Here is a 127,500-nt window from a genome sequence, read left to right on the forward strand (position 1 = left end):
CAGCATACTCTCGGAGTATTTAATACCAACTTTGTCACAATATTTACGAAGAATTTGTCCCGGGAAACGTACAAGATCATCGGAATCAATAATTATCGGCGGTTGTTTCAGCTTATTTATGACGTGTACATAAAATTCGTAGAGCTCCTGGACACCTGACATCTGTACGGCCCTCTCCTCCGGGTGGCGTGATTCAGTCCCGCAGAATGCTTTGTACAGAGACGCGATTGACTTTTCGGGATTTCTAATCAAGAACGTGTGTTTAAATCCACGAGGGATAAGATTGAAATTGCCCTGGAGGCTAAATGCCATGTCTTTTGAGAACACAACTGACATATCAGGGTTACATGTTTCAAATGTCGTCTTGACGGCACCATAACTGTACTCCGGCCACTCATCCTCGTCATCGTCGCCGATTTCATCGCCGAAAAGATACGACGTGTAATACAATTCGTGATAAACGGCAGTGTGTTTTTGTGTTGCCATGGCAAACTCTACAGGTACGGAACGAGTTCGAGGATATGTCCACAGAGCCACACGAGTTGGGCCACCTGCAATATCGTTAACACTTGCCATTTATGTTGCCTTTTTACCTGCCGACGATAAAAACAAAAGAAAATTATGAAATTGGGTTGCGAGCGCTCTTTACACAAAAATTGCCAATTGTATCATCACAAAAGTCCGCCGCCTCTGTATTTTGTCTGTATCTATATCTCTGTCCTCTGTATTTGTCTATCATCATGTCTTGCTCTGTGTGGCTCTCCCTCAACTTGTCTGTCTGTCTGTCTGTCTGTCTGTCTGTCTGTCTGTCTGTCATGTCTATATCCCTGTCCCTCTCTGTATGTTTGTCTCTTTCTCTCACTATCTGTCTCTTTTGCCACTATTCCGTGGCATCGAATCTCTTCTCACAGGGTGATCATGAAGAGAGGTCTTCGAAGCCGTGGATAGCCTCTAAAACTGCACCATACTGTCAATCAAATAAAGTTGTCTTGTACTTAGCAATAAATGAAACTATTTGTTTGGCATATAACTTCCATTACGCCTCGCAACATGTTCAAACTCAATCCATACTACAAGAATTAACAATTTTGCAATATGAATGGTAATTAATAACATGCCAATCAAATGCCACTTTTGTCGGTAATTGGATAGGTTTGAATAGGGCGCAACACGATTACAGGATCCCCATTAACGACCTCCAGTGACAGGGTGACCCGGTGACCCGACATTGTGTCACCCCGGACAAGCCGATACAATTGACGAGTAATGGCATATCGTATTAACATAGCAAGACGTATTACAGTCACCTGCATGGAATATTAAACGGTTACTTTACGAGAAGTCATGACTTTTTGACCTCGTATTTATATGTTCATGATATCCCAAACCAATGGTTTATTTATTTAGCTGATTTTATAGCATGTTTCCCATGAAAGTGGTCCCATCCAATAAGTCTGCTAGTATAAATTATAGTCCGTGAATAGAATACTAATGCAACGTGTGCATGATTTCGTTCCTATAGCCTCTATCTTTATCCACATAGTCCTCCATTTTCAGGCAATCAAATACCATGTATATATATATATATATATATATATATATATATATATATATATATATATATATATATATATATATATATATATATATATATATATGTATATTGCCATTCTGCCATGTTCAAAATTCAGAATGGCACAAGCTGTATCAAAGTGGCCATATCGATGACGATTGGGTATTTATTTTGGATTTTTAATTTATTAAACAATTTTATCATGACATCCTACTTGAAAAATCAATGTGAAACAACATATGCCAAGTCTGTGTTTGTAACTCAATACATTGCAAAAAGCTATAAAAAAAAAACCAACAAAAAAACACCCTGTAAATTGTTTGTTATTGTACGTACAATAACAAATATTTTGCACATTTTATTAATCTTTTTTGCAATTTATTGTGTTACAAACACAAACTTGGCATATGTTGTTTCACGTTGATTTTTTCAAGTAGAAAGTCAGCATAAAATTGTTCTATAAATTAAAAATCCGAAATAAATACCCAATCCCCATCCATATGACCAATTGTCTTAAGTCATTATTAGAATAGTTTATTACATTGCTAGTAGGACTTTCCTCGACATTTTTTATATGTATAATTAATTACGTCATCGTATCGTCCATAATTTATAGATCGTTGATAGTGTACAGCAATATTCTTCAGTATGGCCTAATAAAAAAATTGTGTGGTTCCGATTACATTCAATTTTAAAATAGGTGGGGTAGGTACATTTTTTTTAATTATATTTTTTTCTGTGTGAGTGTCTAGTTCAGGTTTTCGATTGTTTTCCAAATGGTCTCTGTGTTGTTTATTTCTTCCTATCAGATGTACAACCATTACAGATTGGAAGAACAGTTTTTTATTATCTTTTTAATTTGGTGTCAGTTTCCGTATGCACTATTTCTCATGAGACTTCACAATTTTTGCGATTTTCTTATTTTTTTCTCGGATATATATAAAAAATGTTTAGGGTCGGCAGTGAAAAGCTAGGTGGGGGTCGGGTAACTGGAACCAAACAATTTAGGCCTAAGCAGAATACTGTGGGTATGTTTGAATTTATTATGCAGCAGAAAGTACGCCCAAAAAGTCAGCTCATGCCCCTTTAAGACTAATTCGCTATCGCAAGTTTTTACTTCTCTGAGTATTTACAAGTAAATTGATAAAAAACAGCATTTTCCGGATACCACCGTTTTCCTTATTTTTGTAGCAATTTACAACACAATGATGTGCGCATGCGTTGTGATCTTAAATGTCCTTGGCGGTTTTATTCCCACCGCACTGTAAGTGTCTATTGATATCATATATCTTCGCCACGTGCCAGACACATATATATGACTTTATATATTTTAAGAATAACAACCTATGAACTATTAACGCAGTGAAGAATTCATATTTTACCGGTTTGTCAAAAGAAATGCTAGCGTTCGATTCGCGATACTTGAATTGAATTAGCAAGGTATTATGTAACCTTATTACACGATACAACATGTGAACGTGTAAAGAGTTACGATGTCGGACATGTTACGACTTTTATATCGCCCTAACATGTCGTCAATGGTTGAAGCTAGCTGTTCAAACACGATTTCTGGGTCATTGGATATGACTTCTTAGCTTATGGCATACTGTGGCCTAATTCATTACAATTCAGACCCGATCGATTCGATTGTTTTCGTTCACACTGTGGTAGAGTTATGATGGGCGTTGACCAGCGATGCCTTTACACGCATTGTCTACCAGCAACAGGTAATAAGCTTATTACCCGTCCTTTTTGCGAACAACTGTTCGCCAGATTTACACAAATGACTACAAAATGGCTGACCTGTATGCTCAGGAGGCAGTTTACTCGATACAAAATCCAAGTGTCTGTGTGAATAGTGTGTGTTCGTACACGGTTTTGTTGACTACGGTATTGTACTGTGCTAACCGGGTATCAGGGCTTAGGCGATCGATATGATTGCTATGAAAACATCAAAGTGCACCACACATTAAATATCTCAATCACTCGGACTCACCTGTCTTTTACTACGTGAAACAGTCTGTATATAAACACTCAGCAATGATCAACCCTGGATTGTGACAGCTGGCTTCGTAGCTTTTGCGGCGTCTGAACGCAGAAACGATGACACCATACAGTCCGACACTGCAGGCCTTGCATATTTTAAAGAGTGGAATGTGCCTCGTGAAGACTCGTTTGCTGTCAGTACACAGTATGCAAATGATATCGCATTCAAGCTCTTTCAGGTGTAACGGCCCGGTCAAATGCTGGTAGGCATGGTACATCTTGCGGTATGGCTGTAATGTAGCGATGCTACCAAATAATTATGTATGTGTAGTGACATTCCAGTATGTAGCCTTGTTTTCTGGAGACACGCTATGATGTCGAGGTTGTCATGGTAACAGAATCATTACTAGTATGTCCAGACGTGTTTTTTTTAAAGTAACGCTCTATTGTTTGCGAGCTGTACAGTGCTGTTAATTTTTTGAAGAAAAAATAAGTTTTCTTGAGGATACACGAAAGGTCAAGGGTCAACCAGGTCCCTGGTTACGCGATCTATTTTTGGAGACTGAAGTCGCAATGTTTGTCAATTACATTAAATGGGTGAGAATTGGTATTTATTCGGATTTGTAGTTAGTAAAATAAGTTATTCTACTTTGCCACTTCAAAAACACAGTGTAAAATAGAATTGACAAAGTGCATATAAACTGAAAAAAAAAGTTTGTTATTTATTAGTGTTTCTTTTGTGTACTATTCCGCCACGGTTTTGAAGCCTAATAAAAACAGTTGATTGCTTGCACTTACCTGACCCCTGACCCCTGACCCCTGACCCCACTTAGATTTTCACACCGACCCTGAACTTTGTTTACGTATTCGAGAAAATTTTTGAATAAAATCGCGAAGTCTCGCAAGAAATAATGGATGCGGAAACTGACCTCAACTTAAAAAGACAATATAAAACTGTCTGTAATGGCTGTACATCTGATTGGAAGAAACCAATAACACAGAGACCATATAGAAAACAACGGAAAACATAACTACCTGAACTAGACTCTCACATATGAAGAAAAAAAAATAAAAAAAAAAATAAAAAAAAATATACCTACTCCACCTATTCTAATATTGAATGTAATCGGAACCACACATTGTTTTTACGCCTAATGGAAGTAACATAGAGATGTACTGGAAATGAAAGTCTCCATTTGCATAACCTTACAACATACATGCATTTGCATTTATATATATATATATATATATATATATATATATATATATATATATATATATATATATATATATATATATATATATATATATATATATATATATATATATATATATATATATATATGAATGTCTGATGATCGCACTATGCGTGAAAGAGTTCCAGTACTACCAAAACTATTACGCTCTGCCACTGCGGTATAGAGCACTGTCTTAGCAGATTGATACTCATCGAGTTATATATATATATATATATATATATATATATATATATATATATATATATATATATATATATATATATATATATATATATATATATATATATATATAACTATATATATATATAACTATATATATAACTATATAGTACTGGAACTCTTTCTTGGTTGTAACTCGGAGTTTCACGCATAGTGCGATAATCAGACAACTGTTGTCTATGCGTGAATATCCGAGTTACAACCAAGAAAGAGTTCCAGTAGTACCTAAACTATATATATATATTTAAGTAGAATTCATCATGCATTCATGAGTGGAAAAATCCTGTCGATGTCTTCTAGTTCTGAACCCAGAAACGATGACGTCATAATACTAATAAATAGCAAACTTGTTCAGTTTATATGGACTTTGTCAATTCTGTTTCGCCTTGTGTTTTGAAGTGGCAACGTGAAATAACTTATTTTACAAAGTAAACAGGTACTAGGTAATTTGTCACTACTATCTAACGTTGTATGCGCCTCGGCGATGAAATCATCTTCTAACCTTTTCTACTACTTCGTTCAATAAATCTCCAATCCATTTTTCATTAAAATCCGTCCAGAAAAAAATAAGGGTCAGAATGCGATGTTTTAGAACAGGGACCAAGTTTTGCCATATTTTACTACATTGTATATTCATCAACTACGTGGAAAAATAATAGTTTGACGATTTTCTTGATAACAAACTAGGAGGTGAACAATCACATTTTTGGAATGGCTTCAAAAGGGACAAAAAAAAAGTCGAAATACTTTGCTTTTTTTCCTCCTCATAAGAAACCAAACCTAAACCGAGACATCAAATTCAATATTCCAGTAACCGCATTAGAGCCGTAAGATATATATTGATGTGACGTTATACGAGTTTCCAGCAATGCACGTGAAGATTTTTATTAACGATTATAATATCGAATTCCATCATTGGCAGCCTTAGGCCACCATACACGTGACAGTACAGTGAGTTGATAATTGTGTATGCAAAAGTTAAATACTGGGCCGGCCTCAGAATTCAACTTTGAATAACTGCAGTAAATAATATTGTGGTTTGTGACGTCACAATCATATTAATACGACCAACTGTTTAGTGACCACACACACGTCAATGACAAACAACTTTTGTCCATTTCTATTTATAGCACATATCATGTGATTAATGAGATTACAACTATATCCTATAACAATGAAACAAACACAATTGTTTACCTTGGAAGTCACAATACCGCATGGTACTGGACATTTGCGCTAATAATTTGTCTCTCCTATACTCTAAATTACACTCTTTCCCTATAGCTGTATTAGACAGACAAACAGACAGACAGACAGACAGACAGACAGACAGACAGACAGACAGACAGACAGACAGAAATTGTGATCTGGAGAGCCAGCGAAACACAAGCAGGGACAGAGCGACTGATAGAGACACAGCCAGCCGGCCAGACAGACAGGCATATGTAGAGATACAAACACAGACAGACAGACATGCAGACAGACAGACAGACAGACAGACAGACAGACAGACAGACAGACAGACAGACAGACAGACAGACAGACAGACAGACAGAGACAGATAGATAGCTAGATTGAGGGTTGGCAAGTAATGAGACTTCTGATGTGTTGAGTGAATCATAATGTGCAATTCTAAAACAGGAGCAGGCATCACATCAGGTGATGAATAAATAACACATTAAAGAGTGTCCTACTTTGTAAAGGGTCCATGCATTTATTGTTACCGCGATTACAATGACTTATATACCCAACATAATATACAAACAAACAAACAAACAAACAAACAAACAAACAAACAAAAACAATGTTTCAAAATTGCATAATCTTTTTATTTTCCTATTAATATCATACTATAAGTTTCACTACACATTAGTTTCCATTCACTTTTATATAACGGAAACATACATGTTTTATACAAAAATACATTCACATATATATAAATCAGAACTATGAGATATATATGGAGAGTAACATATACTGTAATTATGAATATTGGCATGAACCGAGTTCACCAAAGGATTACGTATATGGATTCCAAATTGCCATTTTTTTCATGATTTTTTCATAAACCATATTTATCTGGAGGTATGATTTTTTTTTATTCCCAACATTTTATTTTCTTTCAAGCAGACTCGGAAACTACTTGTGACCGTAAGGGGGTTTGCCACCGTGACTACTCGTCTTTTGACTCTGCAAGACAAGGCCCCTTAGGTACGTTACTGTGATTAAACGAAGAAAAAGTGGCATCGGGGAACAATGTATAATTTGTATTCAAACATCAGAAGTTGATTGTTTGATTGCTAATGCTATCTATAGGATGTATGCATGGATTATCACGACATGTATATTAGCACCATTTAGAAGCGGTTTTATTTGGCAATTGAACAATACAAAGTTTCTAAACCCAGTTTGGGTCCCCTTAACTTAATGCAAACTGTGCTGTTGATTATCATGCTGCGCAGTACATAATTATTGTCCTAATGACAATCATAATGCTTCAAATTTCTTATTAAATAGCTTCTGGTTCCGAATCAACAACCCATACGTTGGTGGGGTGAATTGGATACATATTACTAGTCTCAAAGGAAAACAAGATAGCTGGATTCCGGAAGCCTCTTGGAAGCTCTTCGCAGCGAAGGGGAATTTGAACCAAACTGACTTCGCCTCTACCATTTGAACTGATGTAATGTAATTTATCACCTTGCTCATGAACTATTGTGAAAGCATCTTTAGAGTAGTGGTACACAACTCGAAATATGTACTCTGGTATATTTTTCTCCTCTGCATCTTTGTGGTCAAACTGAAAAAAACACACAGTGGAATTAGAACCCAAACCTGCTTTCTCTTGCAGTGGTGCATCACGTTCAATCACTCGACTCAGTATCGATGATACACGGCCGGTTGCGTCCTTATCATATCATGCATATCCTATAAGAAGAGCGCCTACATTTTGTACAACGGCCAATCTTTCAGTCTATCATGCAATCGCACACGTACAATTTCCATCCGTCAGTATGATTGGATGGCGGTACGGTTCACCCCCCCCCCCCGATAACATTGTTTGTTTCATCAGAAGGGTGTCTAAAAATATGGACGGATTTAAATGAAACTCAATGAGTTCTCAGTTCAAAGGCTCACAAATGCCATGGTTAAACTAAACATACAGACATTGCAGGCAAACGATAATTACATTTCACAAAGGTGAAATGACACGTTTAGGCATAAGCTTACACAAATGAAGGAATGACAGTTTATATCCTTCAATTTTAGAAGCATGACATATTTAAGAAATCAAATTTGGCATAATAAAAACTGCAAAGAGGAATTACAACACCGTATGGGTCAACTGTTTTACTTTCAAACCCTTTTTATCTGAATAGACAGATGAATTATGGGATGTACGCTCGAAATGTCTTTTTTTTCACGAAATATCCCTAAAACACGTATCCACTTTTCCGTCTAAAGTTTGGTAAACACGAACATCATTAACAAACATCTCAAAACTTCGAGTAAAAACAAAGGTACAAACGATCAAAAAGTCATAAAAAATCACTCCAACTTTTAACATTCCATTTAAGGAGGAAAGTTGGCATTCGTCTGAAATGACCGCCACTGTATAGCACCTAAACACCAAGCGCCATAAACACTGCTTCATGCTAAACAAACAAACAAACAAACACTCACTCACTCACTCACTCTCTCACTCACCCACCCAACAAACAAACAAGCAAATAAATAAATAAATAAACAAATAATCAAATTAATTAATAGATAGATAGATAGATAGATAGATAGATAGATAGATAGATAGATAGATAGATAGAAAATAATAATAATTTAATGAATGGATGAATGAATGAATAAATAAATAAATAAATAAATAAATAAATAAATAAATAAATAAATAAATAAATAAATAATGTATTTTGGAACCTTGTGGAAGATCCTGTCTATAATATTAGACTGAGTACCCCCCCCCCCTCGACTTTTTTATCATAACTATTTCATAATCCAAATATCTTAATATATGATGTCATCAGTATTAATGATATGGATAAACTTCTAAATATATATTTACTCCTAAGAAATTATTCTTATATTAAGTAAGTTTGAGAATTTGTTCATTTTGTGAACTTAATTGTGAACTTGCATTTGTGACAAAATATATTAATAAAGCAATTGTTACCTCCTTGATCTGCATTTGATTGTTTACCACTCTGAGGTAGAATACACTATCTTTATATTCATCACTAATATTTATCCCTGGCATACAGATATTAAAGCGTTGACCATCCTTCGGAGGATGGCTTGGTTCATCTTTCGATTGTGCTGAGGGATGAAACGACCTGCGTCTAATAAGCATTAATTTCCACAGCACTACATTAAATAAGAAATATAGAACAGACAAAATTACAAACTCGTCAATAACGAGTTTCACTTCTAGTCAGACAAAATGTATTGTAAATTGTGTGTTCCATGTGCCCTAGCCGCAACATGATTTTTCCCCTATGAAATAACCAAAGATATATTCATTAAAATTGGTCGATTATTTAGAAAAAGACATTGTACCTGTTAATTAGGGGTCGGTTATCTGCAGGTAGTGTTGTTTATGGTAAGTTTAAATCCTGCTGAGTGACAGCGTGATTTGGTTTTGAATCTGTCACAATTGTAAAACTGCATTAATTGTAAGTAGAGTGCTATTTTTCGATCAGACAACCACAACATATTCACTGAAAAGTTTTATATTAGACATTTTACATATTAACCAGTGCAGAAACAGGCTGAGACCGTGATCGTTGTTGTTGGATCAAAGACTTGTTGATAACCAAGAATATATTTGATTTCATTTATCGATCGAGCACGATAGAAAGGCATACTTTAGGTATGCCATGCCTAATACAGGGGCACTGCGGTGACTTAGGGGGCACACTCTACGTCATGCCTTTATATAAAACCGGAATACAAGTTTCTCATACCTAACAACTCAGACCACTGTAGAATCTATTGTGGTCTGAGCTATAACTGAGAGACTAAAGATTTCCCTGGGATGCTCCAGGCATTGAAGAATTCCCATACCGAATACAGGGGCGCCATAGCTATGATTATGAATGCATATATATATATATATATATATATATATATATATATATATATATATATATATATATATATATATATATATATATATATAGTTATTGCGCTCTGCCACTGCGGTATAGAGCACTGTCTTAGCAGATTGATACTCACCGAGTTATATATATATATATATATATATATATATATATATATATATATATATATATATATATATATATATATATATATATATATATATGCATGCTAGGGACATCGCATGTCTCTAGCTCTCATGTCTATATAGGGACCGAGAAGTACCTTCTATGTTTATATATAGCTAAGGCCTTAGTTATATATATACATAGATATCCTAAACTTCTTCTCGAAGAAGTTTATCCTTGAGGATATATCTATCTTCTACCTTCCAACAAACTACACGGAATATGTGGAGAATTCAAAATGACTATATGTGACCTGAGTTTTCACCCATGTCTCCACGTGTGTCGATATCGAACTTTTTATCTTCCCCGTCATTTTTCTCAGCCTCAGTCATACGTAGGAAACCATCTTTTCTGCGACTCAAATGAGACCAGATCTGAACTGGCGACTCTTCCAATAGTGACCAACATATATCCTGCGAAGGAACATACATTTGACAATAACTGAAAGGGTATTTTAAAAAATCAAAATACATCAGAAAAACAATATCGACAGAAACCAAAACAGAAATGAAAGAAGCGTGCTAAGGTCCGAGTCATCTGTACGTTATCAATTCTGGTTATAGTTTGACAAAGAATTAGGAAAGGCCACAGCCGAAATTAATGGGAATGGATAATTTAGCATTCTTATTAAAGAACGTATAAAAAGCAACCTTTGTTTTTTGCAAGTTTATCAGTATTTTACCGGATAGTTGAGTCTACAAAGTTTTGAAATAATTCAAGTTACTCATGAACTATAAAATTGTCAAAAATACCCCCATATATCGTGACTAGTTATCCCAATCATTTGATTTGATCACCATATGATTGTCGGATTTTGGCCCACAATACTAAACAGAATCACACTCCGTCGCAATTGATTGAAAAAGGGGCCAGTAATTTTCTAAGGCCGTAAGCGAGTAATAAAAATAGCTTATATACCCCTCCTCCACCCCTCCCCCCCAAAAAAAACTGCTAACATTCTAACTTTTGATTCAAGTAAGTTGACATAAAAAAATCTTCTTCCAAACATGACAATTATAATTAGAGTAACCATAGTGATAAATCGGCGTGTGTTTTGGATTTTTTAATTAATAAAAATAAATTGCTGTGTTTTTCTACTGCCAAATTAATGTCTAGCAGGATCGACAAAGTCCGTATTTATAGTTCAATGACAAACATACGTGGAAAAGGTTTGTTATTGTATTAATAGGAAGTTGCTCGTAAATAATCTACGTAAACACCCAAGTTCCCAAGTCACGTCTAGTCTGTGCGTGCATTTGTCGCTTCCCCATATCTTAAGAGTCACCTTGCAGAGATAATTTGAAATGTGTGTATTCAGTTTGTTAATAAACCACTTCATGTACGTACAATTACAAATTTTCTAAATGTCATTAAACTTTTTGTGCAATTTCGTGAGTTACAAAGACACTCGGTTTATGTTATCTCATTATTGTTTTTCGAGTAGAAAAAAAAACATGGCAAAAAAAAAAGGAATGTCAACTTCTCGCCTATGGACACAACGCCACATTTACATACCTCCGTGCATGGATCGATGGGTAGTGCCGGGATCAACTGTAAAATCAAAAAGTATAAAAATCAAAAAGATGAGTACGTGTTGTTACTTGCTAACGTTCAATAACAATACCCCTTAGTTTCGTAGAAACGTAGAAATTAAACACGGAAATTTCTAAGCAGAAAATGAATTAAAAACTGTTAGTATATACTTAGATTTATTGTTGCAATGGTAACTGTTTACAGAACATTTGTTTTCCGGTAATATATTTTGAAAGTTGTTATTTGAACGTGAACGTGAACGGCTGAAGATTCCTCTTCCAACGCGAACAATACGGATTCTTCAGGTTGGATTTGACAATGACCATGATGTGTATGAGAGATGTTACACGAAATGTAAAGTCTATAGTTGAATCACAGTGAAAGAAACTACATAAACAGAAAGACGATTCAACCAAAAATAGAGTTATTAACAACTGATCAGGCAACTAGTCAATCCGAACATCATATAAATCATGATATGTAAATGATATTATGCCACCGACATTATATCGTACCTGTAAAAAAAAAATCATGTTAATACATTACATTTCTGGTTATTTTACACCACCGGCAAAGCGTTGCGACATACAACACTGCAGTACCTGTACAACGTTGAATGGGCGCACTATATGTGTGTGTGTGTGTGTGTGTGTGTGTGTGTGTGTGTGTGTGTGTGTGTGTGTGTGCGTGTGCGTGTGCGTGTGTGTGTGTGTGTAATTAGAATTGTCTTCTGGCATTGTTAAAACGGTTAATTATAAGCTTATATTAGAGATTTCCTCAACGTTTAAAAAAGTGTTCATAAGTTAATCTTGAATAGTTACCTGGTTTGAGTTCAGTCGATTGCAAATAATGGTTTAGTATGCTTCAGTATGTAGAATACTGCGAGTAAGTTTCAAATGTGCAGAAAAAACTATACCCCAAAACGTGCGCCGCTTTAAAATATATCAAATTCTCAAACGAGAGATGTAAGAGAGTGAATGGACTTACACTTTTTCCCTCTGGTTTGATCTTGAGCACATAAGAATCGTCTTCTTGTCTGAATTTGAGTGTCAACTCTGCTCGCACGTGCATACTTTCCTGAATGGAAGGAAATATGAGTTAATTGTACTAGATATTTCATATAGGTATAAACAGTTTCTATCAAATATCTGATCAATGGATATATGTATGTATGTATGTATGTATGTATGTATGTATGTATGTATGTGTGCATGCATGGATAGATGGATGGATGGTGGATGGATGTGTAGATGTATGTAATTAATACTATGTATAACATGTTGTACGTGCATACTTACATCGTCTGTGAGTCCATTATTGTTACCACTCTCAGAAGACGCACACCGAATAAGGACTCGATTAAGATGTTTATGATTGCCAAGTAATCGACCCTTAATCAGTTGTGATTGGGTCTGACGAAACACTGGGACCAAGGTCTTTAGTATTTGATTCATGATTGGTGATTTGGACAAAACTGTGAAAAAAAGCAGAACTGAACATGAATTCATTTTTGGTACTAAGTTATTCACGAATCCCCCTTTCACAGAGTTTGATATCATACAATTACATATTATGGCATGGCAACGTTTAACTACCTCCACCACTGATATTTATCAGGCCTACAATAGGGATGTGGCAGATCTGTCACATATCAAACTCTTGGCATGTCTGTCCCGTGATGGCTATGGCAGGCATGATCCATATCGTAATCAGGCCTAGGGCTGTCACGGTGGCAGACGTCTATCAATCCCCTTATAGGTCTGTGGGTTTCTAGTAGTGTAGTGCGGTGCGGTGCAGTGTAGTGTAGTGTGGTGTGGTGTGGTGTGGTGTAGCGTAGTGTGGTGTGGTGTGGTGTGGTGTGGTGTGGTACAGTGTAGTGTAGTGTGGTCTGGTGTGGTGTGGTGTGGTATAGTGTAGTGTAGTGTAATGTAGTGTAGTGTAGTGTAGTGTAGTGTAGTGTAGTGGAGTGGAGTGTAGTGTAGTGTAGTTGGTTTGCGATGATGAAAACAAATCACCTTGAGACCTTACCAATAAATATAATTGTATGTCATTTGAAGTTCTAGATACCACCGTGCAATCATTGTAAACATCCATAACATATAAAGCATAATTTGACCTTAAACTGATCAAAGGTCACAGCACATATCCTTAAATTGTCATAATTTCTCTATAAAAGTTTACCGTTTACTATCTTTCATTTTCGAGAAGAGAACTATAACAAAACGAAAACAAAATAGGATAGGTTCCTGTGAACTCGGTGTTCATAACCGATAACTCATAGTCTGTTTACAAGTTACGATGAATTATGACAGTCATAGCATCAACATAATATGTGATAATTAGATATTAAAAGAGTTCCACATAAATTTCAACATCCTCCTCTCTGCCGGAAGTTTTACAACTTGTTGAGATAAGGAAGTATGGGATTTTATGCTCGATGATGACTGCGAACCAATACTTGTGGGGTTCGAGATGGTGGGTCGGTGGGGGCGGGATGTTCGTCAGTAATGGGGATTGTGATCATCCTACGTACACTGTCTGGATTTGCTCTAATCACATACAACTAACTAGATGTGTTAGTTGTCTGTGCTTTAATCCAATACATCGTCGTGTTCACACTACAACGGAAGATTGACGAAAACACCGACTAGCTAGTTCAACCGAAATAGTAATTATTTTCAGAGAATTCGCTCTCGTTTCCGTTTCTAAACAGTGTAAATGACTGTCGCATAATATAAAGATTATTCATACTGGTTGTGGAGTAAAAATAGTTTAAATGAAATATTAGCGCTGCATGAACAATCGAAGGCAGGAAGTCTTCAGATGCAAAGTGGAACCAGGTCACGAACAATAACTGGCTACAATATAGGCCTGAAGTGGCATTACAAGTGTGCAAACTGTGGATCGAATTCGAAAAAAAAGGCGTGAGTGTACGCAGAGGCAGTATCAAACCTGCATTCGCCTTTTTTTGCATCAAATAACCAAAGATGTATTCACTAAACATTGGTCAATCACCTACAAAAAGTATTAATCAGTGGTCAATATTATGTGTAGGTAGTAGTGTATAGTAGCAATTTGAAATTTTGCGCGAAAGCTTCGTTTTGAATCTGTCGCCATCATACACATAAATCGTGTTCGACGTCGTTGATGTGTGGTATCGTGTGTAGCATCTAAGGATGATTTCTAGTTAGTCTGCCAAAGCCATGCAATCATTCAATATTGTATTTGGAGGGTTAAAATTACCCAAGGAACTTGAAAGCCAATGAGGAAGTAAACGAGTCGCTATACTGAATAGCGCCCTCTACGTTGAAAATATGTTTTGTTTTGGTTTAAATTAAGCAGTCAAGCGAATTATATTCAAAGGGAGAAATCCATAAAACTACTTCCCTTCGAATGAAAGTCGGCCATATATGTATTTTCCACTTCCTTGTCCCAACTCAAATGTGATTTTATTTTTGCTAATTTCACCTTGCATTATTTTCTTTTATCTAATTTCAACCAAACGTTTCTGAATATTTAAGACTAAAACTTTTGAACTTTACCGAGAGGTCATCTTTGTGTTACCCAGCCGTACTCTTCCCATATCATCATATTACATGTAGGACGATTTCGAAGCTGAACATGCATGAAAACTATTGTTTGGATCATAATTATGAGAGTGCCTGTCATGTACCAATGACCGTCAGACGGGACGTGAGATCTAGAGTAGCTAGCAGTTCTACTTGTTGGTACGGTGTACAGCCTATCCCAAAAGCCGTGGATGACCTCGCGTCTCTACCGTACTGTTACCTGTTGGGATTTAGGGCGTGATCATTAAATAACACCACCGAAGGAAAAATCCCCTTATTTTCTCAGGCGTATAATACAAAGTCAAATCGTTGCTGTGTTTGCGACTCGAGACCGAAACATGTACCTCTAAAGATTGAACATTGCTAACAACGAGTGAAATAGGGTCACCTACCGTAGTTTTCTTGGGTCTGGGATATGTTCAAGCACTCTCACACTTGTAACCGATATTTTAAAAAAGTCACGAGACGCCGGTATATTTGAATATGCAGCAGTGATGACATGTTGAAGGACCAATATAATGTGTCACATGTGTCAATAGCTGGTGGGTTATTTTTAAAGCCCTGATTCTGCGAATTCTGATTTTGAAGGGGTGGCGTAGCGACTATTGTATTTATTGGCAATTGAAGTAAATGGTAATTTGAATTCGAGGTCAAAGGTCATATACATGAATGATATGATTGTGAATCGTATTCAGTGTATGGTTCTAGCCAGCGATTGCCAGGGGCCAGAGATGGCGCAAAAAACGACAAAGCGACTCTAAGAGAAGTATGAATGAAAACGAACTTCTTTGTTGGATCCGTTGGAATGATTTTCAATGTATAGGCCCAAATACATTTCTGTACATTTATTTTTTTAATTTTTAATTTTTAATTTTTAATTTTTTTTTTTTTTTTTTTTTTTTTTTGGGGGGGGGGGCAGATATGGCGCCAAAACGACATGGCAAGTATAAACACATACTTTGCGTGTTATGTTCTGAATATAAAACAGTACATCCTTTGTGACTGGAAATTGTGCATTTTATGCATTCTAATTGCCTCCAGGCCAGTCGACACATTTTCGTACTGAATACAATGTTGTCCTTATACAGGGGGTCAACAAAGTGTTATTAATCACGACTGTGCCTAGCGTTTATACACACCCTTGCTTTGTAGGTGACTGCCAACTGGAAACTGCTAAGTATTCGATTGTCTTTGCTGCGTAAAATTGTCACAGTAATGTTTCGATTTCGGTAAAAATGTGCTGAAATCCATTGATTCCGTACGGTATGCTGTAAAAGCCCACTATACATGCTATAGAAGACTCTAGAAACACACACTTTCCCAAACAAAACACCAGAGTTCAATAACCCTATGACGTCATTCACTAAGTAAAAGTTAAAAATAGAAATATAAAGACATGAGGCTGAGTTTGATATCTATTGTCTCACTTATCAGTCTCATTTATCAAAACAAGGACGAAAACATGGTATTTGGTTCGATTTGTGCTTCATCAGTTAATACTTTATTGGGAAAACCCGTACACGTTAACCTACTCACGATTTCTCGGAAACATAGATCTATGCAGAGTGGAATTTCTTTTGTTAATGACGTCTCACAAAGTAAATTCTGAGTATCCATAGCTAGGCGAGACACGATTTCGGTTATTGTCAATGCCTTTTGATATTGGCCACGTCAAAACTTTATATGGAAAAAAAAACTTACGGTATCATCCTATTATTACGTGTGATGACCTAAAAGACAGAATACCACATCATTGCATACATTTTGAACTTTCCATTTTTTCTTGGTCTTTTCTTGTCTATTTATCAGTTGTCTGTTCGATCTTGAATGTGTGTTGTGTTAACTCCGTAAATTTGTCTTCTAGTTTTAGATTCATCTAACTCTCAATCATTACTTTCTAGTTTACTATCAGACGACTACGCACCAAACACTTAACTCCAACGAATCGTCCACGCAGACTATCAGACGACCAATCATGCAGAGAGAGTAATTAGTTGAAAACGAGGCAGACGGTACTTCTCCTTGAACCGTGTTTCAGGTCAAACTGTGACCCTAAGTGAACGACTACCAAATATGGAACTGGTCGGCATGACGTAGTCGAGTAGAAATGGAATACTTAGAAAAGTATATGACCTTTTGAATGGAAGGGCCATTTACTTGCAGCTACGAAAGAAACTGCGAAAGCTGGTGTCTGGTAAAAAATGGCTTGTCGCTGACCAACCTGACCTGAGTTGCTTTTGAACTGACGTGTGATTACACCGACACACCTGTGTATTACAACAAGTAAGACCGACCGATAGTTTAATACTTACATTCTTGTGGCAATTCAGCTGTTCTTCCGGTTGTTCGTAAGTCAAGTCGGCCGTGTTCCTTGACTCTCAAACACGGAACCTATTATACCGGTCATACAATACACGTGTTGACAGTAAAACTACGAGGACAGAATGAGGGCGTGGTCTGTTATGAGTGTCTTATGTATGTTATTGCCCTCACTGTATACGGCAGAAGGTGAGTTGCCTGAAGTTTTTTTCTTCTCAAACCCTACAGTATGTAAGTTGTTAACTCAGTCGTTGGACAGATTATTATTATTATCATCATCATCATCATCATCATCATCATCATCATCATCATCATCATCATCACCATCATCATCATCATCAAGTTTTTAATTTTAATTTTAACTTTGATGAAGTTTATAAACACTGTCTCAACAAGAATAATCTTTTAACCGTCTTTTTCTCAGTCACCAGCTGTGATCAAAGTGATTTTTACAATGTCTGTGGTGAACACACCGTGATTCTACCAGAAGACTGTACATTTCTCGCTAATGTATTAGAATATGTGTCATTTACGTCATCAAATGGTGTAGACCCGGATGCCCACTACATCGACGTTACCAGAGGCAGTGACGTACAGTTACAATGTAAGGCTAAGGCTGCCCGTGAAGGGGTAAGTAGCCATTATTAGTCTCATAACGTTAAGTTCAAAGGATGACGTGAAGAGAATGGAAACCAAGTATTAAAATGCTCTGCTCTTGTTTCTAGCAACAAGAACTGGACCCATAGCAACAGCAAAGTACCAGTGTCAGTGATGGTTAGTCAAGGGAATACTCTTTTAAAAGCGAGAGACAAAGAGTAGAACTAAAGTCGAGTTGAATTATCTTTTAAGTTTTACTGGAGTAGCAGAGTGATTCAAAATAAATATAATGTGCATAGCAACTGTATGTGGCTACGCCCATAGCAATAGTCTATCATCATGCACAGTTACACTGTACTTTGCAAGATAACAGTTATTGCTATCGATCAACGCACTTATGCTAATTTGATGGCCCGCCATCTTGAATTCTTGCATGAAGTATGTAGCTGTGCCACAAGTATTTTTTCATCGATCGGGACAAATAGTCAATTCACTCATCTTCACTTTTTATTTGGCTTCTCTTTCTAGTTCTGTTCATTTGTTGAGACCCCAAATAGATTACGTCATGTATCAGAGTAACTGGTACAGATTTGATACATAAATCTGTGTAATCACCTGCACAGACCGTGGTATCGTAAAACAGTAAACTTGCAAAACTATTGGCATTCTGAGACACAGTTTAACAACAACGCTATTGAATAATATGCATATCAACAAAGATCACTCTCATAGCAACACCCAAATGAAAGTGAATGATGGTATTCGATACTGGTTAATTTCAGGGTCACTCTTCACTCACGATGTGGATGTGTCGTGCCTCTTTGACGACGTTTCCACAGTGTCTTTGTCCACAAAAAGTCACCGTACCTGGTGGTGAAGACTACTCCGTAGAGTACGTGTACAGGCCTAAAAGTGATGGAATAATACAACTGAATCACTCCCTACCAAACGTAGACTACACTTCAAATGATACTTACTATTGTGTGGTTCAAGAATCGTTTGGAGACTTGATTGACGGGTTTGCTCAATTTATTGTCAACGTTAGAGGTTTGTGGGATAATTACTGATATTTCACCGGATGACAAAATTCAGTTGATTTATATTTATAGTTGTAAGCTATCTACCTACCTACCTACCAACACACGCATGCATGCATACATACATACATACATACATACATACATACATACATACATACATACATACATACATGCATGCATGCATACACACACACATACATACATACATACATACATACATACATACATACATACATACATACATACATACATACATACACACACACATACACACACACACACATACATACATACATACATACATACATACATACATACATACATACATATATACATACATACATACATACATACATACATACATACATACATACATACATACATACATACACAAGCTACACACACAGCAGAATCAAATTTATTGTCCAAATTTTACCAAACTGAAATAAACCCAAAGAATTCAGTAACTTTTTTTCTTCTAAAAAAATCTGAAATATTTCATTCTTGAACTTTTGAAAACCTAGATGAAATGAGACCAGAGATAATAAGAAGTCCGACAAACAAGACCGTGCAGGTGGGAATGAAAGTGACGTTGTCATGTGAAGCAAGTGGCTTTCCTATACCCACGTATACATGGTGGAAAAATGGCAAGCCAATTGATGCAGACAATAGGTATTTATATTACTATGGTCATTTTCACCATTTAGGGAAAATAATAGTGTTTTCTCTTCATTGATCATACAAATATTTTAACATCGCCATCGTTTTGACATCGTTTGATATTCATTATTTCGTCTGCATATTACAAAGAACAAGTTTGGCTCATGATCATTTTACGTCTATTCTACATAATTTTTGCTGTGAAATAGCTTCCGCTTTATACAGATCACGGTTGCAATTCTGATTTCTCAGCGCTATTATAAATGCAAAATTGTTACCACAAATGGTTTACTTAGCCCATAATTTAATTCTTGCATTAATCTCATATTTTTTCAGTGGAGCTATAAGGATCATATATATTCGTTCGCTTGTCCAGGAACATTCTTCTCTATAGCTCTGCTAGACAAACAACTTTTTTCTCACACATATTGCTATCTTAAGCTTCATGTGTTTGACCCTTCACAATGATTCACTTGCAATGTTAAACTAGAATTATTATGCAAATTTTAATCTGAAATTAATCTTTGAATGTACCTGTACGTACAAATAATTTTCGTCATTATTGTTTCTGAAATACAATACGTATTTTGTATATTAAGATTATAAATATTAATTAAGTACACCAAAGTAAAATTTGAGTGTATTGAAATTGTCGTATCTTCTTATTTGAATATTCATAGTACACGTATTCGAATCGATTCGTTGGAAACCACGAATAGACTGCTTATAAATGCTACAATTCTGGAAGACTCGGGACATTACCGATGTGTGGCTACTAATTTACTAGGTGAGGTAACAACAAATATAGCAACGTTGGACGTCATTAAAGGTAGGATACACGTTTCAAATATTTACGTACATCAGAAAATATGTTTATCGTTTCAAAGCACACAACGTCTGTCTGTCTGTCTGTCTGTCTGTCTGTCCGTTTATCTGAATGCATTTTTGTTCCCCACAACCCTCTCTTCATCTTATATATATATATATATATATATATATATATATATATATATATATGTGTGTGTGTGTGTGTGTGTGTGTGTGTGTGTGTGTGTGTGTGTGTGTGTGTGTGTGTGTGTGTGAAGATCGCTCGAAGTGTGAAACTCTGAGTAACGACTTATTACATCCCTATTCTTTTGAATTAAGTCTATAATGCTCTGCTACTAATATTCGAGCACTGTTCTCTCTAGCGAGACACTTACATTCATATGAATATATATATATATATATATATCGTATATATAAATATATGTGTGTATGTGTATTTATATAACATGGGTAGAACTGTGATGTGCGTTTTGCTGTCTATATGCTAAAATAACGTGTTTTATTTTACTTTCCAGCTCCTATGCCACCATCTATCAAAGTCCATGGAGATAATAAAGAAATAGGTAATACGTTATATTTTTATGCCAGAGAGTGTGTGTGCATGATGCATTGATACAGTAGAGTAACACTTGTATGTGGGGATTATAGTTTTCTAGGTTGAGGTCTATTATATATTTGGTTAATGGTAATTTAAATTAGTGAAATCGTTGAAATATGAGGCTGACAAAGGCTCAATCTATCAAATGAGTAGTTGTAGAAACCTAGGTGGTATAAGGGAGGGGGTACTCCAAGGTATGAGGGTATGTATCACCCAAATGGGCCCTTTTCACAGCTTAAACATGGGTCACCTTTTCATTTGAAAATTCCCTAATCATAGGTTGATTACACGGGAAACGTCACTGCTTTATGAATATCTTCACTATAAACCATTACTCTGATAACGAATAGTTTCTTTCACCATCAATCACGTACTGTTTCATATTTTACAGTACCAATAAGCCTCGGAGTGACAGGAGCCGTTCTAGCAATACTTGCAATTATAACTGTAGTGTGTGTTTATAAATGTAAGTATAGGTTTTCTTTCTGAAAGAAACAAACAATAATGTAAGATAAACAAACAAACAAACAAACGCACACACAAACACACAAACAAACAAACAAACAAACAAACAAACAAACAAACAAACAAACAAACAAACAAACAAAACGCAAATAAAGTGCACACTTGAAAATTTAGTCGCATTGTCTTACGTTTTTTGAAGTTTAAATTCAGAATCAGTATGTAGTTTTTTTAACAAATAAAAACAAACAAACAAACAAATTTAATAATTCAATGTCATTTGCTATCTTGTTTGATTCCCGAAGTGTAAATAAAGAGAAGAAACTAACATGTGAAATTTGAATAAAATATGAATTACTTTATAATTAAATCTATAACATAGCATGAATGTGGGAAATACCTTCGGAATCTCCGTTGGACATTTTGTATTCGAACGCTCTAAACTTGGCTCTCGCGTGATGATGATAATGACAAATGATTTTTGGATTTCAATACTTATCTATCGTTGTTCTGTATAATTGTACACAGGGTCAAATCGACGCCACGCCCAACAAGAAGACCAATTGCGACAAAACAAAGCAGAGGTTAAAATTCATAGCAAAGTAGATACAAATAATATGATTATAAACATTGAAGGTCATGGCAATGAGGTAACTTTCCATGGTGACGTTATTGTTGGTGGTGGACACGTCGCGGACAGAATGGCAGGTTTGTATAGTATCACTTAATCAAAAACTGAAGATTTGAATAATTCCAAATTTACCACAGAAGGTACTTTTTCGGTGGAAGCAGCTGGCAGGTATTGTATACTACTCGATAGTTCCATAAACATGTAATCAGGATTCATCCTTATTGCTGTTATGCGTCACATCTGTTAGAGGGCGGTAGAGATTTGGAGTAATAGACCCATTCACGTGCGAGCAAATAGTCAATTCGAAATTGTGGCCTTTTTGGGAGTCTATCTAAGCTTCCCGCTAGTAAACGATCTATTTGTTTATCTTTCCTCCAGGACCTGACCACGAAGACGAAGACGAAACTGAAAGCGGGGGATCAGTGGCGGATTCTGACTTTGATGAAGATGGAAACGTGGACGTGCATTTACTCAATGAGGAAATACAACATCACGTTGAGGATGAAAATAATGATTATGCGAGAAATGCAGATGAAGAAGATAGAAATACTGACACTGTGAAGAATAACAAAGATGAAGGTGTAGACAATAACGATGAAAGAGAATTAATGATCTCGATATAATGCAAGCCAAATTGAACGTAACATGTGTGAACAAAAAATACGGGAGTTATACCCTGCTCATTCTAAGTCACTCAAGGGATAAATCAACACATTAAAATTCGCCTTTACTCTTCCCGGTTTTTCATAAATTGCATACGTGGACTAATTCCCCTATTCTGCTATATTTTTCTACATCAGCTGGATTATCCCCCCCCCCCCACCCCATCCCCGGTAGTTGTTACTTCTCGTCTTAGAATCGAAGTGACAAGGCACTTTAGGTTAGTTACTAGTAATTTCCTTGGTTGAACAGAGAAAAATATCTGAATATTCATTTGAGATGAAGACGTACTTTTCTTCCAATGTAACAAGACCCCCATAGACTGTTGAATCTACGCTACACACGGACATATAATTATAATTATTAAGCTTTATTCGGGCATGTTTCGATCTGTTGAGTATTGGTTTATAAGTCGGTGAATGAGTATAAGTTAAGTTGTTTATGAACTAGCTGTGACGTTATTTTTTCAAGTTTAGTGTAGCAATAGCACATAAATGAACATTGTACACAGACATGAAGGTAAATAAAAGAAATATAACCAATTCCTACATCATATTTTAATTAGATTGGCAGATAACATACGATAATAGAAAAAAAACATCCCTCCGAACATATATACATGCGAATACACGACATAATAGCTAAAAGCAATGATTTATGAATCGATTTTACACTGACTTGGTGATCACAGAGCAAAGTTTAATTATAACATGTAATCACAGGTCTCAATTTGGTTCAAATGACGTCATTAGTTATAAACTACAATATAGGCTTATAGACTACATATATAGTCTAATAACATTTCACTTAGTCTACCATGTCTGTCTGACGATCTGTCTGTTTATAAAAGTGTACATTTTCTACTTCATAAGACAAAATAAAAAAAATAAAAAACAGATGTGTAAACACATGTACAGGTAGTTACTTGTACAGGTACCGGTTGTCCATGGTTTGTTGATGAAGACCATTCAACACTTCCCACCTAGACATAAAATTTACTTGTACAGGTAGTTACTTGTACAGGTAGTTACTTGTACAGGTAGTTACTTGTACAGGTACCGGTTGTCCATGGTTTGTTGATGAAGACCATTCAACACTTCCCACCTAGACATAAAATTTACTTGTACAGGTAGTTACTTGTACAGGTAGTTACTTGTACAGGTAGTTACTTGTACAGGTAATTACTAGTTACCTGTCAAGTAACAGCAATTATTCGAAGCATAGTATTTCTACATTGGTGACATTTAAAAATATATGAGAAAGGACATGTAGACTGGATATGATTTCCTCATAATACGACAAAAAACTAACTGCTAATGCCTTCAAAAAGAACTTAAAGACACTCTATTCTCCATTGCATTCTAACTGTACAGCACATCTGAACTCTACATCGTATTCGTAGTGGAAACTGACGCTTTACAATTTCACTGATTGATTGATTGATTGATTGATTGATTGATTGATTGATTGATTGATTGATTGATTGATTAGATTTAGTGAGTACTTGTATTTATCATAGTTTATTAAGAAACTCATTTTTAACTTTTCGTGAAAGTTAGTGATTAGTAGTAATGTTTATATTAATAACGTTAACTTTTGAAAAATTGGTTTTCTTACGGTTACTGTAAGTTTCAGGTAGAATGCACCTCGGGGAGAGATTTAACACTTAGGATCTATTTATACTTTACCATGACGAATTCTGTATTCTAACTTCACTTGACTTTTAGTATTTTTATAAGAATTTTTATCGGAGCTTAGTGTCGAGCATTTGACACAATGTATGTATATTTGATAATCTTCCCCAAGCTGCATATATATATTTCTTTTTTTCAAGAGAAGCTTTTTTTGTCGTAAGAATACATTTACTTAAATTATTTGCTATTAACATACCATATGCATTTGAATATGTAAATCTGTGCAGGCTTGAATTGATAACGTTGGGTGTGTGCCTTATTTATTCGTGGAATTATGGGTGAGTGACCGTACGTTGTTTTTTTTTAAATATATGTGACGAAGGCGAGGCTATACTCAACCTCCCACACAGACATTCTTCATAGCAACGTGCAGTTGTGCTTGGTACAAAGCACAATTTCGAACATCTGGTCTGACAATATTTCTTTTCTTGAAGAGGGTAAAGATCACAATCACCTCCAAGTTTACAAATCGTGACTGAGATAATTCAAGGTATGGAGATACAGCCAGTGAACTTGAACATTTCAAATCCTTTCAGTAGACATGACAATGTCTTTTATCCGTGCAATTATGGAAAGTTGTTACAAAGCGTGGTGTAACGTTCAATGATGGTTAGAAAAAAATCATGGTAAAGATGAGCAAATGGTGCCTAAAATGACAGGACAAAAGGATAGGAATGTTATAGTTTGATAATCGTCTAGGTCGTCCTTATGAAGGGCTCATAGGGGTACCTGACGGCTTGCTACCAATACTGAACTGACCTGTCATAATATTGAAGTGACTATGTATACACTGACATATCAAACGATATTTTTGACTTCCAAGAAGAGGTCATACATTTTTGTCAATCGGCAGGTGAACTTGTACATGGATGTTATGGCAATTTGCAATATCTTAATAGTCAATAACGAAACCAAAAATGAGTATGCAACAAATCGAAAGCAAGTGACGCATACATAGTTCGGGGCTTACCCGGGCCGTGACGTCATTTCTGAGAAGCTTACATTGTATTGGAAGGAATAGCCCCATTGCCGCATCGTAGTCTTTAATCATTCCGCGACAAGTAAAACCAGTGTTGCTTTCATTCTTCACGAGAAGCGATAAAAAACTTCAATGTACATTACATATCATCTCATGCGTGGTGGTAAATACAGTGACCGTCTTATCAGCCAACCTAAATGTATTTTATAGGTATATATGCATTTCCTCATAACGTGCACATGTCACGTGACTAAATAAGTTTGTAATATTAGGAGCAATTAATTATGAACAGCGCTAGCACGAATCTAACAACAAACTGACACCAATTGCACAGTATATTTCGTAATATTCATTTTATGATGGGTTCATACTAAACTGTGCCATCTGTAGCTATTAATACAATGAACGACTTTGCTTTTTGAAAGATCATGTTATGTGTATTGCTAATTCTCCTATAAATGGTTTATAGTCCGTTGAATAGTACATTTTTTTCATATCTAAACAAGGACATTAAACCACTCATTCTTTTATCCTAATATTTCTAGAGAATAAAATTAACACTTATTAAACTTGTTAAGCGGAACTTAGTCACGTGACATGAGCACGGGAGAAAATAAACAGGATTGTCTCTTTTTGGAAAGTAGCTAAAAAAATCAGCTTAGTCACGTGACGGGCGATTTTGTAATTTTGATTTTTAAGGTTTATCTTAATATAAATATTGACGGATAATATCTCAATGATAGAAATTTGTTGCGTGGATCATTGGTAAGAGCATCTTGAATCGTACTAACCAGATTCATATTCTAACTTCCTTTTTATGATTAGGTACTTCATATACATAGATACCATGTCTCCGATAACTGCTGAACAGATAAGAACCAAACAACAGGAATTGATGGCAGCTGGAAAAATCGACAACGACAAGGAAAGACGCCTGTTTCAACACGCTGTGGCAATCCTACAACAGAGGAACCCGAGTACATGGGCCAGTGCCAGGATCGAAATTATACTAAAAGATGCAACGAAAGTCACTTTCAAAGCAGGCGCAGAGACCAACGTGGTTGTGATACAGCTAGATGGTAGAGACGACCCACTACACTACTATGAACAGAAAGGGTGGGGAGTATGGTTATACGACAACGTAGTTACAGCATGGAATTTTGTGAGAGAATTAGAGAAGAGCAAGCTGGTGCAGGGTATGCTTGCCATCCTTGCTGCTGGGGCGGGAATTAAAGCCGTAAAATCGAAGTAAATGACTACAACGTGGGACTAGCTTTGACCTTAAATCTTGCTATCAGAGAAATCGTATATACATAGTAGGGCCAAATCTCCTCATATTTGTATATTGTGACGAGTGAATCGTGCAGAACGTTTATTAAAAGTCAGTGACCGTTCAAAGTTTCGACTAGGATACAACTATGCAGAAACTTGGCAAAACAGACACTGCACATGCTACACTTTAATATAGCAACATTGAATGATCATGAATACAGTTTCTTGCAGCATTTTGTCTTAATGAAATGAACTAAAAGTACCACCATGTAGGCGTTAAATGCTGACGTCAAAATATCGGCGCCCACGTGTCTGTGTCTAGATTCAGAGCGCTTAAATAGCTTATTAGACAAAGTGTATGAAGATTTTTTTTTGTTATCTGTGTTTTTATCAACAGCGGCAATGAACAGTAACTTGAAATAGGTTGTAGAATGTTGAGTTAGACAAGATCTTTTGTCACTTCTATCATAGACAAAAGAAATTATAGAAGATTATCTATGCTTCAACCAAATATATCTGTAATGTCGATTTTATATCAAAAATAGATTTTCAAGCTTTCTGTATAGACATTCCATTTTTGATCATTTGAAATCAATCAATGTGTTGGTGAGCTACCGATTCCTTATTGTATCATTCTCGCAAACCAGAGCTGCTATTTTTTTCCGCGAGACTGCGAAATAACAGCACGTTTGGACGGTGCCGTAAAAGAGGCCGTGGTTTGCGACGATGTATTGTATGTAATGGAATCACTGAAAAGCAAGAAATGGTAATGTTAAAAGCTATGCAAATATTAAATTTCTAAATGCTATTTACGTATAATGTAATCACAATGGCAGATGCAATGTACACCGAGGAGTACGGTAATTATAATCAGCTTGATGTTCATTTTCTGTGTGACTAATAAACTCACCCTATGAATACTACGTTTGCTCGAATAAACTTACTTTGACTTCCTCAATTAGTTTAGTTTTGTAAGTGAAAGTATGCAAATAAGTTTGGTACAATCTTCCCTTTAATATTAAACAAAGACGAGATACAGTCTACAGAAGTTAGATTATTTTGAAAGTACATGATGTAAGGGAGGGGTGAGATGAATAGTTCAATGTAGGATAAAAAAACCTAAATTCTTTTAATAAGGCCTCAACCCGCCCCCCCCCCCTCGCCCCTCTAACTAAATTGACCAAATCAAAAAATGCTTCAAACATCAGTCAATTTCAAATCAGTATGTAGAAATAGTTCGTGCTATGAATATAACGTCAGTATGTAGTGAAGGAAAATAGTTCTTTTGTTGACACTTTACTTTATTTTAGTGCCAAAATTGACTGTAATTCTTCCTTTTCTTGATTTGACATTTTTAAAGAAATATTTGTATTTTGGGATGCAAACATCTATTAAAAGTAAAATCAATTTTATAGGCTGAGAACTAATATGGTTCAACCCACCCCCAAAGAAAAAGAATTAATTTTTTTATCCTACATTGAACTATTAATTGATTTCGCCCCTAATTTACATTGACTTTGATAGATGTATCTTTCAAATAGTGCTGATTTCACTTGATTTATTTGTTTATATTGAAGACGCGTGTCTCGATATTTTGAATATCAATGAAGCTAAACAGTATAGCTGTTTCTAAGATCTTCTGCAAACAATTACCAAAGGTTTGGTATAGTACGTTGGAAACATAATTAGTGTCAGTACGAGACTTTGACATTTCCCTCAAAACAGGAATGCTATTCGACACCTGGAAATGTGCACAAATCAGTCTATCATATACTAGTAAGGGAAAAGTTAAATCCTAGCAATTGTTGCCCATTAACAACACTACGTATATTCATCATGGACGCTTCATCATTCACACAAAAGTTCTCATCTTCCCCTTTAGATTGAGAAACAGGCATATTTCGAACAAATCACTTGTCCTTCTTCAGTGTCTAACTGGATCTGACATAATATCCAAAATTGCTGGAGGTGTTGAGTAACCAGAGGTGTGAAAAAGTTAGCTTCAATATATGTAAATTCAGGTGTGAAAATACTTGTCAGTTATGTACATCTAACTGTCCACCTTAGTGATAGTGTCATTGCAGGTTGGTGGAATGTCATATTTTTTAACATTGGGATTAAGTGATGGATTGTTGACTTTGATGTACATGGCCTCCAATAGTTTTCTTTTATCCACATTTTGTTCCCTGTCGAAGATCTCGACTGATTTCGAAATTAGTTCTGGTAGTTGATGGCAATTTTCTGTAATATGTTGGCAAATTGCTGGCTGAATACAAAATGTTTCGCTTGTTTCTGCATCTCCATCCCTGCGTTCCCCAATAACTTTGCGAGGTTTTTTGGAACAATAAAAACAGAATGTAAATGTCATATTGATTACCAAAATTCGTTTATCAATGTACATTAGCAAAGAGACATAATACGATCATCCAAGACCTACACAGTGGACCAAATTACAGAAGTCTAACGAAAACAAAGTGATTTATTTACTACGCGTACGGTTGGTTAGTAAAGAGACTCGGTAATTTTTACTAAGGTAAGCAAAACACCAGGAACCCAGGGATATTTTGCGAGTGTGGCAATTTATATTTACCTGGTCTGTGATTTCCACTGATACGCATCAAGTCTTTAACCGCTTTAGGCTTAGCCATGTATTATTCATCGGCGATCAAATTCAACATATCACACTTTTCTTGTGAACTGTCAAAACATTTTTAATGCAGCCTCCCCGAAAACACAAAAGTAACTCTCCCTACATTAATTGCCACAGTGAAGACAACTGCAAAACTAGCCTATGACATATGCCCTACATACACACTTTCTGTAAAGTACTAAATAAAAAGAACAGTAACTGCAATGATAAGTAGATTGATTTACATTTGTTGAGAATGTAAAAAAAAATAATCGCATCGTCGCACCACTTTAGATACCATTTCCCTTATGGGAGGCATTCAGTTAAAATCTGGTTGTAAGTTGCTATAACTCATTTGGAGTCTGACTGAGTACTTTATATCTAGAGTGATTTTAATGTATACATTTTTTTTTTCATTAAAACTGGTAAAAGTGTATATTTGATAATCTTCTCCAAGCTGCACACATAAATTATATTTATTCTTATACACTTTCTTTGTTCAAGAGAAGCGTTTTTGTCGTAAGAATACATTTACATAAATTCCAACTATTTGCTGTTAACATACCTTTATATGCATTGATATGCTATTTGAATATGTAAATCTGTGCAGGCTTGAATTGATAAAGAGGAGTGTGTGGCGCATTTATTCACGGGTGATCATGAGTGACCGTACTATTTTTTTTCACAATTTCACAACAAAAGCGAGGCTTTAAGTAATCAACTACCTCACATCTCAGACCACTATAGTCTCAGCTTACATCCACTATCCAACATCTGCTGACAACATTTCTTTTCTTGAAGAGGGTAAAAGCCATATTCACCTCCAAGTTTACAAATAATAGTGACTGAGATAATTTCAAGGTATGTCGATTCAGCCAGTGAACTTGAACATTTCATTTTTTTTAGGAGACATGTATTTCATCCGTGAAAGTATGGAAATTTGTTACAAAGTGGGGTCATACGAGGCCTGCTAATGTATAACATATGTATACATTTATTTCGTCACAAAGATGCTAAGAAAACAACGGTAAAGATGAGCGAACGTTGCCCAAAAATGATAATTATTATGATAAGAATTTTATAGTTTGATACGCGTGTAAGTCGTTCTTTGTGTAGGATTCATTCAATTGAAATGACTACGCTGCCTTAGTAAGGGAAAGATTAATACACTGAAATTTATATATCAAAGTATGTTTTTGACTTCCAGCGTTAACATAAAAAGGTCGCACATTTATTTTGTTAATCGTTAGGTCAACTTATACATGGATATCATGACAATTACAAAGTATTATCTATCAAAAACGAAACCATAATTAAGCAAATTGCAACAAGCTTAAGTCGCAAACAAGTGACTCATACCTATTCTGGGCTATACCAGGCCATGACGTCATTTCTGAAAAGCTTTTGTTCGAAGGGAAAGCCCCATTACTATCGTAGTCATATATCATTCCGTGAGAAGTATACTCAATTTTGCATTCATTCTTCAGGCGAACCGATAAAAAACCGTACAACAAGTATTGCTAATAATCAATGTATCATATGTATCTACAAAATCTGTTGAATAGAACAAAGGTATTGAGCAAAAATCATATTCATTTATCCTAATATTTATTTATCATATATTTCTTGGGAATTATAGTTATTATCTATAAATATTGTTATGGTAATGAGGGGGGTTGGCTTACGAAAATTATCGCTTCATAAAATTAGTATAAGAAACTTGGTCAACAGGATCGTTTCCTTTTGAAAAGTGGCTCGAAAAACTGTAGCTTAGTCACGTGACTGGCGTTTTTTCTAATTGTCAAAATTTTCCAACACCAACGTAGATAATATAAGATATGAACATTTTTGAGATACGTCATCGATTTTTAAGGAAATATCAATATTGATACAGATTTGTTGCGTGGATCATTGGTAAGAGCATCTTGAATCGTACTATTAAATAATCAAATTCATATTCTAACTTCATTTTTATCAGATATGTACTTCATATACATAGACACCATGTATGGGATAACTGCTCAGCATATAAGAACAACACAACGGGGATTGATGGCAGCCAACAGGATCGACGACGCCGAAAGACGACTGTTTCAATACGCTGTGGCAGTCCTACAAGAGAGGTATCCGAGTACATGGGCCAATGCCAGGATCGAAATTATCCTAAAAGACACCACAAAGATCATTTTCACTGCAGGTGCACAGACCAACGTGGTTGTGATACAGCTAGATGGTAGAGACAACCCACAGCACTACTATGAACAGAAAGGATGGGGAGTATGGTTATACGACATTGGACTTGCAGCATGGAATGTTGTTGTGGGGAAATCCCAAAATAGCATACTGGCGCAGGTTAGGCTTGCCATCTCTAGCTAGATCGGAACTGGAACTGTGTTAATGGCTTAATACGTGTGTATATCCAAGTAAATGACAGCAACGTTAGACTAGCGTTGACCTTAAAATCTCGCTATTACATTTACTCATATATTGATACATTATGTACACCATACAGTACGTTCGAGTCAAGTTACCATTCAAAGTTCTTATAACACTTGTGAATCATGGAAGCACTATGATTCATACACATACAAGTTCTCCTCTTTCACTTATTATTGAGAAACAAATATGTTTCGAACAAATCACTTGTCCTTCAGTGTCTAACAGTGGATCTGACAGAATGATCCAAATTTACTGGAGGTGTTGAGGAAGCGCTGTTGATCCAACTATGCAGAAACCAATGAAACCCTGGCCATGCTACACACTAAGATAGCAAGATTGAATGAGTATAGTTTCTTTTGAAGCAATAAAGTGTCACCATGTAGCCATTTAATGCTGATGTCAAAACATCGGCACCCACGTGTCTGCGTCTAAATTCAGAAGGCTTATTAGACAAAGTGTAGCAAGAAAGTGATTTTTGTTGTTATATGCGTATTTGGAACAAACAGTGCCAGTGAACGATAACACGAAATGGGCTGTAGAATGTTGAGGTAGTCAAGATTTTCTGTCACTTCTATCATAGACAAAAGAAATCTGATATTATCTACACTTCAATTAACTATATCTGTAATACCGATTCTATACCAAGAATATTTTTTTGTATAAACATTCCTTTCTTGGTGATCTATTTTCTGTACTGATTGGGTATTATGTTTATTAGACTCGTTACTTCGCTAAACTAACAGCAAGAATGTAATGTCACTGATTAAAGTTGAAAGCCATGAAGATCTCTTATGATAATGTAATTACATTATTTATCATAATAACATAGATACTTTACACTGGGGAGAGGTAGAACAGGCTTTGTTGTTGATGATATATGCCTTAAATCGATGAATACTTAATTGAGTTTGCTTGTATAAAAGCTAAAAAAGGTACTTTTAATGTACTCCAATCGAAAGTACCACAACCTGATCTTTGATTTGATATGTACTCAACTCTCAAATAGTTCTGACATCTCTTTCCTCTATATTTATTCAAGATATGTGTTGCGGTAGTTTTTGAAATATCGCCAATTTTAATAAAGCGCAACTTTTGCTTTTCAAAGGTCTTAGATTACCCTCGCACGGTCTTTTTTGTGTGTGGAATTATGGATAAGTGTCTGAAAATGAACTTAGGTCTGTACATTTCATAAATACTTCTCTCTAAGCAGGAATATTACCTGACAACTTGAAAGTGCTGACATCACTTTAATATTTAAAATGGGTATTAAAAAAAATGTTATCACAAACTGTCCTTGGTCCCAAAATATAGTTTAAAAGAGCTAATGTTTCAGGATTAACCTTTCACAGAGCTTATAGTCCTCACATGACGTCACTATTGTACTGCACTGCATTGAGAAAAGGAAATGGGATATAGTAAGTAATACCGATCGGTGAGCCGTATATGACTGTGTTGTTTACAAAATAAACTATAGGAAGTTAAAGTTACAACGAACACCTTTGCAGACTTTATGAAACACAAATATACTGAGAAAGTTTTGGAAAGATGAACATAAATCCGCCATCTTGAATTGACGGATGTGCACGTGATGATATTGGGTCTATATACATTGTAGCTTTGTGTTGTTTGGATCGAGCATCAAGTACCTCATAGACGTCACTGAGATACAGAATAGTAAATTATTTTCAACTTAAAATAACTCCTGCCCAAACATTACTTTTTAATGACTTTGGTCGGTACAATGATACAATTGTGCTCGTTTTAGCAGGAATTAAGTCATGCAAATACATACAATGTAATCAGCTTCGATAATTAATAAAGCATAAACACCACAGGAGCCAGGATTCCATAACTTGTTTCACTGATAGAATGGTACATGTTTGAAATACGTTTTGTTACAGACTTAAACAAACTGATGATAAAAGTGCCACCTTACTCTACATCAGACAAGTGCAGCCAACAGGCAGATTTGGGGTTTTCTAATTATATGTTAGGGAGTCTTCAGTATTTACAAGGGGGGTTAGGGGAGGGAGGTCACTTTTACAAATCGCCGAGCTCTCGGGGGAAGGCCATATTTTACTGAGAAAAATTGATTAGGAGAGGTTCACGTTTTACTTTGCCTCATTGTATTGCCTAACATTGCATTATTTTGGGGATTTTGTCATCCCATCGCTGCCACCAATTCCAAATCCCATTGCTGCCATTCGGGTTAGGGTTAGGGTAAGGTACCCATGGTATCAGCCTACATCAGTAGAAATTGCCGCTGACAACTAATATAATGAATACTTGTCAGTTTTGTGGTGCGAGGAGAGGAGTGAGTCTCACAGATGTAAAATAGGGACAGTTGGGTAAGATACTATGGATAATGTTGTGGAGTTCATGACTTCGGTCCCAATCTAATTGTTGGGAGTTGTGGCCTTAAGCTTAGTCAATGAGATCACATACATCAACATGGTGGTAGTAGTGGGGAATAACCAATGCCTTTAAAACTTTCAGCATTGGTGGCAGCGGTGGGATTAAATCCTTACCAATGCTTCTGGGACTCGTGTCCTTTTATATTTCATTTAACCAACATGTTGAACTACTTTATTAGGGAGAGGGTCGTGTTTTAGAGAAAGAAAGTTGAGGGAGGGCAATTTTTTAGCTCGACAGAGCCTGATTTCCCTCGACCCTCCCCCTTGTAATTACTGAAGGCTCCCTTATACGAGCGAAAACATTGACTTCCACTGAAAAATTGCCTAAGATTTAAAAGAACAGCTTCGTTGACTGCACCTGAGAGGTATTCCCCTAATAGCGCACCACTTCATTCAAGTAAAGGCATTGGTGTTTTTACGCAAGTTGTAATGGGAATAGAAAGAAAGAATAGAAATAGAATATGCGGCTGCCATTGTTGACTTTAACGACCGGAACTCAGTGCCTCACAACAGTACTAGACGATATATTCGTGATGACGGGCGAGTCTTCCTCATGTAACCTTATATAACTCAACGATGAGACATATCGTGTGACGTCATTATTTCCGGGTAAACGTACTTATGCCATGTCATGTAGGAGGCATTCAACATTTAATATGAGAACGTAGACGGATACAAAAGCTGTATTAATACATGTACCATTGTGAATCGAACCCGGAAGAACCTACATTGGATGCTTTCGAACGAGTGATGGTAGACACCACCCTTATACGCTACAGTTGAAGTACCACTGTAATAACGTGTACTGTGTATATACAGTGGTAAACCTCGGCGAAAGACGATATTGTGAGCGTGCGTCGTAAGTCCTGGACATTTCTGTGTTGTCTCACGTACATCAAAGAACACAGCACAGCTATGGCTTCTACGTTGAACATGTGGAGATGTATTGTTACTACAACGTTAATTTTATTGACTTGTGTTTGTCCGTTAAGTGGTAAGTTGATTGATTGTATATATTGAGATGTGTTTTGATGAACAGTGATAAGTTCACGTGGACTCACAGACACACAGACAGACAGACATACACACACAGAGACAGACACACACACAGAGACACAGACACACGCACACGCACGCATTCACACAGACAGACAGACAGACAGACAGACAGACAGACAGACAGACAGACAGACACACACAGAGAGAGAGACACACAGACACAGGCGGAGACAAAGAAAAACATACGTACGCACACGCACGCGTGCACACACACACACACACACACACACACACACACACACACACACACATACACACCAAATGTAGCTCTCACAAAATACTGATTCGGTAGAAATAGGTGACATTCTACATCGAGTGAGTAATAATCATGGTGGTGACCTTCGTATTCTCTGTACGTTCACATGAATTCATGAGAATATACAACGAACTCGTTCAGAACCCGGAAGTAGTGTCACTAGAGTATGATTGCAGTGTTAATACTGTTATCAATTTCTATCCTATGACCTTTCATCGTCCGGCTTGGTGATGGTGAATTGCTGACTTCACATGGTACATGTACATGTACATGTACTTCAATAGGTGGAAATGGCGACTCATTTCTTGAAGGTCATAGAAGTAGTTGTAGTAGTAGTAGAAGAGGTAGAGTTGTTTATCATAGTTGCCTTGTTATATATAACGTTATAGTGAGTCACACATAACATGCAATTGTAAATTACATACATCACAGGGCGCAATCGGTCTACATGTGACTATGAAACCGGAAAATAGAATGAGAACACGACGACAGTTAAAAGCGTGTAACAATACTAAGACTAAACATATCATGAAATTGTCATTTAACATTTATCTATTTTCTATAGCACTCTTTCTGTTATAAAAAAATATTCAAAAGCGTTGAACAATAATTAACAATTAAAAGAATACTTGTACAGTTAAACTCATGAGAAAAACATACATAAAAGACCTGCTACAAAATGATATACAATCAAAATAACAATATTGAAATACTTACAGCCCATAATGTTATTTAAAAAGATGTGTTTTCAGCTCACGTTGAAATGTTCCACATTATCAGTTTCTGGGTTAGAGAGTTTTATAGTGATATTATGATTACATCACCTGCACTGCAATATAGTTTATGTTAATCGTTATTAAGCTCCTGTAGTCATTAAGCTCCTATAGTCGTCGTCACTGACGTTTGCCAGATTAGGAAATTAAGGTAGGCTGGTATTATAGATAATTGTGTAATCAATACAGTATAGTTAACGTTAAACAAGTGTCTGCTTATGCTCGAGTCATGTGACCTAGATACTAGTCACTAAATTTGATAGGTATGATGGAACGTACATAATATTAGCTGTCTGTCTCTCGCTATCTCTCTCTATTTCCACCAGGCAGACATACATACATACATACATACATACATACATACATACATACATACATACATACATACATACATACATACATACATACATACATACATACATACAGACATACATACATACATACATAGATGGATGGATGGGTGCGTGGATGGGTGGGTGGGTGAATTGATGGGTGAATGGAGGCCGGACGGAAGGACGGATGGACACACACACACACACACACACACACACACACACACACACATACATACACACACACGAACACAAATAAACAGACAAACACAAACAGACAGACAAATAAACAGACAGACAGACAGACAGACAGACAGACAGACAGACAGACAGACAGACAGACAGACAGACAGACAGACAGACAGACAGACAGACAGACAGACAGACAGACAGACAGATAAACAAACAATTTAATAACACTCATATATATTTCATTGTAGGTGCAATCTGTGATCCAGACCAGTGGTATGGCACCATAGCAGAACTGCTAGTCTGCAAATCTGAACAAGAGAAACCAAATCCTGAAGAACTGATATTTCCAACCAATGATTGTTACTACAACTCAGCAACTATAGATGATTTCTCGATTTCGTCATCTGCTGGTGATGGTGATATCGATGTAGTGAGTGTGTCGCTAGGGGAGGACGTGCAATTCAGTTGTCATGTCAGAAAGAATGGCTTGGTAAGTAAGTGTATGTGTGAGATACTGTCGCACATCAATCAAAACCTTAGACGAAAAAATAATAATTGTGTGTTCCTGATAACATGGCCTCAGAAAATAGGGTAGGAATAGGGTAGGAAGGTCGGGATTTGATTTGATTAGATTAGATTTTATCTTTTTAGCTGTTTTTGTTTTTGAAGAATACTGCTTCGAACCCAAAACAAACCAAATGTAGGTCAGAATACCCCTTCTGTAATAGTTTGATGACATTGACATCGACATACAAAGAGACGTGCATGAGGTTCAAGAAGGTAGAGAATTTTCTCATCGTTTTCTTTTAGATGTACGTATTTTTTTTAAATGTTTAGGGTCGGAGGCTTAAAGTAGGGTCGGTGGAGTGATCGAAAACACACATTTTTTTATTATTATTTGGCCTTATATGTACTGTCTTTTTTCTTTCTTTCTTTAATTTTTTTTACCTGGATCTGGTAAGTCATTCAGTAGCCCAATCTAGACGTAGGACGTCCTACCTAAGGCAGTCCCGAGTCCTACCTGAGGTGGGGTATATCCCTACGAACAGACACAAACCTATTATGGCGCAGATTGTCACAAGATCCCTCCTGAACCCGTCCTGACCCGCTCCTTAAAATATACGTTGTGACGTCATGTACATTATTTTGTTTACGTTTATATTTTGACATTTTTTATCGATTTTGAGTAAACGATGGACAGGGAACTACAATTATCGACTGAAACAACAGAATACGTTCAGGAGAAAATTGCAAATCCGTTGTTTTCAGTGCTACAACAGAAAGTCAGGGGACTTCCGGAATAGAACGCTTCACACAGGAAGAAGTCAGGAGGGTTTCAGGACGGGCCTTGACGCGTTTTCGTCCACAAGGGCCTGAAACTATCCTGGTCGAATCCAGGTAGAATTTTTAGTGCCGTCTAGATGGTACTAATGATCGCTTCTTCTCAGAAGATGACTAGTCAACTGAATCAGAGCGACTACGTAGTTAGATTAGAAAGCCCCACAACGACAAATCTATTAGTCCACTGTCCGAATTTTGGACTAAGAATATTGCGTTTGTTTTCGTCTCTTATTAGGAATCATACATAATGTTCCTATGGCTATGTCGACGGTCATCACCACAGTTCTACGAGTGTCTTTGTCCAAACAAAGCAACACGCCCGAATTCTAAAGTTCCTTTGAAGTTTTCCGAAACGTACGAGCAAGATTTGACTCTGAATTATACATTAAGGGATGTAGATCAGAGTTCGTCCGATGACTATTACTGCCTGACGCAGATTTCTGGAGGGAGCCAGATCTATGGCATTTCTACCATAAGTATTGATGTCAAAAGTAAGTCAAATATATATGTTCTGTTCGGTATTGAGTTTTTCCCACCAGAATCAATTTAACCAAATTATATTGTAATAGCCGGAAAATACTTTTGACTTAAGGGTTTGTCACTTCTCGTTTAAAAACTCGTAGTGTCAAGACCCCTTAAGTCACTCATATTTTCCTTGGCTGAAGAAGGAAAATGTTGGGACATAATATCTAATTCTCCAAGAGTGTTACCTGCTCATGTCAATAAACAACCGAACTATAAATCAATAAACCAACCGAACTATAACTTACTTTGTGCATGTACACTGTCTAAAAGGCACATTCTGTTCAAGAGTTGGTGATTTCAATGTATAATTGTGTTAGAAATGCAAATATTAGATATTTATGGCCATCAGGAATTGAAAATCCGAAATGAGCAAAATTTACAGAACTGTCAGTACAAAACAATTCAGGATATCAGTATTGTGCCGTCATGGGTACCAATGGAAGTAATATTTCATACTCAGGCCTTCAAAATGTACAATATACAGCGAATTTCAAAATACTATTCAGCGGACGTGTTTGATACTACCGTACAGACATATATGAGAAACTGCATTGCAATTTATATTGCTACATACAAAAGATTTAGTCTGAATGAAATAAAACCATTTGAAAAAATGTACAACAACAAGACGCAGACACTTGGGCGCCAATATGTTGACGTTTGCATCTGATGTCTGCATGGTGGCACACCAGTTCTTTAGACAGAATGTTGCAAGAAACTGTGTTCAGTCAATCATGCTGTCTTAACGTGTAGCTTCTGCATGATTCTATCAGAGTCAACGGACGTTTTTTTTGAAATCCGGTGTACTTTTATATATGTGTATAATTATGGTCTTAGACTATCTGATCAAATTAAATCATCTCTACATATCTAAAATGAATAGAAGTTGACATTTCAATTACATACTAAAAAAAGATTATTTAGATTATTCATACCCGCGTTAGTAATCATTTTAATATTCAGATTCAGATTCACAGTCATACTCATTTTCATATTCATATTCGGTGTCGTAATCACATTTCATTTGTTTGCTTTGATATTATGTTTAGAGGATAGAAAACCAGAAATAGTGAAGAGCCCATCAAATACTACCGTGTATGCTGGAGAGGAAATTATATTTAGCTGTGAAGCCAATGGTTTTCCTATACCTATGTATACATGGTGGAAAGATGAGGAAGTGTTTGATCCAGAAAATAGGTAATATTGCTAATGATTCAAATTTGAATAAATACATAATTCATGAAATCTGATTAAAGAAATACCACCATTCTAGTCTTGAATCTGTGTACTAATATAACACTATGCTTTTATTCCAGCAATACATTAGGACTAAGATAATCTAGTTTTCAATCAACAATTTGAATATCCCATTTTATGTGCTACATACATTTTCCTTCAAACTAAATATTTCATTTATCATTATAAAACCAAAAACAATGAGTTAAACTTGGTTCATTTAACCCTTTCACCACCACTAGCCTCATGGGATTGTGTGTTGTCCACCAGCCCCCTCACTGACATAATGTGAGAGTGAGTGTGGTGTAATCAAACTGATATAAAAATACTTAGAGTTGCTTATTTTTGAAAAATAAGGTATCATTTGAATGGAAAATAAATTTTCTACATCATAGTTGCAAATACATGCATTCAAATATCACACACACAACCGAAATATGGATTAAAGTAACAAAATATTAATAAAACAAACACTGGTTGTTTATTTATTGACATATCACAAATAAACAAAATATTTATATTACAAACAAAATTCAAAATACCAACATTCATGTTCTTACAAAACTTCTGTATACTGACTAAATGGTCAAAATCGGCGAAAATTTGTCAGAAAATGTTATTTTCAGTCGTATTAAATTTGAACGAAAATAATTAACGGCCCACTAATCCGATTACGACGCAATAGTCGGCCCCCGCACCGGCAATGAAGGGTAAAAAATATCTGAAGTCGTCGCCCCAATACCTTCAGAAAAATCAGTTTGTGTAATTATATATCATTTTTTGACAGAACAACAAAAAATTATCACCAAATTTATCCTCAAAATCAGTAAAAAATGCCCACAAGTTGGTACTATACGAGTCCGAATCGGGACGCCAACGTGACGCTTTTTGCCGACATGCTTACCCACAAAAGCAAATGTGCAGTCGGGACTTTGAAGTTACGTTGCGATAATCTGATCCTTCCATATACTGCATCGAGTTCACTCAGCCATCTCCTTGTATAAAACATCGTATTCATAGTAAAATTGAGTGGAAATTTCTACGAACAGCACCTTTATTTACATTGCAAACGATGTTAGGGGAGACAGATTTTGCTTCGCCGATGTTGAAATTTGAATTTTACATTGAAAAACGCACGTAAAAAATCCGATCGGAAAATCGCCAACATCAAGCGTAAGTTTCCCTCCACTGACCACTACACAGTGAGCTAATACAAATACAAGTCATTATTGAGCCGTAACAAAAAGAAATAAAACCAAAATAATCCATGATATTGCCAAAAATTACCCCTAGAACGTTAGCATGGGCGTCGGCACGGTCACAAGATTGCGTAAATTTGAACGACATTCAAAAATTCAACCATAAACTGCCGTCGGCAGCTCACACGGCCTTAGCGGGAATTTGATGCTTACATACAAGTACAATGTGTTCCCATAGCTAAATACTTGTATTCAACGATGTATTTCGAGTCAAATTCTGTCGAAATATCCAAAGATAGTGACATAATTTATATCGTACACCATGTTATGAGAGCCGTTAATTACTTCCGCCATGTTGAAATTCGATTTTGTGAGCGAAAAACGCACATAAAATTACGATCGCTCGTCATTTGGATCGTACTCCTGATATCGTTCACTGTCATGCTTTCAAAATGGCAGTGTAGATAAACAAGGCTAATACGCATGTGTGGAACTAGTTATGGCAGCAATTTTTGCAGCAATAGCTGCCGTTTAACGGCATAACGGCGAGGTAGGTGAATGAACTCTGGCGTTCCCTCAATTGAGGGAATCGGTGGGCGCCCTAGCGCGTTCCCTCAATTGAGGGAATCGGTGGTGAAAGGGTTAAGAATTTATCACCATTTCATCATTTTATTTAATAATATATTATAAAAAGTTGTGACAAATGGTTATCAACCATTTCTAATTTACATAAAGTTTTATTGTATTTGTGTCAATTAATAGTTTTAATTATACCTTTTCTCATAGTACTCACATTTGGATATCGTCATCTGGATCGACACTACATATAAATTCTACTATTCCGGAAGATACCGGAAAGTACCGATGTACAGCGATGAATAACCTTGGCACTGCAACGTCACAGTTAGCTATGTTGGCAGTTATTCAAGGTGAAATGTCATTTTTTGACTTTGTTTGTGATTTGGAATTCACGTGCCATTCTTCATTCGACACTGCGAAATGACTTGGGGGTGCGTTTGGACGTTTGGACGGTGCCGTAAAAGAGGCTGTGGTTTACGACGATGGCCATTCTTACAAGAAAACCGAAGCCCTCTAACTGCATTTCTGTGTATGCTGCTTCGGAATAGTACATATTTTTCCTTTCCAACACATCTATGATTCAGCAAGTTGAATTTAACTGTTAATACCTTTATGATTATAATTTCTCAGTTTCATTGTGTCTGAAATGAAATTTCTGTCATGTTTTTCCCGAAAAAAAAAAGATGCCTCGATTGTTGTATTTACATTGTATGCGTATTATTGTACTGCAGAACGACTGCCATCATAATTATACAGACTTGTTGGGTACTATCCCTCTGCCGGCGTTGGTCCTAGTATGCCAGTTCAAATGCAAACAACTTTTGAGTTGGCATATTTCACTTCGCTCATATTATCAAACAATTTTAAGATATCTGCAAAATTTTGTTATAAAAACATGCAAATGTTGTTTTATATTTAATGTTTCTGACATATCTGCAACATTTATTAGAAAAAGATTTAAAAGATACGAACAAACGATTTCTGACATCTGCAAAAATTATTCGGAAATGATTTTCAATATTATGTTATAATCAAAAGGTTTCTGAGGTATCTGTAAAATGTATCAAAAAGATACTTACAAAAAGAAAATCAAATTTCACGTTCAAAAAGGTGCATGTCACTGAGGTGGATTATTGTATATCTATATTTTCAAATTATAAATTTGTTATCTTTATTCTGCAGAGACTGAACCGGTCGATGAGATCAGACAAGGTAATTACCAACATGATTATAATTTTATTTTTATAATTAAAGATGTACCTCCGACGTTTTATTATTATTAATACTGTAAATTCCCCGGGCCAAAGTCAAAATTGAGATCAACCAGGCTCGCCACTGGGACTCTGCAAACGAGACCTTCCCAAGCGACTTGTGGTCTTGTAGAAGAGCCCCTGCGTTAGGAGTCTGGGTAACCAATACTGTCGTTTGGCGTGTTAAATCTCGGTTAACGTTACTAGAACTTCTGCCGTTGGGGACTTTACAGAAGAGAGCCCCAGTAACAGAGTTCGGGTAACCGAGACTATTATATTGCAGTGTATTTGCTTTCGCGTTTCCCCTTTGGCCTCCAGAAACCCTAGATATCAAATATTATACTCACTGGTGTCAAAGTTCAAGTTGTTATCATGTATCTCGGTAATATCTATTATTCACAGGACTGTGAAAACTAATAGCACGCCAGTGTCATGTAGAAGACATTTACTTTTCTAGACTAGACCCAAGTTACAGGGGGAGGGGTCGTGTTTTGTTGAGGGCCGGGTTTTGTTGGGGGAAGACTCCCCATTTGTTTTGGGGTCCCATTATTTGTGCAAAGATAATTTTGATCATAGATATGACAATGAAGTCGAAGGAGGAAGGAGAGGATAAGTATTTTCTGTACAAGGTCTTGGGGGAGGGTCACCTTTTTCGCCCACTAGACGTCTGAAAAACACCGGTCTCCTCGCCCTGTAATTTATGTCATGTCCCTTAAATTAGTTCTCTTACGTGGGTTCTCAATAGTTTTATTCTTAGTTCAAGGATGGCTGCAGTCTGATCTCCCAATGACAATAGTAGTTGTAGTTGGTCACGTGATATCATTGTGTGCCATGCCGATCTGTTGTGGTTCTATCGATGGGTTTTGGATATTTTAGGTTTCCGTTTTGATAGTGTTGATTGTTTGCAAGTCTCATTTGACCTACTTAAAATTAAACTTATATTCTACACACTATAGTTCCTAATTGTATGCATTTGGAAAGAGAGTGATGTTTTTTAATTCTATGACTTGGTTTTGAATATTGTACCACGTCTTTCCTCGTTACTCTGTTTGGCGTTAACTTTCCATCCCATTTCTTGCAGACGAACCAAATCTGATACCAATTGTTATAGGGATAATGGTTGCCGTCATCGTCGTCATTGTTGTCGTTGTGACGTCACTGATCATTTATCAGAGGAGTAAGTAGTAAAACAGTTAATATGCATGGAAAAGATAAAGCTATAGATAATTGAAAGGGAATTGTTCTACAAATGAAACGACAAACAAACAGACAAAGAACAAATAAACAAACACACACAACAACAGAAAAGTTTAGAAAGAGGCTTGTAGACAGGCAGGCAGACAGGCAGGCAGGCAGGCAGGCAGGCAGGCATACATACATACATACATACATACATACATACATACATACATACATACATACATACATACATACATACATACATACATACATACGGACGGACGGACGGACGGACAGACAGACAGACAGACAGACAGACAGACAGACAGTTACATACACACACTTACTTACACACTCACATAAACAAGACCAGTTATAATTAATCATTCCGATATCGATACGATGTGTTACACATTTCACAACCTAAACATGCTATATCAAACGCCGCATACCGAAACAGCTAACGGGTAGATGACATCACAATATTTATCATAGGTAGAAAGATGGTACCTTAATACGTATGAGACAGGTATACATCTTTATATTCAACTGTTCACAGGGGTAAATCGCAAGAGGGAAGAACAGAGACAAAAGGAGGAAGAAGCAAATCGGAAAAAAAGAGCTGTTGTAACAATCGATCGTCTTGAGGGAAACAATGTAACTTTAAATATTGGAGGTGACAGGACCGAAGTTAACTTTGGTAATGTTAATATTGGTGGTACAGATCTCCTTGATTTGATTGAAGGTTAGTATTAGCTCAGACGTAAGCATTTTCATGTAGTACTCTCTCTCTCTCTCTCTCTCTCTCTCTCTCTCTCTCTCTCTCTCTCTCTCTCTCTCTCTCTCTTCTCTCTCTCTCTCTCTCTCTCTCTCTCTCTCTCTCTCTCTCTCTCTCTCTCTCTCTCTCTCTCTCTCTCTCTCTCTCTCTCTCTCTATGTCTCTCTCTCTCCCACCTCATATTTAAAATAATGTATACTGTACGTATCTAGTTAATTAATTACACCAATCAATCAATCCATCAATCAATATAATAATCTGTTATTTTCATTTCACAGAACCCGAGAATTTAGACAATAACTTCGAAGAGGATATAGATGACAATTTGGTGGATCCAAACGAAGAGCTTCCAAATCCTGACCCAATGGAATATCAGTACGGTGATGAAGATAATGACAATCAGGAAAATGATGATGATGATGACAATGAAGAGGTAGAAATGTTGAATATGTTAAATGTATAACGTGACCCGGAAGCAATGGCTTTGAAAGGGGTAAATTGCATCATGGTATTCGAGCACTATTTGTGTGACATAGGCACGGTTTTATGTCCACGTCCAAGCGTAGGGCGGCAATTAAATGCAACGGAGCTACACGCCAAAACTTACGCGTAAAATGGGATCTGTATTGTTCCAAGATACTCCAAGATATTCCGTTCTGTGACGTCTAGATCTCGTCGCAATATGACGTTATCAGATAATAGTCCGACGTTGACAGGGTCGGCAAAATTTCTTCCATCATCCATTCTACCCATGATACGATTTTTAAACCGCTTTAAAATGCCATTATCATGTGAACGGGATGACAGAAAAAAAACCAGTGTGTGTGTACTGGAAATACCAAAAAACTGACTTTGTGCCTTTAAAACGTTTTAAGACGATGGCTGTGATTGGCCATGTTAACATATATGTGATAGTTTAAAACATTATACATTAAATTGCCTGGAGTCGTGTACGATTTTTGACCAGGATAGTGCATGTATTAATTCGGAAATAGACCATAGCTACACTCTGTACGTTTGTCATAGTTTGGTAATAGTATAAATCTTTGTAGACCTACCTTGTTTCCAGGACATCTTTACATTGTAATAGTATTAATCTTTACCTTATTTCTTGGACATCTTTACATTGTAATGGTATTAATCTTTGTAGACCTACCTTATTTCCTGGACATCTTTACATTGTAATGGTATTAATCTTTGTAGACCTGTTTCCATGACGTCTTTACATGGTAATGGTATTAATCCTTGTAGACCTACCTTTTTCCTGGACGTCTTTACATTGTAATGGTATTAATCTTTGTAGGTCTAACCTGTGTTACAGGTTGATTTTATTTTTACACTTGAAATACTTATCTGTATTTCATGAACAATTTTATAGAAACATTGAAGTTGTCAGTTTAAAATGTGCATGATAAAAACATTATGAAGAGAATTAACATTGTAACATTGGCATGGACTTCGTCGCTGCGTCCATTAAAGTGGCCACATGGGTGGAAAATGGGATTTTGATTCACAAAACAAATTTTATCATGCTTTTCTACTTACAAAAACAATGTGAAACAGCCTCGACCAAGTCCATATTGATAATTCAATATATTGACAACAAGCTGAAAAGTGTATGAAGAGTTTGTTATTGTACGTACAAAAAATACTTACATAAAACCTCGATAAAACAATTCGGTTAAATGTGTAGGAAAATCTATACCCACAAACATAAACGCAGCTTGTGCCGCTTTAACTTCTCTCTCTCTCTCTCTCTCTCTCTCTCTCTCTCTCTCTCTCTCTCTCTCTCTCTCTCTCTCTCTCTCTCTCTCTCTCTCTCTCTCTCTCTCTCTCTCTCTCTCTCTCTCTCCCCTCTCTCTCTCTCTCTCTCTCTCTCTCTCTCTCTCTCTCTCTCTCTCTCTCTCTCTCTCTCTCTCTCTCTTCTCTCTCTCTCTCGCTCTCTCTCTCTCTCTCTCTCTCTCTCTCTGTAAATGTTATTTTTTATATTTCTGATAAAATAAACACAATGTGATTAATGTGTACACATTATTTATGTATACACTTAATGTATTCGTCAGTGCATGTCCAATTTATTTGTGAATGGTTGTTTGTTTATTCGAAATTGTCAATAACAAGTCGATGAGTATGCATGGCAGGACGATTAGGCACACAGAGTAGTACATAATAACATTAGTGATTATTCACGAAGGACGTCTTCTGTGAAAGCCTGAAACGTGGAATAATGTATTTTTGTATTTACCCAATTGAGCCTAGTGGCTTGCCTTCTACCAAACTATTCGTCTAACTTCAAGCCCTAGTTTGACCAATAACAACAAAGTACATATATCTAACTGAAGTTGGACTCGAGCGGCCTGCTACAAACTCATCAGCAATGGTCAGAAAGTGAACTATTTCAATGTCGTGTCTAATTTTGTATCATCCAACTCAAGATATAAGCAAAACTTGAGAATATTGTAACGAAGAAGAACTGTAATACAACTTTCACTGAAGGGATGTCAGATCCATAGAGCTTATTTGAAGTGCAAACAGATTATATGGTTATCTGTTCACACGCACATATCATTGTTCTTATGGTGTAGCGCCCCCTGGAGGTCACCTTTCCACACCGTCACCTGTGAGGGTCATAACATGACTAAATATGTTTAATTCATCACGATCACAGTGGCATTAAACGACTTACACACAAATGAAACTACACTGTATACAGACCAGGTCAAATGTCGAGGTTAGCATCATGGCGGCTCTTTGAGACTGGGAGCAAAAAAGTGCATGGTATTACTCGGCAACTTGATCAAGTTATAACCCCTGGATGTGAAAGGTATGCATTGGGTCAAGGAATTTTAGAAGAATTTAGATCGAAACTGTTAAGGAAGTAAGGAACGGTTTCAAAGGTCGGTATTTAGTTAGATTATTCCAATCGATAGCTTGCAAGTGCTGTTCTTTGATTTATGATATTTGCCACGATGCAGACACCGGTCTATATATGCTAAATATCATAAGGTGATATTCGAAATATCGCACACTGCTCTAAAAGAACTGTTTTAAGTGTAGACTATATGGGTAACTAGGGTGACCTTGTCATAGTGTGAGTCATACTCTTGACATTCGGTTTCTCAACGTAAGTGACCTTGAGACAGTCAGTGGTTTTAAATTAACTGCACTGACAACTACTGTATACTCGTCTTTCATGGAATACAGATAATACAGATACGCAAAAATCATGATATTTTGGATCTGAAATCAAACTGTCTTTGCTCGTACACAGGTGAATGGCTGTTGTTATTTTACATATCTATACTCGCTCTCAGCAGTATTTGAATAGTCGCATTTTTTTCTTCCTGTTCTCTCCTGTAATCGTGAAGGGCATTAATTTATTTTCCTTCCATTTTTTTGATACATAAACGAATATTGGCATATACTTTATTATAATTTTGAATTTCTAAGAACTTTATGACCGTATGACTGTCTTCTCACTGAGAAAAAAAATGCTATTTAAGCTTACAAAAATAATAACCTTAAAAGGGTCATTTCAGCACCAACGGTTTTCCTCTAGGGCCACATTTTTTAAATAAATATTCTTAATATATTTAAATTTAATTTTAACATTTTTGTACAAAGGTTTAGAAAATTTATAAATTCGTGTTTTTGTTGCCTTGTTTCATAATGTAATTTGCGAGATGAATTTTTTTAATTACTACAATTGGGGGCATATATCCTTAAGTGTTCAACCCATAACAGTCTGACTCACTGCATGCCATGTCTGTCGAATTGATGTCTAATTCTCCGGCTCCAAAACATTTGAAAGTGATGAGTAAGTAGGAGGCCAGGCATGAATATTTAATTTCGACCACATACAGAGATCATATGTTGACTCCCATGAGACAATGCGTGTTCATTGAACAATAACTAAGGAATGAGTTTCAAGCAACTCGGTGTTTCTCGGCATCATACATAGTGTGATTAATGAAATTTTGAAATGATTCTCCAGAACAATCAACAAATATCGAAAATAATTTTCCAGTAATGGGCGTTCCCCTTTCAGGCTTCAAAAATAGAACTTGTCCTGTACATGAGTGATTACTAGATGCACAACTATGGATATATATATATATATATATATATATATATATATATATATATATATATATATATATATATATATATATATATATATATATATATATATATATATATATATATATATATATATATATATAATTCATATTGAATATTAGACCACGGAATATCTCTTGTGAATATCTATGTGAGATTTTCAATTTGAATACTGTTCAGGTTGCCCGAGCATGTCATACAAAGTAAATTATTGAGCAATTTCTAATATACCCAAATGCGGGTAGATATGCAGTGTACAATGTATTGTTCGGTACAATACATGATCAGCGCTCAAAAAAGGTATGCACTGCTGCTAATGACAGTTTTTCCACTCAGGTTATGTTGATTGACAGGCGACCGTCACAGCGGCTGTATGTTGAAGATTTACATTTTTGTATTTTAGGATTTTATAGAATTTACTAGACACGTTCACCAATATTCATTCATTGCATATAATCTATACATGCGCTGTAAAGAACTATGGTAACGTTTTATAGTGTTCAGTACTATAAATAAATGCAGTCATTGATGAGAAAACGGCACTGCATGTTATTGAATCACCCATATTTCGATCAGCGACATTGAAAATAAAATTACTGCAAAATTCGATGACCTGCATAGCTAAACCAGAATTTGGTAACAATATTTTAGCCAACCTTCTTTTTACAAGAAACTGGGGTTTTATTTACACTATTTTTGAAATGTGTAATATCACTCATTGTAATATCTGTATTTTCAAGATGGCGACTTGTAAGCTTATTTAGTAAGGCCTAAACAGATTTTTTGGTCCCGGTTACCCGACTCCACCAAGTTTTTTAACTGCCGACCCTAAACCCTTTTTTATGTATGAAGTCTCCCGAGAAATAGTGGATGCGAAAACTGACATCAACTTACAAAGACAACGTAAACACTTCCTTCTGATATGTAATGGCTGTACATCTGATGGGAAACCAATAACACATAGGCATATAGAAAATAACGGAAAAGTAACTACCCGAAAGTAAAATTGAGCGTAATTGAAACCACATAAATTTTAGGCCTAATAGGTTTGTATTCAATCAGCCAAACTGTTCATTAATATTTCCTAGCTTGAATGAATGTATAAATGGAACATCTCATTTTTTCAGCAACACACCTTCCCTAAAAAAGTTGACAGTACAAGAGTTATAAAATGAAATGTCATTGAAGTTAATTCAAATGTTTAGCATAATAACAATAACCCCCCCCCCCCACCCTTTCTATTTTTGAAACAGACGACATTCAGAGAGAGGAAAGTTTAACTGAAAAAAAGAAAAAGAGACAGATATTTGTGTGACACTTGGGTGAACACAATATTTCAATATACACAGAAGCGATGCCACACAAATCGAAACGATCCCTAAAATCAGGCAACCAGACCAATTCTTCACTCTTGGGCGAGGAACTGCCGGCAGAATGGGACAGTCTCTTACCGCTACCGAAGCTTTCTTTTCCAGTGGCAGCAGTTGTCGTTGCAGTGCTCGCAGTGTTGTGTTTTTACCAAAGTTGCTGGGCTCGTTTTACACTCGATGACAGAGAAGCCATCCTGTATAACAATGACCTTCGACCTGAGACTCCGGTCACTAACCTTTTGTGGCATGATTTCTGGGGTTATAACATCACATTGAATGGGAGCCATAAGTCATACCGCCCTCTGACGGTCTTGACAATGAGGTAAACGAAATTTTGATTGTTTTGCTTTTTGCAAGGTCATCATTATTTTTCCCAAAACAATATAATAATTTTTCAACATTCAAATTTAAGATAAATACTCTTAGAGTTTCAAAGTGGTCATATCGATGTCAAATGGGTATTTATTTGAGTTTGGATTTATAAAACAACTTGTGATTTAAAAAAAAAAAAAAAAAAAAAAAAAAAAAACCATGTGAATTTTACTTATATCAAGCCCTTGGTTGTATAAACTAAATTGCAAACAGCAAGAACAAATGTGTAAAATGTGTCTTATTGTACGTACAATAACAACATGTTTACACATGTTTAGCTTTTTGCAATTTATTGACGTAGTAGAAACACGGACTTGGTATAAGCTATTTCACATTCTTTTTTCGAAGTAGAAAACATTTCAAAGTATATACCTATTGATTACCTATATCGCCAATTTGAGGCAAGCTAAACATTGTGATTAATGAACAATAACAATAGTCAGATTAGAATTATAGACAATCTGAAAAAGAAACCCTAAAAATCCTATACAGCTAAATTTTGGTAATAACGTGCTGGGGGGGGGGGGAGTCAAATGTCACATGTGCGGCAATCTAGGTAAATACAGAAAGAGACAAATATTCCATTCGCTTTAGGTAGATTGGCTTCAGTGGTTTCATTGTGAAATGGTGAATGGTACAGGTGAGTCCACATAAATCATTTAGTGCATTCTATCAAAACCAGTGCAGGGCGAAATACACATTTTTGGCGGGAATGTTATATCACTATATCAAGTTCTCAGATTGGAACTAAATGATATGAAATTATTACCAAATTAATAATTAATAGGTCTAATTTATTGAGAAATGATTGTTTAATTAAGAACTATGAATCGTTATATATTACTTTTGCTTCATACATGTGGACACCAGATATAGGTTCGTTATGCTAGAATGTTCAAATCGCTAAAGGGATAGCTAGCCACACCCTGTCTAGTGTTTGGTGTGGTGGACTATGTATGTTTGATGCAGTCTTTTCATTATTTACTTTAGCACTTCAAGTGTGTGTATATACTGAAAAGAATGGCTCCTCAGCACTACAACAATATATCACGCGTTTGCCGCATGCTCTAGAGCGCCATAACACCAAACATAGTGGCATTTACTCCTGTTTTAGCCTGTCTACGGCACTGGTCTGTAAACATGAATTCGGAGTTACAGATCAGTACCGTAGACAGGTGATTTCTTTTCGTATTTTAAATGAAATCGTTCAAACTTCATTCTTCGTCTGTTTCTAACAATTAGGTGGAACTACATCATGGCAGGGGGATTAAAACCAAACGGGTTCCACATCACGAATGTTGCAATTCATCCAATTGTGTGTGTATTGGTGCTGAAAATCGTCTCAGTTATGTACGCGGGAATAATCTCCCAAAATGATCAGATGTCTTCGTTTCCCTTCCCTCGGGCTAGTTTACTGACAGCTCTTCTCTTTGCCGTGCACCCCGTCCACACAGAGAGTGTGAGTTAAAGATGTTATATTCTACTATGTATTTCAATACAGCATTACAATAAGATTGATATTAAATCTATCATTTCAATCTGTCATAAATAAACATGAGATCTGCCTAAACTAAAGGTCGACATTCAAGTTTAGTTGAGATGTTAGGCAATTGAGGAATTTACTATATTTACAGAAAACCAGATGTTACTTGAAATGGGATAAAATACTTTTGCTTTATTCACTTTCCTGTATCAGTACTGAGCTGGCGTCGATCAGAACTTATTAAGAGGAAGTGACGTAAGGGCCTTGCAAGTAACTTCCGTTAAACTCATTGTACATTGCTGGTATTGTTACACAATTGCTATGACTAAACTATGCTATCACTTGCCATACATATTAGAAATTGCGATGTCATTTATGTGACATTTGTTTACAGGTGACAGCGAATGTTGGACGTGCTGATCTCCTCTGTGCACTCTTTTTCTTCCTGTCAATGTGGACCTATGTAATCGCATGTAACACAGGTAGGTATTATTTCTTAGTTTAGGCCTAAACAATTGTGTGGTTCTGATTATGCTCAATTTTAGAATAGGTGGGGTATATATATATTTTAATTCATGTGCGAGTGTCTAGTTCAGGTAGTTATGTTTTGCGTTGTTTTTCATATAGTTTTTGTGTTATTCCCATGGCTTCTTCCCATTAGATGCACAGCCATTCCAGATTGGAAGAACAGTTTTATATTGTCTTTTTAAGTTGATGTCTGTTTTCTGTGTCCGCATCCACAATTTCTCGCGAGACTTCATAATTTTCACGATTTTCTTAAATTTTTTTGTCGAATGTGTAAAACAAAATTCAGGGTTGGTAGTGAAAAACTAATTGAGAGTCAGTTAACCGGAACCACTGTGACACAATTTTAGGCCTTATTTGTCTGATATCATCAAAAAAATCCTTGTGATTTTAATACATGTTTAGCTCAAGCTAGAGCTTTAGATAGGACTTGACTTCCTTTTATTTGTTTATAGATGACAATGATAAAGAATCAACTGAATCTTGTCTTCCACCGAGGAAATTTTCTTTGCCACTTGTTGGCATGGCCGTACTTTTTGCTGTATTAGCGATGCTAAGCAAAGAACATGGTATAACTGTGTTGGTAAGTTAGGGAAGTGATGGGGGGGGGGGGGCTGAAGAGAAAATATGAACCCAATAATTTACCTAGTCACCTCCTCTCGCAAATAAGTAACCAGAGATAGAATTTTTTAATATACAATCGTATAGTACCCCCTCCCCTCTCCTCTGCATGCATGTGTACAATTGTATGATGGTCCACTGATACACTGCATAAACTAATATTGGCAGTCGACATCACACTAGAGTATATTAAAGATAATTCTTTACAAATAGATGTGGTCTAGAAGAATTCTGAAATCTCACATTGAGCTCTAACCTATACTTGGAGATACTAAGCCAACAGAGCCTTTACCTTGAAGTTCAATCTTGATTTACTGGGAGATGCAGCATTACCATGATGTATACTAATGTGCATGTGGTTGTGAACATTTGTGAAAATATGGTCATGTAGGAAATAATTGACAGTCACAAAATATCAAACTGCTCACATTCTAAAACCATATTATCATATTTTGAATATGGTCTTCAATACCTCAATCAATGTGTTTACTTGTTCACAATATCAATTTCTTTTAGGGTGTATTAGCTGTATACGACTATGTGGTGATATGTAGGAGAAGACCCTTTGAAATACTTAACATATTTGTCAGCAAGTATCGACGAGAAAACTCACCATGGTTGAAACCCTTTCTTCTACGTGTTATCATACTGTGTTCATCTACCGTCACATTACTTGGCATACGGTATGTCATCATGGACACCGGTGCCCCCTATTTCCCGTCACACATCAACCCAACTTCGCATGCTCCATTTTTGACACGGGTAAGCATGTTTGAAGTAAAAAAAATTCACTCTGGTTTCAAGACCCGGTGGAACTTTTGTCAATTCAGTTAGAATACCAAACAAAAACTCATGTAGGATTTTATTTGTATATTGCAGACTTTAGATACAGAGGGCAAAGTAGGATATACAAATAATAAGAGAGAAATTCGCTTCTACATAGAAACCAGTTTTTCGTGGTCATAATTTGATAGAAAAATAATAGATTCATAAAAATAAAAGTAAAGTTGGACGCAATGTGTCACAGATCAACAATATTCTTCTTTCATTAAATGATTGACCTTTCCATATGCATTGGATTATACAAAACCCACCTTTGCCATGTAACTTTTAGGGTGTTGGTCGCAATGTGCCATGGATCTGATAATGCTTTTTTTCCAAGGTGTTCATATTTCCATGCCTGTACCTTTATGTTGGATATTATTCAATCCATTGTGGCTATGGTATGATTGATGCTGGACGCAATGTGTCACCACTCTTCTTTTTTCCCCCAAGGTGTTGACGTTCCCATACCTGTATGCTTTAAACTGTTGGATATTACTCAATCCATGGTGGCTATGTCATGATTGGAGTGATGGATGTATTCCGTTAATATCAACACCCTTGGATCCAAGGACTCTCGTCTCCGTCATGTTTTTCATCTTTTTGGTATCATTTTCAATCTACGCTTTATTTGGACACATGAAAGAAAATAGGTATGATATTAAAATAGTTTGTCGTTCCTGTGTTCTTGTCAATTTTTTTTCATGTCCTCTATTTTGTATGTATGTATGTATGTATGTATGTATGTATGTATGTATGTATGTATGTATGTATGTATGTATGTATGTATGTATGTCTCTCTTTTGTTTGTCTGTCTGTTTGTTTGTTTGTGTATGTTTGTTTGTTTGTTTGTTTGTGTATGTTTGTTTGTTTGTGTATGTTTGTTTGTTTGTCGGTCGGTCGGTCAGTCAGTCAGTCAGTCAGTCAGTCAGTCAGTCAGGCAGACAGACAGACAGACAGACAGACACAGACACAGACAGACACAGATACACACACACACACACACAGATAGAGATAAGCACAGTATGTTCAGGGTTTCTTGAACAATGACATGCATAAACTTATTTCCTTATCTGAGACTATATAAACCAACGTACTTCATTAATTCTTATAAATTTTACTTGATGTACTTTTATCCCTAACTACATGTCTAAAATGTGCACTGTAAATGTATCAAATCATCTCACACCAATTGATATATTATACTTTCTTTTCTTTGCAGATTAGTCTTCGTGGCAATGTTGTTGTTAGTCATACCATTCCTACCCGCTTCCAATATGTTCTTCTACGTTGGTTTCGTGATAGCAGAACGAACTCTATATATACCGTTACTAGGTTATGCCATGTTAGTAACTCTGGGAATGGTCAAATTGTGTGAGAAGTACCAGAAACAGTTCTATCATGTAAGTTTGTTTATTAATGTAGTTTTGTTAGTTAGTTAGTTAGTTAGTTAGTTAGTTAGTTAGTTTGTTTGTTTGTTTGTTTGTTTGTTTGTTTGTGTGTGTTTGTTTGTTTGTTTGTTTGTGTTTTAATTAATTAATTGATTGATTGACTGACTGACTGACTGACTAATTGATTGATTGATTGATTGATTGATTGATTGATTGATTGATTGATTCATCCATTCATTCATTGATTTAGTTGTTTTATTTATTTTGTTTGCTTTTTTGGCAACACTGCAAAACAATTTGCCAATATATGTTAATTGGTTTTACAATATTTGGGATTACAACTATGGAGACAGGAGGATTTCACTGCCACTCCAAATCATCATAAATAAGCAAAACTTTTAATTGGCCTAGTTTCATCAAGTATAAAGTGTTCCTAAGTATAAAAGGTCCGTATGTTCCAAAAGATATTTTACCTTTGATCTGGAACTTGTATGTCTGCTCACTTGATATTTGTTTTGTAGATTCAAATTATTTTTTAAATATAAATTAATACTTTATTTCGCCTATCACTTGACAAAACAAAATGCGTGTAATTTCATGTTTTATCAAGCTGCGACTGTAATTCATTTGATCACGTTTTAACTTTCAGTTTATAGGACTCTTCATGCTGGTAACGATCACGTTGTACACAGTAAGAAGTATGCATAGAACTAATGATTGGTTGAATGACGATGTACTACATCGATCTGCTATTAAAGTTTGTCCACTCAGTTCAAAGGTGAGACGAGTGTACTCTGGAATGAGAGAGAGAGAGAGAGAGAGAGAGAGAGAGAGAGAGAGAGAGAGAGAGAGAGAGAGAGAGAGAGAGAGAGAGAGAGAGAGAGAGAGAGACAGACAGACAGACAGACAGACAGACAGACAGACAGACAGACAGACAGACAGACAGACAGACAGACAGACAGACAGACAGACAGAGACAGACAGACAGAGAGACAGACAGAGACAGACACAGACAGACACAGACACAGACAGACAGACAGTCAGACAGAGACCCAGACAGACAGACAGACAGACAGACAGACAGACAGACAGACAGACAGACAGACAGACAGACAGACAGACAGACAGACAGACAGACAGACAGACAGACAGACAGCGACAAAGAGACACAGACAGACAGACAGACAGACAGACAGACAGACAGACAGACAGACAGACAGACAGACAGACAGACAGACAGACAGACAGACAGACAGAGGGAAGGGACACAGACAGAGATATATCAGTAGGCAGACGGAAACAGAGAAACAGTATCAGACGAAAAATACAGATAGGAGAAAGGATATAAAAACCTGTAATGTGTGGGAATACAGGAAATTGAATTTTGATGACGACATCTGACTATAATACATATTTATCAAAATTGTGATAAAGCAGTGAAAACATTCTGTAATTGTATTGTTTATGGTTATTTTGAATCAAGATACATTTTAACATCGGTAAAAATTCTGATGACGCAGGAAAGAAAGAAGAAGCTGAAAAATGGTACAGACAAGCAATCAGGTAGAATATTTAGTTAATTCACAACAAATACCAATCTTACCGGTAGTAAAATAACCGTTCATGTATAACTTCTCTCGTTGTGCAGTTGAGCTCGATACACTATTGGGGGATGGTATGACACGTGACAACAGGTAAAAAGTAGTATTTCGTAATCTAAGCTTCCCCATGACCCCCAGCCCTGTTCTCATAACAATACCTACCAATCTTCGAGCTCAAAATCTGATCTGATTTGATGTATGTAGTTCTTCAGCATTCACTCACCGCAAGGTATTTTTGTTCCTAATGTTGAATGGGTATATTTTACAGTATTAATCCAGATCACAGGGGTGCTCACCTAAATTTAGCAAACATATTGATGCCAGCAGGAAAAACAGAAGAGGCAAAAGTCTTATTAGAAAGATGTCGTGAGCTTGGGTAAGCCATCTTCTTCCAGTTGTTTTGTTGTTAGTTAGTTAGTTAGTTAGTTAGTTAGTTAGTTAGTTAGTTAGTTAGTTAGTTAGTTAGTTAGTTAGTTAGTTAGTTAGTTTGCTAGCTAGCTAGTTAGTTAGTTAGTTAGTTAGTTAGTTAGTTAGTTAGTTTGTGTTAGTAATTAGTTAATTAGTTAGTTAGTTAGTGAGTTAGTTAGTTAGTTAGTTAGTTAGTTTGCTAGCTAGTTAGTTAGTTAGTTAGTTAGTTTGTGTTAGTAATTAGTTAATTAGTTAGTTAGTTAGTTAGTTAGTTAGTTAGTTAGTTTGCTAGCTAGTTAGTCAGTTAGTTAGTTAGTTAGTTTGTGTTAGTAATTAGTTAATTAGTTAGTTAGTGAGTGAGTGAGTGAGTGAGTGAGTGAGTGAGTGAGTGAGTGAGTGAGTGAGTGAGTGAGTGAGTGAGTGAGTGAGTTAGTGAATTTGTTTATTTGTTTTTGTTAGTTTAGTGCGTTAGTTCGTCTGTGTGTTAGTGTTTAATTCATTTTATTCAACTGATTTCATTACAATTTTGATATCTACAACCAGAAGAAATCATTTTACGTGATTTTAACACCAAAACCGACTTTTTCTATTTAACTTATTTTTTCCTCTATTAGCCCTACACAGCCAAATGTTTGGTTGAGCCTAGGAAACCTGTATAAAGACAACTATAAAGATTTTAATGCTGCCACGGAGTATTATGATCAAGCCGAACAACTTGCCAGGAAATACACGTTCACAGACGGGAGGGTATCTCTAGCTGGTATCCATAACAACCAGGCACTAGTGGTAAGATGACATCATCAGTATAACCAGCGTTTTGCCTTACTTGTTATTATTTCTCCGGGCCAACTATTCTGACTTTAATGAAACCGTTTGTGAAATATTCAAAATAAAGTCGACGTCATCTGGACTTTTAGATTTTCAAAAAATATCAAAGTTTCGGTTAGTCTTGCAGTAAGACTTCGGATCTGCGCTCAGAAGGTTGCCGAACAACGCTAATTTTGAGATGTGTAGTATGTCTACTAACACTATTACCACTAACACATTCAACAACCAGTGCCACCAGTATATCACTCTACCACTACTACCAGCACCACCACAACCACTACTAATACCACCATCACCATCACTACACCCACTCCCACCACCACCGATGCCACCACCACTGACGCCACCACCACCACCACCACCACCACCACCACCGATGCCACCGCCACCGATACCCTCACCACCGCCAACACCAACAACACCAACACCACTATCATGATCACCATCACCTCCGCTGTTACCACCACCACCACTACCACCACCACCACTCCACCACTACCACCACCACTCCAACCACCACAACCACCACCACCGCCACCACCACTAATACCTTTATCATTATCCTTGTCTTTAGAAAAGAGAGGTGGGTAAAGTGGATGAGGCAATTGAGTTATGGATAAAGGCAACTCAACTTGACAAAACTTTCGACATAGCATGGTTTAGCCTTATGGAAACTCTAGTCAGTTTGGGTAAGGAATCATTATTTATTTTCATAATTCTCTCGATTTTGTCATGAAAGTAATGTTTGATGTAAGTAGAAAAAATTGTAAAACTAACCAACCAACTAACTATATAGACAGTCAGACAGATGGTTTTTGATTTTCAACTTGTATTGTTAGCCGGGGGGGGGGGGGGGGGGGGGGGGTACTACGATGGCTCTGTCCATAATACGCCATTTCTTAGAAAGGCAAAATCTGATTTCATTCGTACCGGTCACAAAAGTAATAGTCACTTTGTTTTACAATATATGCAAATTTGACCGAATGGCGGCCATTTGTAGTTAAAACCATTTAGAGACTCCAATCAAGTGTCTACCCCCATCTTACCAGGTGCAGACTTTCTTTTGGGACCTTGGAGATCTTGACCTTTGACCTTACCTTCAGGGTCAAGTATCGAAACCAAACCACTTCTTGCCAATTTCTCATAAATCATGTTTGCAGTTACTAGTAATATAATAGTTGAAGATTAATATACACAAGTAATATTTCTGGTGCTCAAGTCATATCACTTTTAGTGAAATGGCAGCCATATTTGTAGAACTAATGTATGCAAACCTTTAATGAATATTCAAGTTTATGGCTAAATCTGTGTCAGTTTGCATATGCCATTGCCAAAACTTGCTCTTTTATCGTTTATTTATAGAAAGATACAATGAGGTATTAGAAGCTGGTAAAGTTGCAGTTGTGCATGTACCCTTTGAGAAGACTAGATCTATTCGTGCTTTGATGGGAAAAGCCTACGCATCGCAAAACAAACTTGTGGCAAGTGTTTATTTTTCTCTATTTGTTTTTTGGGTGAAGAGGGCGCTATCACGCCAACCCTTGTTTTGTTTTATCATCTTTGTAAAATGTCAAGTGTGCGATCCTAGAAAAAAAACATGTGAAAAATCATTCCATATTTGTTTTCATTTTTGATGCCATGCCATCTTCCAAGAGGACCCCCTTAATATTGTGCCACCTTCCAAGAGGACCCCCTTAATGTTGTGCCATCTTCCAAGAGGACCCCCTTGATGCTGTGCCATCTTCCAAGCGGACCCCCTTAATGGATGAACACAGACTCTAATGCACACAAAGTTTATGCAAGGATGTTGTTTATTTTCGGTATTTTGTGTCATAGGAATGTTTGTCTATTTGTATGTCTGCTTGTCTGTTTGTTTATCTGCGCCTGTTTCTTTGTTTAGTTGTTTTTTTTGGTCCATAATGTAAACTTGTCTACTTTTCTTGTTAATGAATAGGAAGCCGAAAAATATTTCAAACAAGTAGTAGGCATGGATCAAAGAACTGTGGCTGAAGACTACTACAACCTTGGTATACTGTACGATCTAATGGGAAAAACCAAGGAGGCTATTTATGCACTGGAGAGAAGCTTACAAGTAGACCCAAACTATCACAAGAGTACAGATTCACTCAAAATACTTAGGGGGAAATCTAAAGCGAAAAATAAACACTGAGGAGTAGCCAATAAAATGAACTGTATGATTTTATTTTGGTGCATGAATTAATGAACTGTTATTTAGTAATCACAACTTGATAAAAAATTTTACATCTTTTTTTTTTGTCATCAACATTTCAAAAGTGTAAAATTAATTGGCAAATGTGTATTCAGCCAAAGAGATTATTTTTTAAAATAGATAACTGACATGATAACAATTAAACTACATGTATTAGTCAGAGTAAAATAACATGTAAAACCACAGGGGCTCGAAATTGGCCTTACTTGTTACATGGTGAGTGGGACCAAGGAAGGGTCAATGGTTGAGGGCGCTCAGTAGAACAAACTCATAAATAATTAAATGAGGTGTCATAATAAAACCCACAAAAGAATAATTTACTATTGATTTAGAAAACAAACATCAGATTTTCAAATCATTACTTTATTACATGTCACCTTGTAGGAAAAAGATATTTTTAAAGAGCAAAAATAAATAAATAAATAAAGAGTAAACAATAAATATTTTATTTGTAAAAGTTAGAAATTAAACAATAAACAAAAATGAACTATTTGTAAACAATTGTGGCCAATTCCAAGCCCCTGTGGTAAAACGGAGGTAGATACTGTGGTGGAGTGACTTTATATTCTAGAGACTAACTGAACAAACTAAGTTTTTCATGTGTGATGATTAAATTCCAATTTGTAAAATAATGTTTGTAATTCAGTTTGCTTAAGACATATCAACTGACACATGTTGCCAATGGATAAACGATTGAAACTTACATTGAAAAGAAAAACAGCAAAAAAACATGAAAGATTAGGAGTGAAGTTTTAGCATAAAGTTTATAAATTAAAACTGCCTATAGTCAGGATTACTGAGAAATTAAGATAGAAACTGCACTGTAGACAAATTTTAATGTTCTCCAAAATCTCTCCAAATTTTCCCGTATGAAAACTTGTTCCCGGTCCGTTTGAAATAATAAAAGAAAACACGGAAAACATAACAGAAACTTATATGTATGACTGTATTTTGATAAACAGAATGAAACTTTATTTCATTTTTGTACAATTATCCAGTTTGTCACGCGATATTAAGCATATACTTAACATACAAAGAACGACTAAATCAATAAAGTCAATAAATATGCAAATTAGTTGTAAACAGTTTGATTGGTGTATGATTGTATTTCTTAACTAACTTTTCACAACACAGCAAACTTTGATTGAACATAAAAATCACTTGAAAATTAAGTACCGGTAATTATAAAACTAAAAATCTTTCACACAAAAGCAAAAAAAAAAATCTGAATTTAAATTCCCATATAAAAAATACATGTACAACTCATTTTTAATTTATCAGCCAAATAGCAAAATGAAAGTGACTCTATACAGTCCTTGCGACGCATTATGTCACCAGCCCTATATCAAGATTACTGTCCCCTCTTCCCCCCTTAATTCACCCAACCCTCTCCCTACCACATTAACGGCTATACACTTCCCCCATATGACAGCATAAGTGACATGTTTGCTGAATAATCAAGTTTATTGTCCCCACTTTCTCCCCCCCCCCTAAATTCACCCCACCCTCTCCATACCACATTAACGGCTACCATACATTTCCCCCATATTTATGAGACAGTATCGTAATATGTCTTTTTAATGGATCGACCACAATATAAGCAAATGTCTGTTCATGTTCTGAGTCACCTGGGTAGATGGCAAACTTGTCCTTATCCTGAAAGGAGAAGAGAAAATCTTAGTGAAGGCAAGTCAAGAACAATAATATCAAGTATAGTCTGTAAGATACAATGTTGTATCAGCCAACACTCAGTAAAGAGAGGGCAAATTTGGGCTGAACAACACAACACAACATACGACAACAGCAATCATTTCCATTGAATACGATAGACACATACTAGAACTATTATTGTGACACATTGATATATATGCCAGGTACATGTATTAAATGAACATTAGAACAGTGACCCCTTGTGGTGAATGATGCAAATAAGACTTCTGTTAGAAGCTCTAAACCAATGATATAACACATACATGTAACTCCCTAGTCAACTAGCAAAGAAATGTGTGTCTACTGTACAGTACAGTTAGTCCATTGTTCTATATGTTTGCTTGAGAACGCACAGAGATGATCTCTGATCTCTACAAATAAACAGCAATGGTGATAAAAGATCATTATACATGTTGTACCCACATTGATAATGTACCCATTTAAAGACATATCTATTCTCCAGATCATTCAAACTGTATAGCGCATCTGAACTCTACATTGTAGAGGAAACTGGCGCTTTATAAATTCACTGCTTGGTTGATTGATCAATTATACAAATGTCAACATACGGTATATACAGGCATACAACAGGTCAAGAATTTAATGGTTTTCTGCAAGCATTGTGTAGATGCTCGTAATGTGAATCTGAGAGGGTAGACCTGTACCTATTACCCAGCCAAGTACCCCTTCCCCCCCCCCCCCCCCAGGTTTTTAGCAACTAGCACACTCCCTCAAGTCATACTCTATCAAAAACTGAAATGACTTCATGTATGGTATTCATACTTACAAATGCTTTCACACAGAATACTAATGATGTAATAAGAAGTTGTTTTGTGTTTGGGTCTTTCTGAACACTGAAAATAAAACATCAATAAAGAAACGATGAAACAATGTTTAATATCACGCATTATGTTACAATTGAACACATCATTACATTGTCATCAGCTTGTCATGTTATACTTTTTAACATGTTTATGATAGGGACCTTAATCTATCAATATGCTGTATGAACATCACTTGTCAATGTTGTTCTTCATATACATATTGTACATATTATTAAAGGGGAATACCACTCCATGAAATGAAGGTATTTTCATAAACTTTAGGTACTGGAGAATCATTTCATTCACATAACCTTCAATCAATATCCACGACACACCAAATTGAAACTCTTTATAATAAAGTGACTTTGTTGTGTCTAGATATGCTTTGATAGCACCCTTCTTTAATACATGCAGACCTGGTAAAAAATTTAAATCAAAAACTCACCCAACACTTGGTGGGTTTGATACAGAGGTACAGGAAAGAGGTGTACGAGCTAACTACTCAGCCACCGACAAATCCTGGAACAGAATCTTACCTGACTAAATCTTTATAAAGTGACTTTGTTGTGTCGAGGTATGGTTTGACAGAATCTTCAAACTGGCACACAGGTCCACCTAAACACAGATGTTTAAAAAGTCGGAATAACAGCTCCTCTCTTTCATCATCTGTGTACTCCTCATAATTATCAGAATCTTCAAGTAGTAACATCTGTAAGATTGAAAGCGAATACATCAAATAAAACATGTGGGTGACTCTTTATAAAGGTATCCACCCCAAAATCAGATAAAAAGTTGGAATGAAAGCCAGACCCATTGATCATGACTTTGTGTACCACCTCTTATTCTATTGTTATTGACATTATTAGTGTTACTGTATTTGACTACATTATTTGAAAGTTTGCCATTTCCCCTCTCTGCACAACTGGGCAGTGTGTAATATCTATCCGAGTCCGTCAGTCATTTTACAATGGTTCTCTACCCATGTGTTTGTTATAAGGGTGGTAAGTAGGTAAAGACTACCTCAGTTCCCAAGTAATTTAACCAGTGTTAAGGATGGTAAGTAGGTAAAATCTATCTGAGTCCCCAATCATTTTACATGGGTTTCCCTACCAGTGTTTCTGTTAAGGGTGGTAAGTAGGTAAAGTCTCTACCTTAGTTCCCAAGTAATTTAACATGGGTTCCCTACCACTGCTTCTGTTAAGGATGGTAAGTAGGTAAAATCTATCTGAGTTCCCAATCATTTTACATGGGTTTCCCTGCCAGTGTTTCTGTTAAGGGTGGTAAGTAGGTAAGTCTCTACCTCAGTTCCCAAGTAATTTAACATGGTTCCCTACCAGTGTTAAGGGTGGTAAGTAGGTAAAATCTATCTGAGTTCCCCAATCATTTTACTAGGGTTTCCCTACCAGTGTTTCTGTTAAGGGTGGTAAGTAGGTAAAATCTATCCGAGTTCCCAAGTAATTTAACATGGGTTCCCTACCAGTGTTTCTGTTAAGGGTGGTAAGAGGTAAAATCTACCTGAGTTCCCTAGGTAAGTGACTGGGGTTCTCCACCAAAATTATGTCCCTAAGTATGGAAATATACGCAAAATTTACCAGATTTCCTCCTGTTAGAAAAAGTTTCAGTGATGTAAACCTTTTAAAAATAATTAGTCACAAATTTCCATGTTCATATCTACGATGACTCATAACATTTCTCCCTAAAAAGTTATTATGGAAAAGTTTTTAAATTTGACTTAGTCTCAGTTACCCAGACTCTCGCCACTGGGGTCTATACTATGAAACCACGCAGACAAGAGTCTGGGGAAATATTATCTAAAGTTGTCTGCACCAGATCTCTTTTCCAGAGCAGTGCATGCCGGGGAATACTTCATGTCCAACATTGGAGGCTGAATGATCCAGACACCTTGGTGACAAATCATCATGTCTCAAGTGACTGCTACATCTTAATTACAATGAACTGACCTCGTAAGCCCATTTTTCAAGACTTGGAAAAAAATTTACTGCATGGCTTCCGGTGCCTGTGACTTTGGACTACGTTTCCTCAGACCCTTGTTTGGGTGGTCTCATAGTAGAGCCCCCAGCAGTGAGAGTCTGGGTAACCAAGACTAAAATATGAGATTTGAGAGAACAATTACTATTAGTGATAAGACTCTCACCTTCCGAAGTTCATCTGAAATCTGAAAACCTTCATAATATTCATCGAAACATTTACAGATTTGGTGCGTTTCCCTGGCGATGCCTTCTGTATACAATCGATCAAAGAATGTCATTGATAGTGTAGTGCATGGAATGCTGGACACTTCTACTTTAGCTGCAGGAGTTCCTATATAAATAGAATGCAGGAAAATTGAAATAATGATTATGAAGCTTCACATTTATGGACTCTACAACATATGCTAATAATACAGAGATGTATTGGCGCTGTTTTAGACTTAGTTACCCAGACTCTCATTGTTGGGGCTACATGAGAATCTGGGGCAGTATGTTGCCACCTGTTGTACAACAAGTCACTGAAACAAAGCACTGTCTCTATGTGCTACACTCATTTATATCATTCATATCAAGTGTAAAAGTATACTGTTTCAATTGGTTTGTTTACAAGCCTAGCATGTGGCCTTTCTAATGTGGTCAATTAGCAAATGAAACAGTATACTTTAACACTTGATATGGATGCTATAATCAATTGGGGTACGTACAGAAAATGCTTTACTTTGGTGCTATGGGTTGTACTTGATATCATAATGGATGCTATAAACATTTGTGGTACATACAGAAAATACTTTACTTTGGTGTTATGGGTTTTACTTGATATGGATGCTATAAACAATTGTAGTACATACAGAAAATGCTCTACTTTGCTGTTATGAGTTGTAAAGCAGCATGGCAATTGTCAAAATCTGTGACAATCACTGATTGTACAGAAATATTTCCAAATTCTAAATTTTCACCAACTCTGATATATTAACAGAAATCATGGTAGAATTTAGAAACTTTTTGAAAATTATCTTTATAGCAAGAGATGCTATCATGTGATTTTATTACAGAGGTCATAGGTCAGCCTCTCTGGTTTAAACCGCTGACTTTGAGATACCCCACACTTTCTGCTCGGGGCAGACAGTCTGGGTAATTGAGACTGTGTTGTTTCAGATACATGATGTACGTACATCAACGATACTTGCCAGTCAGGGGAAGATTTGTATGCCATGATCAGTGTACAAGCAAAATTAGCGCCCTTTCAAATTGTGATTAGTATGAGATGTTGTCACATTTGGCAATCTAACCAGAAGAACCTAAGATAGAACCTTACCTAGAGTTCCAACAGATCCTGAACTCGATGTTACATTTAGTGTAGAGTAAACAGTTGGGTCTTGGAAAAAATCCTGTAAAGAATCAAAATAACATCATAATATAAGCTGTATTACTTTAGACTGTGACATACATCGTCATGTCACTCCACCCTCACCAACCCGTGAAAAGAAGTTGTGTGATGTGTGAAGGCACTCTGTCATGCTGTACATATTTCTTACAAATTAGACCACATAATATTACTTTATGCTAAGGAGACTACGAAACTCATTTTCACCAAGCCTACACGATGAGCACACCACACAGCCTCTTTAATACAAAGTTTTAAATATCAGCGAGAGAGAGAGAGAGAGAGAGAGAGAGAGAGAGAGAGAGAGAGAGAGAGAGAGAGAGAGAGAGAGAGAGAGAGAGAGAGAGAGAGAGAGAGGGGGGGTAGAGAGAGAGAGAGAGAGAGAGAGAGAGAGAGAGAGAGAGAGAGAGAGAGAGAGAGAGAGAGAGAGAGAGAGAGAGAGAGAGAGAGAGAGAGGGGGGTATGTATAACTTAAGGATTGTACTCACCAGGAAGAAGTCATCCTTTTGATATGATTGAAAATGTTTATCAAAGCTGTAACATTGATAGTTCAGTTTCTCTAGATTCCTGTAGTAACAAATTCAAAAGTTAAAGAATGTATAGATTAGACCTTGGAGTATATTATACAGAGTATAATTACTCCGAGAATCGACTATGTGTATGGTGCTGCGTTTCTGTTTCGAAGAAACCCCCTTCTTTGTAATCATATTCTTGTCAATATTTAGCTCGGGTTCGTGACATGGAATGAGTGCACATCCATGGTTTGGAAATTGGACCTGTAGTAACCTGTCTAATTTTACGTTACGCTTCAAAAACAAATCGTGTTGTTATTATATCCGTCCGTCCCACGATTTTTTATCGACTCAAATGACGAAAGGTGATTTTTCTCTTACCATTTCGTAAGTAAATCCTTAGTGTCCTTGTCTTCCAAGGTTTTCAACTTCTTTCCTTCTAAAGGAATGAATGAAAACTGACGTTCCCTCTTCTCCTCACTGGACGCCGCCATTTTGTATCAACGCTATTACCGTGGGAACCTTCGAGAATCGGCATAGTTTTTTGCGCCACCTACGACCAATAGAGTAAATCCTATTGTTTTTATGAATATGTTTGTCTGACATGTCTGAGGCGCTTGAATAGCACGGAAACCACTACAGAGTAGTGATCCTTAGATATAAAGGGTATGGATTCTTTGCTATGTTGAACAACTGGTAGTACATACATACCAGTATATTGGGTGAACGCCCTGAGCGCTGGGGGTTAGGCCTTAGGATAATCAAGAGGTCATAGTCCATGACCTACCTTTCGATCACCTGATCGCTAGTGCCTTGTAAACATGGCTGCCATAAGTGCTAGATCGATGGGCCAGATTTTTCTGCGAATTGGAGCGTTGTCCGGTGCTAGTGCTGTGTGTTTGGGGGCATATGGTGCACATAGTAAGTTGAACGCTGTATAGTGACTAGAATGTACATCACATTTCTATGTTTACGTTCCATTCGATGAATGTAACAGTCCGTTGCTTGACACTGCACTGCACACGTTATGGAACGTCTATCGACATGCGTGACCTTTGACATGGCCCCAAGTTTAGCATGGTATGCAAAAAATACCCCGTTGCCTTGGTATATCGAATTCCAAAATATTGACAATATCCATGATAACATGTATGGCCATTTGGTAAATCGTGCATTTCCAATGAATAAGCGTGGTTATATTCGAATATTCTCAACCATTGTTTTATCTGACCACAGTCCACAGTTACTTGTGAGCTAATAATAGTAATGTTCTATTCCAGGATGGTAATATACTAGTCTAGGATGATCATAATTCAAAATAATGACGTTATTAGGTATATATGATATTCACAAAATACCGTTGCTGATGATTGCTCTGGAATGTAACGGTGAATATCGTATGTATCTATAAGTATAACGTCATTATCTTGTATTATGATCACCCATGGAGGTATAAAAAAAATCTATTTTTATACCTCCATGGATCACCCCAGACTAGAATATTACCATCGTGGAATAGAATATTAGCTCACAAGTGACTGTGCCACAGTCTCTGTGATCATGGATGTATTAGGGGACCTGATGGTTTAATGTAATCAGCTCTTATGATTTTGGCAAGTCTCATTCCAATAAAAGAATTTTAGTGGTCCGAGGGTAAATGTAGGAAAGGTGTGTAAGAAATTTTGTCATGTTCAGCACAGTTGTTTTTGAGTTTATCGTGTATATACAATACGCACACATAGACGGACATACGTAGAGTCCAAACACCCATTCACCCACTACATTATCGCTTACATGTTAGAGGTAAAAACAATCTTCCCACGAAGGCGGCGATCACTCCGAACAAAACAAACGTCACAACACGATGAATAGAGGTAAATAAGGACATCTAGCCGCTTTCACCACATCGGATTTTAATCAGATTGAGGTAAAAAGTACTCCAGTTGCACTAACACAGTCCATTTGTTTATTTGTAGCATTCAAAACAAATGTTCAAGACCCTCATAGACAGATGGTAAGTATAAAACTCGAAAGTACTGGGTCCTTGCCTGAGTGAGGGCGCTAATGCAGTTAAGTACGATATATATGGACATTAAAACTGAGTTTATAAACTATGTAACTCAAGTGAAAGCACTTGTAACATAAAAATCTCAGTAAGCGTATCCCAGTATAATGACACAGTATGCTGAATATCCCAATATGCTGAATAGTCTCGTTCCTGTACAGTATCATTATGATTTACACCTCCACTCACAGTCTAGTCCCTATACAGTATCATTACCATTTACACCTCCACTCACATAGTCTAGTCCCTATACAGTATCATTAACATTTACACCTCCACTCACAAGTCTAGTCCCTATACAGTATCATTACCATTTACACCTCCACTCACAGTCTAGTCAAAGTCATTACTCTAGAAGTCCTGACATGCATGAGATGTAATTTAAAATTCATCCACAGCCACCCACACATTCATTAACATCATGTCTTTGTTAATCAATCACAACATTCTAACCAATAACACAGTCCCTCATAAAGTTGGTGTTTATTGGGGCAGTTATGTAATGTCCAAATATGGTATATTTGTCAGCTCAGGATGCTACTCATACATTGTTTTTCCCATCAGTGTAGCAGCTGGGGTTCACTGATTGGATGAACACCTTTCTGTGTTGATTAGGGAACCAGATGTGGTTTAGTTAGAAACCACGTTGACATCCAGACTACAACTTTAACCGTGTAAAACTTCAGCATTTACACTGAAAGAGAGGTTTTACATGATTACTGTGTGTGAACACACACAGAAGTAGATATAGGCCTTGACTGAAACACGGCAGCATGATGGTGTACGAAGAAGATCTTGAATGTTTCTTATCACCAAGTATTGAAGTTATGTCTGAAAAAAAGTACAAAAAAATGTTCTTAGCGTTTTATCAATATGTCATCGTGAGAGGCTGTGATATTGAACTCATCAACTGTCCATTCAGTCAAATCGCCAATATATGAGTGCGTATTACAAACAATTTTCTCGCTCGAGGTTCTACTATTTCCTTGTCAGTCTGAATATTGCCAGCGGTTAATATAACCTTCAATGCCTAGAAAGTATCCGGATGTTCCTGTTCAAAACAATGCCAAAGAAACAGATTGACATGTAAAAATGACTGTTTCCATTTCTATGGGTTTTGATGTATACATGAAACCCTATCCATTTTTCAATATTTGTGAATATTTGTGTATTTATCAGAACATTGTTTGAAACACCAACTAAGGCAGCTGTATCAAGGCCCTTACGGACACATGATACAGTAACTGTAGACGTGAAATGGCTATCAATACGAGTGATACGGAAACGCCCGGGGTAAGTTTAGCAAGTCAATTCCGCCAATCTCCAAATACTTCCTCGTCGAACTGGCGTACGCTTCAACAGTTCGAAGAGGTGGCACCATCATCCGGGATACGATTAGTTGATGGGTAAAAGCAGTCAGCGTAGCCAGAGAGTCCTATGATCGCAGTACTTACTTAAGAGGGTGACGTAATTCTCACATTTGTCCAATCAGCATCGTGACTGGAATCAGCACGCCAATCTGAGGCAATCATCATGAAGGGACAGTGTATCGAGGCAGGTGCTAGTAGAAAGAACACAAGATGAACAGAATGTTGATGTTAGAGCTGACAATTGTAATCAACCAAAAGTCAGAGAAGAAATCAACTTCCTTTTCAGAAATCTGACTGACCTCAAACCCGGTGTTAGGATATAGATATATCTTACAAGTGAACAGATAAAGCATAATTAATTTTAAGTCGAGAAATGTCGGTTCCTACTATGCAATCAACTGTTCTAACAATACCAGAATACAATTGTAATGTCACAGAAGGTATTAATCAACATTAACATTATATTAGAATAATTATTCGACGTCTTACGTATTTTACTGAACAATAGAAGAAAATATAGTAGATTTAGTGACAGTTTTGTTGAGAATTTAAAAAAAATCGTGTCGTCGCATCACTTCAGATAAAATGTCCTGACCAGAAATAATTCTTTGCCTTAGGCCTAAAACAATAATTGTTTGGTTCCGGTTATCCGACCCTACCTAGCTTTTCACTGCCGACCCTAAACTTTTTATTATGTATTCGAGAAATATTAATAAAATCGCAAAAATTGTGAAGTGTCACGAAAACTAGTGGATACGGAAACTGACATTAATTTAAAAAGACAATATAAAACTGTTCTTCCAATCTGTAATGGTTGTACATCTGATAGGAACTATTTGGAAAACAACTGGAAAACCTGAACTAGACACTCACAAAGAAAAAAAAATAAAATTAAAGAAAAAATCTATCTACCCCACCTATTCTAAAATTGAGCGTAATCGGAACCACACAATTTGTTTTATTAGGCCTAATGTTAATGTCGATGCGTGCCTATGATCTAGGAATTATATTGCCCATGCTCGGTTAATCCAATCAGTTCTACATATCTCGCATTTACTAGTGATAATATCCGTTTCAGTATAGAATTCGAAGTAGAAAAAACACATACTTCAGGTGAAATAAAAAGTAGCATAGGAAAATGGTCAGCTCTGGTTAGTGCTAGTGACAGGATCTAGGATCGACATAGCACATGTTTCATACTATGAATCTTAGTGACGGTCCTGTATGTACTAACCGTTGTTCCAGGAGGGATCATCATGTTTTAGAAATATGCAATCAGGGGATGAACCCATTTTTGGTTTTATACTAGCAAAGAGTGGTGATCAGAAGTTTTCGTAGGCAAGATGGAAAAATCCACCACCCCCACCCCACCGCCCGTCCGTAATACATGACATTCGTCAGACATCCAAACCTTGCACAAAGGTGGCATATCTTATTTATGAGACATTTGCATTTCACTTGTTTGCGACATATGACAGAATTAGGATTGTGTCTCTTGCCTTTGACATTAGAGATGACTGAGTGAGTAACGACCAATGAAACCACCAAGATTGTTGTTAATCTAAGAGTAAACAAAAAACCAGCAATCGTTATCAATCATTTATTAACTGAATTCTTCCCAGAAGAAGAAAGGAGAGAGAGAGAGAGAGAGAGAGAGAGAAAAGGGGGGGTGGGGGGGGGGCGGGGAAGAGAACTTTGAATATATGGAAGTCAAAATCATGATGACGTGAATTTGAAACTACTTTAAAAATAAAATTAAACAATATTACCCAACTGACTTACGTTCTTGATTTTCCTGCACTGATATGTGTGTGTGTTGCTTTTTTGTTTTACAATTTCCCTATTGGTTTACATAGAGGCAATTTCACTTATGCGCATGGGCAAGGTATATAAACGGTTGTGATTGGCTGTCTATGTATGACGATTTAGAATATTTAAATAGGATTGTTAGTTTAGTCGTGCTGGATGTCCGATATACAATAAGGAAAAGAACTAGATAGGAGGAAAAAGAACTAAGGAAAAGAACTAGATAAGGAAAAGAACTAGAGAGATAGTATACATGACAGGAATTACTACTTTTCACACGTAGCAAAACTAGTCTGTGTACTTTATTGCCCTTCCGATGGTATCAAAACATATTTCGTACATCTTAAAATAATTTCCTTGTGGTATCTGATACGAGGAACTAGTTTACAAGTCCAGTGCATCGTTAATCACAGAATGTAGCCATTGTAGAATCGGAAATAAAAGTCCTACTTTATTGTTGTTACAATATTGAGTAACTCGAAAAGTCGGGGACAATCGCCGGGGACAATCGCCGGGCCTATGTGACCCTTTGGGATAGCATGTGGACTGACTGGAAAAGCCTTGACAGAGCTACAGTTCTTAATAGTTAATACTAGTAAGTCCCCAATATAATGATTACCTTCTCATTCTTTTTTCCCAGATCTTTGATACCGCCAATAAATATCACTTTCTACATAGTCTAGTTCTATTAGCAATGCCTCTTGCAAGGAAACCACTTTTGGTAAGTATACATGTGCTATTATTTAAAGTTGCACGATATAGATACAATAATTTTACTTTAGTTTTGATTTGTGATTAATGATTAATGAAACAAATGTGTTATGTTTTCCTACTTGAAAAAAAACAAACAATGTGAATCAACATACAGAAGTTCATGTTTGTGATTCAGTAAATCAATAAATTGCAAAACACTAGAATTGTACAAAAAATTTGTTGTTTTATGTACAGGAATTGGTAATGTTTGAATAAATAGGTATTAAAACAATTGTCACCAATATTATGTGAATATTCTAAGGGATGATCGCACAATGTCACACAAGCTCAAGGGGGAGGGGGTCTGTCATCAATTTTTAACGGAAAACTTTCACTCCTTCAATGATAACAACTTTTGTATTTACTACCGAGATGTTGATAAGTTGATCAAAATTGACTTCTAATGTGAGATATGGTGCTAGGTTTCTGGTAGTATTTTAATGTGTTTACAATCATTTTTTTACATATACATCGATTGTAGTGGTGTGACTGCTACAGTTTGCACCATAGTTTACATTATATAATATATAAATGTTTGATGCCGCACTTGTGAACGTTTGTTTAGGGGGAGTGGGGGGGGGGGGAGCTAAACGAACGCTGTTTATTTGGTGAGCTTGTGCGACAATGTACGATTGCCCTTTAGACTTTAATATTGTCCAGGTACTTTCAAACATCACAAATACTATCATACCCACAGACAACATAGAAAATATAGGTTGTGTGGTGCTCGAAATATGAGTCCAAATGTTCTAAATTGCTCTTATTTTAACAGATTTTTCATGAGCTATGCTTGAGGAGGTATAGATATATTAATTCCCAATATTTTCCATCATTCAACTGGAAAATACTCTTGACCTTACAGCTTGTCACTCGTCACAGGGCTTGTCATAAATGACCTAAGGGGCCATGTCATTATTAGTCTATCGATTCAGTGACAAGGCACCTTAGGTCACTTGTATTTTCTTTGGCTTAACGAAGAAAAACATTGGCAAATAATATGTAAATACACCACACACAAGCCAAGTTTAATGTGTACAGACAAAAAAATATGGGTGATATACCTTGTTGGTTCTGTGTCTTGTCAAATTGTATCTATGCCGTTGGTTTTGTGGTGCTCAAAATGTGAATCAAAATGTCCAACATTGGAAAACAATGGAAAACCTGAACTAGACATTAAACATAGCAAAAAATATGTATTAAAATAAAATAAAAAATAAACCTACCCCACCTATTCTAAAATTGAGCGTAATCGGAACCACACAATTTTTTTATTTGGCCTAATGAAATTCTATACTGTTATACTACTACTTTACTTTATTTGCAGGCTGGTTCATTGATAACTGCAGGCATGGTGCTGTTTTCTGGTACCTGTTATTTACAGTCCATACATGAAATGGATAGTGTCAGAAAGTTTACACCAATGGGTGGTCTGCTTCTCATCGCGGGATGGGTTGCATTAGCACTATAGATGAAGTAAAATGTAGTGTGCATTATTTTGATAGATTCCGTATGGTACATATATTAGTTTTGTCTACATTCACAGTCCACCACACTCAAGTACACACTATTCACAATTCAATACATATAGGAGGAAGCTCACATGTTTTATACTACCGCTAGAAAATATTATACATGTACTGAGCTAAGATTGTTTGAGGACTTCGTAGTCTTAAATACTGGTATTTGACTATGACATAGGTGATATGTAATTAGGTGACATAATTAATTTTTCATTATTGGTAGTTTTTTTTTTACAATTTCATGTAATTTTGAATGTATTCCATGTTACTTTATCACTGTGACACTATCATTAATGTCATATTTTTATTTATAATGTTGGTAATAAAGAAAGTCTTTGAATATACATGTGTCATAAGTGTGTATGTATGTATGTATGTATGTATGTATGTATGTATGTATGTATGTATGTATGTATGTATGTATGTATGTATGTATGTATGTATGTATGTATGTATGTATGTATGTATGTATGTATGTATGTATGTATGTATGTATGTATGTATGTATGTATGTATGTATGTATGTATGTATGTATGTATGTATGTATGTATGTATGTATGTATGTATGTATGTATGTATGTATGTATGTATGTATGCATACATGTATGTATGTATGTATGTGTGTATGTATGTATATATGTATGTATGTATGTATGTGTGTATGTATATATGTATGTATGTATGTATGTATGTATGTACCATAAAATAGCCCATAGTGGGTGGAGGGTCTATGAATAGCCTTAACCAGTGATTGACAGGAGATTATCTTTATCAATAGCCAATGCCAACAAAAGAAATACCATTGACCAACAGATAAGATTACTCTAAAAGTGTGGCAGGCGATATGATGACAACTTGGAAAAGTGTTATAATGGGCTTAGATTCATCACTTTACACTATAGAAAATCTTGTGATTTACATAAACAAGCAAATACTCCGGTCCGTGTATATGCCGTCCATTTGTTTTTCGTTTGTCTATTGCAAACAAGAAAAACGAAAAACCAGTGACTGCTTCGTTTTTCGTTTTTCGTTTTCTCAATCGGAAAACGAAAAACGAAAAACAATTTGTTTTTCGTTTTTCGTGTCATCGATCGGAAAACAGAACAAGGAAAACTAATTGTTTTTTCCATTGCCGTTTCGTTTTATGATAATACAAAAACGGTAAACAAACCCTGTTCCTTTTTTCGTTTTTCATTTAACACAATTAATCAATGAAAACGAAAAACCTACCCGTGTTCATTTTTCATTTTTCGCTTTGATGGTGAGAAAAGGAATCAAGAAAAACGACTCATTCTCTATCATCGTATACTCAATCGATAGAAAACAAACTGTCTGTGTTCGTTTTTCGTTTTTCGTTTTTCGTTTTTCCTTTTAAGTTTTATAGTCGGAACAAAAGAAAACGAAAAGCGCCATCTGTGTTCATTTTCTATTTCATAATCAAAACCTGCTTTTCTTTTGTCTTTATTTAAATACTCGTGATATTGCAAATCTTGCCCCCCTCCCCCCCCCCCCCGGCTTGACCCACACATTTGAAAAGAATGGCTTCGCTAGAAGCACACGTTAGTACGGTAGAGCACCTCATAGTAAATGAGGGGAGAACGCATTTGCAAGTGGCATAAAACTTAAAAGCACAACATGGAGATAGTAAAGGCTTTTCAGAAAGAAGCGTGAGGAGACTGTGTGTAGTCTATCACATCAAAACCGGCAGTAGAGCTAGAGTCTCTGGCAGACAGCTAGATGATGCTGTTCAGGGTGCCATTGAATAGGAGAGTAGCGAATAATATGTCATAGTTCATGTACACGCATACACACTGCACACATGGTTATTATGTATCTCACCAGTGATCACGTATTTTAGTGGACTCGGACCGGCCAGACCACACAGTTATGGCTTTCTTTGACATTTCATAAAGTTTATTGTTAACTGACAGTTGAAATTTACATCATGCTACACACGCCCGCACGTACAAACATGGCATGTTATAGTCAACTTACTATGTGCACCATATGCCCCCAAACACACAGCAATAGCACCAGACAACGCTCCAATTCGCAGAAAAAGCTGGCCCATCGATATCGATCTAGCACTTACGGCAGCCATGTTTATATTACAACTTAATACAAGGCACTAGCCGGCGATGGCAGCGAGCTTGGGGATTGACCTGACCTGACTTGACCCAAAATGGGGACAACATGTGATTGGTTATTGTTATCAATTCCGTAAGAATTATACCGTATTTTGAGGATATCTTTCTACATTTAGTGTAGTGAGGAAATAATTTTAAATTGTCTAAAATATTTTGGAAACACTAGTCCGTGGGCCGACCCCTGAACCCTCTAGAAATAGGAGTTTGTTGGGGGGGGGGGGGGGGGGTCTTGGTGACTATAAGATCTTTGCAGATATTATTTGTATATAGCTTGCTAATACCAAATTTAAAATGTTCTACAAAAAAATGTTTGCACATATTTAGTAAATTTGATTTTTTATAACCCAAAATCAACATTTTTGAAAAAAGGTCTCCAGTCTACAGGATCTTAGTTGATATTCATTAATAGCATTCAAATACTGAGAATGAACGTTTTTACGGAAATTAATTACATATATTTAGTAAATCTGACCAAAAAATGGCATTTATTGACTTTTATCACCCAAAATTGACATTTTTGACTAGAAGCTTGAGGTCTTCAAGTTCTTGGTAGATATTTATTGCTAGTTGTATCATTATAACAAACATGGATACTTGAAACAAAACTGATTTAAAAAATTTGGTAAATTTGACCAAAAAATGTCATTTTTTCACTTTCTTCACCCACAATCAACATTCTTGAAAAAGGTGTTAAGTCTACAGGATTTTAGTTGATATTTTTTACTTATAGCAATCACATACTGAAAATGAACATTTTTTATGGAAAATAAATTCATGTATGTAGTAAATTTGACCAAAAATGGCATTTTTAAAACTTTTGTTTCACCCATAATTCTACAATTTCATCTATAATTCTAAAATAACAAGCAGATAGGGCAGAAATTTCATGGGGATGCATCTAGGGATATGTGGTATGACATGTCGTATCTTACTGAGACTAGTAAGTGCTGTCCTCTTGTTATTAAGGCAAAGTCTGTTTGATGCATATGATAAATAAGTAAAAATAAATAAATAAATAAATAAATAAACAAGCAAGCAAACAAACAAACAAAACAAAACAAACGAACAAATAAATAAATAAATAATAAATAAATGAATGAATAAATAAATAAATAAATACATGAATGAATGAATGAATGAATGAATGAATGAATGAATGAATGAATGAATGAATAAATAAATAATAGATAAATAAACAAATAAATAAATAGATATTTACAAAAATATATGTTTGATGTATTACATGAGACGATGGCTGCAATTTCTTAAAATCATAAATCGTGTAAAATCCTTAGTTTTGGGATGTTTACTTTACAGTATATCAAGCATGTCGAATGCAATTGCAGGTTCTCTATACTAAAAACCATGGATGGCACATATAGTAATAGTCTGTAAGGTACGCCGTGACGGTGCGCCCTCAAACATCGGCCAACCCCTAGGCCGGTGAGGGCGAAACGTCACGACGTATCTTACAGTCTAATATAGTAACTGACGGTATACGGATGCGTGTGTAATTTCATATTTGCTATAAAAGGGCACTGTGTATATTTGATGAGAATTAATGTTAGATATCACATGCCAACCGATATCACATGTTGCCCCAAAGTACGTGTGGAATATCGACTATATTCTGTGTGAATGTTCGAAGCAAGCTAATTATTCAACTATAATAGAGAAAGGTTAACAACCAGGGTTAGGGAGCCTTCAGTATTTACAGGGGGGGAGGGTCGGAGGAAGTCACATATGGTCTGTTAAATAAAACATGACCCTACCCCATTCTCCATTTGTAAAACGTGACCCTCCCCTTTGTCCCAATTTGTAAAACATGACCCTCCCCATGACAATTGCATACACTGAACGTTAATCAATATTCCCATTATATGTATACATACAAATTAAATGATTTTGACTCTGTATTAGAAAGCAATATTTCTACATATAAAGTGACAACGAGTAAAAGACTGGCTAGTTATCTTTCTCATATAATCATACACAGTCTAGTTAGTATATAAAACGTGCTTTCCATGCTGTGCATACTCTGCCTGATCTGATCACTTGTAAAAGTTCCCTGATATCATTATCATCACCATCACCTTCAGTATTGCCATTATCAGTGTCACTCTAATCTGACTCGCTGGTACTACTTGAGTCAGTACATGTAACACTGCCCGTGTTCTCTACGACATTCAAAACTAAATCATCATCATCATCATCATCATCATCATCATCATCATCATCATCATCACCACCACCACCACCACCACCACCACCACCACCACCACCACCACCACCACCACCACCACCACCACCACCACCACCACCACCACCATCATCATCATCACTACTGCTACCATCACCATCAACATTCACGTACAGTGTGACGACATTCAAAACTAAATCATCATCATCATCATCATCATCATCATCATCATCATCATCATCATCATCATCATCATCATCATCATCATCATCATCATCATCATCATCATCACCACCACCACCACCACCATCATCATCATCATCACTACTGCTACCATCACCATCAACATTCACGTACAGTGTGACGAGTGATAAGGTGAGATGGGTACAAAATGCATCGTTTTATTAAACAATTTTCTTACAATATATTTAATTTTTGTATTTTTGTATGTAAAGTACTCGTAAAAATAAATGTTGAGTGTTCATCTCACTTTTACATCTCAAAACACAAAACAAATTATGAATAATTGAATCTTCAATTTGGTCATAAAACTACGGATTGTAAAACCTCCCCCAAATATTGTAATGCAAAATATGACCCTCCCCCAAGAACAGGTTTGTAAAATGTGACCCCCCTCCCCCCCCCCCCCCCCCGATTCCTCCGCCCCCTGTAAATACTGAAGGCTCCCCTACACAACTACGAAACCAATTGGGGACTTCACACTTCATATACTTCACAGGTCATACTCTCCAGTAGGCTTCCGTACACAACAGAGACTTGGAATCAGGCTGAATAAAAATCTAATCAGCAGATGTGACTCTCTGAACTAATTACATGCTTGAAAGGATAATGACGACACATTGCCATCTGTATCTGAGTACATATAGTTATTAGCATTTGTAATATTTTTTGGATACATTAGTATTTTTGTCATTTATATCATGTAAACTGTTGACACCACATTGTAAAGTAAAGTGAACTGTATATTCCCCGAGAGGCTAGTTATTCTAAAGTTGTACACTGGCATCTTCATTTATTCACACATATTTCGCTTGTTTTTTGCTTGTTTGTTTTTTACTTATTTGGTTTGTTTCATTGTTTGTTTGCTTGCTTGCTTGTAAGAGATTCCCTGTAGGAGGATGCGCACCTTGTATTGTATTCAAATGTCCAATGGTTCTGCACACGTTACATGTGTGCCGGGGCATGGCTTCTAGACCAGTGGAACACTGCTATCATCGCAGACGCTGAATAGTAGGACAGCAAAATCATAATGTCAGTTAGGATAACAAACAGAGTGGTAGCGCAAGTCCTTCGAGTCTACGTGTAGACTACACTTATGTTAAGATTAGGGGCAAACATTAAGACATTGGTGACATTTGGCCTTGATCTCTGGAGTAAAGTATCGAAATCAAACCGTTCCCAACATATTGAGGGCAACCTGTGGTATTTAGAGGCGGTCGTTTCTTTTTGAAATCTTTAGATAAAGAACAAAGTAAATACACACGCATTTCCAAACATGTATTTCATCCATTTATAGTCGCACGGAAGTCAAATGTTTGAGGAGGTTTGTCTTCTACACTGAGACTTGTTTTGCGTGCTTTGATAATGAACATCAGTGATAAATTTAACTGATATCGATGGTGTCTTCATAATTAATCTTAGAGAAATCAGCACGAGTTGATCACGAGTAACCACAAACATGTCATTGACAAAGGTCATTCCCTTCCAAATCTATTGTTATCTATTATGTAACTAAAGTTTGTGAAGCAGAATCTCCCCCTGTCGTCGCAACGGTATTAATTCAGGTTTGATTGAGTCCGTCGGGTGTCTTCGGATCTGAGGCTATCTGACGCTCAATAGCGTCTGAATCAATCTGATTAAAATCGTTAAACATGTACTACGAAGGTCAATTCAAGCTAAATAACGATGGTAAGATAGCAATGCACGATTAGCCGACATCTACATCGGATTTTAATCAGATTGCGTCTGAATCTGAATCTGAATCTGCATCTGACGCCAACTTGAAACTGACCATGGTATCATTTTATACTGGCGACCAAAGGCGATAGGTGCGTCTATCAACTTGCCTGTCAACATCAAACGTTCACATAACTGTGCTATAACTCAGTCTGACTAAAAATGGGGGATAAAATCGATCTTCGTCCGTTTTATGAAACGATTAATGATGAACACCCAGAACCGATACAGGCTAATATCCGAGGTGAGTTACAAGTTCTAATAATATAAAAGCAGGGCGCGACCACAGGCATTTGTTTCCCGAGTTATGGCTCAGAATATTTCTATCAGAATAAATGCGAAGGAAGACACAAGGTATGAAAGGCAGCCGCCATTACCGTACGTAAACATGAACGTTCAACCGGCCGTTGTACTGGGCAAACATTTCGAAGATTTTACCTTCCATCACTTCCTGGTTCCTTCGCATTTAGTGAAACTGCGCGATCACAGAAACATGTGTAATTTTACCCCTTTCATATAGTCTTGGTTTAATACGTCAATATTAACGATATTATCGTCATTTTAATGTATTCTGATAGAAATATTCTGAGCCATAACTCGGGAAACAAATGCCTGTGGGCGCGACTGGTCGATAACATATGACATATTTGTGCCCCTGGATTTGCACGCATGAGCACCTATCTAGTAGCTTTCACGGAAGAATAAGTTTTTTCCGTCACATACATTATGTTTCACTCATTGTAGTACTTTTTACACAGATCTAGAGGTACACTATATATGTTTTACCTATTTTCTAGATGATGTGGTGAAAACGGCTCCGTTTCATTTCAGCAAAACAACACAACACAACACAATGACAAATATGTAGCAAAATGAAAGATCCAAGAAATAGCAAATGTATTGACAACTAACAAATCATTAAAGGTGATCTCAATACTTTGCCTCTCGTGAAAGATAGCTTGGTCGCCATTATCTTGCAATCGACTAACGTCCAGTGGTCCTTTAGGGATTGGACAGAAATTACGTCATGTGTGTGTGGTGGGCGGGGGGGGGGGGGTTAGTAGGTGGGTCGCATCACGCAAATGTTTAGGGCGGGCTACTAATAATACTATATATATTTTGTTTTTTGCGCATGCATTTTGGAGTGAGTCACTGCTATTTTTGCACAATAACACACACACACACACACACACACACACACACACACACACACATATATATATATATATATATATATATATATATATATATATATATATAGTTGTGGTAGTACTGGAACTCTTTCTTGGTTGTAACTCGGAGTTTCACGCATAGTGCGCTCATCAGACAATTCATATACAAAGATATATATATATATATATATATATATATATATATATATATATACATATACATGATAGTCAATAAAAAAATATATTGTTATGTAAGAAAAGACGATATAATAAAGAAATTCAATATTTATGATCTTACACCTGAAGTTGAAAATCAATTTAAAATATGCCTCATACTTCTATGAGCAGGCATTCATTAAAAGTTTATCGCCACTATCATTATTCATCACACTCAGTATCATCATCACCACTAAACTTAGTCTGGATGTCAACATGGTTTCTCATTAAAACCACGTCTGGTCAAAGTTTCTTGATCAGCAAAACGTTGTTTAAAACCTCAACTGTTATTGTGACGCCAGTAAACAATGTATAAGTAGCATCCTGAGCTGACAATATACCATATTTGGATATTACATAACAGCCCCAATGAATACTAACTTTATGAGAGACTGTGTTATTGGTTAGAATTTTGTGATTGAGTAACAAAGACATGATGTTAATGACTGTGTGGGTTGCTGTGGATGAATTTTAAATCTCATGCATCTCAGGACTTCTAGAGTAACGACTTCGGCTTGTGTACTGTGAGTGGAGGTGCAACTATATGAACTAGACTACACCATACCCATCATGGTACTCCTTTTCACGACTACAGCGACAATCATAAACACTGACACAAAACGTCGCCTGGTTCGACAAAAATCTCACTAACATAGCTACAGTTTACCAGGGACTTACACATTTGGCGATGATCTCCTAAGATAATGGTAGCTTATGCAAAGAATGTGTAACAATATTGGTCATGACGGATTCTTTGCATTAGCAGTTCAAGTGCAACTTTCCCGACTTGGTGAGCCAGCAAGTCAGGTGTCATAAAAATTGTTTGCATCTCTTAAAGCTATTTGCAATGTCACTGATAATGGGTCAGTAAAACTGATAACAACTGATATGACATTAGGGGCTTCACACTTAGATATTACGCTTAGTTTTGCCTGATGTGTTATGTAATAGTGCTTTATCACATTTGTAGATATTGCCAACACACATTATTCAGTGATAAGAAAGATAAGAAACCCACTTCCTTAGCTAATGGCTTGATTCTGTAATGTAAAGTTGTTTGTCACGCCAGACGATTGACAAAACACTGTTGGTGAGATTTTTGTCTAGCTAGATGATAAAATGTAGCAATGTTAATGAGGTTTTTGTCGAGCCAGGCCACGTTTGTTTTAGGGTTTATGATTTTTGTTGTGTCATCATAATTTGCATCGTTATCGCTCTCTTATACATCTCTCATATTACTGTAACAGGAGAAGTACCTGAATGGCTGAAAGGTAGTTTATACCGCAATGGACCAGGATTGTATGACTTTGGTGAAGATTCATACCAGCATTTCTTTGATGGACATGCTTTGTTGCATAGATATATTATCAAAGATGGCAAGGTAGTGTCACACTACAAAAACATTCTCATATATATGTATGTCATTTTCAAATTTGTGTGTTGTGTCAGTGGTATTATAGAGTTCATGGCAAGCTTCATTTGAGCAACAGCCCCCACTTAAGTGCACTTGAGTAGTAGTAGTAGTAGTAGTAGTAGTAGTGTAGTAGTAGTAGTAGTAGTAGTAGTAGTAGTAGTAGTAGTAGTAGTAGTAGAGTTGTCGGTGGTTGAGTGCTTAAATCGTGGTCGGGGTTCAAGGCCACTGAAGGTCTAATTAAATGATGTAGATAGCATCTACTTTGACACATATACTTCCCAGGGAGTTGAGGAAGTATATTAGGATCGTTGTGTTGCTATAGATCCGTGCCAGGGGTAATAATTGTAAAGCACTTTGAGCACAGTGTAGGAAAGCGCTATATAAAATCTGGCATTTGTTATTATTAATATTATGTATGTTCATACCACAAAGATTTGGCTCTATGGCGACACAAGTCGGAAAACTGATAAACTAAATTAGATTTTGGGCCCCACTCACGTTGTACTTTGTACCTGACTCAGTGGCCGATATAAATCACACACCAAAATCATCCAGTATTAGCATATAGCCTTCATTTTATTGCAATCCATTATTAATGATTAATTTATGATTACTGTCCCTTTGAACCCCTAGCTAGAAAAACAAATACATCTGATGTAATCAAATAGAATCAGCTCTGCATTGCATTGTACTTCATTGTTCGCGCTTATGTGTATACTCAGACCATCAACAATTGACTGATTGATTGATTGATTGATTGATTGATTGATTGATTGATTGATTGATTGATTGATTGATTGATTGATTGATTGATTCTACCAGAAAGTGAAGAAAATACGGTGCAATCCTTGACAGTTATATAAAAAGATTCTGGCGAGGACCATGGAAATACTTCCTATTTTGGAACTAATCGAAGTTCATTGACCAAACAAACATTTGCTTGCTGATAGACGTTCGGGCTTTCTTTCGATACTATAAGCGAACGAAGTTCGCAGCGAGGGCTTGCCCGAACAATCTAGCAAATGTCATTTTTAGATCGGACATTCCATTGAGATTACCTTAAGCGGTGGGTTGGCCCAGTGTCCTCTGTTTGTGCTTAAGCTTGTCGCTAATGCGGTTCTCTGATTGGCAGTTATCAAGCAACTCATGAAAAAAAACATAAATGAATTTAAAAATGGGCAAATAAAATGCACTGCACTGGGTGCAACCGACATTGCAATAATTGCCGAAATTTGTAATAATTTCTGTGAAGGACAGACCTGCCGACATTTGTAATTATTATAAATATTATTACAAACGAGTTATAAAAATGCCGAAATTTGCATTAACAGACGACATTAAGAATTAATAGTCCTTCCTTTCATTCTAGAAAAAAAACGGGTTATCTAAATACGAAAGCCAAGAATGTTTATAACAAGAATCTCTCTCTCTCTCTCTCTCTCTCTCTCTCTCTCTCTCTCTCTCTCTCTCTCTCTCTCTCTCTCTCTCTCTCTCTCTCTCTCTCTCTCTCTCTCTCTCTCTCTCTCTCTCTCTCTCTCTCTCTCTCTCTCTCTCTCTCTCTCTCTCTCTCCTTTTGTAGGTTACATATCAGAGTCGATTCCTCCGTAGCGATTCGTACCTGGCCAATATGAAAGCTAACCGTATCGTGGTCTCAGGGTTTGGTACCGTGGCACACCCAGACCCTTGTCAGAAGTCGTTTCAGAGTGTCTCAACCGAGTTCAAAAGAGATGAAAAGAGCGATAACTGTGCTGTCAGTTACACTACAATTGGAGATGAATTATTTGTCCTTACTGAGACGAATTTCATGAGAAAGGTTAATCCTGAAACACTGGAAACTTTGGATAAGGTAAGAAGTTTGAAAACAAATGAAATTATGCAAGTTTATCATATTTATGACATAACAATAAACATTCACCAATTTAGCAATATTGTAGGGAATTCGCATTAAACTACGCTTTTCCATAAATATTGAAGTCTCTTCTCAACCTTTTACCAGGGGAATGCATTTCCAGTAGAGACATTTTCACAGACTATAGATTCTAGAGATTCATTTCATGATTTTACATCACTTACAAATACTTGCCATTTCAGACAAACATCAAGCTGAGCTTGTGCATTTATAGGTTATCTTTGCTGAGTGCTATTGCATTATGGGAGATAGTAGAAATACATTAGTTAATGGTTGAACACTAAATATTCATGACAGCTGTTTCGCACTAAAGTGCATAGCATTTTGTACTGAACGTCATGAATATACAGTGTTCAACACTTGAATAATGTATTTCTGATATATCCCATGATGCAATAGCCATAGCAATGACAGCCTATAAAGGCACAAGATCAACTTGATGTTTCTCTGAAATCACAAATAATGTACGCGAGACATCACTCTTCAAGTACCCATTCTTTCTATGATATCCAAGTAAAATTATTTTAGTGTGATTTTAGGTACGGGGTGAGTGTAAATTGTGAAGGTTTATAAAATTATTTTATTATCTGTTGCAAACCATGTTGAATATACCTCATATGAGAATGAGAAATAATTATATATATTTATGGATTTTAAGTTTACTAAAAATATTTATTACGTTGTTATACTTAAAATAGGGATTTTTTAAAAAGTGTGTGAGAAAGTCGTTTGATGAGAACAGTTTTATGGCTGCTTCATGCATAGATCAAAGGCTAGGGGAACTCGAAATTCGTTAAATGTAAAAAGGCCATAGAGTTGTTTAGGAAATGAGATATAACACAAGCCATGCTGAAACCAAATGTTATTAATCCTACTATTATTCCAACTAATTGTTTACTTTTTTTGTTGGTAATAAGTTCCACGTGTTACTTCTTGCATGTTAGTCGAATTCCTATACGACATCCTTACCATTTACACCTTCACTCACAGTATAGTCAAAGTCGAAAAGGCCTGAGATGCACGAGATGTTAAAATTTATCTACAGACACCCACATTCATTAACATGATGTCTTTGTTAATCAATCACAAGATTCTAACCACCAATAATACAGTCCCTCATAAAGTTACCGTTTATTGACACAGTTTTGTAATGCTCAGGATGCTACTTATGCGCTTTTTTTACATCACTGTACAAGTTGGGGTTCACTAATTGATATGGATAAACAATTTTTTTTGCAGATTTAGGGACTTGACCAGAGGCTGTTTAGATAGAAACCATGTCAACAGTTATACCATTGTTCCATCTGTAGATAGTAGACATGTATTATAACCTTTCACTGTATTTTGTCAATAGGTTGACATCTCAAAATTCGTTGTCGTGAATGCGGCCACAGCACATCCCCACATCGGCAACGACGGTACAAACTATAATATGGGATCGTCTTTTGATAAACGTACCTTCTACAACATTATCAAAATTGAAACACCAGATGCAGGTAAGATTGTGAGTCAAGACCACTATTTCTGCTTGTAACACAGGGAGCAGGGAACATTCAATCAAAAGCTGAATTATGTTCTAGATGGCACATACAACACCCGGCCCACCTTTTGGGGAAAAAAATATTATCACATAGCCAACCTGTAGACTGAACCGCTATTGCATACTACACTATTTTGATATCCTAACTGACAGTTTGATTTTTTGGGGAATTTAGATATTTGGTAAGCATAGCGAAAATCCGAAAACTCAAAATGTCAGTTAGGATAGCAGAATAGTGTAGTGGCGATAGTGGTCTAAGTGTACAGGTAGGCCAGCAAGTAGATAAATATTCAAAAAATAACAAAATCACCCATAAATTAAGAAAAGTGAACGTGGTAACACTGTAATGATGATGCATATTGAACGGGTAACAATAAGGAGATGTGTTGGCATGTGGATGAACACAGTCGTGCTACAATGCCATTGGCGTTATTTTTTTTATATCATACAACAGTGTTTTGATAGTTTGATGGATATCTTTGTCTCTGTCTCTGCCTCTGCCTCTGTCTCTGTACAAAGGTCAACCTACTTTACAGAAAAGTTCAATTCTGTGCCGCATACCTGCAAAGGGGAGAGATCCATCCTATTATCATAGCTTCTGTCTGACCGATAATTACATCGTTTACTTGGAGCAGCCATTGCACATCAATGTCGTGAAGATTATGCAAGCGAAGATTAACAATACTCCTCTTGCGGAATGTATGGAGTATCGACCGGAAAACAAGGCTTATTTCCACGTGGTCAATCGTCACACGGGAGAAGTATTGCCACCTCAGTATTGTGCAGATGCCTTTTTTTGTTACCATCACATCAATGGATACGAGGAAGATGGCCATATTGTTGTTGATATGTGTACCTATGACAAGGGAGAGGTCATCAAGTATGCCTATGTATCCGAACTCAAGAAGGGAAATGCCCCGGCATCGACGGCAGAAGTTACAAGATACATACTCCCGCTGGATGTTGACCAGGTAAGAATACATGTACTTGAATTGGTGGACCATTCTGTATATACAGAACTAAAAGTGTTCTGTGCTTTACGTTCCAGCTCCCAATGTACACTTACCAGACTGCGTGTTGCAACTAACCATTAAACTGGAGATCGCGCATTCTCTGTGGCCGGTCCTTAGTTATGGAACTCTCTCCCAATAGGGAACTTGCAAACCCGCCATGTTGAATGTTGCATCATGGGAAATTTGATAATAAATACTAATCAAATAGTATTGTATACAATAATGTTACATTGTTTTTAACCACAAATGATCAATTCATAGTCACCCTGACCATTGTGGGTAGTTTATTTTATCGGTAGCTCCAGATCAGGTATTACGATAACCACAGATAATCCCATAATCCTTTGCGTCTGAGCATGCTCAGTTTGGATTGCAAGTTCCCTATTCACACTAGGAGAGCTCAATCGATTGCATCATTTAGGTGACATTTTTTTTTTAAATTACAAACATTTCGGACCGGCATATTGTACTTTTCACAGTAAAGGACGAGATTTTATTTTTAGTGTATTTCAATTACAGATACCATTTCTTATGTCATACATTTTACAGTATTGTCGTGATAGGTTTGAACAGTTTTTAAGGTCTTGCTTTGTTTTATCTTTAATATTTAACCCTTTCATGAACGCTTATTCCTTTTTGAGTTTTGTAAAGTGTATTGAGGATGTTTGGAAATGCGCTTATAAAAATGTATTATTAATTTTATTATTACAGAAAAACGGAACTTCTAACTTGGTAACCCTGGGTGATACGGAGTGCAAGGCAAGGAAGCTTGAAGACGGGAGTATTCATTGCACTTCTGAGAAGATAATTGACGAAAGTAAGACTATATTTTTGATTATTTATTAAGATAAGGCCAAGATCTTTGCCTGTCTGACTCAATATACTAATCCACAAAATAGCACCAGATAGTCAAACGGGGGGAAGTTGAAATCTCAAGACTGTTCTATTCGTAGTCGTTAGTCCTAAGAGATCAGGATCGATGCATCGATTGTCGATGCATTTTTGGTGTTATTTTTAGCCCCAACGGGCACCGCCTAGAAGAGGATGTTGTATTGGGTTTCGTCCGTCCGTTCGTGTGCGTGTTCATTCGTTCGTTCATTCATTTGTTCGTTCGTGCACCCTCATACATCTGGGGCATGGCATGCACTAACCAATTTCAACCAAACCTGGCACAAAGGTAACATATTATGTAAGACATATGACAAACATTTTCAAGGTCAAATGATAGAAATGATTTATTTCTACGTTAACTTAGCAAGGTGAATACACAAAAACTCCATGTAAATGTAAATGTCAATACCCAAAGGTGAGCTTTCTTTTTATACCTTGACATTTGCAATAATTTTGCCATAAAACACAACAGTTGGCCATGAAGTATGGCTTCAATGAAGGCTTGTTTTTTATCTGCATTGAAATTTGGAACACATTTAAACTAATATTTCATGAGAAATGGCTCGGACTGATCAATAAATTTCAAATTATACTCATCGCACCGTACTTTTAAGGTCGTTACTCAACTCAACAAACATTTCTTTCCTCAGATAAAGTTGACTTGTATCAATCTTTTACTATAGGTTTGGAGGCGCCGACAGTGAACTACAAAAAGTACAATGGAAAACCATATCAGTTTGCATATGGCATCTGCGGAGACAATACTGGGGTACAGTATCTCATTCTACGTGCAGTCTTTTCAAATTCTATTATGTACTAAGAAAAGGGTGTTTTATAGGACTAGGGTATCGCACATGTGAAGGAAGCCTTTAGTAACTACAAGCAGGGAAGGGTCGTAGGAACGGGAGGATCAGATTTTACAAATCGGTTCTTGGGGAGGGTCATAGAACTGGAATCGGGAGGGTCAGGCTTAGTCTGTCTACTAGACCTCGAATGTTCTTCCAATACAATACAACACACGACCGAACATCCTTATCGAGGATGGAAGCCCTCACTGCGAACTTCGTTCGCTAAGTTATACATGTAGTATCGAAAGAAAGCCCGAACATCTAGCAACAAGACGAGGTCATACTTTGTGGCATTGTAATTACTGAAGGCTTCCAAAATATTACCAATATATTTTAAAAGCCAGTCTTCTGAATAAACGAAACGAACCCTGTGCGTTTTTCAATAGTTACCGAAAAGATAAATCTGCCATCAATCGAAACAGTCCTGTGCACAGTGTTATGTCCTGTGTAGCTCAGATAGACATTTATGATCGTTGGTGGCGCCCTTACATTGATTGAAATTTTTGTTTACAACTTGTTTCAAGAAACTCATGACGTCAAAGTAACCAAAATCATGATCATGCAAATCAAGTGCATCTCATGTACGCGTTCGTATTAGGAGGGCGCTGTGCATGTTCCACAGAGAGATTATCTACTATTTGTCTGAAGTTGGTCACGTGCTGGATGTAATTCTTGTTTATTTATTTATTTATTTATTCCACACAAAACCAGCAATGGAATCTGTTTTATGTTTGCCAAAAAAAAAATGAAATAAAAGAAATTCAAAATAAATGACACAATTGGTGACGACATAAATACATCTTTTTACGCGTATTTGAATAAAAAATATATTAAAATAATTATAAATATTTTTCTTTATATACTGCGTTCGTAGGGTTGTAAAGCATGGTGTATGAAATACTTGCTTGTATTTCACAATGACAACGGTTCATTTTGGTTGTCATGACATCTTTTTAACACTTTTGTTATCAGGTGATGAAAGTTGACTTCAAAAATAAATCTTGCAAAGTATGGAAAGAAGAAAATTACCTTGCATCAGAACCTATCTTTGTACCATCACCAACAGCAAAGAGCGAAGACGATGGTAAGTACATGAAAAGGTAGCCTCTCTTTGAGGCGAGATCAATATAGAATTTATATATATATATATAAAACTATTCTCTTTTTGGGGAGTGTGGGGGGTGGGGGTGGGATGGGGAGATTGAACCATTTTAGTTCTCATACAAAAAAAAAACGATTTTACTTTTATTGGAATGTTTTAATACCCTTAAATACAAATATTTCTCAACAAATATGTCGAAATTGGTAAATGAAAGAAATTTGGAATTTTCGTTAAAAGTAAATGCATAGCAAAATAAAACAAAAGTGTAACTTGATCAAAAGGTATTTTTCCTCACTACATACTGGCTTTGTATTCATAGTAGTACAGTATTTGAATATAGCTATTTGTTCCCACTTGAAGTGAATAATAAAATATTGATAAAATGCGTGAAGCCAACAGAATTTGAGAGAATTTCATGGTTTAGAAACAAAACAATTTGTACAATTGCAATGTACTGCAGTTTCGTGGTTGTGTATCAAACAGAAAAGCCGAACATTATTGTGGCATTCACTGTAGAGCTTGCTCGTAAAATTCGTTAAATTTGATTTCATTTGTCAGGCGTCGTGTTGGCATCCGTCGTCACCGGTAATCCCAGCAAGCCTAACTTCCTGATTATACTAGACGGCAAGGATTTGAAGGAGATCGCTCGTGCTGAAGTCAATGTTAAAGTCCCATTTGGAATCCATGGAGTTTACCTGGCAAAGATTTAAGACACACATAGTCATGGTTAGACTGTAAGATACGTCGTGACGTTTCGCCCTCACCGGCCTCCTCTCACAGGGGTTAGGGGTTGCCTGATGTTTGAGGGCGCCCTGTCACGGCGTACCTTACACACATCGTCATTGTCTAAAATCAAATGAAGTCTGACGTCACTACTAAGAGTTAGATATCGCCTAATATGGTAGACAGTTTTTATTTTGAAGCCAGTGTGCTTCCTTTAGCACCAGTTAGTGTTCACTTTGCAGTAAATGGAGAACAAAGTTATGTTATTTCAAAATTTAAAAATTAAAAAAAAAAATCAAATTTCAAGGCTAATAATCTATTAGGTTAGTACTGACGTATGACTGCACCAATATTGCTGGTTATGCTGACACACAAGCAGCCATTAATTTGACATTTAAAAAAAAAATTTCAAATAAGTTAAAATTGATATGTGCTGGTGTTGACAAGAAGTGAAAGTACTATGTCGTTACCATTTTCTCGATAAAATGAAGACTTGTGCAATAGAATGCAATAGAATACTTATCAGTTTTACAATAATATAGTATAAAATAAATAACAGCTGCTGAGATCTTTAATTTGCTACAATGACATTAATTCCAAAGAACTGAATTATGTAAATTTGGTTTACCACTAGCTAACTAAAAATGAATAAACTTGGAGAAAAGATTGGGTTTGAAAGGAAGCCACAATTGTGTAGACTTTTCTTAGTATTTCCGCTATAGCAGAAACTAGTTTACCTTAATTTAGCTTGATATCATGGATCTAGACGGCTGATAGGTTCGATATATGGAATCCAGACGATGAGCAGTCGATAATAGGCTACTTCTCAGTCAGAGTCCAGATCAGTTCTGTATGGGTGGGAATCTTCCACTCAATCCTTGATGGCCGTTGAGGGCGTTGGTCACATGGTGACCCCTTGCCACTACACACGAGACCTTTCCCCAAGTCATGATGTGCAAGCGTTCCTTGACCAAATTACAGCAAATCCCTTAATATTTACAAAATGACAGCTCGACTGTTGGCAAGCTAACAACCACAGATCAGATTACAACTACTATTTGCGACAAGTTCATATAAGCTGTCATTGACGTAGGGTGGCGTTTCTAGAGATAGCAGGTTTCCTCAAATGAGGCAAGTTACACACTGAATATTTACGAGTCCTGAGTGTCTATATCTTAAGTGTAAAACAACTCTCATGAATATTTAGTGTGCAACTTGAATACATTATTTCTACTGACTCCCATGATGCAATAGCCCATAGCAAAGATACCCTATAAAAGCACAAATTCAACTTGATGTTTCTCAGAATTGTAAGTGATGTAAAATCATGAAATGACTCTCCAAAAACCATAGGCTATGAAAATGGCTTCATTTCCTGGAGTGGTGTTTCCCAAAACAAAGTTCATTTATCATATATGGGTACTTGTATACACTTGTGAAGGAGTCGCAAACTGCATCTGACAACATTTTAAAATACAAACATTGGCCACTTTATTTGTAACAAATGCACTTCACAAAGTACTGGACATAATTATTCCGTCATATAAATGCATTAAAAAAATCCGATCTGATACAGACCACGATCAGTTCATGGCAAGATTTAAAATATAAGAATTCAGAACTCTGCGGCTAATTTTGACATGAAAATATGTGTAGCAATGAACTTTATCATTTGACTTCAGATATAAAATAATGAAGAACAGAGCAAATGGAACATTTCCTGTAAAATGAGGCTAATGGCCTGCATAGCACAACTGATGATAGTCTAGTAACTCTACATGTGGTTGTTGTCTACAATTTCTCTATCTATGTCTAGTCAAATGGACAAATTCTATCCAAAATCTAGCTAAATCTCCTGCTGGGGAAAGGGGAACAGCATATGTCAGCAGTAATCCATCACACACTGACAGGTGGCTGTAATTGGTTACTTCGTTCAGTTTACTACAAACTCAATCTGATTAAAATTCGATGTAGATGTCAGCTAATCATTCATTGCTATTTTACCTTCGTTATTTTGCTTGAATTGACCTTTGTAGTACATGTTTACGTTTTTAGCCTGATCGCCTCCCCTAGAGGTCAATTCAAGCAAAATAACAAAGGTAAAATAGCAATGAATGATTAGCCAACATCTACATTGGATTTTAATCAGATTGCTACAAACTCAACCTCAAGTCTTAAAATAAGTCAGAATGTTAGAACGTCATCACATTTATATCAACGCTCTATAAGCATCAAACTTACCTCTGTCATTGGTAAGAATAGAATGTTGTGATAAAGAAAGCCATCTGACTAGAGCGGATAGAGATCACAGAAAGCAACCACACGTTTAGTTACTAGGCTAGACTGATGACAGCCTAGGGTGTGTCAGATGTATACATTGATACAATGAATAATTGAACAATAAATTCTCTGCAAAGATGTATGCTCGCAAAATGATAATACTGTTGCTATGATACAAAAAATAGGATCATGATAATAAGATAAAAAATAAAAACCCTTCACAAAGACACATAATCAGATTATAAACCACTAACCAAAAGGTGTAAGTAACTGCGTGGTATGTGCACGAACATTTGTATCTGCATGAGTGCTTGTGATGTTTTCTGGGCCATACTTTCATAAGTGAGTGAAAGTGCAGCAGAAAACATACCAAGGTGAAAATTATATACCAGAAGTACTGAGTACCCTGACTGGCACTTTGACCAAATAAAAAAAAATTTTGTTTCTAATAACCTGACCGATCGTAGTTTAAGCCTCCGACACTAAACATTTTAAAAACATTTACAAACAAAAGATGACAAATTCTTAGTCATCCTGACATTCATGTACATATTTTCTTGATCTTTCCCCAGTGATGTCCATATATATTTCATCAAACTATCACAGAATGGGGTATTTATGGATACAGAGGGCGCTATTTACTGAAAAAAAAACCAAATAGTATTCCTGGTTGCTACATAAAGTTCTCTTAGGACAAATATCTTAGTAGCGGATGCTGTGCCATTACAAAAGTACCCTGTATAATCACATGCATATGGCTAGATCAATTATTCTTGATCACATTATGTGTAATATCTCGTGATATGGTATGTTAAACATTTGCTAAACACTAAACCAAGCATGAATTTCTGCCTCACAATACTCATGTATGTCTCCTGTTAAATGATACTCAGAGTGATGTAATCAAACGAGGAGGTGATATCAGATAAGTACAGTCTCTCTCACAGTCTCACCGGCTTCTCTAAATTGACTGGTCATATATCTACTTTGACAATATTGACCACCCAGCTACATACATGCACCGTCCTATATATCTTTAAAGGTGAGATAGGGGTATAAAAGGCCCCCTAACTTCATAGGGTTATTGCCAAACTAGAATGCATACAATGAACATTGCAGCAATTCCTGTATGAAAATCCATAACAGTGAGCAGCGGAGTGATTTTGGTAATGAATTTGGTATGTGTGGACGTGTGAATGTCTTGGAAATGCACGGTTTTGTTTAACAGAAAGCTGATATTTATAAATGGTATATACAATTTTGGATAAAACATGATCGGACTGGGGCTTGTTCATTACTTGTACTAAAAATCCAAGACTATTCATTACTCTAAATTATGCTAGATTAGGACGCTGAGGTGCTAACAACAACAACACGAGTGGCAAGCTCTGCCTTCTGACCAATCCCATGTATGGTGTGTCATCATCGGTTACGTAAGGCTGTATCACTCAGTGTTTTGGACAAACTGGTGAAGCCATATCAGCTTTCGAGATGTGCAGCATTTTCAGTGGTATGCGTTTACAGAACTGATGATTGCGCACTGTACAAGTGAAGTAGAGAATACTAGTATATAGCTACTTGGTCAATATAGTCAAAGGTGATATATACAACAAATCATTTAGCAAAGCCAGTGAGACTGTATCTAGTCAACTAATAACTTCACAGTACTGGTGAGTTAGTTTCTTGGTATTAAAACGTATTCCATGGTGGCAATAGATGGCATAGCTTACTGGAATCACACTCGGTACAACACTAGAGGGCGTTATTTACCAGAAAGTGCACACATCTCAAGGACTATAATCTTTGCAGTAACAGTACTTTGTAACATGTGGGTATTTCTCAGCAATGCACTTGGACTGGTTGCCATAGAGATTAATTCTGCTTATCTCCTTGTCAACCAGGCATTCATCCATTCCATCAGCATTAGTATATACTTTCACTGTCCCTTCAAAAAGGCCATGTCCTGGGATGGTTTCTATGGTGATCTGGTAGTCAACGGCAACCTCATGAACGTCTACAAGGGCATGTTTTTCAAAGGCTGCAAAGCGTTGATCATCATCCCATGTACCTTTGAATTTGAGAAGCTGGAAAACAAGAAAGGACAACATATACACAATGTAATGTGAGATGAATACATGACAATAACAACGTTTCTCTATTGTTTACAAATTTACATGTACAAGTAACAACTTACACTGGTGTACACACATACTATTGGTATTTCCACTGCAGCACAATATAAAAAAATCATTATAATACTTCCATATACCTGTATGCAAATAAGCATACAATTACTCCAAGTTTGTAACTGCTCGTCACATGTGTGGACTGCCTGGCTTTTGTCAAAGTTAGATACAAATGTATATAAATAAATAAAAAATAAAATCCATGTACACCTACATGTAATCACACAGAAACATAGTTTTACTTTTTTTTATGATATTTGCCATTTTGAAAAACGTGTGGGGACCAATATATTAGGTGGCGGAGTGATATGTCTTGGGCGATGATCCTCATCAGAATGACAAATTCCATAGTTACAGGTGACTACTAGTTCTATCTATCTATCTAATAAATTTATATAGCGCCAAATATCCAAAGAAAACAATGTTCAGTGGTGCTTAGAGTTAGTAAGGCGATGGTGGTATGATCTGTCCTGGTCAACAATCCTCATCAGAATGGCAAAGTTACAGGTGACCACTAGGTGGCGGTATGATCTGTCCTGGTCGACAATCCTCATCAGAATGGCAAAGTTATAGCTGACCACTATAATGTTATTTACTAAATTTTGCTAAGTGTGTTGTAGTTACCGTATATATATAACCTTTGTAATTTGGGTTAATTAATAAGGTTTTACGTAAGTCCAAGTAAAAAGTAAAAAGTAAAAAGTATCTGTGGAGGGGACATTACATGTAGTCGAAATCTGCCACTGTGAAGGATCTTTGCCAACAGATTCCAATACTGACCTTTTCATTGGCAGTATTCCTCTCAGCATGTTTGATATTCTTAATCTTCAACACTGAACATTGGTCTCTATAAGGCTCTGTAATATTGTTGATAAATTTCAAAAATTCTGCTGTAGCATGCTGTACCTGAAAAACACCAATTATACATTTTAAACCCATGGCACGAGAGAATTTATCTAGTGTTTACTTAGTTCTGGATAACATTTTGATAAGGCGTAAAACAAATTGTGTAGTTCCGATTACATTCAATTTTAAAATACTTGGAGAAGGCAGATTTCTTATTTTATTATATTCTATTTTTTTCATGTGTGAGTGTTTAGGTCAGGTTTTCCATTGTTTTCAAAATGGTCTCTGTGTTGTTTATTTCTTCCTATCAGATGTACAGCCATTACAGATTGGAAGAATAGTTTTATATTGTCTTTTAAGCTGATGTCAGTTTCTGCACCCACTATTTCTTGCGAGATTTCACGATTTTTATGACTTCATGATCTTGAAGTGCTCATGTATAAAGACTTCCAGCACTATATTATCTTGATTACAGGGTGTTTAGATTTTAACAACAGAGGCACCACTATCGTCCACTTGTGCAATATACCACTATCGAACAACCATAATTTTACAATGAAATTCAAATAACAAGTGTGAAAGGAATAGACACAACGCTGAGTGTGGTATCTGATAACATTGTCTATAAAAATAGTGTGCTTAGTAACAGTTAGTCTAGATATTGGCGTCTTGTATTTTACGAACTCCTGTTATCAGGTACCACACTTGTCATGGATTGTTTGAATTCAACTTTCCAAAGATTGTAATTGTTTATATACAGGGGTCCTACCAATTGAGTTTATCTTGAAAATCAAAGTTGTGTCTATTCCTTTCATAGTGGTCATGTGAATTTCATTGTATCTTGAAAATCAAAGTAGTGTCTATTCCTTTCATGGTCATGTGAATTTCATTGTATCTTGAAAATCAAAGTTGTGTCTATTCCTTTCACACTGGTCATGTAAATTTCACTGTAATTTGTGTCTAGCTTAGTAAACTGAAAGCTCACCCTCCACATCAGTATTACAAGTCATTTAAAAAATTCTCTTACAATCCTCAAGAGTTGCAGGGAAAAGGTGGGCCAATGTTTAACATCATTCAAAAGCATATTCAAATTGCAAGAATGAATGTTCATAGACTCCAAGTTCATAGTATCAAATGAAAAATTCTACTAACAGAGTCAAAATGTTTCTTGAAAACAAATCAAAATTTTTGCTAATATCTGATCAGCATCGTCAGGGCGTGTCAAATTTCACCTGACAAGGCACTATAACTTGAAACAAGATTGACAACTACCATACCTTTTCATTTTTAACATCAACAGGAAACCAATCTAGACACGTACACCAATGTGCATCCACATGAGCTTCCCGGCACGACCTGGACGGTACTTCTTTAAACAAACTTATACCTTTCTTCGCTCTATCAGCTGGACCAGGAGTAAATTTAACAACGTCTTCTAACATTGCATGAAAGTCAAAAGCTGTAGTTAACTTTTGAACATTTGATTTTAAGTTTGTTAAAATCTGGGGATGTGATTTTTGAAGAGTTTGGGGTACATGTATTGACATGAAGGGAAGTCGCTCTTCCAATCTCCCTTGAAATGTTGCACGTATTGCAGTGTATCTGGCACCATGATCTCCAAAAACAATAAACAAAGTGTTCTCAAGGTATTTTTCCTCGTAGAGATACTCCAAGTACTGATAAAAATCCTCATCTGCTGCACTGATAGAGTTAATGTTACCATGAGTTAGTTCAGTTAAAAAAGAGAAACCAAATTTATGAACATCTTTATATTTCACTTGAAATTCTTTCAAATATTCTAACATGACTTGGTGTGAGGGTCTAGCGCCCTCACAGATTTTAGGGTTTTTGATGCTATCATAGCTATCTGTGAGTTGAACTGATTTCAGCCAGTAGGTACGCATGTAGTGGTCTGTTGGCTTGTCAACAAAACCGTTAAACAGTCGATTGAAGGTTCCTAAATATGGTGAGTCTTCAGCAAATAATGTTACATATCCTAACTCTTTGAACGTTTTCCAAATGAGAGGGTAGTCATCAACGGTTGTCGCACTTGGCATATTTCGCCGTGCTTCAGGTAAATCTATCGGGAGGTCTCCGGTCAACATTGGAATCAGCGCTGCAGCGGTCGCATCTCCAATAATATTATACCCTTTCAAAATGACAGATTGCATAGTTTCTGTCAAATATTTGTATGACTTTGGCATCTGACGAATAAAATTAACTGATGATGTTGAATCAAAGCCGATAATGATCACGTCAATACCGAGTGCTGACGATGGGAGTTTTTGCGTCCTTTCAGATATATGTGGCAGTGGTACAATATGTGCATGTAGTTCATGATACATATCGTTGAACTCACTGTCAGTATGAGTAACCTGACACATTACACCGAAATAATCCGAAGTGAGATGATCCGTCACAAGTAAATCGTTTGTATATTCTGTATTTTCGTCAAAAGTCACGATAACAGAGTCATTGAACAACACATAGTCATCATCATATCTCGCAATGTATGCATAGCTGCAAGAATTCACATTCCCTTCGTTGATCATGTGACGATCAATGTACAACCGCCCATCTTTATCAACATATGAGATATCCGGATGTCCGTTCTCCTCTTCGCAATCTAGCAAAGGTTTCTTTTCAATAAGGTGTCTAATGCTAGGATGATAGGGATCGAGTTGTGGAATCTGACAACTTGATTGTGCTAATTTCTTTTCCTTTCTCAAATTAGATTTGCCTTTTTTCTTCAATGGTTTTATAGCATTTTTGGATCCATTATAAAATTTTACGTCATTATCTTGACCTGTCTTTCCCTGTTTCATGTGTTTGTGATTCTTCATTTGGTTAGTCCTAGGAACCCTTGCAGCATTATTTCCTTCACCGACTAAAATTGTAGAATTTGTGTTTAGACTTTTTGTGTCGCTGTCAGTAGGCGGTGTGTGATTCATCCCACTATCGTTTGTGTCATTTGCATTGGCATCTTCTGTTCTGTCCATGGAACTGCCGCCATCGGAATAGACACTGTACGACTGGTCCGACAGAAATGACTGATTTTTTGTGTCTCTCCCTGCACTATTTGTCTTGGATATTTGCAATTTCCTGATGTTAGTATCCAGGTCTTTGCATGAACAAGTGGGTCGGCCTGAACACGGACATTTGGTGTTTGCTTTGATCTTGGAGTGAAATCCGTAGAAATTCCACAGACCCAGCAGTACTGCTATGGAAACAATACCAACAAACATGAACCGGATCTTTCTGAATGCTAAAAATCCCATGATTCTCTCTTAGCATACATTAAACTGTTACCTGTAACAGAAAGAGAATAAAAACTTAATGTTTTGAAAACCTGCAAAAATATAATGATTTTAAAAACATACACAGTTCAGCTAACATAAAACATCACCTGAGTGCACACACCACAAAAGGATCAATCTAGAATAATCTTCAAATCTGATGTCAACATATATACATGTACAAGTATATCTGTCCTTATACATAAATTTACAAGCATGCATGCATGCACAGAAACACAAATACACACCTGATCAAATTCCTATAATAAAGATACAGTCAACTAGGAAATTACATGTAAAGGTGCGGTGTGATGATTGCAAAAAGCAGATTGTGTTAGTGAAGACTATGACATCAATTAAAGTCGGATAAATTCTCTGAAACCAGTCAAGTTGTAGTTTCTACAATATCCAATACAGTAACCAAGTACTAATCGCCTCAATTTCAAATCAACTTCACCCTCAACTGAATTGCATTCTCTTTTAAAAGTACGATATAGAAATACAGCAGACTTTTAAGTTTAACCAACGCTTTTTATCAAAATTACGCTACAGTGTACACAGACGTAAAGTGTATTTATGATATTGGAATTATTTAAGGTTATACTGCATGTGTAGTTCAAAGTTTTAAGCATTAAGCTTTTGAGCTATCTTGGTTGACAATTCTCATCCAAATGTCAAATTACAGCTGACCACTTGATAGTAGGATATTGGAATATGGAATTTTTACGTCTCATTGTAGATATTGCGAGATATGCAAATATATGTCTAGCAACAATAGTTGAAAAACGTGATCGCACGCAAGTTTTCGCCGCGGCCATGTGTGATGACATTGAGAACAACACTAGTGTTGCTAAGTGTTTGACACTTTCAGCTTGATCACCTCACCTGGCTGTTAAAGATGAAATGGCTCATGCAGGATCTCGTGAGATCTGCTGCAAGAAGAAAAATGGAGTTTAAATTTGGAAATCTTTCAACCCCCGGCACTAGATACAGGCTACTAAACATTCAACACTATACAGTCTGATTTAACTCAGTCAATGTACAGTACACACATGTATGTGTAATGCACAATGTGGCTACAAAGGAGGTTTTGAAATTCTATATTTTCGTGATTCCTGTTCTGTCTGACGTAAAGTTGCACATCTATAGTGTGAAATGACATGATATACTGTACTCACCATGGTATTACCAAGGATAAAACAGTGTGTTGAAATATCTCTGACGATTTGAGTAGTTTATACAGCAGCTGAGTGATCACTTTCCAACCAAATGGCACACTTGTAACCAAGTCTATGACAACCATAAGTATTCATATCTGCTACTCATGAATATTCATATCTGATAGCAAATGATGACTTCCACACATGACGCAGTAAGCTTCTAATCAGTGCAACATTTGTAGCTAATCAGAATGGTTTTTACACCTGAAAAGAATTAAAATATAAAAATGCTTTGAATTATATATACCAAAAAGTAATCAACTTACCTATATACCTTACAGTCTATATATAGTAATGTAATTAAACTATCACAGGTATACTGGTAGTCAAAGCTGACACCGTTCAGGTCACTTGTATCAAAGAAATTTTGAATAACCTTTGTTCTATTACACTGTAGGTATTGTTTGGCTATTTTTGTTCTGTGCATGTATGTGCACGTAGACAAGCCTTCACACACACACTCTATAGATAAATTCACAATATACAATGAGTAACACTAAAGCACTTTCTCTAAGTGTTTCACTCATTTATAGCATTCATATTAAATGTAAAAGTACACTGTTTCAATTGGTTTAATTACAAGCCTAGCAATGTGGCCTTTCTAATGTGGTCAATTAGCAAATGAAACAGTATACTTTTATATTTGATATGGATGCTATAAACAATTGTGGTATATACAGAAAACACTTTACTTTTGGGTTATGGGTTGTAAATGTAAGTTGACAACAACAACATTGTGTGGTTCCAGTAATGCTCAATTTTAAAATAGGGTGGGTAGGTAGAATTCATTTTTAATTTGTATTTTTTTATCTTTGAGAATCTGTTCAAATGTTCTCTTCACATTTACAGAGGTCAACACAGACTTCTCACTGATGTACTTTCTGGACGATACACAGAAGACATCGTGTGGTAATCTTGCAGCTGTATTCTACCATGTTGTTTTAATCACACGAGGCATATGGGTCTTCAAATCAGACTAGTATCACACGTCTTTGCAATTTTTTTTTCTTTTTTCGATAATTTTTTCCTAATTACCTACAAAAAAGTTTTGAATGGCAGTATAACATTAGGTTGGGTCGGGTTACTGGAATATAATAAAGTTGTTTTATCAATTTAAAATCCAAATTAATAAATACCAAATTCTTATCCATATGGCCACAATGAGGACAGCTGCACGGACAGATGGAGGCACATACATGTATAATGTACAGATAAGAGGGAACCCATTGTAATAGCACCCCCTTCAGAAGGGCTCAAAAATATTGAAATATTATAAGAAGCTGAGCAATGGTGTTTTCTCAACATTAAGATAGTTTACACCACTGTTGGGTAAACTAACACTCTAAAGTATTGTTGTTGGGGTATAAATACACACGCTATACATACACACATCACATGTCATCACCAACTCATTCAGCTGAGAAATCACATACATCCTAAACTACATTCTACCACAGTACAAAATGTAACCTTTACCACCTAATGTGATTAGAATACCAATTTATCATGCCCCTTGGTGCGTGCCCATACAGTAATTTCCATGCACAGCTGTGGCCTGTTTCATGTTTGTATTCATGGTTCTGATTGATATAAACATACAGAAACAATGCTACACTTTATGATACATGTAGTAAGATTGAATGGATGCAGTCTGTGACATTTTGTCCAAATGAAAAGAACAAACATGCCACTATGAAGATATCCAATGCAGACATCAAAACATTAGCACCCGTGTGTCTGCGCCTAATAGCAGCACGTTTAAATGGTTGATTTCATGTTGGCAAAAAAGTTGCAAGAAATTGCGACCATGTTATCTTAAAGTGTAGAATGTGCAGTTTGTTAACGGTTTCTGCACGGTTGTATCAAACAGAGCCAGTGAACACTAATATGCATTGGGCTGTACTGTATGTTATTTGAGAATAGTAAATTGTATTTTCATTTCATTTCAGATTTTACAAAATATTTAAGTCAACAGAAATTGTCCATTTTTTCCCCCACATTCCTTTTTAAACCCCAAATATTTACAGCTTGTCATGTAAACTGGCTAAAATTCCAAAATCATTAGTGATGAATGGGGTCAAAGGTGAAAGGACAATGATCTCAATCTATCAATGATGTTGTTACTTCATAATCTCAGTATACAGACCAACAGACAAGGATTTGTTTGTCTGAAAGACCACAGATTTTTTATTTTTTCAACAATAGAGAATTTCATACATTTGTAAGTAACAGCTGGGCTGCAATCCTTTCCAAGGAATTAAAAGTCAATTTCTATACAACAGCGTGACCACTCTGTAATCTAGAACAGCTGGGGAGATGTATTTGATTCCAAAGAACCAATGGGTTTCACAAAAAAAACGGCCAAGATACGTTGGCAAGAAAATAGAAGTAATTTTTCACCATATTGCCCTTTTTGAATGTGAAAAAATGTTTAGGGTCGACCGGGTCACTAGAAACATACATTGTACATGTTTTGATAGGCCTGAGAAATGGGTATTTATTTTGGATTTCAATTAATAAAACAAATTTACTATGTTTTTCTACTGGAAAAAAAACAATGTGAAACATCATACTGATACAAATGTACCATTAGTCATGTTTATCATTAACTAATTATTTTTTTTAAATAGTGCCAATGGCACTGTAGCATGCCTGTATAGTTTATGTGTTGTTGTTTTTTGAATAGTTTATATACACCATAATTTTACTGTTGGCATGGACAGTATCTTTGTTGCTGGGTCAACTATGTCAACTTTTTGAAAGTTTATCCAATTGCCTAACCATCTATGTTGTTATGTTTGCAATTTCATCAATCTTTTCACTGTTGCTATGGTCATGGTCATGAACAATTCTTAACCTACCCACCCTATAATTTTTTTTACCCAAAATCACACACCTCAATGACCTGTGATGCAATCATTTTGCTTTGAATAACTACACACCATAACTAATGTCCCCATCAAATACCAAGGCTATCAGACTGGTGGCTTTTGACTTTAAGTTATTTACAGACAGACAGACAGACAGACAGACAGACAGACAGACAGACAGACAGACAGACAGACAGACAGGCAGGCAGGCAGGCAGGCAGGCAGGCAGGCAGGCAGGCAGACAGACAGACAGACAGACACAGACAGGCAGGCAGGCAGACAGACAGACAGACAGACAGACAGACAGACAGACAGACAGACAGACAGAGACACTTTGCCATGCCTATAAACTACTAAACCTCAGTTCAACTGTGCTAACAAATAAAAAAATGTGCAAAATTTTGTCACTGTATGTACATTTGTAATGTTATAAAGTGTTTGTAAACAAACAGAGCCAATTTTGAACACATCACCACATCACATCCAGGCTGTGCATGTATCTATCAGTTCCTCATACAGTGTTGCTGCTCAGGTTGGGGAACCCCAGTAACAGAAATGGAGAAAGGGGTAAACAAAGTATCAATGATTTCCCATAGAGTCGATGGTAATTTGGTTTGAGAATTCATCATGTCATGCAAAATGACATGAAAACTCTGGTAGATTTTACCTTCTAATCACCCTTAGCAAAATCACTGTCATATACATCTATTGAAATATCACTATATAAAATCATTCAGTGTTGTTTACAAATCACTACTGCTATGTATATAGCAATAACGTCTGTAAACATTTTCTTAAGTTTTCCTTGATTACAAACATGACTTGGTCTATACATTTTTCACATTTTTTTTTATTGTATAAAAAGATAGTAAAGTTTTTAAATAAATTAGAATTCCAAAACTAATGCAGATTTTCTCATCCATATTGCTTGATGATAACTTGTATATACCAAGTCATCTATATAATTTGTACCAGGGTGTTCCATAATTTTCATAATATTAATTTCATATTAGGAAATTGACATTTGATATTGTCAAATATTGTCAATATGTCTATTGAAAATCGTCACCTCTTTACCCCCCCCCCCCAAAAAAAAAAACAAAACAAAAAAAAAAAACTTAAATTCTTCCTCTTCTTGTTTAAATTAAAAAAAAAAAAAACCCTCAAAAGTTCTTCTTTTTAAATTTGAATCTAAAGTGACTGTTTTCTATTACATTTAATTGAGGCAGTTTCAAAGTCTACAGAAACACTGATAAACAAAAAATCTTGTGTTTTGGAAAGGAAAAAGAAATAAATGTGATATTACTGGTGCATGGTGATACACACAAGCCGAAGAGAATTCAAAGTTGACCTGACCTGACCTGGCCTGACCTTGGGTGACATGAGGTGACCGAATGAATTATCTATGTTTCAGTACGCGTATACGATATGGTTCGACCTGATTTGCCACTTATTTTTGTAACAACACGTGGTTAAGTCTTTCTTTCGGAGAGGCCTTTCACACAAGGGTGGACATGAATTGTTAAGACATCGAAAACAAAACAGAGAATCAATCACAGAGTGTATATACGGGAAACCTTGTGGATATGGCCCGTGATAAAAGATAACACACGTCACAATGAAATGAAAGGTCATTTGCTCAATATCACCTTTGAGTCAGTATAATTACTCCAAGATATCACCAACATCTGAGGTCGAAGCTGAAAAAACAAAAGTTCCCGTACACTGAAAATCTTACTACTTCTACAGTTTTGTGTAAGGGTGTCTTTTGTTGTACAAATGTATCTATTCAAACGCTGTCAAACTGCGTCCTTCACGCCATTCATGATTCGATCATCAACACATCAATCATGATGTAACCAGCGTGGTGCTTCAACGTGTACGTGTGGCAACCGTAGTGCTTTTGGTACACGAATCAGTTTCCCCTGCCCATTACGTTATTGATCTGACCTCTTCAACACTCTATTCCATGTTTCTCTTTGTACTCACCGTGTCACCGTCTTATCAGCGCAGCGTCTCAAGTCGTCCCTGTTTTGTTTTTGTGTATGGACTCTACATACGTACCGCATCCATTCATTTGAGTGTCGACATTTTTTAGATACCTCTCTACAGGGTTTGCCGATTCAATTATGCGTATCTGTCCTGTCGAAGGTTCAGTTAGTGTGAGCAAATAAATCACTGCCAAGAAACAGAACTAGATCGGCCACACACGCAACCATTTTCTTCATTTCAAGCACGACAGTGGCGAGTTCACGGCTTGCCGGAGGCCTCGTCTGGTCTGGTAGTGCGCCCTCAACTGCGAGCTAGCTTCCATGTTATAAAGATACCACCAATTACATTTCTACAGTACGTTTTGTGGTTTAAACATTACAGTATTCAACTTGAAATGAGTTTTTTTTTCTCGAAAACTAAGCTTACTTTTAGCGTAGAGAAATGAAATACACAAAAAAGAGATGGATATTTTAAAGTGTCGGTGAATGTACAGGAAAATGATGTTACCCAGACGAGAGAGAGAGAGAGAGAGAGAGAGAGAGAGAGACAGAGACAGAGAGAGATAGAGACAGAGAGACAGAGAGAAAGAGCGTGCGTGTGCGCGTGCGTGTGTGTGTGTGTGTGTGTGCGTGCGTGCGTGTGTGTGTGTGTGTGTGTGTGTGTATCAAGCAATTTTCTACTGTCGCTCGACAAACATATATTATTTCATCCAAAATGTCGACGTTATCTCAAGTGTTGTTAGTTATTATAAGTGACGATTGTATAAGGCTCTCGAAACGTCTTGACAAATTTAAATTCGAGCAGGGTCCTCCACCTAGACTTCATTTCAGCCTTGTCTGTGGTTCTACAGCTTCCATAAATCCAAATAAACATGTATATATAGACATAGAGAGCCTTTCAGTTCCTCAATTTGCATGACTTGTACGTGTGGCAATACGAAGGAAAGTAACCAACGTTGTAATGATCAGAGATTGAGAGAACGTTTCAATGTTAACACAGCAGCAGGCATAGTTAACTCCGATTACAGCAGGAAAAACAAGTTTTGATTTTATTGATTCATTCCTTATATACCTTTTCTTGTCTTTGTTATTGTGTTCAAAGTTTATTGATCAATAGTTATTTTGTTGTCAGCCTTGGTTTCTTTGATTTTAAGTTTTACTTTTTTTCACTGGGAGAGGCTAGATGGCGGGGGTGGTGACAGTTTTGATGTATGTATCTGATAACGGTCACCTAGTTTTCAGCAGAGATAACCAGATTGCCCTCCCTACAGTTTTTTCTTCAATTATAAGCTTAATATTTACCCATGCGGGTTAGTAGAAACCTAGTTAATAAACAACTTGATGTGATCATTGTGTTTGTTTGCTGTCTTCTAACATGAGCGGCAGAGGAGAGCTGTAGCTGTAGTTATCTTCGAACTCGTTTACACACCTGTTGATAGCTGATCGCCTTTGGTAATTAATTGTTATTGGAAAGGCGTCTGTGTCGACGTGCGCTTTCATGTCAACGGAGTTGTTTGTACCTTTATTTTGGCAGTCTCAACTCATATATAGAAGGCTAATATAAAATGGTGGACCAGTGGCAGAAAACCCGGTACACAGCCCTATTCCTCACAGCATTGCCAATATTGACTTTCTTCGCCTGTTACATGTACCCACCACTCTTTGGACGGGGACAGTACAACAAGGCAGCGGCAGCCATAGCGGCATGTATCATAGCAGCTGTCGGGCTTAGACGATTACCAAGAGAACGACCTGGTCCCGTGCCTGGAATTCAGCGCAGACAGCAGGCTAAACCACCAGAAAGCAAGAAAAAAGACTGACACTTATATTCGTTCATTGTTTTAATATTAATCAAATATGCTTACTTTTATTTCAAGGTAAGAACTCACGATCATACTTTTAGTATCATGCCCGGCCGTTCCTATATTCGACGAAATCAACCGTGTTTGCTAATCGACAAGATGGTAGCCTGCATGGTGAGATTCGAATTCATTACACCACAGACAAGTAATACGTGTGTTACTTGTCTGTGATTACACAGTGTCGGTCCAATTTCCAAAAGCTTTATATAATGAAGTCACTGAGGACAAAGCCATATTAGAAATGCTCATCCTCACAAACACAACTGCAAATTATATATACCAATGTGGTTTGAAACTTGAACCATGCCTATAATATAACACCATGTAGTTATCGCAACACAAAATTATCTGAAAATAATTGGTAACGTATCACGGCCGCGATATACGATATTAGACTAAAAAGCTTATAGGCTTCCGAAAATTTTCTCCAAATCGGGTTTTTATCAGTTTGAAGAAGAAGGAAAGACTTGTTGATATGTTAAGGTATTTTCTAAAAATCAAATTTTTGCTTCAGACCACGTGTTTGCAGATATATTGATATGTAAATAACAGATAAGTACATAGACTACAGGTCACTAAATGACCTTTGACCTTTCGTGTTGATCGACATGTCAGTTCGATCAACATACGAACTTTCTAAACTAACTAAATATTAAAACGCCTTTATTAGCACAAGTGCACGGAAACTATGATGAAAAACAACTCGACCTCCATGAAATACATGCGATTGTTAACCATTCTGAGATGCAGGGTTGTGACGACGAGGTAAGCACGGTGCCATGAGAGTAGGTTGATCTTTATGACCAGAACAGCTGTGAATGAAAATAATTTTCGTTTTATTTTAAATTTATTTATGTTATTGTTGCATGTATGATACCTTATAAGCAAAACCTTTGAGTATTAAACAAATTTATTTGAAACCAGTAAATCATCCCTACCCCTTTCTTGACTGTTTACATAAGGACACCAAGGCAGTGTAAACGTGCACAGTATCATATCACAGTACTGTGGCAATCAACGACGAATACTGGGGTAGATATGGTTGAACACTTTCTGGTAAAAATAATGGGTGTGTTTTCAATGGATTACGGAATGGTCATAAAAAAGTTGAATGTTGTATATATTTCATTTCAGATTGTAAGTTGTAGAAAGAAGAATCAACCCCCACGATATACACACTATCTGAAATCCAAAGTCGCTGAAAAAATAAACAGTCCAACTCGACAAAAGGCATTCCTGTACCAAATCGACAGTTCCTGGAGAATTAAAGCTGATGATCGCTGATATTGAACGTTTTCAAGTTGAACTAAAATCTCAGCTATTGTTTAACAATATTATAAACTGTATTTGATGTATTACCATGTGCATTTTACTAAGTTGTCATTTTAGCCCATTTAATTATTGTAACCATAGCATACTTTCATAGCATACTTGTAATGAAAATATGCCACCCCAGACAACCAGAGATACAACTAAATGTACAGCGATTTCCTATCCTTTCCAAATGCAAATTGCAACTTTTCTTTCTACCAGTAGCCACTAATCTGAAACAAAACGCCAAAATAAAATAATAATATTGTAAACTTTAGTGTAACATTTCTTTTATAACTGTGTATCTTCAACTGTGTTGTATTTATGTCGTTGAAAAGTGCCCTCTTCGGTGAAATTTCTCTAACGACAGATAATAAACATGTTCTTATATCGTGCATGTCGTTCAGCTGTTTATTTATTTAACGAGTATGCGTATAGTGTTTTCTTCAAGCGTTGTCGTTGGCCCGATGTCGTTGATTGAGTGGCACCGTGACACCGACGCATCCGTATGTGTCACGTTAGAACAGCGCCACCGACGATTGTGTCTTACAGTCAAGATACTATATAACCCTCTGATAACCCTAGGCCTCGTACTATTAGGGGTCACACTAAAGATATCACACTTGAACAATAACTGCGCACGTCTTGTACTTTACATTTACATGCTTTCCTGGCATGTTGGTTTTGCATTAACGTATACGTACCAGTGGTAAGTACTTGAGCCAGTCCATATAACTGATGTCACCTGTAATTTAGTTTTACGATAAACTTTATTACGTCATAACTATTTGTTTTCATTCAAGAATATAACATGGTAAAATTTTCAAAAAATGGCGATATCATATTCAAAAATTTTACTTTATTACTTCAAATAAAGATATAAAAGGGATGATAAAAAATGTTGGCAAATCTGGAGAAAAACTCTGATTTGTTGTTTTCTTCTAAAGATCAAATATGTGCTTTTTCATTTTCTTTTCTTCTTCATTAGCGCTGTAGGAGTCGGGTAGTATGTTGACATCGCGTAGGCAAACCCATAGTCAGTTATCCAAGATGGCAGAAAACGAAGTATACAGCATGGCATTATAGTGTTCATAAACTCTCCAACAAGATAACGGTGTTTGGGGTGTTTTGCCATTACAGCATCCAACATTGCATCGACAACTGGACTGGCATCTGCACTGGTTTTGTGTCGATTGTCCAACAACATATCGATTTGTGCATCGAAGTATTCTCTACCGTACTGTTGTTTGCAATCATCATCCATGTTATTCCAAACTTCTTCCGTCAACTTACGGAGGTCTCCATCGTTGTGGCCGCCAAAGATTCCCGTTGCGCGTGCGTACCATCCTGGTTGAACAACAGACACCTAATAAAATAAGACTTCAAAATGATTTTTTTTGGCAAGGGTGGGGATGGGGTATTAGGTTGTAGTGGGTCACGTGATTAACATACGTAACATCCAAAGGACAAAACGTTTAAATTTAATACTGAAAAAAACTAAGGAAAATCGAACCAACTATATCACACATTTTACAGGTAATCGCCTAAAAAATTGCTTGGTTCTGGTTACCCGACCCCATATATTTTCACTGCCGACCCTAAACGTTGAGAAAAATTAAATAAAATCGCGAAAATTGTGAAGTCTCGCCAGAAATAGTGGATGCGGAAACTGACATCAACTTAAAAAGACAATATAAAACTGTTCTTCCAATCTGTAATGGCTGTACATCTGATGAGAAGAAACCAATAACACAGAGACCATTTGGGATACAACAGAAAACATAACTACTTGAACTAGACACTCACACATGAAAAAAAAAATTAAAAAAAAATCTACCTACCCCACCTATTCTAGAATTGAGCGTAATCGGAACAACACAATTTTTTAGGCCTAAGTATGCTCACGACTATCTTACCGCCACCTTATTATTTGAAGCTTTATTGAAAACTTTTTTTTTGGTGAGTTTACTTTAGGAACTGTATTATCATATATTTATCTGCACATTTGTACTTTCAAGTTTACATCACATGTTTATCCCATTGGCAACATGGCGAGAGGAGTTCGAACTGGCAATCCTTCCCCGACAATGGAAACGTTGCGAAAATGATTACTTGTGGACTCTGAGTTCATTAGTTCACATTAATCACGGAATCCAACATTTTTTTGGAAGCAAATGACATTTTTTCGCTGACCTCTCTGTGGGGGTGTGCTTCTGTACTGTAACAATGGACTGTCATCACAGCACAGCACAGTACAACACAACACAGTACAGTGCAGCACAGTACAGTACAGCACAGTACAACACAGTACAGTACAACACAGTAAACACAACACAGTACAACACAGTATAGCACGGTAATTGTAGTACACCCTTGACGAGTCGACGTCAGCGAGATTTTGACATTCGCTTCCAAAATGTTTAACGAAAACTTCGTTCCACACATTATAAATATGTAATTATACACCGAGTCAAAATCAAGTTCCACACAAACCTTGACACCCCATTGGTTCATTTCGTGTCTTAAACTGTCACTGAAGCTTTCAATCGCAAATTTAGACATACTGTAGGCGGCTCCAGCCGGCACTGAGAATGTACCTAACATACTGCTGACGTTGACAATATGTCCTACAATGGAGGGTAGAGAAGCAAGGACAAGATAATGAAATACAAGTACATGTACATTGTAAAAAATTACAATTACATTATAAAACTGTATAGTCTTCATCTCGGCATGAATCAGACCAAGAATGGCATCATGATCCGATTTCATTGTCTCATTTTTTAGTTATCAACACGTCCAATGTATTATTTCCCAATATTCGTCATTGTTCGGTCAACGGAAAAAACAGTGACCTAAGGGGCCTTGTCACTACGAGTCAAAAGCGAGTCAGAGTAGTGACAAATGTGACTTATTTTCCGGTTAAATGAAGAAAAAATATTGGCGAATAATTACGAAAAAATAAGGTTACCATGTCCAATTTATCGCACCGCAGAATCACTAATTATTACATAGAGTCATAGCAGTGTGGTACGTAAAGATATCCCGTACTTTCGAACGGGTATAACTTGGTTTTTGCATGTTATAGTACGAATTACTCGTACGAATTAATCGTGTGGCAAGAATGCCTAACCATGTCATACACATTGAAGTTACCTTTCATCGCCCTTATATGTGGCAAGAATGCCTTGGTAACTCTAACCATGCCATACACATTGACGTCCATAACTTGTTTAAAGACGTTGACGTCACACCACTCAATCTCACCCCATCTCCATATCCCTGCATTGTTGACTACAGCTACCACTGCTTCCGAGGAGGAATGAAATAAGAATATATTAGGTCACTCCGATCCCTGCAATGAATGTCTATGGATTCTGAACCATGGGAGATTTCATGTCTTTTTCTAACCAACTGAAACCGGGATTACTGTGATTAATACTTGTTGTTTTCTTTGTATCCAGTTATGTTGTTTGTTTGTTTGTTTGTTTGTTTATTTGTTTGTTTGTTTGTTTGTTTTTGTCTGTCTGTCTGTCTCTGTGTGGCTGTCTGTTTGTTTGTTTGTTTGTTTGTTTGTTTGTTTGTTTGTTAAATGTGTTTGTTTGGTGATTTTGAATTACAGTCGAGTCAAATTCAAGTGTATGGTTGTCCATATCACACCTGGAACATGTTAATTAACAATATAACAAACAAACAAACAAACACACACACACACACACATACACACACACACACACACACACACACACACACACACACATTTACAATAAAGCTCCTAAAATAGGGTGACTGAGATAGAACACAAATAGCCTTACATTTATATCTCCCAGCCCTAGCGTCACTGACAGTTTAGGAAATATCACTAGTCGGGTGTAAAATTCTCTTTAACTTTTAAGTTTGGGTCGTTGGGTCATGAACCTGATAAACAAAGTGGCAAAGGTCGCCCTAGTATTTATCTAACCCCCCCCCCCCCCTTTATCATACGGTTAATTTTCTTACGGTACTGTCTGTCTGGTAAATTCCTTTCAATGATGTCCTTAGCTTGTTTGACGGAATCATCTGATGTTACATCTAGAGGTACGATGTACAATTTCAAGTTTGCACACTCAGACTTCAGCTTGTTGGCTCCTTCGCCGTCTGTAGGAAAAGATAAATTTGAACTAGACCATAAGCTTGTACAATCCCCCTTGCTCACGATTGTAATAAGTAACCATCTGAAACCTTATTCGTAGAAACATGAACATATACATGTATTGCGTCGTACCATATACGTATATATGTGCGATGCACGCTGATGCATAGTCTGTAAGGTACGCCGTGACGGGGCGCCCTCAAACATCAGGCAACCCCCAACAAAGGAGGCCGGTGAGGGCGAAACGTCACGACGTATCTTACAGTCCAATTGATGCACAGTTACGGAAACGGCAAAAGAGCATGTTTAGTTGTAAACTGAGATAACGATCTACAGACATAAGTCATAGCCCGAGCACATTTGAGAGAAGCTGACCCATGACCATGTCTTGCATTTGTAGTACTCAGGCCACGACTAGAAGCCTCAGACCACTAGTGGTCTGAGACTCGACTTGTACACAAATATTTTATATTGTTTGCTATTTTGCTCAGGTTAATAACCACAGACAAGTCGTCTGTGGGCTAAAAGAGAATGTGGGAATAATCGACGGATTACCTTCATTATCAGTTCTATTCAAGAAAGACAGATTTGTTAATAATACATTACCCGGAAAGAGACAGCCAGCATATACGATACATCCACGGGAAGCTAGTACTTTTGCAAGACTGTGACCAAATCCTGTGTCACAACCCGTGATGAGTAGCGGTCGACCCTTGAGGTTTAACAGCTCTTTAGGCATACTAAGTATAACGAAGCAGCACGTCACAGCGAGGATAACGGTAATAACTGCTTTGTTCGTAACACTGAATGTACAACCTAAAACCGAAGACGACCTCTCCGTTGTTGTTATCACAGCAACAATCATAACCAAGAAAGACACGACAACTAGTCTTCGCTTTGTCACTGTTTCCATGGCTACCGTATCAACTTGAATTTAGCTTTCGTTCACTGGTCTGGTCGTCCCGTTTTGAATGGATTCATCTGTGCAGTACGTTTGAACACTGCAGGTGCGAGGCCATGACCCCATGTTATCGGTCAAAGGTCAAAGTGTACAGATTGTGGATAGACGCACATGTGATAGTATTATTGACAGTTTATATTCTGATTGTCTAAAGGAGAGAGAGAGAGAGAGAGAGAGAGAGAGAGAGAGAGAGAGAGAGAGAGAGAGAGAGAGAGAGAGAGAGAGAGAGAGAGAGAGAGAGAGAGAGAAACTAGAGAGAGAGAGAGAGAGAGAGAGAGAGAGAGAGAGAGAGAGAGAGAGAGAGAGAGAGAGAGAGAGAGAGAGAGAGAGAGAGAGAGAGAGAGAGAGAGAGGTGAACAAAATTCAACCTCAGGAGCAGTCGTTTACCTTACGTTTGTAAAACTGTTAACTTCATTTACCTACCATATGTAGCTAAAAGAAGACCAGTTTAAATCTTTATTTTTCTTTTTAAAAAACGACACAAATAGCCCTCACAGCTGAGAAGTAGTGCTAGTAGCTACCTTCACCGCCAAAATATTATTCGTGATGAAAGAAATGTCAATCCAGCAGGTTGCGACTATTTTTGTTGCACTATTACAAATATGACATTGACAGAAATGTCTTAAAACGGTATACTTTGCCTTTGAGTTGTAGCAATATATCTGAGGTCAGTCAGATATGACTTGTACATGCTTTATGTTTAATAGCCATTATTTCTTTTCTCTGAGTGCCGCGGCAACTGGAAATGTTGCGTAGTACTGTCGATAGCGACGATCCATGACGCAGGACGGTAATAACCAATGAGCGAAGGTCATAAACATTGTGTCATAGAAACCACCAATCAAATAACGAGGTTTAGGATTCTTATCACTCAGGGCGTCGACCATGGCGTCTATCACCATGGTTGCATCAGGAATTGTCGTCTGCAACTGGTCGACTAAATATTGAACATGACGACTGAAATAGTCCTTTCCATAATCCCTCTTGCATTCTTCACTCATTCCGTCCCATAATTCCTCGCAAAGTTGTTTGAAGACTGTTGCGTTGCTGTGACCAATATTGGTTGCCCTGGCAAACATACCAGGTTCGATCATGGAAACCTAAGTGAAAATACGATAAAAGGATAAAATGAAAATATGACAATTATACTAAATGATATAGGCTTAAAGTTGGAGAGAGAGAGAGAGAGAGAGAGAGAGAGAGAGAGAGAGAGAGAGAGAGAGAGAGAGAGAGAGAGAGAGAGAGACAGACAGACAGACAGACAGACAGACAGACAGACAGACAGACAGACAGACACACACACACACACAGACAGACAGAGACAGAGACAGAGACACAGAGAGACAGACAGACAGACAGACAGAGACAGACAGAGAGAGAGAGAGATAGATAGATAGATATATAGATAGATAGATAGATAGATAGATAGATAGATAGATAGATAGATAGATAGATAGATAGATAGATAGATAGATAGACGGACGGACGGACGGACGGACGGACGGACGGACGGACGGGCAGGCAGGCAGGTAGACAGACAGACAGACAGACAGACAGACAGACGGACAGACAGACAGATAGTAATTGTAACAAACATACCAAGATATAGGTAATCCATCTTCAATATTCTAAGCAATTTTGCGGCACAGTTGTCACAAACACAGACAAACAAACACACATACATACATACATACATACATACATACATACATACATACATACATACATACATACATACATACATACATACAAACAAACAAACAAACAAACAAACAAACAAACAAACAAACACACACACACATAAACAAACAAACAAACAAACACACAAACAAACAAACAAACAAACACAAACACTGACCTTAACACCCCATGGATACATTTCATGACGTAATGCTTCACTCAGACTCTCTGTAGCATACTTCGTCATACAGTACATAGCATTACCAGGGGGTGTCCACAGTCCTGCCATGCTGGTTACGTTCACAACTCGACCTAGAAAGAAGGGAAAATAAAGACTTTTATTTTCAAAAATGTTTTCATTGTATGTTCACGATATGATTTTAATTAGCTGACTTTTGGAAATTGATGTAGACACCATTTCCATCTCTTAGCAGGTGCTGCCAATGATAAATTTGTAGTTAAGTAGTCAATGCACTATGTTGACCCGGTTTTTATTTGTGATTGATAGTTTGTACATTAGCCCGCTAAAATAATGAGTGTATTTTCCCTACCACAACCCCCCCCCCCCCATCACACTGAAGAGAATCACTTTTTACACGAACACCTTCGTTGGCTGCTCCTGTCTTAGGATGAACATCCCTGAAGTTAAGTTACGCCAATATTGTCAGTGTTAACAATTTAATTTGATTACAAAAAAAAAGAAGATTAAGCTGGCTTACTTCGAATTCGCATTGTTGTAAACCACTAGACTTTTTATGGTGGCGCTATAAACAGACTAACCATTGATTTTTAGTTTCGTCAGCGGAAAAATATACTCTAGCTTGCGAGAATTACGAATGTTTTATTTATATCGATATCCCTTCTTACCAATCTCCCTTTGATCCTGAGAGCACTGTTGACATACGGAATTATCTAGTATAACGCAACTGTCAATCGCAGTACACGTGAACGACAGTTTTGAAAACGAATCTAGTCTCTTCTATCGTCACATTGGCAAATTTAGCCTTGGTGTAATTTAATCACTCACCCTTTGCCCTTCGTATCAGTGGTAAAAACGCCTGTGTAACTCTGACCATTCCATACACATTGACTTCAGCCAATCGTTTATAGGTTTCAATTTTGCCCCATTCTACTTCTCCCCAAGTCCAAATTCCAGCATTGTTCACAATGGCCCAGATACCTGTAGGTAAAAGTAATGCAGAGTTTGTATATGTGTGGAGATGGTTCAATGTGATACTGATTGGTGGTGGTGGTGGTGGTGGTGGTGGTGGTGGTGGTGGTGGTGGTGGTGGTGGTGATGATGATGATGATGATGATGATGATGATGATGATGATGATGATGATGATGATGATGGTGATGGTGGTGGTGATGGTGGTGGTGGTGGTGGTGGTGGTGGTGGTGGTGGTGGTGGTGGTTATGATGATGACGACGACGACAGTTTGTACAAGACAACTAAACTATAGCGATAAGTCTTGCAAAAAAACAAACAATAAAATACAAAACAAATAATAGTATGCAATAGGATGAAATTTAAAAAATTGATATAAAGTTGAAGACTACTAACAAATACATATAAAGTAAAACTATTTACTGTTTACAATTGAAACTCACCGTCTTCTAACTTCAGTAAATTTTCTTCTACAACTTTCCTTGCTATTTTTACAGACTCGCAGCTGGTAACATCAACTTGTACGATGTGAAGTCTGTCTGAACATTCCGCTATCAACTGTTTGGCGCCCTCGCCCTCTATATTAGAAAACAAATTAATGTGAGCGAAATCAGGGTTATATCACATGGAACAGGAGTATGTGAAGATTTACATGTTTTTGATTATTTTTATGTTCAATAAAGATGATGCTATACATGTTGAGTGTAATTTATTCGCAATGTTTACCTATAGGTTCTTACCATAAGCAAAATGGCGAATGTTTACACAAGGGCTCGAAACATTAACACCTTAAGTGTCTGAAGTAGCTGATAACAGCTAAAGATAAACATACTGTAAACCTAGATATTTTCGCCACTAGAAAATTTTGCGATTTTTGAGTCTTGAGCTAATTCTCAACGATTTTTTTTAATACTAATTACCAGACTGGTACATTGTGTTCACGAACAAGGAAGCATTTTAGTCACTTCTTATGTTGTGTTTTTGTAGTAGTCCAGTGAAATAAGCGAAAATAAGTCTGTAGTGAAATTTTCAGGTTTACAGTATTGTGCTCAACATTTATGGTGTCATCTTTATTGAAATAGTCAACAACATATGTAAATTATCACATACATGCTCCCAGCTCCCTGTGGTTAAAGTGTTATGCATCTCATTATAAAGGAATTGTTTCAGTAATCAAGAATTTGAAAGTTGTTGATTTGAGCGATCAGATGTAACAAATAAACAAATCATCAATTGCCAATTGGCGTCTCTGAATGATAATTTTGTCACTAGAGATATGAACGGCGACATAGCTATATCTACTGGTGTAATATTTAGGGGTGAGATCAATAGTTCAATGTAAAATAAATAACTAAATTCTTTTACTTCGTGGGTTTGAGCCATTTTAGTTTTCACCCTACAAAAATGATTTTATTTTGAATGTATCTGTTTGTACCCCTAAATACAAGTATTTCTTTAAAATGTCGTCAAATTGAGAAACAAGAGAACGTTTGATATAGTAATTGCATGGCAATAAAATAAAGTGTCAACAATTTCCTCACCACATTCTGGCTTTGTATTCATTATTACATACTACATACTACTACAAACCGATTTGACAGATTTGAGATTGATTGTCCTGTGTAAAACATTTTCAGTTTTGGCCAATTTAGTTAGAATGGGGTGGTGGGCTCTGAGGCCTAACTAAAAGAATTTTTTTTATCTTACATTGAACAATTGATCTCACCCCTTAGGTCAATCGTTTTATCGACATGTATAATGATTGGTTGTCACATTGAGAAATCAATAATTAACCTGGGTCATTGGTACAATACCAGATTGAGTGCACGTATCCTTTTTCAGAACCCTTGTGTACGATGAATCATTACTACGGAAAGCGAGTTATAGTCAAACTAAGATAGACGCAAATGATAAATATTGTTATTGCATGTGGTAGATCATACAAGATACCCGTTTGTATCAACCTATTGTAAACAGTAAATGAGCTAAACGTGCCACTACTTGAGAAAAACGTGCTATCAGAAACACCACCCTACCGTGAGTGTAATTACATCAATGTCTATTGCCAGGTTAGATCAACATGTTGCAGCAATTAATTTTGTTAAATTTGTGTCTATCTTGGTTAATACCTGTAGCTCGCTTTCCGTAGTAGTTATTGGTCTTACTTTGAGGAACACTTTTTAATCTACTGTTTAGAAATAAAACTGTAAAAGCAACATGCCACTGACACGATGGCAACGACCAATAATCACCATAGTGACGCAGTGCACAGATGTTACTATTTTCATTTCAGAATTATTGATGCAGACACAACAAATACCTGCATTGTTGTTTGAATCAAATTCATTGATATTCCACATACCCCAGTGTAGACATCCAGCGAAGACCTTCATACCAAGACTGTCCAATCTCTTAGCAAGTTCATGACCAAATCCAGTGTCACAGCCGGTGATGAAAACAACTTTTCCTTCAACTGGAATTTTCCGTTTCGGGAAAAGCATCATAACCAATATACACATTGATAGAACAGTCAGTGATAGGCATGTCTTGACGAGACACGGGTGCTGGGAGAACACCAATCTGTACATCAAGACTACTTCATCACTAAACGTTCGAGTCATGTTGAATTCACTGGCATCGTTAGGAGGAGGTGGTATGGGGAGATTCAAGAGAAACGCGATAAGTAATGCCCCAAGTGAAAATACCAAAATTTTGACCATGGCGGAAACTATGTGCAAAAGAGAGGGGTGGCAAAATCTAGGGTATATAGACGTATCTAGTAGACTAGTACGTACGAATGTCAGGTTACCATAACATGAATGACACGTCAATGGCGTACCGGGAGCTGACGTGTTATGTTGACGACAGCTGACCTCAACATGTTAAGGCTTAGGACAGATTTGTTTATGAATACACATCTGTGACATATGTTACCAATTATGATATTAATATTGAGCCTTTTTTCTATATTGAAATATACAGACGCAGCATGCACTTAAAGGGGAACTATAGGAAATAAAGGTATTTCCATGAACGGAGTCATTTCATAATTATAATTTCACATCACATGTCGCTCAGTTGCTAAGAAACACCAAATTGAAACTATTTTTTTTAACTCTATTCTTTTAGCATGCATGCATGCATGTATGCAAGCATGCATATGCATCCATCCATCCATCCACCCACATGCACACGCAGACAGACAGACAGACAGACAGACAGACAGACCCATCTACATGCACACGCACATCCACATGCATACGCACACAGGCTCGCACACACACACACACACACACACATACATACATACAGATAGAGAGACAGACAATGATTTTAACTAATACAATATCCCACACAATGCATTGGCAGACTCCCATGCTTACATACGTACAATATTATCTTATTTGCATATACTTATTAAATACTTGGCATCCTATATTTATACTGTACCACTGAAAATTGAGTTTGTTCATAAACACACTCATAACAGTACCTGTGATTGAAAAGTATGTTGATCCATTGCTGATTCTGAGAAGCTTAAGATAAGTACAGTGTCATGTATCACTATGACAATGGCAGTAAACAAAAGCAAATGTCTAATCATATATAGTATTGCTTCAAGTAAACAATGAAATCTTTCCATTATTTAAGATAGGATTCTTGTGGGTGGGTAGAGCTCAAATTGCCGATAGACAATATGAGAAAAAAAGTAGTAACATTATCAGATTTTCCATACCTACATGCAAATAATATACAAATATGGATATGATCGAATTACATGCACACAAAATCACATGATTGCACACTGTGATTGTTACAAAATACAGAATGAAATGCCAAAAATTAAAAATATGTATAGAATGTTTGTTAAAATGTTGTAGCTTCTTGCTATTCATTGACTCATGAGTTACACACACCATGGATGTATTAGTGAGATCTCACTAATACCACAGACAACTAACACACTAGTTAATTGTCTGTGCTCAGAGTTACACACACCATGGATGTATCAGTGAGATCTCACTAATGCATTCATACACACATTAACACGGTATACTTAGTATGTTGTTTCACATTCATCTGTCATGTAGGAAAACAGAGTAGAGTTGTTTCATGAATTAAAAAAATCCAAAATAAATGCCAATTTGTTATCCATATGACCACTTTAATATCCATTCTATATAAGTACATTCTATCTATACATTGAGGTACTAATTTCGACAGTCGTCAGTTACACACTGTGCAACTTTTACATACTTTACACCTTGGGTGTACAAGTTTTAAAATTGTTCTGTTATTTTGTTCAAGCAAACTCCAACCCAATCTCAATCAATATCAAGAAAAAAATTCTGGGGTCACCATGCAAATTTTTAGAACAGAGGTCACCATGATATCAAAATGAATCCATTTTAGAATCCAAAATGGCTTCCTAATATAGTGTTAGCTCTATGGGACATAAAGATTGTTGGTTTCCTTGAAAACAAGATGGCGATTCTCAAATTTATATCAAATTACATGGAAAGGACCAGCACTAGCTTTCATATGGCAAAGTTTGGAGACCTTTGAATAACTATGATTTAGCAAAATTGGTCTTTGAACCATGTAAATACTAGATGGGTTCTCAACCTTATCATTCTTATTCAATATCCACTGCAAATATCCTAACTTATGTCAATGAAAGTTATCTCTTTTGTACAAAAAAAATTGAAATTGAAATTTTTTTCTTCATTTCTTTTCCAGATGCACAAGCTAGCTGACTTTTCCTTGAACACGTTTTATGGACAAAATTAGAATATCGGTTTTCTCAAGCGACCAATGGTAAAAATGATGTGAAGTTATGTCATACGACAGTAAAATACACAATTTATTTAAAACACACACACACACACACACACACTTGGTGCCCTGAATTTCAAGTTAATCTTGCAATTTCAATATTATCTTTGAATAAATTTTATGTATACTGTAAATTTAAAATCTTGCATTGTTGTGTTCATTCCTGAGAAATCTTGAAAGTCACAATCACTTTCTTAGAACTGTTGGTTTGGCATAAGTGGCTAATTGCTGAATAAACAACTGATCTGTGATGAAGCTTGGCAGGAAACGAAACATGTATGCTTTAACCCAGGTGTCGAAGAATCCACCAATGAGATATCTGTGTTTTGGATCCAGTGACCATACAGCATGTACCATTGCATTTACAACAGGTGTACCATCATCACTAGTGTCGTCAAGAGCATTCTTCCAAAACTGCATGTGACTATCAAAGTACTCTTTCCCATAATGCCTTTTGACCTTGTCATCTAGACTATCCCATAATTGGTAGCTAGACTTCTTAAACTCCTCCCATTTGTTGAGACCAATGCTGGTAGCTCTGGCATAAGGACCAGGTTCAACCAAACATACCTGTCAAAATATAATGTCAGTAAAAATCTTAGTGGCAGTATTATATATTACTAATAGTACTAATAATTTCATGATGATCAGATGGTAATCTGTGATTTATCTAGCATGTACCATCCTTTAATTACAAAAACACTGATGGGAATCCTAGTAAAATACCTGGGGAAAGCATACAGGTACAGATTTTACATACTTACAATTCACAATTATACTGCTAGATAGTTTGCAAGTTACAACCCTGGGGCAGTGCAGTGGCCAACTCTGGTAGGGGTGTGTGGCCAATACTGCCAACCCCAGACCCCATTTTAGACCTATTTTGACCAACAATCAATACACCATAGGCAAATGCATACCCAATCAAAAGCCATGATAAAATTGTTTTGTAAATCAAAAATTCAAAATACATACGCAATCCTCATCCATATGGCCACTTTTTTAAAAATTCAGATTGTTATAGTCTGTGCCCTTCTAATGCAAACTGGGTATACACCTCTAGCAATTGAGATCTTGGTTTACTTAGAAACACACAAACTAAAAATGAGACGTGTGCATGTGTGTGTGATCAACATGTCAAAATAATAGTTTTAGTGTGTGTCTATCTTAGTAAAAGGAGACCTCAATTAACTGCCAGAGTGGTATTAATTATCTTAATTGAAGACAATCAAAAGATACTATGAATAGCTAACTAAGAACCAACACTTACATTAACTCCCCACTGTTGCATCTCATAGCGTAGTGTATCAGAGAAGCATTCAATGGCATACTTGGTCATGCAATATTCAGCATTGGAAGGAATGGTCCAGACACCCGATACACTGCTAATGTTTACAATACGACCTATTGAGAGGAAATAAAGTAGTCAAGCATTACAAGCCAAGTAAATGTTTATACAGAGAAGAATAAATATCAGACCAATCTTACATATCTGAAACCATGGCAAAATTACATGACAAAATCGAGCAACTACACATGTTGCTGTTATTACACGCCTCAATTTACACATGTGTAGAGTCCTCCCACTGTATTTCAGTATAAGTATTTTATTTCAACTTTGTACTGTATACTGGGGGGGGGGGGGGGGGGGGGGGGAGAGACAACGGCCTACAGTATCTAAATAAAATTAATATCATTATTACATTTGTACCAATTATTACTTACACCACTGCACACACATGCTACTGTAGTGGTAATTGCACTGGAATGAAGTGCATACTGACTCAGACCACTATCTTTTAGTGGTCTGTGATACTGAAAACATTATTGTACAGTTACATGCAAATGAGGGCACTATCGTGTATTGTACACAAAAGCATGTGATCACACTATCATTTTTACATAAATTTGCTGTTTCAAATAAACATAACAGTACTCCATTCCACACAAGTTCCAGTGTGAGTTTCTGCTGCACTTTCACATTTGTGAAAGTATGACTGCAGAGAACACTACAAGCAATCGTGCAAATATCCGAGTATGTCACAACTACACTCACATGTCATGAAGTTGTCATAATTAACAGCAACAGTCATCTTACCTCGGTTTCTTCGTATTTGTGCTAGACATGCTTTGGTTACACGTAGAGTACCATACACATTAACCTCAGCTAACTTCTTGAATCTCTCAATTGGTGCAAACTCAATATCAGCACATGTCCAGATACCTGCATTATTGACCACAGCCCAGAGATCTGTAGAATACACAACGTTATTAACTGCGGCACCATTCTCGCAAACCAGAGTTATTATTTGTACCACTACACCAGTAGGGAACGGTACCGTAAAACGGTCATTGTTTGCGACGATGAGTGGCACAAGCAAACATTATAAGCCCTGGTGTGGCATTAACAAAGTTGTCTTCTGACGTTGTTAGTACAGCTGAAAACATAATGGGGGTTTTTGTGACATTTTTGTACTAGTATACAAGCACAGCTAAAAATGATCAGGTCTGAAACAGGGCTGTGGCAGGCCTGGTACAGGTACAGGTAAATAACCTACCTGTAGACTTGTAGGACTAACACTACTACACTATTTCTGCTAGCCTAACTGACATTTTGATTTTTTGAATTTTCGCCCATCCATCTAGTCTAAAAAAATCTCCTTCAATCAGCTGGTATTAAGCTATGTCCTGTCACAAAAACATGTGCAAGAATTTAGAATTCAACAGAATCTGTTTCCCATATAACCTCTCATTAAAACACCTATTAATTATGGAGTTATCACGTGACCTGATTACAATTAACATCTAATTACAATTTAAATGTCTAATTCTGTATTCGACTGATCAAGTTCTCTGGAGGAATGCCAGGGAAATACCGTTAAAAAATATTCAAAAAATTCTTTCAAGTCTACAGGTAGGTTATGATGAACAGTACTTGTGCTGGGATGTGGAGTCAGAGAGGGAGACTTGAAGACAAGGAAGAGAAATATGAGAATGAGACACAAAAGAGTGACAGACACAGACAAAATGGGAAGAGTAAGGAAAGTACATTACTAACCATGATTCCTTTTAACCAAAGTTTCGTCTACCAATTTCATTGCCTTGGCAACAGATTCATCAGATGTGACATCAAGGGGTACAATGACAACACGATAAGAACACTCACTTGTCAGTTTTTTAGCACCTTCTCCATCTGGAAGAACATTTAATAATAATATTACAGAACCCCATGGCGCAAGTGCAATTGTAGCATCACTTTGTCATCATTACTTACTTCCTTTCTGCTTCTGTCCTCTCCGCCTAGAGCTTAGCGAGATTAGACGCAGTACAAATTGCCAGTATTATCATTATAATAATGATAATATATTCAGAGTATTTGCATGAGTGCTTGCAGTGTTCTCTGCGACAAGACGTTCATGAGTGCAGTGAGTGAAATTGTAGCTGAAAACTCTCCAAGCACAAACGCTTTAAGTACCCACACTGGAACTCACGCAGCATGGCGTTCTGTTATGTTTATCCATAACAGCAAATTTTCATAAAAATGATGCTGTGCGATCATGTGCTTTTGTGTACAATGAATGAATGTGACCTCATTTGCATATGATTTGCATGCTGGTATGCAATTCATGTTTATGGTAATAGCACTGCAGTGCAAATACCACTAGAATGCACACACACCAGTACATATAATCACTGGACATAATGTAATAATCCATTATATGTACTGGTGATCACTTGCTGCAGCATCACAATGTATTAGTATGCAGTGCAATACAGAAAACATTATTGCATTACGACTACTAGTATGCAAATAAGTCCATGATCATTCAATGTACAGAAAATAATGTGCATGCACATTTTGTTTATATTATGAAATTTGGACTTTTAGATAAACATAAATAACAACAGAACCCAATATTACTTGAGTGCTAGTGTATGTATACTTGGCAGTATTTACACTCGTGCTTCCTCATTTTTTTCACAGGGGTGTGTAATATTTCATATATTGTTGTTTTCTTATTGCTTAGAATGCTGTTTTCTTAGGAAAATATCGAACGAATCTTGCTGCTACAAATGTATCAATCTCTATACTTCTAAGAAATATTAGTCTCTTCTCCTTACATGTAGGAATATATATTAATCAAAAGGTTGTTATATTTAGTCTGTAGACCTGGAAAACAACAATCTATGAAATATTACACGCCCCTGTGGGTTTTTTTACTGCCACTCATCTATCTCATCACAGTACAACAACTGAGAACACAACAAGCAATATAGCGCAAATATCCTGAGTAAATGTCACACTATAAATACTCATACCCTTTGGAGTATGGGTTCTATTAATTCACTGTTGATGTCTGCTTTTGTGTTGTGGTTGGCTGATTAAATACTGTCAAAAAATAGCTATTTGTTTTGTTGTTTCTGTTTCTTTGTTTGTTTGTTGCTGTTTTGTGTGTGTTTGTTTGTTGGTTGGTTGGTTTTTTTGAGGAAGGGGAGGCATTCATGGCATTTTCATAAGATTCCTTCACACAAATTAATATTTCTCATCTGCATGAAAACTTTAAATGTTTTAAACTTGTGTTTCGACTTGTGAAGTTGTGTCACACACAAATAATATTAATACAATATTTAACAATTGCAACATAAGA

At 36.6% G+C, this 127,500-nt stretch overlaps 12 protein-coding genes across 18 annotated transcripts in view; 5 read left to right on the forward strand and 7 right to left on the reverse strand.

The window, feature by feature from the left end:
• LOC144442568 (uncharacterized) overlaps nt 1-3,711 on the reverse strand; it is a 4,568-nt gene extending 857 nt beyond the window's left edge. Inside the window, exons 1-2 of the mRNA XM_078131947.1 lie at nt 3,570-3,711; nt 1-593 (exon numbers count right to left, since the gene is read on the reverse strand). The exon at nt 1-593 is cut by the window's left edge and continues 857 nt beyond it. Of these exons, the coding sequence (XP_077988073.1) occupies nt 1-576 (576 nt within the window). The 5' untranslated portion in view covers nt 577-593; nt 3,570-3,711. The remainder of the gene's footprint in view (nt 594-3,569) is intronic.
• Nucleotides 3,712-6,875: 3,164 nt separating this feature from the next.
• LOC144441888 (uncharacterized) lies at nt 6,876-17,867 on the reverse strand. 4 transcript variants are annotated; one of them, XM_078131136.1, is made up of 7 exons: nt 17,749-17,867; nt 13,166-13,341; nt 12,855-12,944; nt 11,850-11,885; nt 10,588-10,747; nt 9,224-9,414; nt 6,876-7,837 (listed from the first exon to the last, which is right to left on the reverse strand). In XM_078131136.1, exons 2-7 carry the CDS (start codon nt 13,319-13,321, stop codon nt 7,547-7,549), a joined length of 924 nt encoding a protein of 307 aa, XP_077987262.1. In that variant the 5' UTR covers nt 13,322-13,341; nt 17,749-17,867; the 3' UTR covers nt 6,876-7,546. The 4 variants fall into 4 exon arrangements, with proteins under 4 accessions (XP_077987262.1, XP_077987263.1, XP_077987261.1 ...); XM_078131137.1 differs by lacking the exon at nt 17,749-17,867 and adding an exon at nt 17,138-17,400; XM_078131135.1 differs by lacking the exon at nt 17,749-17,867 and adding an exon at nt 15,829-16,007.
• LOC144441887 (uncharacterized) lies at nt 17,333-28,081 on the forward strand. Its single transcript, XM_078131133.1, has 10 exons — nt 17,333-17,944; nt 18,180-18,385; nt 19,135-19,399; nt 19,917-20,064; nt 20,733-20,881; nt 21,396-21,443; nt 21,870-21,944; nt 22,469-22,648; nt 22,950-25,415; nt 26,730-28,081. The coding sequence occupies exons 1-9, from the start codon at nt 17,881-17,883 to the stop codon at nt 23,192-23,194; spliced, it is 1,380 nt and encodes a 459-aa protein (XP_077987259.1). The 5' UTR covers nt 17,333-17,880; the 3' UTR covers nt 23,195-25,415; nt 26,730-28,081.
• Nucleotides 28,082-35,188: 7,107 nt separating this feature from the next.
• LOC144442834 (uncharacterized) lies at nt 35,189-47,104 on the forward strand. The gene is made up of 9 exons (XM_078132210.1): nt 35,189-35,652; nt 37,519-37,760; nt 38,847-39,102; nt 40,186-40,333; nt 42,358-42,500; nt 43,333-43,362; nt 44,482-44,577; nt 45,139-45,324; nt 45,635-47,104. The coding sequence occupies exons 1-9, from the start codon at nt 35,574-35,576 to the stop codon at nt 45,817-45,819; spliced, it is 1,365 nt and encodes a 454-aa protein (XP_077988336.1). The 5' UTR covers nt 35,189-35,573; the 3' UTR covers nt 45,820-47,104.
• On the forward strand, nt 45,746-62,188 carry LOC144442832 (protein O-mannosyl-transferase TMTC4-like). 4 transcript variants are annotated; one of them, XM_078132209.1, is made up of 16 exons: nt 48,026-48,250; nt 50,726-51,164; nt 52,457-52,673; nt 53,092-53,179; nt 53,678-53,805; nt 54,360-54,605; nt 55,119-55,318; nt 55,888-56,068; nt 56,706-56,834; nt 57,540-57,619; nt 57,926-58,033; nt 58,680-58,851; nt 59,468-59,582; nt 60,256-60,374; nt 60,848-61,052; nt 61,843-62,188. In XM_078132209.1, the coding sequence occupies exons 2-16, from the start codon at nt 50,827-50,829 to the stop codon at nt 61,863-61,865; spliced, it is 2,349 nt and encodes a 782-aa protein (XP_077988335.1). In that variant the 5' UTR covers nt 48,026-48,250; nt 50,726-50,826; the 3' UTR covers nt 61,866-62,188. The 4 variants fall into 4 exon arrangements, with proteins under 4 accessions (XP_077988334.1, XP_077988335.1, XP_077988332.1 ...); XM_078132208.1 differs by lacking the exons at nt 48,026-48,250; nt 61,843-62,188 and adding an exon at nt 45,746-45,789 and having other exon boundaries at nt 60,256-60,378; nt 60,852-61,701; XM_078132206.1 differs by lacking the exon at nt 61,843-62,188 and having other exon boundaries at nt 60,256-60,378; nt 60,852-61,701.
• Nucleotides 62,071-68,072, reverse strand: LOC144442835 (cilia- and flagella-associated protein 300-like). The gene is made up of 7 exons (XM_078132211.1): nt 67,926-68,072; nt 67,521-67,599; nt 66,964-67,036; nt 65,813-65,979; nt 64,194-64,366; nt 63,621-63,687; nt 62,071-62,779 (listed from the first exon to the last, which is right to left on the reverse strand). The coding sequence occupies exons 1-7, from the start codon at nt 68,036-68,038 to the stop codon at nt 62,651-62,653; spliced, it is 801 nt and encodes a 266-aa protein (XP_077988337.1). The 5' UTR covers nt 68,039-68,072; the 3' UTR covers nt 62,071-62,650.
• A 291-nt stretch (nt 68,073-68,363) lies between these two features.
• Nucleotides 68,364-75,273, forward strand: LOC144442335 (transmembrane protein 256 homolog). Its single transcript, XM_078131647.1, has 4 exons — nt 68,364-68,465; nt 69,521-69,558; nt 73,426-73,506; nt 74,863-75,273. The coding sequence occupies exons 1-4, from the start codon at nt 68,366-68,368 to the stop codon at nt 75,004-75,006; spliced, it is 363 nt and encodes a 120-aa protein (XP_077987773.1). The 5' UTR covers nt 68,364-68,365; the 3' UTR covers nt 75,007-75,273.
• A 6,156-nt stretch (nt 75,274-81,429) lies between these two features.
• On the forward strand, nt 81,430-92,962 carry LOC144442334 (carotenoid-cleaving dioxygenase, mitochondrial-like). Its single transcript, XM_078131646.1, has 9 exons — nt 81,430-81,627; nt 84,019-84,152; nt 85,765-86,031; nt 87,449-87,590; nt 88,154-88,605; nt 89,359-89,464; nt 90,222-90,307; nt 91,359-91,470; nt 92,047-92,962. Exons 1-9 carry the CDS (start codon nt 81,546-81,548, stop codon nt 92,196-92,198), a joined length of 1,533 nt encoding a protein of 510 aa, XP_077987772.1. The 5' UTR covers nt 81,430-81,545; the 3' UTR covers nt 92,199-92,962.
• A 3,316-nt stretch (nt 92,963-96,278) lies between these two features.
• Nucleotides 96,279-100,801, reverse strand: LOC144442738 (uncharacterized). Its single transcript, XM_078132110.1, has 3 exons — nt 98,801-100,801; nt 97,458-97,583; nt 96,279-96,575 (listed from the first exon to the last, which is right to left on the reverse strand). The coding sequence occupies exons 1-3, from the start codon at nt 100,799-100,801 to the stop codon at nt 96,279-96,281; spliced, it is 2,424 nt and encodes an 807-aa protein (XP_077988236.1).
• Nucleotides 100,802-110,970: 10,169 nt separating this feature from the next.
• On the reverse strand, nt 110,971-115,215 carry LOC144442813 (D-beta-hydroxybutyrate dehydrogenase, mitochondrial-like). The gene is made up of 5 exons (XM_078132186.1): nt 114,812-115,215; nt 114,073-114,210; nt 113,230-113,379; nt 112,567-112,700; nt 110,971-111,439 (listed from the first exon to the last, which is right to left on the reverse strand). The coding sequence occupies exons 1-5, from the start codon at nt 115,116-115,118 to the stop codon at nt 111,038-111,040; spliced, it is 1,131 nt and encodes a 376-aa protein (XP_077988312.1). The 5' UTR covers nt 115,119-115,215; the 3' UTR covers nt 110,971-111,037.
• A 446-nt stretch (nt 115,216-115,661) lies between these two features.
• On the reverse strand, nt 115,662-120,842 carry LOC144442574 (D-beta-hydroxybutyrate dehydrogenase, mitochondrial-like). The gene is made up of 5 exons (XM_078131954.1): nt 120,378-120,842; nt 118,459-118,593; nt 117,874-118,026; nt 117,025-117,158; nt 115,662-116,266 (listed from the first exon to the last, which is right to left on the reverse strand). The coding sequence occupies exons 1-5, from the start codon at nt 120,733-120,735 to the stop codon at nt 115,877-115,879; spliced, it is 1,170 nt and encodes a 389-aa protein (XP_077988080.1). The 5' UTR covers nt 120,736-120,842; the 3' UTR covers nt 115,662-115,876.
• Nucleotides 120,843-122,900: 2,058 nt separating this feature from the next.
• LOC144442739 (D-beta-hydroxybutyrate dehydrogenase, mitochondrial-like) overlaps nt 122,901-127,500 on the reverse strand; it is a 5,149-nt gene continuing 549 nt past the window's right edge. Inside the window, exons 2-5 of the mRNA XM_078132111.1 lie at nt 125,910-126,044; nt 124,950-125,102; nt 124,122-124,255; nt 122,901-123,421 (exon numbers count right to left, since the gene is read on the reverse strand). Coding sequence (XP_077988237.1) covers nt 123,038-123,421; nt 124,122-124,255; nt 124,950-125,102; nt 125,910-126,044 — 806 coding nt within the window. The 3' untranslated portion in view covers nt 122,901-123,037. The remainder of the gene's footprint in view (nt 123,422-124,121; nt 124,256-124,949; nt 125,103-125,909; nt 126,045-127,500) is intronic.

This window comes from Glandiceps talaboti, chromosome 11, assembly GCF_964340395.1.
Source record: "Glandiceps talaboti chromosome 11, keGlaTala1.1, whole genome shotgun sequence".
NCBI lineage: Eukaryota > Metazoa > Hemichordata > Enteropneusta > Spengelidae > Glandiceps > Glandiceps talaboti.

Coding starts and splice junctions, on each gene's coding strand:
- LOC144442738 (XM_078132110.1), bottom strand. CDS start 100,801: ATGGGATTTTTAGCATTCAGAAAGATCCGGTTCATGTTTGTTGGTATT. Junction 97,584..98,800: donor TTGATGTTAAAAATGAAAAG/GTATGGTAGTTG, acceptor GGTGTTTTTCAG/GTACAGCATGCTACAGCAGA. Junction 96,576..97,457: donor GGAATACTGCCAATGAAAAG/GTCAGTATTGGA, acceptor CTTGTTTTCCAG/CTTCTCAAATTCAAAGGTAC.
- LOC144442335 (XM_078131647.1), top strand. CDS start 68,366: ATGGCTGCCATAAGTGCTAGATCGATGGGCCAGATTTTTCTGCGAATT. Junction 69,559..73,425: donor AAGACCCTCATAGACAGATG/GTAAGTATAAAA, acceptor CTTTTTTCCCAG/ATCTTTGATACCGCCAATAA. Junction 73,507..74,862: donor TTGCAAGGAAACCACTTTTG/GTAAGTATACAT, acceptor CTTTATTTGCAG/GCTGGTTCATTGATAACTGC.
- LOC144442834 (XM_078132210.1), top strand. CDS start 35,574: ATGGCTTCTACGTTGAACATGTGGAGATGTATTGTTACTACAACGTTA. Junction 42,501..43,332: donor TATGTTGGCAGTTATTCAAG/GTGAAATGTCAT, acceptor TTTATTCTGCAG/AGACTGAACCGGTCGATGAG. Junction 45,325..45,634: donor TCTCCTTGATTTGATTGAAG/GTTAGTATTAGC, acceptor TTCATTTCACAG/AACCCGAGAATTTAGACAAT.
- LOC144442835 (XM_078132211.1), bottom strand. CDS start 68,038: ATGGCGGCGTCCAGTGAGGAGAAGAGGGAACGTCAGTTTTCATTCATT. Junction 65,980..66,963: donor AGGATCTGTTGGAACTCTAG/GTAAGGTTCTAT, acceptor CTATTTATATAG/GAACTCCTGCAGCTAAAGTA. Junction 63,688..64,193: donor CTTTATAAAGATTTAGTCAG/GTAAGATTCTGT, acceptor TTTTATTTTCAG/TGTTCAGAAAGACCCAAACA.
- LOC144442832 (XM_078132209.1), top strand. CDS start 50,827: ATGCCACACAAATCGAAACGATCCCTAAAATCAGGCAACCAGACCAAT. Junction 51,165..52,456: donor CTGACGGTCTTGACAATGAG/GTAAACGAAATT, acceptor TCTAACAATTAG/GTGGAACTACATCATGGCAG. Junction 61,053..61,842: donor GGGGAAATCTAAAGCGAAAA/ATAAACACTGAG, acceptor GAAAAGAAAAAC/AGCAAAAAAACATGAAAGAT.
- LOC144442813 (XM_078132186.1), bottom strand. CDS start 115,118: ATGGAAACAGTGACAAAGCGAAGACTAGTTGTCGTGTCTTTCTTGGTT. Junction 113,380..114,072: donor TTTACCAGACAGACAGTACC/GTAAGAAAATTA, acceptor CCTCGGAAGCAG/TGGTAGCTGTAGTCAACAAT. Junction 111,440..112,566: donor TGAACCAATGGGGTGTCAAG/GTTTGTGTGGAA, acceptor TTATTTTATTAG/GTGTCTGTTGTTCAACCAGG.
- LOC144441888 (XM_078131136.1), bottom strand. CDS start 13,321: ATGAATCAAATACTAAAGACCTTGGTCCCAGTGTTTCGTCAGACCCAA. Junction 12,945..13,165: donor ATAATGGACTCACAGACGAT/GTAAGTATGCAC, acceptor CCTTCCATTCAG/GAAAGTATGCACGTGCGAGC. Junction 11,886..12,854: donor TCAAACCAGAGGGAAAAAGT/GTAAGTCCATTC, acceptor TTGATTTTACAG/TTGATCCCGGCACTACCCAT.
- LOC144442574 (XM_078131954.1), bottom strand. CDS start 120,735: ATGGTCAAAATTTTGGTATTTTCACTTGGGGCATTACTTATCGCGTTT. Junction 118,594..120,377: donor CGCTGGATGTCTACACTGGG/GTATGTGGAATA, acceptor TTTCTAATATAG/AGGGCGAGGGCGCCAAACAG. Junction 118,027..118,458: donor TTTACTGAAGTTAGAAGACG/GTGAGTTTCAAT, acceptor TTTTACCTACAG/GTATCTGGGCCATTGTGAAC.
- LOC144442334 (XM_078131646.1), top strand. CDS start 81,546: ATGGGGGATAAAATCGATCTTCGTCCGTTTTATGAAACGATTAATGAT. Junction 88,606..89,358: donor TCCCGCTGGATGTTGACCAG/GTAAGAATACAT, acceptor TTATTATTACAG/AAAAACGGAACTTCTAACTT. Junction 91,471..92,046: donor AGCAAAGAGCGAAGACGATG/GTAAGTACATGA, acceptor TTCATTTGTCAG/GCGTCGTGTTGGCATCCGTC.
- LOC144441887 (XM_078131133.1), top strand. CDS start 17,881: ATGAGGGCGTGGTCTGTTATGAGTGTCTTATGTATGTTATTGCCCTCA. Junction 18,386..19,134: donor CTAAGGCTGCCCGTGAAGGG/GTAAGTAGCCAT, acceptor GGTTAATTTCAG/GGTCACTCTTCACTCACGAT. Junction 22,649..22,949: donor CGTCGCGGACAGAATGGCAG/GTTTGTATAGTA, acceptor TCTTTCCTCCAG/GACCTGACCACGAAGACGAA.